At 36.8% G+C, this 144,179-nt stretch overlaps 1 protein-coding gene across 2 annotated transcripts; it reads right to left on the bottom strand.

Moving 5' to 3' along the window:
* Window positions 1-33,941: 33,941 nt before the first annotated feature.
* Window positions 33,942-113,419, bottom strand: LOC131048344 (shaggy-related protein kinase epsilon). 2 transcript variants are annotated; one of them, XM_057982262.1, is made up of 13 exons: window positions 113,160-113,419; window positions 111,753-111,914; window positions 94,470-94,562; window positions 94,021-94,080; window positions 93,048-93,320; window positions 92,860-92,931; window positions 92,696-92,752; window positions 92,441-92,581; window positions 57,842-57,892; window positions 57,654-57,749; window positions 57,358-57,441; window positions 34,426-34,528; window positions 33,942-34,338 (listed from the first exon to the last, which is right to left on the bottom strand). In XM_057982262.1, the coding sequence occupies exons 1-13, from the start codon at window positions 113,217-113,219 to the stop codon at window positions 34,256-34,258; spliced, it is 1,335 nt and encodes a 444-aa protein (XP_057838245.1). In that variant the 5' UTR covers window positions 113,220-113,419; the 3' UTR covers window positions 33,942-34,255. The 2 variants fall into 2 exon arrangements, with proteins under 2 accessions (XP_057838245.1, XP_057838243.1); XM_057982260.2 differs by having other exon boundaries at window positions 57,633-57,749; window positions 113,160-113,409.
* Window positions 113,420-144,179: the final 30,760 nt, after the last annotated feature.

Below are 144,179 nucleotides of genomic sequence, written 5' to 3' on the forward strand. Positions count from 1 at the left end.
ATGTAGTTTTCTATGTTCTTACCGGTTGGTACCGGTAGTTGCTTTCTTTTCATGGAAGACCTTATTTTTGGTTTCCAGGCTGGTTCATGTGCTTAATTCCATATTTCCAATTCATTTGGGTTCTTTTCCGGTCATTTATCGCTTCCAGTTGACTATTTTTGGGTTCCGGGACAGTTCATGTGCTTACCAGTTGGTTTTCCTTCATTACCAGCATGATTCTTGGCGTGTGGATCTATTTTGGGTTTTGTCCGATGTTCTTTGGCGTGTGTCCAACCTTCTTGCTCAATTGCACTTCGTGGTTGTTATTTTCCAAAAAGATTTCTTTAATTCTTAGGGCCAACCTAGTTACACGTTACATTTTCCTGCATTGGTAAATGTAATCTTATGAGGCTGACCCAGATATGTTTTGGTGGGTATAAATATGATATTATGTAATCATTTGTAGGGGCAGAGGAAGTAGAATTGAGAATAAGGATGGAGATTCGCATTTTGTGATCCGGTTGATTCTTAGAGTCCCGATTGGATTATATCTGGTTGATAGCTTGCATGTAACTGGTTAACTACCGGATGTTCTTTGATGATTATATGATGATAGCCGGATGGTTGACAGAAGATCTAAAGCAATAACATGATATGTTTATGAAATCTTGTTATGTTTTTTTGTTGCTTTCATTGTGTTACTCTTGCTACATAAGCCGGTTGATTCTCTTTGAGGGTTTTACCAGCTGTGGTTGCACCAACAATATATCCAACAATGAAAACTACTTCTTGTGATGCCTTGGATAAGTACCATGATGAAAATCTAGCAAACAGGTGTCATGTGTAATCCTATTAGCCTTATTTTTAAACTTGAAATTTTTTAAATTTTGTCTCTTCTAAGTCTCAAGCTCATAGTATTGTTAACAATGTGACAAAGTTTCATGGAAATATGTTGTGTGCTCAACTTATTCACTCATCTCCGAATGCAAAAGAAAGAGTCATTCCCAGGTAGTGGCACTTTCATATAAATCGATAGAACACATGATTTTAGTCACTATTGCCTTGGATGATATGAATGCAATGTGTGGAAAGAATAGACAAAGTGAATGAGCTATTTTGGAAGATACACACAAAATGGAGGTTGAAAAACTTTTAGAAGTTCCAAAGCAAACATAATCGACAGAGGTAAAGTTGAATTCTACAGCCATTAACGTATCGAGCCTCAAAGGGGCATCATCTCAAGGAATGAAATGAAACTCTTGCAAGGCCTAGACAAAATAAAATGCAATTATAGGTTAACGTTGCCATCCTCCCCACCTATACAAAATGGAAGCTTCAAAATAGCGTATTGATATACGCAAATATATTTGTTGAGAAGGCATTAGAAGCTTGCAAGCAAATGCACCATGGCAAGTCAACCTATCATGATCATATAGACTTGTTTTCTTGGTGTTTGTAGATCATATGTGAATACAATATGTGTGAACAGAGAGTACATGGCATTTTTGTTGTTCAATAGTTTGATTCAATGCTTAAAGAGATGTCATCTCATGAATACAATGATTGATTAGTGGCGCACAATATAGATTTATTGAAAAGGGTTTTTAAAACTTACAATCAGAGCTGAACTTGAAATGGGAAACCTGTAACAGGTATGTGGACATACATCATGGCACAAAGGATAGAGGAATTTTGTCATATATTGTAGTTGCAACCGCCTGTATACAAAATGTAGAAACACAAACATTGCACATTGTTCGACAAAATACCTCATAAAGATATCCTCTCATGGAATGCAATGATTTGGAAAATATTGGAGGTTACTACAAAATATGATATTAATCGAGTGGGATAATATATTTAATCAAGTCCTATTTTACCAACCTCTTTTGGAATTCAAGGCATCAATGATAATATTTATGATGATCAAGAATAAGATTTTTGTAAAGGAGGACGTTCAAACCTTCAAAATGTTTTTGAATTGGTTCACAGAGAAGGGAAGTTGCTCGATGGATTCAATTGGAGTGTATGTTCACAAAGACCAAGTTGTTACCAAATGGACGTCTTCACTTCGATGAAATTAATATCATGTTCTTCTTTCGATGTAATGAGCTTTAAGTTGTCTCTTTGTAAAAGTGATTTATGTCATTTATTGTAATTAAAGTCAGTTTTTGAGCTTAATTTTTGTAAAAGTTAGGTGAATCCTAACTTGTCTCCGTAGGGTAGTTGTTAAAAGTGATCACTTAGGTAGTGTTTGAAGTGGTTTCCTAAGTTAGTTATCCTAAGTAGGTATCTAGGGCATTTTATCCTAAGTGGTTACCAAAGGTAGTTATTCTAAGTGGTTACAAATTTGAGGCCTGTAAATGCAAGGCTATTTGTAATGTAATGGGAGACTCTTACAAAGGGGAGACTAAGGAGAAATTCTTAGAGAAATATTTTGATGACTTTTGTGTTTACACTTGGTATAGAAGAGTTCTTGAGACTGTGTAATTTCATGGACATAATAAAGGATGCATTTAGCTTGTATGTTCTAGATGTGCTTCTTGAGTTATTATTATTGATTTTTCATGTGTCAAATTCGTGATATCTTTTGTCTATGTGCAAATCATTTGTCATCTATTGGAATGCTTATAATTAATGCAATTGATGTGATGGAACACAATCAAGCTTTGGTATCTTGGTTTGGATGTGCTAGAGTTACCCATCTCTTCATATGTTGAGATATGTCACGCTTCTTTCATCATCATTGCAAGTTAAAACTTGTTTTGTGCTTAAACCCCCTTTGTTTATATCATTTGTGAAATCCTATTTGGTGTTCGTTTGTTTTCCATTGGGGTTTCTATTATTCACCTTTCTTTAGTTTAGTTTTGACTCCTTTTTGTACTTTAAGGTAAAAAGTACACAAAAATCCCAAATACCCCCATCATAAGAGGGAGCAGCCCCTCTCAAACGCAGAGGAAGATTGTGGCACAATCTCTCCAAATGTTGACACGGTTGTCACTGCTCTTTGGGCAAACAGGGTCAGTTTCAAGGAAAACATTGCAATGACAAATCTATTTACCAACAAATCCATAATCCTCTTTCACTCTACACTAGGGGACAAGTTTCATCTACACTATCCTACCTACCACATCCTTCATTATCCCTCATCCCCTAACCATCACCCTAACTACATCCATCTTTCCCTTTCCACCTTTGATCTTGAAAAAGGCAAAGGATCTCTATAAGCATCATGCATCCTATCTACTTCACCTTATTGAAGTTGTCACCATTGAGGAGGGACCTCAAAGAGATCAATCTAGACTGGTCAGCAAGAGTAAACACAACAGAAACACAAAGATATGATGGAGGCAATGCAGAACAGATTGTTTTATTGCATGAAAATTGATTACATCCAATCGGTAACAACTGGGTTACAACATACCGACTCACAGGCCTAGTAGAACATATAGAATAGGTCACAACCGGGACCTTGAATCTTGAGATCTATCTTCTACGCACAATCTAGCTACTTGATTCTTTGATTGATTACATTCTAATGCACAATTACAATTATATATATCGATCGAAAGGATCTAGTCGGCCCAAAAGGGATCAAAACCCGAAGAACAAGACCTAACGTGCAAAATAAACAAGGTCAGCCTCCGCTAAGAGACTCCTTCGGAAAATCCAAATGATGAAACATAGGTTGGGGGAAAAGGCCAGCCACACACCAAGGAACATCGGAATCAATGCCCAAGGCTATGCAAGCTTCAGAATGGGTTACGGTAGATCACCAAAATAAGTCCAAGCAACCGGTAACAAAGGATTGTCAGCTGGTAACAAGAAAATATCATGGAAACCGATAGCGATATCTTGCCGAAAAATGATCCAAATGCGATGCGGTCTGGAAGCAAGAATGATCAAGTCTTCAAGTAGAATCCAACTCCATAGGATCCGGTGAGCCAAAACTAGGACACACATAAAGGAAAACTAAAACTGCAAACAGAAAGCAAAACAGAAAAGAAAATGTTTTTTGGTTGATGCAAGATTGCTATGAACCGGGGATGCTCCTACATTAGACATCTGGGGTTATTGAAAAAGTGAGCCTCTCACTTTGCTTGGGTCAGAGGAAAAAAAAGGTGGTCTACCTCCGCCTGACAAATCCAAGATGAATCTTCAACTGGTATGTCCTTCCACTTCACGAGATATTCCTTATATTGACTACTCCAGGTACTACGCCCAATCCTACTGTCCAGAATCTCTTCAATCTGATCTGGTTCCGTCCAGGGTAACTGTTTCTCCAAGTCTGCAACACTGTTCTCACTGAATTCTGGTTCATGATACTCATGAAGATTTGCAATGTTAAACACAAGTGAAATACTTAAACTATCTGGTAACTCCACTTCATATGCATTTCCAGAACCGAACATCCTCAAAATCCTACAAGGTCCAAACTTATTCATTTGCAACTTGTTATAAGTTCCAACCAAGAATCTCTCTCTACTCAGATATACCATCACTTCATCGCCAACATCAAATTCCTTATGTCTCTTCTCATCTGCCTTCTCCTTATACTTGTTGTTCATGTCTTCCAAATGTTGTTTAACCTAAATATGCAATGCTGCCATGTGATCTGCAAAGTCTTCTGCTTCTGAACTCCTCTAATCTTCACAATGTCTCTCAATTCTCATATACCTCTAGGATGCATTCCGGTAACAATCTCAAAAGGTGTTTTTCCAGTACTTCTATTCACTGAATTGTTGTAGGCAAACTTTGCTTGTGCAAGGATCAAATCCCAACTTCTGGTTTTATCTCCCACTAAACATCTCAATAAGTTCCCAAAACTCCGGTTAACAACTTTTGTCTGTCCATCAGTTTGTGGATGAAAATTAGAACTGAACTTCAAATCTGTCTTCATCTTCTTCCAAAGTGTTCTCCAAAAATAGTCAAGAAATTTAGTGTCTCTGTCTGAAACTATGCTCTTAGGTAATCCATGCAATCTCACCACTTCCTTGAAAAATAGGTCTGCTACATGTAATGCATCTAATGTCTTCTTACAAGGTATAAAATGAGCCATCTTCGAGAATCTATCCACTACCACAAATATAGAACCATTTCCTCTTGGTGTCTTAGGCAATCCAAGTACAAAATCCATGCTTATATCCTCCCAAGGTCTTACTGGTACTGTCAAAGGTTTATACAATACCACATTTTGACTACTACCCTTTGCAACTTGACAGACTCTACAACTCTGCACATATCTCTTAAAATCCTTATGAATCTGGGGCCAAAAGTATGGCTCACTCACCAATGCTACTATTTTGTCAATGCCAAAATGCACAGCTAGTCCTCCATTATGTTTCTCCTTTATCAGATTCTCCCTCATAGAACTCTTAGGTATGCACAACTGAACTCCTTTGAATAACATCCCATCCCGAATGAAGTAATCCAGCCACTTGCTTCTATCTACCATAACCGGTTCTCTACATGCTTTCCAAGATTCTGCAAAATTGGGTCATCATTATACAAGGTCTTCAAATCCTCATATCCTAATATTGTCACTCTCGTCTTTGTCAAATACTGCAAAGCTTGATGATCTATATACAACACAAACTCCTTAGGCAACAAGTAATGTCTCCACTTCTTCAAGGCTTGAACTATGGCATAAAAATCATGATCATACATTGAATATCTCCTTTGGGCATCATTCAATTTTTCACTGAAATAAGTTACTGCTCTCTCTTCCTGACTCAAGATTGCTCCTATTGTTTTTCCACTTGCATCACAATCCACTTGAAATACTTTATTGAAAACCGATAAAGCCAACACAAGTTGCTCAGTCACTTTCTGCTTCAACAGTTCAAAAATTTTGTTTGCTCCAGTGGTCCACTTGAATTCCTTCTGATCTCCTCTCATGGTCTCAGTCATAGGGTTACAAACTGAACTAAAGTTTCTAATAAACTTCTGGTAAAAACTAGCCAATCCATGAAATGATCTTACCTCTCTAATGCTTATCAATGTAGGCCATTCAACAATTGATTTCACTTCCTCAGGGTCCATCTTCAAACGATCCTCAGATATCACAAATCCCAAATAGACTAACTCATCCTTCATGAAAGTACACTTCTTGATATTGATCAACAACTTCTCCTCTCTCAATCTCTACAAAACTTGTAGTAACTGCAAAAAATGTTTCTCTTTTGTCCTACTGAAAATCAAAATGTGATCCAAATATGTTTAACAAACTTACCCAAGAATTTATTCAATACCTCATTCATTAGCCTCATGAAAGTACTTGGTGCATTAGTCAATCCAAAAGGCATCACCAACCATTCATATAGTCCTTCATTTGTCTTAAATGTTTTCTTCCACTCATCGCCTTCTCTGATCCTGATCTGATGATATCCACTCTTCAAATCTATCTTTCTAAAGTATTTTGCTCCACTCAAACAATCCATTATGCCATCCATCCTAGGCAAAGGAAACTGATATTTCACTGTGATCTTGTTTATTGCTCTAGAATTTGTACACATTCTCCACTCTCCATTCTTCTTAGGTGCTAATATTGTTGGCACTGCACAAGGGCTCAAACTCTCCATGATAAAACCTTTCTTCAACATCTCCTACACTTGTCTATTCAATTCTTCATTCTCTGTCGATGTCAACCGATGTGCAACTTTGTTAGGCAAACTAGCTCTTGGAACCAAGTCCATGCAATGACTAATACTTCTCACAGGTGGCAATCTATCAAGCACATTATCTAAACTGATGTCCTCATATGTTGTCAGCAAATCTTTTATCTCTTCCAGGTGTTCTCCTTCCAATTTCGGTTTCTCGGTCTTCTTAGGAATTCAGGCAAAACACGCATTCTCATGTCTCACTCCATCCAAGAATTTCCTTCCATCTACCAAACAGATTCTAGCATTCGTATAGACTTCACTCTTCAAAGGTTCCTCCAAAGGCAACAAGATTTGCTTCATCCCATTGGCCATAATAGTGTATGTATTCTTCCTCCCATCATGTATTGCCTGTCTATCAAATTGCCAAGGTCTACCTAACAAAAGATGACAAATATCCATAGGCATAATATCACACAAGACTTCATCATGATAATTCCCAATTTTCAATTTCACCAGACATTGCTCACTTACTAACAACTTATGTTCATCCTGAATCCATGCTATCTGATAAGGCTTAGGGTGTTTCAATCTCTCCAATTTCAACCTATTCACCATCTCTTCTGAAACAAGATTATATGAACTACTACTATCAATAACAACTTTACAACACTTACCAGACACCTTACATCTAGTCTTGAACATATTCTTCCTCTGCAAGGGCTCTTCATCTCCTCCAGTATGACATAAAGCTCTCCTCATCATCAACAGTTCTCCATCTTCTGGTTTATTGTCTGATCCGGTGGGGTTTTCTTCCACCACTATTGCTCTTCCGGTAGTTTTTGTCTTCTTACACTCGAATGCACGATGTCCTTCTCCTCCACACTTAAAGAAGGTTCCTCTAAATATCCTCTTGTTTTGTCTTCCAAAATTCTCATTCTGGTAACTATCTGGTTCTCTCCTCTGATAGAAATTTCTACCATCCTTCCAATATGAATTACCTTCTTTGCTCACTTCCTTATCCTTTCTCTTATCTATATTGGTTCCTCTTCCTACAATATATCCTCATCCTCCTTGAAATCTTCCTCCGGTAAACCTTCCACCTCTGCCTCTCCGTCTCTGCTCATGTTTTTTGTTTAACTTCTCTTTTGCCTTTAGAGCATACTGGTAGGCCTCTTCAACACTCTCCAATTTTATCATACCGAGTTCATCTTGTATAGACATCCTCAATCCATCCAAATATCTTGTAACTTGTTCAACTTCATCATCAACATGTCCAGATCTGATATTCAACTTGTAAAATGCTTCTGTGTACTCCCTTCACACTAGATTCCTTCTGTCTCAAATTCTGCAACTTCTGGAATAGATCCACTTGATAATTCACCGTCACAAACTTCGATTTCAACTTAGCAATCATCTGATCCCATGTCTTAATCTTCTCTTTACCTCTTCTCTTCCTATCAACTTGAAAATGCTCCCACCAAAGAGATGCATGATCTTTCAATCGGGAACAGGCATATTTCACCTTCCTCTCTTATGTAGTGTTTTCAAAATAAAAATACTTCTCCATCTCCGAGATCCAATCCATCAATTCATCTGAATCTAACTTCCCATCATATTTTGGTGGGGTAAAATGAGGTTTAGTATTCGCCCTACTCAAAACCCTAAAAAAACTTTCCTCATCTGGATCAATCGCCATTAGGTTTGCTTGTTCTGTCGGGGCTTCTTCTCCTTCATCTTCACTTACATCTTCAATATGTCAGTCTCTTCTCTGGTTTGTCTCAATGACTTCCAACCAGGCTTCTATACCTTGCAACATCTCCATCATAGCAGGGTCTGCATTCCCACGCGGTCCACCATTCCTAGCTCCTCTTTGTGCCATCGTTCATGCTAGTCCTCTACAGCTGCAAGTTGGATCCGCAATCCGCAACCCTACAACAAAATTTCAGGACACGCAACCTACGGAACGAAAATTCGCTCTAATACCACTTGAAGCAGTCATCGGTTAGGAGGGACCTCAAAGAGATTAATTTGGACCATCCAGCAAGAGTAAACACAACAAAAACACAAAGATATGATGGAGGCAATGCAGAAAAGATTGTTTTATTGCATGAAAATTGATTACATCCAATCGGTAACAGACGGGTTACAACATACCGGCTCACGAGCCTAGTAGAACATATAGAATAGGTCACAATCGGGACCTTGAATCTTGAGATCTATCTTCTACGCACAATCTAGCTACTTGATTCTCTGATTGATTACATTCTAATGCACAATTACAATTATATATATCGATCCAAAAGATCCAGTCGGCCCAAAAGGGATCAAAATCCAAAGAACAAGACCTAACGTGCAAAATAAACAAGGTTGGCCTCCACTAAGAGATTCCTCCAAAAAATCCAAAGGATTAAACATAGGTCATGAGAAAAGGTCGTCCACATGCAAGGAACATCAAAATCAACACCCAAGGCTCCGCAAGCTTCGGAATGGGTTCCGGTAGATCAATAAAATAGGTTTGTTGAGACATGGACCAGCTAGGACTCAAACCTAGGACCTTCCATACGCTGCTAGAGTGCTCTACCACTGAGCTACTGGCCCCTCTTGGACCAATCCATCGTCGGTCTGGGTGTGGCTTATTTACCAACACCCCCTTAAGCCACACCTCTTGTGTGCTTGGGGCTCCTAGCCTGGACCTGGCTCTGATACCATGTTGAGACATGGACCAGCTAGGACTCAAACCTAGGACCTTCCATACGCTGCTAGAGTCCCTCTTGGACCAGTCCATCGTCGGTCCGGGTTTGGCTTATTTACCAACAAGGTCCAGGCAACCGGTAACAAAGGACTGTCGACCGGTATCAAGAAACTGTCATGGAAACCGGTAGCGATATCTTGCCAGAAAATGATCCAAATGTGATGCGGTCTAGAAGCAAGAATGATCAAGTCTTCAAGTAGAATCCAACTCCATAGGATCCGATGAGCCAAAACCGGGACACATAGAAAGGAAAACTGAAACTACAAACAGAAAGCAAAACAAAAAGAAAAATGTTTTTGGTTGATGCAAGATTTCTATGAACTGAGGATGCTCCTACATCACTTATCCACAACCTTCAACTCATATCCCTTATCTTATCAATATCATATCTCCATTTTCATTTTCCATCTTTGATCTTGCTTATCCTACCCATATCATATGTTCATCCTATCCAAATCCATCCCTTTATCTTGATCAAAACTAGGGGCATATACTTCAAAAACATTTTTTGAAAACTCTTAACATGTCCATTTCTTTGGACCACATACCATATAATGCACTGTCATCACCTAAAAATCTATATCCCATCCCTTAGCTCAAATGAAAACATGTTATCCTATTGCGAGATAGGATTTAGAAATTGATTCTATTATGAAAACATAATAAGATGCCTAAATCCACTTATCCATTTCCATCGCACTAGTCCACTCACATCAATTTATAATGTTTCATGCCTTGCTTGACACTAGGGGCAATTGACTACATCTTGCTTGGGATAAATCATGATATATGTCTTTTACCTCAATTAGAGATATGGATATCTTCTATGAAATCACATATTCCAAAAGTCCAAAAAAATCACATATCCCAAAAATCCAAAAAAAAGATCACATATCGGGCAAAAATACCAAAAAGTCAAATATCTCAAAAAAGCCAAAGAAAAAAACAAATCTCCAAAACTCTTGGTCCATTTCATCTTGCCATACAATCCAAAGTGGTGTCCAAAATATCTAATGATTTTAGTTCCTAGTCTTTCTACAAACATTGATCAATTTTATTGAAAAATTCATGCCTTTAACAGATGCAACATTCCTACAATAGGAATAATTTAGTCATCATATCATTAACACACAATCATCGATCAATGTATCAATCAATTTTAGCTTGGCTAGTGACAAGATCTACAACAGTCTTGGGTACCTCTCCACTATCATCACTCTTTATCACTCATCATTATCATCTTTCATCCATAATAAACTGCCATCACCTATACCTAACACTCAAGCAAATCCAAACTACACCTCACACAAAAACATCAAGCTTTCATTAACGATTGCAAGCAAAAGGAAACTTCTAAACTCGCCTACTACCTAGCTAATATATTGCCTAATCAACTTTATCCATCTTTATCCAAACTATCATGCCTTAACAGATGCATCCTTCCTACAATAGGCATTATCTTATCTTGAACACGTATCTTTTTGACAAAGAGATCTAAATGGTTGTTGATGTTTCTAGTCAATTGATTTTTTTGATTTTTTTGATTTTTGTTCTATTCCAATGATAGCTCAAGACCACCTTTATCTTTCTATACCTTGGTACGTAAGAAAAGAAAAGATTGGGACATGGTCATTATTTTTGTATGCTCTATCTACGGGATGTTGCAACATTGACATAGCAATATGTCTCTTTTATGTGTTGGAATGGTTTCTAGAATATCATTCACCATTGCATCTAAGGTCATTCATACCTTTTGTGCAATAAGACTATCATGCTTTAAGTTCAACTTGCACACATATTCAAGCGAGGTTCTATTCTATCTAATATGAATAAGAACAAACCTTTTGTTTGTAGAGTCAATCCATACATTAGCTACATAGTCATATTTGGTTCCTCATACCTTGGTGCATAATATCCACTTGCTATATCAAAATAGGATTGCTCTTCATATGCTGGCATGATCAATCATTCAATATCTTATTTTCATTTGTCCACTTTTCTTCCATTCATACTCTCATCATTTATCCTTTAATCAATTATCTTTCAAGAGCCCACTTGTGTTGTTTTTACATGATTGACCTCTTGAGGGGGCATCATCATCTCATCATTCCATCATCATTTATCTTATCATTTCCTCATTACATGACTAGGGCATATCATCACTTTCTCCATATCTCATCCATTTCATAATAAGTACTTTTTTTTAACAATGCTACTTCGAACATTGTCTCAAACAAGAGCAAAATGTAGACACCTAAAAATGTTCATCTCATCATAGCACCTAACTCATCTAATCATCACCTAGGTTTTGATTTCATTTGCCATATAATCATCATATCACCCAATACACACATGACATGTCACGTACCGTTTTTATTTATATTTAATTGCAATTATTAAATTAGGAAAATTATTTATATTTTATGTTATATGGATGAAATGGAAATAGAACTAGATGGATAACGAAATGAAACTGAATGGAAATGGAATTTTAAATGCAAATGAATGATTTAAATTGTTTTATTGTGAAAATTAGGGATTGTCATTGCTAATGAACAATTGAGTGCAAGTGAATACAAGAACAGGGGAACGTGGATGAAGGCGAGAACTTGGTTCAGGTAGAGTTGTTTTAGCTTTTTGAATTTGGTATGAAGATGGAGTCTCACACACCACATTAGATTTCATGAATGCATCTTGCATAGATGAATGTTTTATATTGCTCTAAAATGGAGTGTTTGTTTAAATTTGAATGATGAATTCTTATTGAGTGTTCATAATTGATGTTATTTGATTTAGAGAAATATTGATTTTGAATGCTTTTAAACGATTATGCATGCACTTTGATGATTGTTATTTACATTGTTCATGCAAATGGAGTGTGTGTGTGTATATATATATATATTCAAAATAAAATAGATGAATACTATGTTTTTATTTCGTCATTGAATTAAGACTCATGGTTATTGATTTAAATAGAGAGATTGTGTTAACCGAAAGTCATACTTACCTGCCATTTCAAATATCCACCACTGCATTTGGTGATTAAGGAGCCTTAGATGGAGGGTGGTGTGCCTCTCCCAGGCCGTTGGAACCAATTCAACCATAGTTAACAGTTAATGAACAGAGAGTTTAAGCCAGGAAGTTAGGAAAAGCTAACGCCTAGCAGCATAAAGGAAAAACGCAGTCATTGTTTTACACAACAACAAGAAAAGATACGCTAAAAACACATAAGGCGAGTAGCAGAGAAGGATACATTGAGTCGAATTGTGAGAAAATAATAGTAAAGAAGAGGAAGGAAGAATCGATATCAACCAACAGGTCATTTGTTCATTCAGATTCAGAAATCAATTACAGAGGTAAGGCCGAATTGATTCAGTTTGCATTACGACAAATTATTAAACAAAATCTTTCTCAGAATGAAATATATGTTGAAATTTTATCTCTGTCAAATTTATATCTCTGTAGAAGAAATGTCTTTCTCTGTTAAATATGAAATCTCTGTTGATTTTGAAAGCAAGGACTGTCAAAATTTCATTCTCTATTTTATTTATTTTGCTGAGAATATAAAAGGCACGTTATAAACTTCTTGTGTGTGTGTGTGTGTGTGTGTGTGTGTGTGTGTGTGTGTGTGTGTGTGTGTGTGTGTGTGTGTGTTTTCATATACATAAACATAATGTTCAAATTCATGAAACCAATTCTTTCCTATAAGCTAAATGTATACACACTTTCAGATTTTGAATTAGAAGAAGATGAAGATATACCATAATACATCTTTGTAAAACTGATTTCCTTTTACATGTATATTTTTGTGCATATTGTCTTCTTGATTTCAGAATACGTTGAGCATGAATGCAGCGTTGTTATATATATATATATATATATATATATATATATATATATATATATATATATATATATATATATATATATATATATATATATATATATATATATATATATATATATATATATATATATATATATATACATATATACACATTTTGGGTAAATAAGATTCTTCATATATGTTGTTATAAACATTCTCAGATTTAAATCTGTGAAGAAACAACTTGTTGAAACTTACCAAATGTAGGATATTATCGCGTCGCGTGGACGTCCGTGCACCACGCATTCGTCCCATGACATCTTAACGTTTGAATGTCAGTTCTGAGCACACCTTTCCACTTGTCACATGCATATGTCGGTGGAAATGTGTCTGAACCTTTCAAACGGCTCTCCAGCCCTCTTTCCCCTCCTCTTCTCTCTTTTAAATCTATCTTTTCTCCCCATTCAAGATATCTTGGTTATTCAACCTCTCTAGTTCCTCCATACAATCTCTCTTATTCTCAGGGCTCTCATAGCTTTCTCTGACTCTCTCTCGCCTGCTACAGCAATCTCTATTTTGCTACAACACTTTCAAGCTCTCACAGTATTCTTTTACAACTCTCTTAGCTTTCTCAAGCCTCCTTGGTAATATCTATATGTTTATCCTATCTTTGGGCATCTTGGGATTTATCACATCCCCTATCTATTTTATCATTTTATCATTCTAGCATATATCTTTTATTCTATCAATCTATCTGGGTTGTCAGTGGAGGTGGAAACACCAAAACGAGGGCCTGACTGAGGCAAACTCCAAAACACAACCCCCAACATTTTCCTTCTTACTTGTGTGCAGGTTTATAATCATAGGAAGAAGATCATTTAGTTGGAGGCTTCATATCATGGACTGGTTGTGAGCTTCCTTCTTTTCCCTCTTCTCAAGTCATTCTAATATTTCTCATTCTACATTATTAGTCTATCTTGTTGTTTTTCTACATTCATTTAATATTATAATTGTATCTGCAACCCCCGTACGGTTTCGTTGTTATGTTCGTATTGGACGACAACACGTCGCACTAGTGTCCCAGTTCTGCGTAGTCGTCTAGAGGACAGAGACTCAATAGAGTCGTCTGGGAGTCTTGTCTGCAGTTTATTAGCTTAGTTTTTCACTTTTATCCCTTGGCTCACCTTAGCACCAGTTTGAGTAAGGTAGTGGTGGATCGATTTGTCCTTTGAGATTCATCATCTTGGAGGTGACAAATCCCCTCCTCTACAATTTCAAGTTAGATATAAGTAATAAATGGAAATTATGTACAACAAATAATTTTAAGACTTTTATATGCAAATAAGTATATAGTTTTAACTATGTTCATAAATCCTAACAAAAGAGGATGTTCTACAAGACTTTACCTAAAACTAGAGGTAACAACCAACAAAACGTTATGCAATAAAACATGAATGCATAGTAAATAGAAAATGAAGGTTATCCAACATATCCTCTTATTGGAGACATGCATCCCAAATGGATCTAGTGAGATTAAATTTATTTTGGGGTTTTAATGGTAGATTGTTTACTTCCCAGTAAAGGGAAGACAAGTTGAAAATACTACTTAGTAGGAGGATAGGAATTTGTACTAGTTATGCATTGGATGACGTTGGATGACCTAGGTTTAAGTTTGATAGTCTTGTAAAGTGAGATTATCCTTAGTGTTTCATCTCGTTAGAAAAATGTTGGCATATTCCATCATTTACCCATACGTTATTACCTGTTTATTTGTTTGGTTTGTTTTTATATGTATGATAATTTGTTATTTATTGTGAACCGTGTGAGTGCCATTTAAATCACTTTGTTCACTGTAATCACATGTATATAAACCCATCTCATAATGAAGTTAATTCATCCGATTGCTCTGGAAATTATGATATGGTATCAATTCTAAATAGATTTTGTGCCTACAATTTAGTGTTAATGAGTTGAATTTCATTGATATGATTGAGGTGATTTGTTTTTATTCTATTTTCAAAAGGTGTTGCATTCTTCTCGCAATATTTGCATATTGCATATCACTGTGATATGTGGAGTGTGAGGCAAACTGTGAACCCGTGAGAATTTTTTTACATTGGGAGAATTCTGGTTCCTCCATCGCATTTCAGTATTGTGAATACCTCGTGTCCTAGTCGCGACCAGATTGGTCGATAAGAAGAGTCTAACCTTGTTTTATGCTTGGCACGAACTCAATTCTGCTAGATGTGGCCATTTCAAGAGAGTGATCATATTATGTTCTTCCTTCCCCAAGGGAACGCAGATCTTAAGGGACTACTTAACTTGTTCGTGGACTTCATTTCTTGAGCGACTGGAAATCTAGTTCAACTCATAATGAAAGTGCTCAGTCGTAACTCATCATTTGAAACTTCCAAAATGTCAATTCCTATTAAATTATCCTCTATGGTAATGTTGTTGGTTTGAGTGACCAAAAATAGGACAAAATAATATCTATATATAGCTATCAAAATGGATGAAAGTTCTTCCAAATTTCTCCTTCTTAGATTCTAAATTGTTGCAGGGAACAATTATTTTGCATACAAGACCAAACTTAAAACTCAAATCAAGTTTGAATAAGTTTGGGATGTGGTTACTGGAACCACAACATGACACAAGAAAGATGGTTATGAACAAAAAAAAATTGATCAAGTTGACAGAAAGACAAAATTGATCATTTTGTTTAGCGTGTCTATAGAAGTTCAGCCTTTCATCTGAGACTCATCTACCACCAAAGAGGCATGGGACAAGCTCAACATAGTATATGAGGCAAAGAATTGGAATCAGATCCTGAATTCACAAAGTCAGCTACATAGCCTAAAGATGAAGAATGGAGAATAGTTAGAAACCTTTCTCAAAAGGATTGCAGAGTTGAGGGCTTCCCTATAAGTATTGGAAAAAACAATCGATGATGCATTTTTGGTGCCTATTGTTCTACGAGCACTACCTTCTAGGTGTAAAGTCTTTGTGACAACTTTGAATGTCACTGAGATAACACCCACCTTTGAGAAGTTAGTGAATCTACTCCAAAAAGAAGAGTCTATAAGATCAATGCAATGACACCATACCATAAAGGCAAGCAACCTACGAGGTAATTTAGTGGACCTCTCAAATTTGGTAATTCATCCAGACCTCATAAGAAGTGTCCAATATGTGAAAGAGTTTGACATGATGTGAAAACTTGTTGGTACAACTCCAACAAAAGATAATTCAACAAACCACATCCAAAGAAGTCATTTCACAATGACAAACCACAATGGGAGCAAAAGAACAAACAAAAACAACAAAGCAATGTTGTTGAAGTAGAAGATTCTCTAGATGAGGAATATTTGCTTTTTTCCCATAGTTTAGAAGATGGATCACAGTCAACCTCTATTCAGTATGTGGGCTCAAGTGCTACAAAGAACATGATTGAACAAAAGAATTGGTTTTTCACATTGAAACCTCATCATGGTACAGTGACTCTTAGAGATGATACCACCTACGACATCAAAGGTATTGGTGACATCTCTTTAAAGTTTGGCCTATAGAGTTGCAAGCTTACTAATGTTTTGTACATGCCAGGACTTACAAAAAATCTTCTTTTTGTTAATCAATTTCTTGATCATAATTTTAGGATTGAGTTTGATACCAGTCAGGATGAAAAGATTTGTCTTATCAAAGATAATTTTAAAAATGAAAAGATTATTGCCAGAGCTACTGAGCTCAATTGGTAGGATGTTTCGGCTTGATAGGATTTCTAATAATCAAGCCTTAGTGACTAAGGACAATAATTTTTCTATGCTTTGGCATCGTAGATTCAATCATTTGAGCACTAGTTACTTGCTAGAACTAGTCAAAAAAGCGTAGTCAAAGGGCTTCCGTCACTTGAGAGGTCAAGTGTTGTTTGTTCTAGTTGTATTGTTGGAAAACAACATAGAGCACCATTTTATCCAAGTGAGCATCGTGCCAACCAACCTTTGTAGTTGGTGCATATACAGATCTATGCTGCCCCATAACACCTAGTCATGATGGATGTAGGTACTTTCAGCTTTTGTTGATGATCACACAAGGAACATGTGGGTATATTTCTTGTAGTGGGTTAGTGCAGGATCAAGGGGGGCCAAAAAGTGGTGATGTGAAAAAAATAGCCTTCTTCACTCGCCTAAAAACGCGAAAATCCGTGTTGACTTTTTGCTTGGCCTGGGTGTCAGTACACCTTGGCCTGGTAATTACCTATGCAAATCGGATATCCGATTTTTATTTGTAATTTTAATTTAAAAAATATATTATATGTTACATATTATATAATATATAATCTATTATTATATTATATTATATATATTATATAATAATATATATAATATAATATAATATTATATTATATTATATATAATATAATAATGTAATATTATATTATATATAATATAATATAATATTATATTATATTATATATAATATAATATTATATTATATATAATATAATATTATATTATATATAATATAATAATGTAATATTATATTATATATAATATAATATAATATAATATTATAATATTATATTTTATTATAATATTATATTATATTATAATATAATATAATATTATATTATATTATAATATTATATTATATTATAATATTATATTATATTATAATATTATATTATATTATAATATTATATTATATATAATATTATATTATATATAATAATACAATACGTATTATATTATATTATATTATATATTATAATATATATAATATAATACAATACGTATTATATAATATAATAATATATTTTATAATATATTATTATATTATATATGTTATTTAAAAATAATTTAAGTATAAAAATCGGATATCCGATTTTTTGAGACTTTTATATTTTGATAGTGGCAACCCTGAGTCATTTTCAACTCACGGGCCACACGATTTCATCACAATCCGATATCCGCTCCATCCGATATCCAGTTTTTTGACAAAAAAAATTGCTAAAAGATAGATTCAGAGGTAAGAATTTTATCGTTTTGAATCATTTTCATTCATTTTTTGTATTTTTTGTTAATGTTTATTTGATTTTTCATTGAAAATATGGTTTTTTTTATGGAAACTAGGTTTTTTTAAATCAAATACCTAATTGTTTAAGTTTGTTAACTAAATTTAATTGTTTACATTCAATTAGGTTAAAATGGGGGATAACAATGAAAACACTGACGAACCACAACTGCAACAGCCAAACCCTCATTTGCCAACCCCCCTTCAATTCAGGATTTGATTGCACAAAATTTGAATGAATTGAGGGGGATTGCAGAAGTATATCGTAGGATCCCTCATCTAAACCCAATGTTTGATCCTCTCACGTCAATCATAAAAAGTATGGAAACCATGACTGAGGAGCACAATGCCGCCCTTTTGTGGTGAGATTCTATGAGGGAAAAATATGCAGATGGCTTGTCGTATAAGGATATCAAGGATCTTGAGATATCCAAAGTCAAAATCGCCTCATTGTTTGTCAATCCCCGTACTGGTCAACCCATAGATCCCAAAAAAACAAAACTTTCTATTAAATGGTGCACAAATGATGGGATTGTGAAAAACTTTTGGGATCGTTCGTGGATGGTTTTTGACAAACCACCCAACAACAATCTTGATATCCCCTTCTACTTTATAAAAAAATTGTATGTTGAGTTTGTTTTACACAAACATGTGAACTACTTTGACATCCAACCTTTCCAGGGTGTAGGTTTAGGTATGCCCCAAAATAGACCTGGGGCAGTTAGAGTACTCCAGGGCCCATATGTCCCCCCTCCTCCTGTTGATCCCCCACCTACAGTGCAACATCTTGATATCATTCGTGACGCGGCTTCACGGACCATATCGGCTATTCACTCTTTGAGTAGCCTTTTGGTTTCTCAGGCTGCGTCAGTAGCTCAACCTACTCTTGATGGTAGTGGTGCATCCGGTGGCGTTGACACATCATCCTTGACTCCACACATATGCGTGCCCCATAGTTGTGTCATGTGTGGGCACGTATGCTTGGGTCCAGTAGGACAGCCCATCGATCATCCTGTGGACAGTGCAGATTATGAGGTGCATGAGATGCATGATGCACCAGGTGTTATTACACGGACTGGAGGATACCCTGGGGAGTCCTCACATGCTAGAGACGAGGAGGCACCGTCATCATACATTGATGATGTAGTGGTAAGATTTGTATTTTCACAGTTCATGTTATATTTTAATTAAATATTTATAAATTAGATAATATTAAGTACTAATTTTTATTTGCATGGTCTATTTAACAGTTGATGACCGAGGATGAGTTGAGATAGATTCAGGAGGGCACCTTGTCGGCCATTTCATTTGGCCTTGATAGCTTGACAGTACATATATTATTGCACCTAGTCGTTTGTATTTTATTGTACATACATGCTCATCATTTATATTGGTATTAATTAGATTATGTAGTAACTTGCATGTATATCTTATTTTACTCTTGTAGGGCACAAGCAACATGAGTGTGGGGCAGTGTGATTTAGGATCTGGTAGTGCAGTTGGAGACAAGGGAAAGGTAATTGAATGCAAATATGATTGAATGAATAGTTTAAATAACTTATAGTGATTATACATGTCTAGACATAGATTGATAGTTTCATATACTTGTTGTGTATATATACAGAGAATTCTTGGCTTCACATCCTTGATGACTACACCCAGTATACCTGAAGAAGAAGAAGAAGAAGAAGAAGAGATGCCTCGAGCAGATATGTGTTTATTTTATTTTTTGATTAGTAGATATAATTTGTTATTATCAGTGACAATTATATGCTAACTTGTATCAATGTCATGTTTTTGAACATATGTAGGTTGTTTATGAAAATATTCAAAACATACCTCCTCTACTGAAGACATACATCAAGAGTCCTGCAAAGCTGAAGAGAAAACGTGGAGATGAGGTAAACATGAATAGTTCAATTATAGTTCATTTTTATGTTAACTTTTCGAATGTGAATTATATAATATAACTAATATTAATCGTGGTTTGTTTTTCTTATGCAGGATCCTTCAGAGTCGAGCAATGCGGCGAAGAGGATCGATTTTGATGATCCATCAGCAGCTTAGGATGTTATAGATAGTTGTGGGATGCTTACATGTCTAGTTGGCATGTATATTTTGTATATGGACATACATTCACGTATTTAGACATACATTTTGTTTCAGTTGGCATTTTTATATATACAAGAGTTCATATTCGATCATATAAATTGTTGCTCATCTGTGCGTGGTGTTATCATGGAAATCTTTAATCTTCATTCCAATAATTAACAATGGTTAATAATGGCTATTTAATGAACAATACAATTCATTTCATTTCATCGTAAGTGTTGTTTTTATAATGAACAATACAATACAATTCATTTAATGAACAATACAATTCATTTAATCGAACAATACAATACAATTCATTCAATGAACAATACATTTCATGAACAATACAATTAATTTAATGAACAATACAATACAATTCATTTAATGAACAATACTCGATACAATTCATTATTACCCTATGCATGGTCCTATTTTGCCCCCCACCCCGGTTAAACGCTCGGAGTTTTATTAGGGCAGCAATTTTTCGGTTGGCGAAAAAATCGTCAGTCTCACTCAATGGAATGTTGTCGCGTGGTCGATTTCTCGTTCTGCTCGTCGCGATGACGAACCGTCGGCTCCGACATGTCCAGTTAGGCATTATTACCCTACACATGCTCCAATTTTGCCCCCCCACTCGATCGAACACTCGGGTTCATACCCTACCGACGTCGTCCCTTGAGCGCCCTAAGTGCTCAAAATTGTCAAACTTTGACGGGCCCTAACTTGGAATCCGTGGCACCTGCGAACGTTCCGTTTAAACCTACGGGACCACAAGAGGGGTCCCTACAAAAGCCTATCTCAGTTTTTCAAGTTGCCCTACGGTTTTATTAGGGCAGCAATTTTTTCGGTTGGCGAAAAAATCATCAACCTCACTCAATGGAATGTTGTCGCGTGGTCGATTTCTCGTTCTGCTCATCGCGATGACGAACCGTCGGCTCTGACATGTCCAGTTAGGCATTATTACCCTACGCATGCTCCTATTTTGCCCCCCCCCCCCCCACTCGATCGAACACTCGGGGTCATACCCTACCGACGTCGTCCCTTGAGCGCCCTAAGTGCTCAAAATTGTCAAACTTTGACGGGCCCTAACTCGGAATCCGTGGCACCTGTGAACGTTTTATTTAAACCTATGGGGCCACGAGAGGGGTCCCTACAAAAGCCTATCTCAGTTTTTCAAGTTGCCCTATGGTTTTATTAGGGTAGCAATTTTTCGGTTGGCGAAAAAATCGTCAGTCTCACTCAATGGAATGTTGTCATGTGACCGATTTCTCATTCTGCTTGTCGCGATGACGAACCGTCGGCTCCGACATGTCCAGTTAGGCATTATTACCCTATGCATGCTCCTTCGTGATTGACAATGTAAGTTTTCACTTTAAGAATCTCCCAAAAGCACAAATTTGTCTCTAGTTGTCTGAAACCCCGTGATCCTCGACAGAAAACATAGGACCCAGACTGTCAGTCGTTGGAAACTACAGAATGGCCCACAAACCCTTTTTTTCTTGGTTTTTAGTACTAAAATTGGATATCGGATAAAATCGGATATCGAATTTTATCTAATATCCGGTTTTTGTACAAAAATATGTGGTCCCCCAAAAAAATTCCCGTTGCCGCCATTTATGAACTAAACTACCACATGGCATAAATCCGATATCCGATTAAATCGGATATCGGATTTTATTGGTCATATTTTATATATATATATATATAGATAGAGAGAGAGAGAGAGAGAGAGAGAGAGAGAAGGACATGATTTGGTGTCTTAAGGGGTCCTATGGTGTCACAAGACACCATATGACCCCTAACGACACCATAGGACCCCTTAAGACACCAAATCATGTCATTCGGGGTCATATTGTGTCTTACGGGGTCGTAGGACACAATATGACCCCTAACGACATGATTTGGTGTCTTAAGGGGTCCTATGGTGTCCATAGGGGTCATATGGTGTCCCATGAACCCTTATGACCTCTTAGGACACCATATGACCCCTAATGACACCATATTGGGTCGCTTTGGGTCATATTGTGTCCTAAGGGGTCATATTGTGTCTTCAGGGGTCCTATGGTGTCCCAAGACACCATATGACCCCTATGGACACCATATGATGCCTAACGACACCATAGGACCCCTTAAGACACCAAATCATAACATTAGGGGTCATATTGTGTCTTACGGGGTCGTAGGACACAATATGACCCCTAACGACATGATTTGGTGTCTTAAGGGGTCCTATGGTGTCGTTAGGGGTCATATGGTGTCCATAGGGGTCATATGGTGTCCCATGAACCCTTATGACCTCTTAGGATACCATATGACCCCTAGTGACACCATATTGGGTCGCTTTGGGTCATATTGTGTCCTAAGGGGTCATATTGTGTCTTAAGGGGTCCTATGGTGTCCCAAGACACCATATGACCCCTAACAACACCAAATCATGTCGTTAGGGGTCATATCATGTCCTACGACCCCGTAAGACACATTATGACCCCTAATGTTATGATTTGGTGTCTTAAGGGGTCCTATGGTGTCGTTAGGGGTCATATGGTGTCCATAAGGGTCATATGATGTCTTGGGACACCATAGGACCCCTTAAGACACAATATGACCCCTTAGGACACAATATGACCCAAAGCAACCCAATATGGTGTCATTAGGGGTCATATGGTGTCCTAAGAGGTCATAAGGGTTCATGGGACACCATACGACCCCTAACGACACCATAGGACCCCTTAAGACACCAAATCATGTCGTTAGGGGTCATATTGTGTCCTACGACCCCGTAAGACACAATATGACCCCTATTGTTATGATTTGGTGTCTTAAGGGGTCCTATGGTGTCGTTAGGGGTCATATGGTGTCTTGTGACACCATAAGACCCCTTGAGACACCAAATTGTGTCGTTAGGGGTCATATTGTGTCCTACGACCCCGTAAGACACAATATGACCCCTAACGACATGATTTGGTGTCTTAAGGGGTCCGATGGTGTCGTTAGGGGTCATATGGTATCCATAGGGGTCATATGGTGTCCCATGAACCCTTATGACCTCTTAGGACACCATATGACCCATAATGACACCATATTGGGTCGCTTTGGGTCATATTGTGTCCTAAGGGGTCATATTGTGTCTTGAGGGGTCCTATGGTGTCCCAAGACACCATATGACCCCTATGGACACCATATGACCCCTAACAACACCATAGGACCCCTTAAGACACCAAATCATAAAATTAGGGGTCATATTGTGTCTTACGGGGTGACACCATAGGACCCCTTAAGACACCAAATCATGTCATTAGGGGTCATATTGTGTCTTACGGCCCCTTAAGACACAATATGACCCCTTAGGACACAATATGACCCAAAACGACCCAATATGGTGTCTTAAGGGGTCATATGGTGTCGTTAGGGGTCATGTGGTGTCCCATGAACCCTTATGACCTCTTAGGACACCATATGACCCCTAATGACACCATATTGGGTCGTTTTGGGTCATATTGTGTCCTAAGGGGTCATATTGTGTCTTAAGGGGTCGTATGGTGTAAATATGACCCCTAACGACATGATTTGGTGTCTTAAGGGGTCATATGGTGTCATGACACCATAGGACCCCTTAAGACACCAAATCATGTCATTAGGGGTCATATTGTGTCATGACACCATAGGACCCCTTAAGACACCAAATCATGTCTTTAGGGATCATATTGTGTCTTACGGGGTCGCAGGACACAATATGACCCCTAACGACATGATTTGGTGTCATTAGGGGTCATATGGTGTCCATAGGGGTCATATGGTGTCTTGGGACACCATAGGACCCCTTAAGACACAATATGACCCCTTAGGACACAATTTGACCCAAAGCGACCCAATATGGTGTCACTAGGGGTCATATGGTGTCCTAAGAGGTCATAAGGGTTCATAAGACACCATATGACACCATAGGACCCCTTAAGACACCAAATCATGTCGTTAGGGGTCATATTGTGTCTTACGGGGTCGTAGGACACAATATGACCCCTAACGACACAATTTGGTGTCTTAAGGGGTCTTATGGTGTCACAAGACACCATATGACCCCTAACGACACCAATCGACCCCTTAAGACACCAAATCATAACATTAGGGGTCATATTGTGTCTTACGGGGTCGTAGGACACAATATGACCCCTAACGACATGATTTGGTGTCTTAAGGGGTCCTATGGTGTCGTTAGGGGTCATATGGTGTCCCATGAACCCTTATGACCTCTTAGGTCACCATATGACCCCTAATGACACAATATTGGGTCGCTTTGGGTCATATTGTGTCCTAAGGGGTCATATTGTGTCCCAGGACACCCCTACGGACACCATATGACCCCTAACGACACCATAGGACCCTTTAAGACACCAAATCATGTCGTTAGGGGTCATATGGTGTCCGTAGGGGTCATAGACCACAATATGACCCCTTAGGACACAATATGACCCAAAGCGACCCAATATGGTGTCATTAGGGGTCATATGGTGTCCTGAGAGGTCATAAGGGTTCATGGGACACCATATCACATAGCTATCATTAGGGGTCATAATTATGGGTCGTAAGACACAATATGACCCCTAACGACATGATTTGGTGTCTTAAGAGGTCCTATGGTGTCCCAAGACACCATATGACCCCTAACGACACCATAGGACCCCTTAAGACACCAAATTGTATCGTTAGGGGTCATATGGTCTCTCTCTCTCTCTCTCCCAAGACACCATATGACCCCTAACGACACCATAGGACCCCTTAAGACACCAAATTGTATCGTTAGGGGTCATATGGTCTCTCTCTCTCTCTCTCTCTCTCTCTCTCTCTCTCTCTCTCTCTCTCTCTCTAAAATATGACCAATAAAATCAGATATCGGATTTCTGCCATGTGGCAGTTTACTTCATAAATGGCGGCAAAGGGAAATTCTTTGGGGACCGCAAATTTTTGTACAAAAATCGGATATCGAATAAAATCCTATATCCGATATCCGATTTTTGTACTCAAATTTTCAAATTTCAAATTTGGCTCAAGAATGCTTTGGTATTAGGCTTGGAAGTGACGAGCCTGGAAAGTCAACTGAAAAAACGTGTTTTTCAGTATTCCTTGATTTTCTAGACTTTACACTGGTGGCTGACGACTTTTTTTGCAGCCAAAATTGATAAAACGAAAAGGGTTTTTTAAGGACGTTCCCAGCTTTCCAACAATATAAGGCTTGTCTTATTTCAACTTTAGTAAATTATTATTATTTATTTTCTAATTGAATTCTGACAATAGTCCTAATTGATATACTGATTGAAAAACACTCATAACTTTCAAACGGTATAACATTTTTCGAAACCGAAACATGTGTCACATCCTATGCTTCGTCTACTATAAGGAAAAAAAAAATTTTAAAAATTTCATAAGGTTTTGACCAAGTTAAGGTGGTTAGACATAGGAGTTTCTGAATTTCTGAAAAGCTGTAGTAAAAAAATCATAAATAATTATTTAATTCGTAAAAAAAAAAAATTTTAAATGTGTCACATCCGGACATGAGTCTAATACTTATGTTATAAATATTATAAAAAAATATTAAGATTTGATTGTGATTAGGGTGGTCAGACATACGTCTACTTCTTATTTTTTTCCTGAAATTTTAATACCACTGCATTGAAATTTGAAATTTTCATCAAATAGGATTTTTTTTTTCCAAAAAACAACTAGTAGCTTAGAAACTACATTCAATTTTCTATATATTCTCTTCTTACATATTTTAAAAATAATGTTCACAACTTATTCAAATTTTCATGTCAAGTTGCATAACTCTGATTTTTCTGAAATTTCATTGCCACTTAAGGGTCTGTTTTGGCACACCATGATCCTGCACATACCCTAGCATAAATGTGAAGCTTTTTCCTACTTCAAAGAATTTCGCACTCTTGTGGAGAAAGATATGAATCATCGTATTCAGGTCCTCGACTCTTAGTAAGGGGGGGCATACACCAACATATAATTATACCTAAACGAAAAAGGAATTCAGTGTTAATTGAATACAATATACACACCTCAACAAAATGGAGTTGTTGAATGGATAAATTGTATCATCATGGAGATGGTCTGAAGTATGTTGATGGATTCTCAACTAGGACATGCATATTGGGCTGAAGTTGTACACAATGTATTTTATTTTTTGAATCATCACCAACCAAAGTCCTTAATGGAGTCGCACCAAAAGAAGCATGGACATGGGTAAAACCTTCTATCTCTCATCTTCGTGTTTTTGGATGTATTGCCTATATGCACATTCCTAAACAAAAAAGGAATAAGCTAGATGAAAAATCAATGCAATGTATTCTTCTTTGATATAGTAATGAATGTAAGGCATATCACCTTATGGATCCTAATACAAAGAATCTATATATATTAGTGAAGATGTACTTTTTGATGAGCAGAGTGAGTCAAGTTCTTCTTCCACATCATCAACTACTTTACATAGTGCTCCTATATTCAACATGGATGGGAAAAATGATGGGAATGTTTTGATTAAATGAGAAAACAAGTTTTGAGGGGACCCTAAACCCCTTACAACAGGTTTTCAAGGGACCCGAAACCCGTGGATCTAACAAGGATCCAAAAACCAAAAAAAAAGTTGTCAAAAGATACAACAAATATAATAAGCAACACAAACTCAGCCTAGCAACAAGGGGAAAATAATGAAACCTAACTGAAAAGGGAGAAGGCCAAAGCCTTTCACAAGCACGAGGGTTTTAACAAAGCTCCCTTAATCTTCAACGGATACTAAGGTTTTTTTCAGGCTCCCATAACCTGAACATTGAGGATGATAAAATATCTCAAAGTAACAAACACCAGATTCTTTCTGATAAGCATACAAACACAATCTGGGACCAAAGGGTTTTTAAAGGCTCCCCAAACCTTCAAGAGTGGGTTTTATAATTCTCCCAAAACCTAATTGGAAGAAGATAGCAACAATTTCATGAACAGCTCCTCTGTAGCCAAACATGTGAGTATCATCAACCCCCCAACAACACTTCTAAGTAAAAATTGTAGCATTCGACTCCACCTCAATAAGAGATCTTGGTCACCTTCAGCCACATCCATCTCCACCTCCATAGAAGATAGGACCACTTCAATAGGAACAACCAGAGTAACCCAAAGATGCTGAAAATGAAGCACAACGTACAAAGCCATGGAACCAAGACAGAGGGGGGAAGAAAAACCCTCAACATGAAGAGACCTGGGAATCAGAAGATATGGACATGAAAGACTGGTCCTTATCAACAGAATAAACAAGGGTTTTAAAAAAGCTCCCTTAACCTTCCTCTGAAATAAAAGTATAGGGGTTTTTACAAAGATCCCATAAACAATATTAACCACCCCATGGGGTTTTAACGGACTCCCCAAACTAAAAGCACTAGTTTTTAGCATGGCTCCCATAACCATAAGAATAAAACATCAAAGCCTCCAGCCATACACAAGAGAGAAGAGGACAAGCGGAAACCGCTGAGACCTCAACTCCCAAAGCAACATGGGAAGAAAGCTCCATCTCCAAAGGAAAACAACCTCCTTGAACAACTCCCTGCAACAAATCAAAGGTAAACAGGCAAAACACATCTCCACCTCTATAGGAGATGGGGTCACCTCAGAAGACAAATCCATGGATAACCCTTGATAAGGAAAGTAGAGAAGGTACCCAGCGAAGCAAAAAAAGGAAAGGCCACCAACAACAAACAAAAAAAGAAGTCGAAACCCTCTAAAATCTCTGTCGATCCATGCTCCCATAAAAGCCAAAGGCCCAGGCAAGAAGAAGCAGAGAACGACAAGCGAAAAAGACCACGACCCAAAACAGGGGCGCAATGCAGCCTCACCCACATAGCCGCTCTCACCAATCATAAGAGACCCAGTCCTCAAGACACACAGGGAGGGAAAACACAGCCACCCTCCGCTGCAACCACACCCTGTTGAATCTACAACCACAAGCTCGACAACTTGACTCCAGACACTCCCGACCCTACTCCATCACAAGGTACAAGAACTCTCGTCAAACAACGCCAAGGAGGAGCAAGCCACATCCTTCCCACTTCTGTCGTCTGCATCTTATGCATCCTCTGCATCGTCCTCTCCCTTTGAAACCCTACCCCCGACCCACAATTGCTACTGTTCCCGCTCACACTCAGTATTTCAAAAATATGAATGTCTTAGGGCGATGGGTATGTGTTGGTTGATTCTCTGGCCAAAACATTGCATATGGATTAATGGTGGTAGTTTAAGTGTGTTGCGTCATCTGGACTACTTGCATCGTAATTATATTTCCATCACCCTTAGATCTGGGGTATATTAACGTTATTGGATGTATTGGAAATGATTGAGAATGCAAATTTTCAAGAGAGAACCGTGTGCAAGGTTATTCAACATATTGGCAACATCTATTTATGCCCTTTGGCAGTTGCATATGAGTCATCTTTCTTGAAGGTTGAGTCTTGGAGGGTGTATGACAGACATGGAAACACTGTTAAGACTAACAAGTAAGAAGAGGTAGATGTTGAATCTTGGCTACGTGTCTGAGAAGCGGCTAAAGAGTTTATTTAAATCGAACCATTAACTGGTAATTCAAGTTGTAATGGTCATACTTGGAGATGAATTCCTAAGGCTAGACCACAAACAGGGTAAATATTAATGTTTCTTCAATGTTTCTAGCCACTCTGGTGAATGTGGGAGAATCTAAGGATATAGCAAAAGCTTTGTGTCGGAAATTGGTCAGGAAATGCTACTTGGGCAAGCTTGACGATGTTTTAGAGAATGTTGATTCTAACAATAGGGTCATGTTTCCTAAAGACTACTATGTTCTATGATGATGAGGTAAAGAGATCGGAAGGCTTCCTTTGATCACCTCCATGAAGTTCTCTCTTCTCCCGTGGAGGATGGAAGCAATTAAATGCAGCATTTAAAAGTTACTCAAAAAGATGCTTGACTTGGACTCTGGTGGTGGAGTGGGATGGCTGCAAAACTACATGGTGGTTGAAGGCTTGGTAAGCGATGGGGAGGAGGATGAGGAGTTCCATGTGGAAATTAAAGAGGAAACTGTGGACTCTAGGACCGTGATGCTGGAAGAGGCAAAAGTTGTTGCACATGCTAACTACGGACCAGATTGCCGAGTGAAATCCAAAGTGGCCTCCCAAAAGCATGGTCGGGTGGCCAACTGATCTTTGGTTCTCTATTTCATCTTAGTTTCCTTCACTTAATGTTATAATTGTATATTAGAAGTTACATAATAGGATACTAGTAATGTATAGTGAGTTGTTTGTCTTGTTTCTGGGTCTCCATTTTGGGATAAGGAGATATTTTGGGAAGTGTTTTGGTATCCTTCTATCGGGTGGTTATTTGGTCGGGCTGGTCTTTGGTGGTGGTTTTTGGGTGGGTAGTTTTTGATATAGGCTAGTTTTCAGCTATTGACATGAATAGATGTAATCAATATAACAATAATCTTTACTTTTTCAAACTAATACCATAAGCATATCAAATGTACAATAATAACAACATAAGATGCAACATTTACACAACACAAGTAGAACACATGAATTTACGAGGAAACCCGACGAGAGAAAATCACGACAAATTACTTGCAAATTTTGTAGGCACCAACCTACTAGAAGCACCAACCTCTCATTCAATTTGTGAGCACCAACTCACTAGAGGCACCAACCCCTTATTCAATTTCTCTTCACAATTTTTGTTACGACTTTGGTAACCAATCTACAAAAATAATTGATTACAAATCTGCCACAAACTGCTTACGTACAAATCTTGCTTCAAAACTCTTCTTAATTTTGCCTTGAAATCTCTCATGTATCCTCTCCACTATGCATCATTTCGGCTTATACTCTTCTTACAATCTTCTCTTCATTGTTGGTGTATTTGGTATGCTTCTTTGTTTCGCTCTCCCCTATTTCATCACTTCTCAAATGTCGTCTATATCTTCAATGATCTCATGAATGGAGATGTATTTTGCTAAGAGAGATGACTCTTACTAAATAAGACACCTACTTCATACTCATTTCTTACACTCTTGTATATCATAAACCTCTTTATATACCTTTACCAAGAAAGATGAATTTCAGAAGACATCACACTTCACTATAGACACACCTTCTTCAAGAACCTGCGCATAAGGCCTTCAAAAACCTACTATAAGGCTGCTCATAAATCTACTATAATATATAAATCCTTTATAAACTTTCTCTAAATCTCTTCACAAATCTGCTCCAAATTCCTTCATAAATTTGAATATATTTCATTTACAATTTTGCATATATTCTCTTCTTAAATCTTCACATGAGATTGCTGGTGTATATCTGACTTATCTATTTTGTTTCCACACACATTTGCTGGTGTATGTTATATACGACTCACTCTTTTCACAAAATCTTACTCCCTTTTATATCTTCATGCCTTCGTTTAAGGATGCAACTCTTTAAAATAGATACAACCATATGAATGGTCATGTCCTTTACTAACAAATCTTCGTACTATCCATAGATCTGCTGATGTGTATTTTATATTACTCGTCTTATTCCTCACTTATCTCTTATTCCTTGTCACTCACTCTTCACACATTTGTTATTTTATTTTATATCCTCGTGTCTTCACGAAGAGAGGCATCTCTTAGAAAAGATATTTTATTTTATATCCTCATGTCTTCATGAAGAGAGGCATCTCTTAGAAAAGATATGACACTTTAGAAAGTAATCACCTTTTGTTAATAAACTTTCTTAAATTAATCGCTGCCTTTGTTGAATATAATTGATACCTTCCCTTTTTTGTCTTATTCTATTTTGACTTATTCTCCTCTTTTTCTATTTTTTTCTTTTTAATTTTCAGCGCTATGTTCATATTCATGGCAATTCTCAATTGCTTTTCCTTTGCAAAACTGACTCCAACAACTTTCCTTGTATGATCATGTGCAAGATTGACATATAATACCCCATGTGGCATTCCTTCTTCAACCTTCTCTACACCTTTGACATTAATGACAATCTTCTCTATCTCGTCAATTAACTTTGACATCAATGACAACTTCACCTTCGACATCAATGACAACATTTCCAACAAACACATTCTTATTCACAAGGCAAGGTGAGAGGAGGAAGCCTCTCCTAAGGCTCCAACAAAGTAGCCAAAGGAGCCCAAAAATACATCCTCCAAAGCCCCCGATGACTCATGCTTGCACACAAACTTTTTGGAAGAAGCTACAAAGCCAATGCTTCTGCACACATCCAACCAAAGGTCCAATAGTTTAATGTCCTCAATAGCTGGAGGACTTCCTCTACCATCAACAAAAGTCTTCACCATTTCCATCCTCATCGTCCCCTCATCTTGAGAACACCTCACTCCTGCTCGACACCCATTTGAACCCTCTACCATTCCCGATCACCATGATTGCTATCTTTTGTTTAAATTTTGTTTAAATTCTATAAAGGAAGTGTTATGGCACATTGAGTACCTTTATCTATGGCATCTTTGCTTTTCCAATGTTCCAATTAAGCATTAAAATAATATTTTTTCAAGAATGAATTGTATTGCTAGACCCAAAAAAAAAATCATAAAGAAAGAACATACATGAGCGTCAAGTTTTAGTGAGAAATTAACATATTTCATTCATATGACTTTTCTGACATTAAATTGTATGGCGGATCTTGGCTCCGATCAAAATGCAAAATGTGTCGCATGGAGACCTATATAGTGATCTTTCATTTTAGTATTTCCAGCTTATGGTTTGATTACAAGGGTTCTAGATGTTTCTAAGAGAAATTGCTACATTTATGTGCTCCATTCGTGGATGCTTGGTTTGCTCAATATTCTGCTTCAAATCTGTTCTTGTTATTTAAATGTGCAGCTTATAGAGTCTTTCATGGTAATGCAGCTTATAGTCTTTTATTTAAATGTGCAGGCAAACTCTAGCTAGATAATCATGTTCATGGCAGATCGAACACCTGAACCATATGTTTAATCTAAAGGTTGTTCTCATTTTAATTTCCCCATGGCCAACACTATCATGATCAAGAGTAGATCATCCAGGTCAAAGTTGACACATGCATTCACATTCTAGTAACCACAGATTTTGTGTGAACTCAAAGGCAGCAATATATTCATCTATAGCATTTATTATTTTCTTGAGAGCATAGTCATGCGAATGTCCAAATGGTAGTAGTGAGAACCTTGCCTATGACAAGCCTCCGCTTGATATATCTTTGGTTGGGTTAAAAGTTGGAGTACAATGCTTCATGAATAGTCTCCATTTCTTCAAGAACCATGGTCCACCTTGAAGATCACGGTTTGCTGGAGAATAAAGCTAGAAAGCATTGTTTTGCAATCATTAGGATAACCACCCAATTGGTTGAAACATTTCCTGTACGAAGTCTTTTTTGACCTTGGAAGCCTCCTAGCAATCTACAAATCAAGGCTTTTTTCCTGTAACCTAAGTCTTCCTTTCATTTTACCCACTATTAACGTATTGTTTGGAGGGGTTTCAATTTTGATATAGCACCCATTAACCTTTTTTGTGGGATATGTGGGACTATTGATTGTTTTTTATTACGGGAAAAACAGGTTTTGAAGGGATCCCGAAACCCTTTACAAAAGATCCTTAAAAGATAAGAGCATTAAGAAACAAGAAAAGACATTCTGCAAAAAAACCAGCACAGTTCTGGGCAAAAACCAGCATAAAAGCCCAAAAAACCAGCAACATCCAGCCATAACAGAAAAAAGATAAAAGACAAATTACTTAATGTTTTTAAGGGCATTAGCCAAATTTCCGCTAATCCCTTGCAAATCTTTAATATTATCCCTGAGCATAGGAATTTCCTTGGAAGAGGCCAAAACAGCTTTTTTCATACTCACCCTAGTCCTTTTTGCCGCGCCACCAGGAGCACTTTCCACGTTCCCTGCCTCAATAGCATCCTCATCAACATCTAAGTCCACAACAGGTTTGGAAGTGCTGGAGCTATCAAGGAACTTGGCAATTTCTTCCATATTCCTGGTCACAGAGGTAAGGATATCCAGAATCATAACCAAAAAGTTCTTCATGGCTGTTATTCCTTCCTCCAGCTTACTAATCTGAGCTTCCAGCTTCTCCACTTTTTCCTCCATAACCTTTTTGTGGGACTATTGATTGTTCTTCTGGCATGATATTTGTATAAATCCTTTCAGATCTTCTTTGAAGATCTGTAGAGCTTCTTGAGAAACAACATATTTAAAATTCTAGATTTGATTTGGAGGATGTTAACCTTAAAAAGGGCTGCGGCTACCTCAAGAAGACTGGTACTAGATCCAATCAAACATTGGCTATTTGGGCAAGAAATTTGCAGGTTTTGATGGCTTAAATGACAGAGTTAAAAGGTTGGAAGAGCATGGAAAAGGAGGGCAGATATTCCCAATACTGTCCACACATCTTTAGAAGGAAATCTCTTTAAGAATGCATTTCAAGCCAACAAACATAATCAATGAATCAAAGGTCGGAAATATGAAGGTTTAACCCTTAACATTATTAGTTCAGGGAAAGTTTAGATGTTCACCCTTGTATGAAACAGAGATGATTTTGACCCCAATATGAAACATTATGCCAATTTGCACAAAGCAAGGAATCAAATATAAAAAACAAGATACAATATACACATAGAAGAAATTCGTCCAATAAATCAGCCCCATCTAACCTCAAACATCAACACTTGATGTTTTTATACACCATACAAACCCTTAATGTTGTACATATCACCCATAGTAATACAATATTTTCATATTTTAGAACATGAAATAAGAGTTAATCTTATTTCTTGCCAAGGAAACTCTTTAATCTGTATGTTTAAATTCGTTTGAGTATGAAATAGTGACCTTTATACATGCTCTATGATAAGAATGTTGAAATTACAATGACAATACGAGGTTCGGTTTCCCTGTATGTTCAGGTAAAAGTCGTGCAATCAACTCATCTGAGGCTCCTATAAGCTCTGGAGAATGACAATAAAAAAGTATGTAATGAGCAAATGTTAGGAAAGGAGGAAAGAACTTGCACCAAAAAAGTTTAAATATTTTACCTTGAGGGTTAAAGTTGAAAAGGGGCGGCAAACGACGACCATTTGGTAAGCGTACGTTTGGATCTCGTAGTTCATCAAAAAATGGATGCACACATGCCTCCAACTACATGAAATAAATAAAAAGCAAAAGCATTAGGTGAATATAAGTCTTGCTTTCATATACTGCTCCTATGAGAGATCAAACAATGAAAAATCATATATGGTCCTACTTAATTTAAAGTAGATCAAATTCAAACTATAGCATTACTTCTACCCTCAGATATTTCCTCAATCTAACTTCAAACAGAAATGTCACAACCCATAGATATAATTTACAGCCAAAAAATCTTTTTACTAAGAAACAATGAATAAACATATGGTGATGCAAACATTGTGATGATTTTTGTCCTATGTCATATCAAAGGTGTATCTTATTCATGAAAACTCCATGCAAGCAGCTGCAATAAAGAGTGCAGGACCAGAACCCATCCCCTCAGAAGAAACATTACAAGTTCCAAAAACTGTAAATCACTCAGCACTTGCTAACACAAAGCTTGAAGAAAGTACTGGAGAGTTGCTACTTTTCAACTTAATGAACATTTGTAGATGGGAAAAAATAACTTCTATCCGATATAACTGTCTGCAAAACTCCAAAACATCCTTGATATTCCAATACAAGCCCAAAACAGAATGGATTAAAGGGTTTTGGTCCTTGGATACTCATTATCAATGAATTGAAAACTATCTTCATTTTAATATATGTGATCCTTCTCTGGAATAGGCTTTAGTCTATATCCACAGCATTCTAATATGGAATTGCTTTAGGGAAGAGTGCTTTCCTAACCTTGGAGAGCTGGCCATGGCAGCCTTCAATCCAGAGGTCATTAAATTCAAAATCCTTATGCATTAGCACTAAAGTAGCCTAGGAATACTGTTTTCTTTCTCAATAGTCTATAACAAAATCTAAACAATAGTCAATGGTATCTAATGCATTGGCAAGTGACATCTCTGTCCATTTTCTTTCAGCTTTTAGACAATGAAATACATGGTTATCTGAATCTCTAAAAGCTAGCTTCCTCCCATCTCTTCATTCTAGAGTTTTTTGATTGTGGGATTCTTTCACATAGAAGATAGGCATAAGGTGTGGGGAGGTAGTACATTGTTCTGTTCATGAACCCTGGCCTCTATGCCTATGATAGTGATGTCCTTGCCCTTGTGTGGCTCAAATTATTAAATCTTCATTTGTATTTCTTAGTCATTATATTTTTTAAATTAGTACCCACGGAAAGCTTCATTGTGTTAACTACTAAATCTGCATTCAAGAGTAGAAAAGGACGAAACCTCAAAATTTAGTATTAAGGCTCAACAAAAAAAACGATTAAGTGACTCTAGTTGTACCCTTAATTTCATCCCGAATATTCAATGTCAACATAAAAAGCATTTTACATAAACATACTAAGCAGAAAGAAAGAAAGAAATTCTTCTAATGTCAACGAATAACAAAAAAATGAGTCATCAAAAATCATAAGTCCAGATAGTTATAATAAAGAAGAAGAAGGATAAAAGGACCCAGGGAAATGAGAATTAGTTTAACACTAGCACTACAGAAATGTAAATGTAGTAAGAGGTAAATCTTGAACCTTGAACAATAAGTGCACAATTCCATGCAAGGGACAGAGATCTGATAAAGATGAAAATAGGAGACTGTGACAAGAAACCAACAATGTCACATAATAAAAGCCATGCTCAACCCAAAGGGACCAACATCATCATTTATCATTCCAAATGGGCCAATGCAATATCAAATAATGCTCATAGGGGAACTTCTAGAGTTGAGGTGGCCAAACTAGACAACTCTGGGCGGTAGGTAGAAACTTCCCTTGGAACCTTTCCCAACATCCACAACCAATAAACCTGGCAGTAGAGAAAAAATAGTAATGTCGACCTACCTACTTCACCAATCATCATAGCTTGCAAACAAGCGCAAGGTCCTTAATGCCAAAATGAAGAAGATCCACTACACCTAGACTAACACTGAGGGGGTTGGGATGCTTAGGTAGTAGTACACAAAGAGGAATCATCTTGTTGTGACCTTTTCACACATCGCCCCATTGCTAACGGGGACCCCCTCTTTTCCGGCTTGTTGCGTTGTTAGGTTAGGGTTTTGGCTGCTTGGTGGGCAATTTTGTGTTTCCCATGCCCGAGTCTCGAAGTTTTGATCATGCCTAGTGTCGTTTAGGGTTTTGAAGTTATAGGATCAAGTTGCAAACGTTGATATTTTGATGATCCTAAATTTTGTCTAAGTGTTGACCTTTTGAGCGTTAACGTGTTTTTAAACACGCGCATCAGTGATTTTAAAGTGTCAAGGTGTTTCCAGACCTTTTGGAGTTGTTTTCTTGCTCCTAAGGTATTATTTAAGTTGATTTCGCACTTTATTCCGATAATTTCCTAGCATTTCGCTCATCTTTTTGAAAAATTTGCCTAAGTCCAATCTAATTTTGAAGTTTGTAAGTGATTTTGAGTGGTTAAAATGCGAAATTCCTAAGGGAAATCCATATTCCAAGGGTTAGAAGGTCAAATTCCATGCTAGAGGTGCTTTTCCCCTCATATTCCAGACTACCCACCCTTTTCCCCCACTCAAAATCCACACTACACATGGGTTTCCCCTGAAATCCATACTGGCTATGATTTTCCACCACTATTTATCCATGCCTGGATTGATTTTCCCCTGGAAGTGCTAAAATTTGGCTGTGTCGGGATTTTTCCAGACTGCCATCGATTTTCCACCAGAAGTGCAGACTGGACTGCGAACTATAGTGCGGACAACGTTGAGGATGATTCCATGCCTGGGTCAATTTTCCACAACACTGTTTTGTGACAAGTTAATGCGGGTTCTTGTGCAAACTCTCAGTCCATACCCAAGTCGATTTTCCACAGAGAGCATTTTGATGAGTTTTGAGTCTGGATTTTCATCCAGACTGAGGTCGAATTTCCACCAGGGAGTGTTTTTTGCAAATGAAGTGAATTTGGAGTGTAGATTCCTTGTCCAGACTGCCATCGATTTTCCCCTGGACTGTTTTATGTGCATTTTGATGAAATTTTGCGTGGATTTTTATCCAAGCTAAGATCGATTTTCCCTTGTGGGGATTATTTTGACATTTTAAGTGATTTTAATGGGATTTTTTAATCCCAACTAAAGTCGATTTTCCCCTAGAGGCTCAATTTTGACTTAAAATTGAAATATTCAATAAGTGAGCCCCATTTTAATTGTTTTTAAATGATGATTAATGATTATTTAAAATTTTAAAAGCAAAATTAAATAACTTGCAATAAGCATTTAATATTTTTACCCTTCTAGAAGCAAGTTAGTTTTGCCAAGCAAGTATATAAGCAAGTGTTTTATCCCACATTGCTTGTGTGGTGAAAGTGAGGCAAAAGCAAGTATAAGAGAGGAGTCAATAGCATTATTTTATTATTAAATCTGCCAGGTGTCTCCATGAAAGGCGATTTTTCTCCCTCATTGGCAAATTTTGGCAAAGTGCTGAAGTGAAGTGTTGGGTTGAGGATTCTTTCCTCCTCCATTTTTTCCAGCTTGCTGTTCCATTCCCTTGCTGCCATTGAAGACCATTTTCAGATTTGGCGATTTTTCCAAGTTTGCCGATTTTTGGTGAAAGGTGGCGATTTTTTAGTGTTTGGGAGTTTGGCGATATTTTTCCTCCATTGTTGCTTGTTGTTCTAGACCTCCATTGTTGTTGCCATTGAAGACATTTTCAGAATTTTAAAAATGGAGCCATAGCCGGGAAATTTCGATTTGCATTGGGAGGTGTTTTGTGCCATTGTTTGGGGTGATTTCCTTCACACTTGGTGGCTGCCATCATTCCCAGCTTGCTGATTTACTTCAGATCTGAGGTTTGCTTCAGATTTGGACCTCCATTGTTGGCTGCACACTCAATTTTCAGACTTTAATTCCAACTAAGGCGATTTGCATTTGGAGGTGTTTTGTGGAGTTTTAGTGCAATTTTTCAGACCATTTTACCGCTGTTGCAGGTCTGGAAACTCCATTGTAGGCAGTTGTTCTCAGAAATTTTCATTTCTAGCCACCTAACCACTTTGGCGATTTTGCTTGGAGCTGATTCCTTAGTTATTTTCTATCATTTTCAGGGATTTTTCACTACTTTGCAAGGTGCTGGTAAGTCTGAAGTAATTAATTTTCAGACTTGTCCTCAGAAATTTATTTTTTACCAGCCACACTTACATTCCTGGATATGATTGTTTTCATCATCAAGACTGACTTTTATCAAGTTTATGCATATTTTTGAAGGATTGCAACGTGTTTTTTGAAGTTAATTTATTAGTTGCAGGTTGTCTTCAGATTTAGACCTCCATTGTTGATTGCGGAAGGTGTCCTCAGACATACCTTGTGTGAAAACACAACCTTTCACACCTTTCCTTAGTCATCACTGATCAGGTTTACTCCTTTGCATTTTAATTTGCATAATTTCTAAGCATAAGGAGGTATTAATGAATTTTATAGATGGTTTTCATGCCCTAGAGTTGTCATACTTTGAATCTAATTGTCAAAATCTACCAAGAGTATGGATTATTTTCCTGACTTCATGCTCTAATTAGCTAAAATCTTTAGAAAGTCGGGAATTTTATCAAGAGCATTAATTATTTATTTTCCAAAGTCTAATTTCAAGCTTCGTACAGGTGCGATGTCGAAGTCCGGATTTAAGGAAAGGAAAGAACTACTGAAGATGTTGGAGACTGGATTCTATCCAAAGCTCAAGATTTCATCCAGATGGAAGGAGATCACAGATACAAACATGCATTTCCTAGACTTTGACCAAATGCGACAATGGATGTTCGGAGTCAGAAATCAGGTTCCTTCCCCGGCATATGTGAACATTATGAAGAGTGGTATTTTTCATGCCGCTGGATTTCCACAGTCCATACAGTGCAGTGAGCTTATCCTGGAGTGTGCATGATGTTATGATCCACTCACGCGAATGATCAAAACTCCTGAGGGCGTTGTTATTGCCTACCTTGCTGAGGTGTTCGGAATTCCACGCAGAACAGATATGAAGGATGTGACCAAGGATGAATATACAGAAAGATACACGAAGAAGATGGGTGTATGCAAGAATATGATAAACAAAGAGTGGATGATTGAGCCTAGGTCTCATCATTCCAAGGCTCCCAAGACACTCATGTGCATAGACTTCAAGGAGGAGTATAGCGACTTAATATTCCTACTCAACAGAGTGATGGGGATGCCATGGGGAGCAATATTCGATGGATGGATGTTCTATTTCATCCAGGATTGTCTTAGAGGAATATTGGTAAATTGGTCTAAGATTATAAGTGACAATCTGGACTTTCAACTGAGGAATGTAGAGCGGTCCAAGTCATTCGCCATGACTTTTTATCTAGTGTACCCGTTTGCACGGTTTGTTTCATACAGAGGATTGACATGCAAAGGTGAAGTCGGGAATGGGCAAGGACAATTCAAGAGTCATGAGTGCTACCCCCAGCTGAGCAAGTATAGAATTGAAGACTATAAGAGAGTGAATGATGCATTCACTATGTACATCACACGGATGCTGCAAGGCGGAATCCACAAAAGATTGTCCAAGGAGGCAACAGAGCTAATAGAGAAATATGGATCATGGTATATTTAGTTTCCCACTTTCATGTACCTTAGGATTCATGGGTTTCAATCTGAACCCTACAGACTTCCTAGGTATCCAACTGACAAAATGATCTTGTTGGAAGTGGTGAGACAACTTCTAGAGTTTGATGTCATTCAAAGAGAGAAGCATAGGACAGGCATGACATTCCCTATTTCAGTTGGGAAGACGTCAGAGGTTTGCCAGTCTGCCATAGCCGTCAGCACTGCGAGTGAGGAGCTTGCATTTTATCGATTTGCTACATATAAGAAAAGAGAAAGATTTGATCCAGACAAGAAAGTAGGAAGGATCAGGGGAGAGAAGTTCATTCACAAAGTTGACATAGAAGATTATTGGGCCAACCTGATGGACGAGCAAGCAGTGAAGAGAAGAATGTGGTCCAGAATGTCAGTGGATTTCATGAGGAAGTGTGGACTTTTCCTCATTCCTAATCAAGTGTTAGATGACAGAGATCATACGCATCCACAGTATGAGAGTGAAGTGAAGAAGGCAATCCTATTGCCTAATTGGTCAGAGTCAGAAGAGATTGACCTGAATGTATTGATGAGAGAGGCCATGAGTTTCTCCCGTACATGGATAAGTTAGTTGAGATGGGTGTTCCCTTCACTTCTGAAAGGATGAAACCGGAAGAGTCTACTTCTGAGGATGATCAGAGGGTTGTCAATGATGTCAGGATTCATGCAGACAAAGAGAGTCAAGCTCCCAAGAGAAGGAAGAACACGCTAGGAGAAGTCAAGGCCAGAGGGAAGAAGATTGAGGAGGTGAAGAAGAAATAGAAGACTCATTCCTCCACCTATCATTCCTTCACCACCTCTCAGTGTCTCATCAATCAAAGTGATTGAAGTAACAGAACAGAACAAGGAGACCCAACAGTGTTCCAACACAGTGATACTACCAGGGAATATTCAGGAGTTACATGCCACAGCGACATCTACACCTCCAAATGAGAATGAAGATCAGTCGGAATCCCCTACTGTCCTTTTGGAAGTTAGTTTGGGAAATGAGGTATACGATTGGACCAAGAATAATCCTGATGATGATGATGATGTTATCTCGACATTGAGAGGACTTGATCGAGAAATGTGTCTCGATGATGGTATGGAGATGGCCGCTATTCCTGAATGGCTAATGAGAAGTAAGGAGAAAAGTAAACAAATGATAGAGGTACAGCCTATTGACGACATTGATGACTACCTAGCTAGGAGTGCTAAGGAGAAAGAACCCAAGAGAGCGGAGATTTTTTCACACATAGCTAGAGATGAGACAGGAATGCGGATTGCGCAGATTGTTGTTCCTATTGTAGGCGTGACAACGGACATTGCTACTCCTATGGATTTTCAAATCACTTCAGTTGCCCTTGGTCGTACATCCAGAAAGCAAGAATTTCAGGAGGTTGGTGAAAACCTCAAGGCAATCGATGCAAGGTTAAACAGAGAGATTGCGGAGAAAGAAAGGTACAGAGAATAGAATATCAGACTTAGAGAGTATATTGCAGGGATAAGGCATGAAAATCCCACCCTTATTTCCCCTATTGCAGTTGACCATGGAATACATTCACACTATGAGGCAGCGAGAGATACACTCTCGGAGGTGGAAAAGTGGATTGAGAGTACAAGAAAGCAGGCAGATAATTTCCTTACTTAGTTTGTCCATGCATATGATAGGACAACGGAGCTCGTATTCAGAATCCAGTATTTAGAGGGAGTTTGGGAAGAATTCCGGCCTATTCAAGAGAAGACTATTCCACGCCTCCAGGCTTTGAAGAAGATTCCTAATTCCACCTTGGTCAGTGAGAGCATTGTGCACAGTGGAGACAGATATGATTTCCATGGCTGGTATTGTTCATTAGCCGTAAAGAAATCAACTTATGAGAACGCCCAGTCGAGTTGTATGGAGATGGAGGGATTGATTCAGGACATTCAGATGAAAATCCTTGCCTCAATTGAGGAATTGTTGGGTGTTGATGTTAGTGATGCTAGTGGTTTACACTTAGCCGAATTAAGAGACAAGATGAAACTTATGTATTTTTGCCAGTTGGACTCTTTGAAGAAGAGTCAGATAGACGACTTGGTCTCTTTGTTGATTCATGTTCATAGTTCGCAGAAGCTCATGCCAGATTGGGAGAACACTTTGGATGCTTGCTCGAATTCACTGGACGTGATTGATTTACAGAAGGATACCTTGCCTAGCATTTCCATGGAGGAGTTAGATTCAGTATTGGCTAGCTTCTTGGAGTATGCTAGGAGAGAGAGAGATGCAAGGAGGAATCTTCTAGAAGATTCCCTATTTGATGACTAGGTATCTTTTGATTGGGCCATATGTTGGTGGCGCCATTTTTTATGTAAACCCTAATTAGGGCAATTCTAGGGTTTTGTTGGCATGATCTCGGTCATTGATCTTGGATCAATCTTGGCCATCCATTTTGTAAGAGACTCTATATATGCCTCCTTGTCTCTCATTTGTAAGGGAGAGTTTTTGTAGAATTGTTGGTATATGCTGCAGCTATTTGAATCATAATCATTGTTCAATTGTTGGTGATTTTTCTCTTCAAGTGTTGTCTTTGCATTCATGGTTCTCAATTCCTCCAAGTTAGATTAGAATTTATTTTCATGTTTATTAGATTGAGTGAAAGATTTGTTGAATATATTTGTGTGGAATCCTTAATCCATACCACTAGCCTCTTGCCGTTGGTAAGTGCGCCTTGTGTGGTCAACTGGAAATTCAAGTAAGCTTAACTTCAATTATTATGCATCTGTTGGCAAGCATCAACTTGGATGGTGTCAACGTTTGATGGTGATAGCCTGAAAATCTTTAAGTATACTTTAGACGATTGCACTAAGCTTGTGTCAATACCTGTTTGTGAGACCTTGCCTAGTTTGATTCCACTAGATCCATTCATCATTTCCTACATTCCTAGGCTTAGAATAGATTTCCTGAACCCTATTCCTTTTGCCCATTTTTTAGTAAGAAGTAAAATCCAGAGCCATATTGATAAATCTTAAGTTGTCAGCACACCTATTCCGCATCATTCATGATAATCCAAACATTTGCGTAAGTCCCCAAGTGAACACAGCAATTCACATCGACCATTGAGTTACCCACTCGTCAAGACCTGACATGTAGAAACCTTGGAATCATTTTAGTTGATCTCATTCTTAGCATCTGAGGTGATTTTGTTCAAGAGATGGTAAATTACCTTTGGTATTTTATTCTGTAATGTTATGTGCCTAAAACACACATCAACACATCTCATTCATCTTCTCCCATGTACATGTGAATTTACTGTATTCAATTGGTAGTTACTATTACCTAAAGTGTAATAAAAGAAGGAAACAATCATTTTGAGACCTCTAGGAGGCAGCCTCCCAAACAAAAGGGATGAAACCTCTCTAATTACTGTACTGGAAGAGAGGTGATAAAGAACAACTAATAGTAGATATGATGCCTGAAAATCTTCCTTGGATCTTGAAGTAGATACTAGATAGGACACTGAAAATAAGATGAAAGTGGAAGACTGTGACAAGAAACAAACATGAAAGATGCCGACTTAGGAATGTAGCAGACTGACTTACTTTTCTGACTTTTGTGTTCTTTGGCCAGCGAGAAGGAAATTGGTTTGGTTTGTTTGTTTTATGGTTTTTTCACCTTTTTTGTGTTTTTGCAAAGTATGAGTGCTTGGAAAATTAAATGATGCAATTGAAAGAAAATAATAAACATAAGCTAATGACTGAAATTAATTTTCAGATTGACTGAATTTGTAACAGCAATTATTTAAAGCCGTTAAACAATGGAATTCACCAAAGACAAGCTAAATTGGCCTACCAGGGGTCCAACGCCTTGCCTGGAGGGCTGCTTTATTAGCATAAATGAGTCCAGGTGCTACTACAGGAGCTATCAATGAGCCCTAACTGCTCCCATGAGTTTATTTCCTCTAGTAAATAATTACCAAAAACAAATCTTACATAAATAGACTAGATTGTTGCTGTTTCCTTCAAACCCCTAGGAGAATTCACTGAAAATGTACAATTTTCCACATTGATCTGCTCATACCTCTCTCTTGTGACATCATAAGCCTGAAAGAATGATATCAATCCTTATTCCTACTGCTGACAATGAGATTTGTACAAAAAATTCCAAGTAAAACCCTTCAATTTATTTTTAATGAATCCCAAGCAAGAAGGGATGGTACGGCTGGCCCTGGGTGATGTAATTTTGCCCTTTGAATGTCACAATCTGCTGGAAAATGTATGAAAACTGCACAGATCAGATGGATCAGACCTGACAATGCTGCAAATGGTGACTTCCTGCTGTAATCTGACCCCAATCCTCAAATGCAGGTCAAATAGTGCTACCGTGGGGATGCTAATCGTGTGGGTTTCCGTCCACACAAGCAAATACTGGAAGGGTTTCGTCCTCCAATGGCTGCATAGGCTGGTACGTGCTGCTGCAAGCTTCCAAAATCAAGAAATGCCAAAAAATAATGAATCAAAAGTGTCTCCAAAAACCCACGACTTCCTCCTTTATTTACCTTTACCCTAAACGTATCACAAAGGCATCTCCCAAAGATTCCATTGGAATCTCTCTCTCAAAATTGGCGCCTAGCTAGGAGGGTGAATTCATCATGATAAAAGTTACCACCTTTTAAGTTATATTATTGCCTAGGGAATCGAACCAAGGGGTGAAATTAAGTTGTGACTTAAATAAGTTACTTTTATTAAAATTTTCTATTTATAGAAAAAGTAACTTATAATCTTTTATAAGCTTTTATTAGCTTATAATATGAACTTTATTAAATAATTTTTCACCAGGCTCCAATAATTGACTAAGTATATCTCCTCTTGGTGAATCCAACATCTCCTAACCCCATCATTTGTCTGTGGAGATGACTAACAAGCAAAACTATGCAACTGAGTGATCACAGGAAAAATGGGTACATTACAAAACAATATCAGGTACTTGCAGCAAGGTTCAACGCAAAGGAGTGAGCATCATCATCTATGATTCCAAAAGGGCCAATGCAATATCAAGTAGCACTCACATGGGAATTTTAGAGTTGAAGTGACCAAGCTAGACAACTCTGGGCAGTAGGCATATACTTCCCCTAGAACCTCTCCTAACATCTGCAATCAATGAACTTTTGGTGGTAGGAAAATATATTAATGTTTGCCTACCTACCTCACCAATCATGTAGCTTGCAAACAAGCACAAGGCCCTCAATACCAAACTCAAGTAGATCCACTACACCTAAACTAACATTAAGGGGGATGGAATACTTAGGCAGTAATACACAAAGTGGAATCGTCTCATTGATCTGCTCCCATCTACATGTGAATTTACTGTGTTCGATTGGTATTTACTATTACCTAAAGTGTGATAAAAGAAGGAAGCAATCATTTTGAAACATTTAGGAGGTTATCTCCCAAAGAAAAAGGATTAAAGACCTCTAATAAGTGTACTAGAAAAGAGTGGATAAAGAACAACTGGTAGTAAATAGTACACCTGAAAATCTCCCTTGGATCTTGCAGTAGATACTAGATAGAACTCATCAGGTGCCCCTAGACTTCACCTCTTAGTGGGTTTGAAGACAAGAAGTCATATTGCCATGAGCAATATAGTAGTCAACCTCAACAACTCATAAAAGTGGGAGCACGCCCTCAAATAGCGAAGAGGAATCTCCAAGCCATGTGACTTAAAATTTGACATAGTTTGAATGAAAGCATCTACCATATATAATTCATTAGAAATAGTTAACTTATAAAGCAAACTTGCGTATAGGCAACTATGGAGGAAATGTCAATGTGACCAGATTCTCAAATTTACTATTGATATATATCCTCTTTGACAACCATGTTGATGACCTACTCTAATGGAATAAAGCATGGTGGGGAATCTAAGGAGTACCTCAATAGAGATGTCAAAAGATTGAAAGAGCAATTTGATCTGAAAATACCAACAATGTTAATGCCTAATGAGACCCAGAGATGCAATTATGTCAAAGGAACAAAAGACTACAGATGCCTTTCCTGATGCAAGGCTATTCAATCCTGTATATGAATTTGTGTATAGAAAGTGACATTGATGATATCCTTAAAGTGAGTGGATTGGACTGCAATCTCATTTTAGATGATGCATTAAGAAATCATTATTTCACAATAAATCATACGTTGAAGCATGAGACTATATCACTAGATTTGAATCCAAAATCCCAAGCTAGGCTCCCAAACGGCAAAATCTTAAAGAGCCATTGTTGTAATGACTGCATTGAAGAGCCACAACTTTGTATGGATATCCAAAAAAGTACTTGAAAAAACTAACATTCCAGAGCAAAAGGAGACATTTCCATTGAACAGAAAATATGAAGCCAAGATGAGACTAAAAGATGATTCAGAATATGAAAGTTCCAAGGTGTTCGTAGTTGTGATCTCAACAGCTTCCTTTTTGTAGATAATGTGAAACTAGAAAGAGCATCCTTAGAGACCCTGTAAACCATGATCTCATTTTCAATAAGATTTGCTCAAAGATGGTGGTGTTCACAAAAACAAGAAGAAATCATGTTGACTCCATAGACAATCAGCAGAGTAAGTGATTTGGACAACATCATCAACAGAGACTAGAATAGAGGAAAAAAACAAGACAGTATCTATTATACAAGTATTTGACAAAGAAATTCCTCAAGTTCATCTATGTAAAACGTAGTTTAAAAATTGGCTGACCCATGAGTAGTCACAAGGCAAAACCTCTCAGCAAGTCAGTTGCAAGTAACTTGCCAATGAATTTTGGGCAAGTTCTTAGTGAGTTACCCAGAAACTTGCAAGTTGTGGTGAAAAGGTCGTTTGCCAATAAGTAACGAGTCCTTTTTTGCAGTTTTTTCTTCCAACTCTCTTTCCTTCCAAATAGCACAAAAATAACCATAAAATAGGTTTTGTGCTATCCCGATATGAAAAATGGTATCTTTTAAATGCTCGACAATGTGTTACAAACAGTTTGTAGAAATAGAAGCACACAAAGATGAACTCTTTTTCTTAAAGAACTACCCTCTAATGAACAAAGATTATTCCATTTTCAAGAATGAATGTGTAATGTCCCCTTCTCCACAGTGATTAGTTCAGTGGTCCATTGGCCTATTCCGGAGACCCGTAGGCTATTTGGATGAGAGAATTAGGGTTTCCAACCTTTGTGGAGTTTTGCACGAGCTTTTTAGGGTTTGTTAGGAGGGAATTCTTCAGTTCTGCTTATGGTTTCCTTCTGGGTTTTCCATGAACTCCAAGGTGGCATAACATGCATTTGATTCTTTGGTGAAGTCAGAACTTACTATTTTTAGTAAGTTAGGGTTTGGTTGTTTGGTTGATGCAGTTCTACTGAGCTTTCCAAGCTCTTTCTCTGGGTGCGAAGATTATGTTTTTCGGAGCAGTATTTCTTGACTTACTATTTTTAGTAAGTGGTTGTGTTGAGCATTTCTATTTTTAGCAGTCTTGGACAGGGTCCTGACTCAGCACAGTTCAATGGTCTTCATCGCACAGCATCATCCTTGATTTTGGTATTAATCAGTATTGGAGTTATAAGTTATTTAATTAAATATTAATTCCTTATCCTAGGGTTTGATATTTAATTATTTTTATTACTGTTTAATTGTGTTATGGGGCAACTTAGGAAAAATATCTATCTGCCAACAATATTGTTATTTTCCTAAGTCAATGGCATTAAAAAAAGTGGCGTTGAGAAAGATGAAATATTTCATGTTTTTATTATTTTATATCACAAAGTTGTCACCTAGGAAAAAGTTCGAACTTTGCCTAGGGAATTTGGGAAAATTAACGCCATGTCTAGGGGAGGTTATGAGATGAAATGAAATTGAATTTCAATGGTTTTGGGCGCCATTTGCATTTGAATTTCAGATGGAAAAATCTATAAATACAGGTGCTTGCCCTCTCATTTGGTATCAAATGAATTTGCATCGTTATGCTGCCGAATTGGCGACTGAAAATCTGAGCTTCGAAGTGTGGCTTCCTAGCTAAGTCTCAGTTTCGCACTTGCAAGATAGTACCTAGTTGTGTCCATGTATTCCCAGTGTTGTTGGTGAGTGAGTTGCAGATTGTGGAGTGTTCTATTTGGGATTGGAGTGTTTTCTGGTTGCTGGTCGCGGGACTGCTAAAAGTGTATTTTGCTCACACACCTCTTGACCAAGGGATTCCATCATTCTGGGTACCGGCTCATCCTTCCTACCACTGGCGATGCATAATGTAAGTTTTTAGCATCTTATTTCGAGTGTGGATTTTTATATTGCAAATCGAACTTCCCAGATTAGGCGTTGGGTTTTGTGGATGCATTGAGAAGCGTGCAAAATAAATATGGGTGTTTCAATGGCTTTCCTTGGGTTTGTTTTCGTTGTAGCGGGTATAGCAATTATTTAGAACAGATTTTGGGTGAATTGGGTGAGTAATGAGAGAGTTATGAGTGTTTTAGTGAATCCATAGGCTGTTGGTTTTGCAATTCCAGCCTGCAGATTTTGATGTTAGCAGAAATTTCATGTTCTTATTTGGATATTCAGCATTACTCTCTTCTCACATTATCTTGATTATTGTAAGGTTAAGTAGTAGTACTACTAATCAATTCTGGTTTGTAACTCTCACCCCGCTAAAAAGTGGAAGAGGCTGGCTTGCCGCCTATTTTCAAGTAAATTGTAATTCAGTCCTCCCACTGCATAAGTGGTCGAGTGATATCTGAGTGTAATGGTCCTCCCGCTGCATAAGCGGTTGAATTGAGATTAATGCAAGGATTGATTAATTTGATGAAGGATCCAGATATTAAAATGGAGTTCGTAAAGGTTCTTGCAAAATCCAATCATAAGGAAGAGTCTGAAAAACAATATTTTAATACAAAGACAAATGATGGAGTTGGTGTTTTGACACCTAACTTTGAGACAGTGCTTCATGAAGACTCTTTGGTGATGCATGCACCTACCATTGATGAGGTTGTCATTCAAGAAGAAGAAAAAAAATATTTGAGGTTGTGCATGATGAATCTCTTAATGTTTCTTATGGAGCTAGTGACGGTGTTGAATGCACTCATGTGCTTCTAGAGGAAGAGCAGATGAAAATTGAAGATGTTAAACAAGAGGGAAAGATTAACAGATTGTTGGATGGAGATTCATGTTATGAAGCTGAAAATATTGCAGCTAATGATGAAGTTCCTAATGACCAAGAGGCTGTCCTATTTTGTGAGTTTAAAATATACCAAAATGATGACATTCAAGGGACAGATTTAGAGGACCAATCAGAAATTGCATTTCAGAATAATGGGGCTGAGACTCGTAGTTTGAAGAATGAGCTTGACCAAATTCTAAAAGTCTTTGAGCAATGTCCTAAATTGGAATTTTCAGATTTAGGACAGCGGGATTGTTGGTCTCAGTTGGAAAAAGGAAATACTTTCCAGATCGTTGATAACCCATTGTTTGAGATGGGTAAAGTGAAAACATATGACAATCCACTGTTTGAGTGGGAAGATGAAACATCACTTGGTTCTAGCATTGCTCTTGATGAGAATAGCAATGTGTGGAAATTAAGAGAAGATTCAAGATTTAAGTTGGATGATACTTGGAGCTATGGTGAGCACTTTTTAACTAAACAAAGTAATCAGCCCTTTAGCACTTGGGATCCGGGTATGATGGCACCTAGCGATGACAAGGAACCTGTGTGGGATGAATTTCCCTTTGATCTTGATGAAGCTCAAAAAGCAGATTGTGTTGTAGAGTTAGAGGACCATATGGTTTTTGATGATAGAAAGTTTAAAGAGGTTCTAAAATGCAAATCTGATTCATCCATTCATGAAATTGGTAGTAAGCAAAAAGTTGAAGATTTAGTAGAATCTGATCCTCTTCATGATATTGAGCAATTGCAGCTAGTGGGTGGTGAAGAAAAGGAGTCTTGGAGCAGCTTTGTGGGCAGCAAAGACAAGAAACAAAGTTCTGATTTTCAATTGCAGCCAATGACTAGTACACCACCTTTAAATGTTCACGAGTGGAAGGATAAAGTCATGAGGTCCTTTGAGAATGAGGTGCGAGTTCTATCTGGGTTTGACCATACACATAATTTGATAGAAGAACTCTATTGGAAGGCTCAAATTGAAGAGAGACGGAAGGGAGTTAAGGATGAAGTTGCTCTCCCCAATCTGCAACTCATCAAAGACTCTTTGGAGACATTGAAATCACAGTGCATACAATTGATCACAAATCGTGATTATGCCATCGAATCTGCAAAGAAGGTCCTTAGTGCTTTACAAGGAAAAGAGAGGAAATGTGAAGAGCTTACTCTTGAGCTTGAGTCAACAAAGGACATGTTAGAAAAGACTCAGTTGGCTCTCATGGAGTTAGAAGATCAGTTTGCTGATTTCGAACTTTTCAGGGAGCAAGAGAATGCACAAAGAGCCGAAGAAATTGAGTTATCAGTGAGCTTGATAGTCTTCAAGACGAGTTTGATCTTGAGAACTTCACAAGAAAAACAAAGGTTGCATGTGAAGATTCGGATCAGCAAGATGGAAGTGAGCAAGAAGAAAGTGATGGCTTCCAAGTTCTTGAAAACCCTCTCTTTGTGCTAGATGATTTCAACATCTTTGGCATCAAGATGTTGTCAAAAAACAGTTTAGAAGTCGTCCAAGGTTCCATTGTAGCAGCAAGGAGTGAAGATTTCAGATTTGTTACTCACAAAGTAGGGGAGAAAGGACCAGAACGTGGTGATTGCATGCTTGATAACCCATTTCTTGGGTTGAATAATAATAAGGCTCATACTAGTCCATTTTGGGAGTTGGATTTGAGGGCAACACTTGTTCCATACTCCAATGTTGTTGAAGCTTTCATGGTTAGGCTTCGAGGGTTCACTAAAGGAGACATCAATTTCTTAAGTATGCTCTTGGTTCTTACTAGCACTTGGGGATGTTTGGAGTTTTCTTTTCAGTATGTTGAAGATCACTGTCAGTTGGGTGTCCAGGCTCGAGATCGTCAACATGGTCTGATGGAGCTTATTACATTTGGAGAGAAGGATCTTTGGAGGGATAAGGAACAAATTTTCAGAATTGATGGTGCTATTCCCTTCTTTACCAGCCATTTGATGGTTCCTTTTGCTCATCAACTAGTGGATTGGGAAGATATTCTGAGCAAAGGATGGTTCCATGCGGAGTTGGAGTCACTAGAGAAGATATTTCCAGCCTTGGACGTGAGCAGATGTGTTGTTTTGGATGAGGATTTCCTATGTTGCAGCAGTTGTTCATCTTCTTGGATGATGATTTCCCTGAAATTAAATCTCAAGTCAATCACTTCAGACTCGGTGGGCTGCTGGTGTACTTTTTTTCAGACTTCGCAGTCTCCTGGCAGGACAGATTTATTGTCTCAAATGAGAGGTATGGCGAGTTGGGGCAATCAATATATGTGTATGGGAAGTGTTGAAGCTCTAACTAGTGGTTATACTTATGCCCTTTCTTCTACTTATGATTGGGACAGTAAACCTTTGCTTTCTTTGGTTCTTCATTTTGAGGTTCTTGGAGTGGGAATTGTAAGAGATTTTAGAAGTCTCCATGGTTTTGTCAGAATAATTATGGTGTGGCTCAATAGATTCATGTGCAGTTATGAGTATGAGTTTGTCAAGCTCTTGCAAAGGAATGCTTTCCTCTTTGCAAAAAGATTTGGAGATGTCACATTGGCAGTTGTGGCTCTGTTAGATACCATATGGAGACGTGCTAAGAAGTTTGATTTTGAGTTGAGTAGACTACCTTCCCTATTGCCCAGGCTTGTGATAGCTAGTGGCATTGTTGATATTGATTACTCAGAGCTTTATGGGCATGAGATGTTGCACGATAGTGATGTCAGTCCTTTAAGATTTTTCAGTTTGAGTATCATGGATGGTGACATTTTGGAGTTACAAGGGAGGTTAATGCAGTTTTGGCGTGATGTTTTCATTGATGTCATCAGAGTGGCACAGCATCAGCATGGTGGGTTCTTCTTGAGACGGGCATGGGACCCTAGGATCATACTTGCTTTGGTGCGGATCAGTTTAAAATTTTCGGGAGTTGTGATGGCATTGCTTAAGGACAAGCAATTTTGGGAAGGGCGGATTGTAATGTCCCCTTCTCCGCAGTGATTAGTTCAATGGTCCATTGGCCTATTCCGGAGACCCGTAGGCTATTTGGATGAGAGAATTAGGGTTTCCAACCTTTGTGGAGTTCTGCACGAGCTTTTTAGGGTTTGTCAGGAGGGAATTCTTCAATTCTGCTTATGGTTTCCTTATGGGTTTTCCATGAACTCCAAGGTGGCATAACATGCATTTGATTCTTTGGTGAAGTCAGAACTTACTATTTTTAGTAAGTTAGGGTGTGGTTGTTTGGTTGATGCAGTTCTACTGAGCTTTCCAAGCTCTTTCTCTGGGTGCGAAGATTATGTTTTTCGAAGCAGTATTTCTTGACTTACTATTTTTAGTAAGTGGTTGTGTTGAGCATTTCTATTTTTAGCAGTCTCGGACAGGGTCCTGACTCAGCACAGTTCAGTGGTCTTCATCGAACAGCTTCATCCTTGATTTTGGTATTAATCAGTATTGGAGTTATAAGTTATTTAATTAAATATTAATTCCTTATCCTAAGGTTTGATATTTAATTATTTTTATTACTTATTAATTGTGTTACGGGGCAACTTAGGAAAAATATCTATCTGCCAACAATATTGTTATTTTCCTAAGTCAATGGCATTAAAAAAGGTGGCGTTGAGAAAGATGAAATATTTCATGTTTTTATTATTTTATATCACAAAGTTGTCACCTAGGAAAAAGTTCGAACTTTGCCTAGGGAATTTGGGAAAATTAACACCATGTCTAGGGGAGGTTATGACAGGAAATGAAATTGAATTTCAATGGTTTTGGGCGCCATTTGCATTTGAATTTCAGAGGGAAAAATCTATAAATACAGGTGCTTGGCCTCTCATTTGGTTTCAAATGAATTTGCATCGTTATGCTGCCGAATTGGCGACTGAAAATCTGAGCTTCGAAATGTGGCTTCCTAGCTAAGTCTCAGTTTCGTACTTGCAAGATAGTACCTTGCTGTGTCCATGTATTCCCAATATTGTTGGTGAGTGAGTTGCAGATTGTGGAGTGTTCTATTTGGGATTGGAGTGTTTTTTGGTTGGTGGTCGCGGGACTATTGAAAGTGTATTTTGCTCACACCTCTTGACCAGGCGATTCCATCATTCTGGGTACCGGCTCATCCTTCCTACCACTGGCGATGCATATTGTAAGTTTTTAGCATCTTATTTCGAGTGTGGATTTTTATATTGCAAATCGAACTTCCCAAGTTAGGCGTTGGGTTTTGTGAATGCATTGGGAAGCGTGCAAAATAAATATGGGTGTTTTGATGGCTTTCCTTGAGTTTGTTTTCATTGTAGCGGGTATAGCAATTATTTAGAACAGATTTTGGGTGAATTGGGTGAGAAATGAGAGAGTTATGAGCGTTTTAGTGAATCCATAGGCTGCTGGTTTTGCAATTCCAGCCTGCAGATTTTGATGTTAGCAGAAATTTCATGTTCTTATTTGGATATTCAGCATTACTCTCTTCTCACATTATCTTGATTATTGTAAGGTTAAGTAGTAGTCCTACTAACCAATTCTGGTTTGTAACTCACACCCCGCTGAAAAGTGGAAGAGGCTGGCTTGCCGCCTATTTTCAAGTAAATTATAATTCAGTCCTCCCACTGCATAAGTGGTCGAGTGATGTCTGAGTGTAATGGTCCTCCCACTGCATAAGCGGTTGAGTTGAGATTGTTTTGTAATTTCAGTCCTCCCGCTGAAATATCGCGGTTGAGTGATTTGTGCCTTTGTATGTTTCTCTTGGCTGGTTCACCGCCAAGTTTCTTTCATTCCCGTTGGATAAGCGGAAGGGGCTGGCTTGCCGCCAAGCATTGTATTGTTTCCAATTATTTGAAGCTAACGATCCCCTCAACACCGTATGCTCTCACCTTCCCACATTGGGCACTTGGTGATCAGAAAGTGGAAGGGTTGCATTTTCCAGCAAGTTTTCAGTTTATTCTTTCTAACCTTAACGGGTTATCTGTTTGTGGATGATTATATTGGGAATAACTGGGATATTACAGAATGTTCAAGAAATTCAAGACAATGATCAAATACAATTTGACAAAACCTAGTAGTCAAACACATCAATAGTACCCAAAAAAAATTCAAATAAAACATCCTTTAAAAGTTTCATAAAATCCTCTACGTATACATTTGAATAATTACAGACACAAAACATTATGAAATTGAGGACAAAAGAACCTAGCAGTACACCTAGATCTGATATGAGAAAATTTTGTTGTCTCACAATTCAAATAAGAATTATTAGATTATGATAATTCAACCAAATGACTCATAAGACAATAACTACAACTAGGTGCCATCTCATGATAAGGATGCTCAACAGCAAATATGGGCTTCATCTTGAAACAGGGGCATTCATTGTTGCCATCCTAAATTGACACCCTAGGTTTTTGCCAGAAATTGGTAGAGTTGTTTCAACTTGAATGAAACATACAAAGCATTTTCTACGATAATCTGGTTATCCAGGGCAACAAAAGATCTCATTATGTCATCTATGTATGTGAATTTATCATTTAAGAGTATGTTAGGCCCTCAAATATCAATAAGCAGCACCAAATGCCAACGCTGATTGAGCATGATTCAGCACTAGAAGAGCAGTGCCCATAGCAAGCATCACAAGGAAACAGAATGGAAGAGCACCAGCACCTACAGGCAAAAGCAGGTTGTGAAAATGCCTCAAAGCATAGAATATAAGAACACAATTATAGTCATAATAAGGTTGAGAGTTATGGTCCAGTCTTTTAAGGCAGACAAGTAAGGTTGGGCATTGCAGTCCAATCTTTTGACAAAAGAGAGGTTAAAACCATCGAAACTCCATTTAGATTAAAACTTAGCTAGAAACCATCGAAGACTGGTTTATCAACAAACTACAACTTTCACAAATATAAAGTTTGCATCAGAGGTTCAATATGCAATAGAAAAACTAGTCTGCCAAATCTGTTGTTGCTTCTTGAATATGAATACGGGATTTACCAGTTCACATACACAGAACCGAAAACTTCTGATATTTTGTATCTTTCCTGACTCTACAAGCAAACTAACCCATCACAACACATCCACACACTTTCTAGCTAAAACAAAGAAACTAGAGAGTGTATGCACTCAAAAGCCCAATTGAAAGTTTGGGTACAAAAGGAATGATTTCACGAGTCAAAGTACCCAATTGTTGTTTTCCTGTGTATATATAGGGGCCAATGCATGCATGTTGGTCATGTGTCACCCATGCTAACAATGTACACAAGATTAAGTTTTCCTACAGATATATTAAGACCCTGCTTTTCCGATATGAAATCAGCAAGACAAAGGTAATGAAAGATTTCATTTTGTATGAGATGGTTAATTTGTCACAGACAATCCAATCAGTTTTACTCTTGCTCGCAAGATTTTTGCTAACAAGATTTTTGCAACTTCCCAAGAAAATCATTAAGTAGGATAAACCACCAACCTGCTCAAAGGATATGCTTCTCACATTGACTCTCTTGTAGAATTCACCTATGATGGATAGGCTCTTAAATAGTATTTACTCTTGGACACGGATTATTTGTAAATTTTGTATGCAGAATGAACAAATTGAAAAACTCTGCAGCATCTCTAAACCCAAAACTACTTCTCTTTTGTTTTGTCTATTCTCCGCCTTGGATTAGGCAAGAAAATTCACATCCAGTTGATCTTGTCAAAAAACAAGGTAATTTACTGTGTCTGGTTTGGCATTTACCCTAATGCCAAAGACATTAGAAATCTAACAATATATTAGTTGGTTTTAATCACGGTTTTTTTTTTCAATCTGTTGAAGTTAATCAACAGATTAAAAAAAAAATCATGATTAAAACCAAATAGTATATTTTTATTATTATTTAAGTATATTTTTACTGTGTCTGGTTTGGCATTTTACTTTTTTGCTGCCTAAGTTAAAGTATTCTTCTGTACTAAAAAGTATGTCCTGTTATTCATGTATTGGGAAATAAAGATGTAAAAGATTCACAGAGTGGAGTTGAAGTTGGACTGGTGGTTTTGATCTGTAACTAATTTCAAGCAGACTCTACAAATGAATCCACACGTTACACGTTTGAAGATTGAGCTCCTTATAAAAGACACCTGGCAGCCACTAAATAGACAGAATGAGCGGCCTAAACTGGATTTATTCAACACCAATGCCATCCACCCGTGAAGCAAAGTATGAAGTCCAAAATATTGAAAGTTAATATAGACCCTCCATGCCACAACCACCTGGGAAACCCCTGACAAATGCTGCAAATCGTAATTTTTACTGTCAGAAACCGTGATCATGTACAAATGAACATATTAACGATTCAGACATTTTTTTTTGTTTTCTAAGTTTGCTCGGTTTCAATTTTTTTGGTTGAAATGTGGCAAACTCTGTGTTTTTCTGTGTGCGTGCTTGTATGTGTGTGTATGTGGGGTTGAAATGTGGCAAAACCTGTGCGTAAATAAACATATTTGTGGTTGAAATGTGGTGAATCCTGTGTGGGCCTCTGTGTGCGTGCACTTGTGTGGGTATGTGTGTGTGTATATGTAGGTATGTTTATATGGGTTGATAGATGTTGAACACTGTTATTTTCTGTATAGAACATCATGAATAGTCATACAACATGGCCCATCCAAATGAATAGCTATCATTAAAAATCAACTGTAAATAAGAATGTTTACAACTTGAACATCACTTAGCTATGGTTGAAATTTACTACTAATCACTATCAAAAACTGAGTGATTAACTATGGCTAATATTTGACTGTTAATGACCATTCAAAATTTGACCATGCTTAGGTATTGTTAACAGTTGGCCCTCACCTATCACTACTGAAGATTGACCATGTTTAACGATGGGTAAAAATATAATATTATAAACTATATTTGACAACAAATACCCTATTAAAAATGAGGCACAATTAACCAGACCATAAACACAACTATAAATTTCATCTTAAAATACTCCATCCAATCTTCTACCATGAATCTTCATTTAATTAAATATGCAATGTTGATTATGTTCCACAAATGAGAACCACCTGTTGCATGCATGCAGCAAGAAACCTTTCTAAACAAACTTATTAAATTTATTAAAAAAATTAAGGAGTAGACATTCATAAACCTGTTGAAGAAGAATAAGAATACATACAGCAGTACAACGCATATTTGGAGAATACTGAAGAAGCCTAGACACGAGATCAACTGCCTCTAGTGGCAATTGTTTGCGAAATACCTGAAAATACGAGTTTTCAACCAGCGCTTGTTTAATATTTGTTATAAATTAAAGTGCCGTTTTGCAAATGCACAAGAAGCTTAAAAGCCTTATCATCTATATTGCTCTTCATTTTCGACAAAAATTGGAAATACTACATTTTATGGCAGCAATTTTGCAAAAAGGGTATAGAAATAAATCAATAGAACAACCCAGTAATCCTTGCCCAGAACCTTATGCCATGGATGTGTTTTGATCTGAGGGAATTTAAAGTCCGTGCAATTCGGATTCATACATTTGATCTCTTCGCGAGTTGGTGTCCCCAAAACCTAATGCAGCCAACAAGTTAAAAATGTGTGGCACAAAAAAATTATCTCCAACATAAACAAAAAGCATGCTTGCCATGTTACAGTTTTCTGACCTTAATGATCTCCACCAACTGATCGATGCTGGTTTCTCCTGGAAACAAAGGCTGTCAACCACAAATTCCAGACAAAAAGAATACATATTATTATACACCTGAACAAAGCAAATTTAATTGAGTATAGATGCAGAAAGTAGATATTTTTTTATGCTGCGGGTAAGTAGTTCCAAAAGAAGTTGGAGCAGAATCTGAATAAAGACATCAAACATTTACCAGAAAAAAACAGCATAAACTCCAAGACAGAAAATTTAGTACACTTTGAATTGACAGTTGCGAAATTAAAAAAATCAACCATGTCTTCTGGAAACTCACTGCTGCAAGGAGTTTTTGGAACAATTTTTGGGTTGAATATAGTTTTGGAACAATTTCAAGTTAAATATAGTTTGCTTTTATAATTGGTTCACTTCCTTGGCAAGGTCCTCTCTTGAGGGAGAAACTTGCATGAATGATTAAAGGCAGATGCGAAGGTCCACAATTAAAGACAATTTTCAGAACACTTCCTCACTTGATATAGTGAAATTAAAGGCATTCAAACAGGACTTGTCTTTGACAGCTAAGCCTAAACTAGCAAGTCTCCACAAAGATACTGATTTGTTGCCCACTGGGGCTCACGCCCAGATGCTATCTTTCCTTTCATTTAGTATGATAAGATTTTCCCTGAAACCATACTATTCAGCTTATATAAGTCTTCCAGCTTTGCTTCATAGTATATGATGCATTTTCTTCGAACATAAAAAACTAAAGTAGCCTCGTACTTGGTTCTCATCTAGTTCTACATTTAATATAGCACACTAGAATCTACATGTGGGAATCATACATAAGGACCAAAGGATTTGTCAGTTCAGTGTTGACATTGAGAAAGTATGACTCATAGGTTGTTTCCCATCTGGTAAGAATTCCAAGAGCTCCAAGTTTCAGCCAGGCCTTCCAAAATGATTAACTAATTAATAAGTCTTCATAATGGCTATGCCTTTTGCTTGCACAAATGTCACCTACATAAAACCTTCATTTTATTCAACTTCTATAGTATATTCAATCCGCTAACATTTATTTACCAATGAAATCCAGTGAACATATCACATTAGTTATGCTCCTGGTGACTTATCTCCTACAAAGTTTTCATGTCTCTTTTGCTGCATCATGACAAAATTTGCATCTATCTATCTTTATATTATCCTGATCTTGATGATGGATAGCTTATTATACGAACACTGACTGCATTAGAAGTTAAACAGTTCGATCTGGGGCTTCCAGGGGATTTTGTCCATCAATGACAGACACTTTGATTCTCATGGAAAGTCTGGCTTTGACACACTATGCTAAAGGTTCCACACAATGAGAAAAGGCAAAAATAGGAGCTTGCCCTCTGTAGAACAATGTCAACTCATGAGAGCCCAGTGGAGCCTGTTCCTGTATAAAAAAAATTCTTTTGTTTATATCTATCTTAAATGTTCCCAGTATAAAATGTATCGACATTTATAGAACTTATGTTAGTATATAGTCTGCATTTGAGCTGCCATAAATCTAGAAACATAAATGGGTGTTAATATGCTGAAACAACAATATTCATTCCCCGAGCAGTACCCTTAAATCAAAAGGTCATGAGTGCACATATTATACACTCTGTCCTACAAAAAATGATTAAGTTTCCACACAAAATAAATTTTTACTTATCTTTCTACACATGAAGGGGTCCACATTGTGTGAATAAATACAACAATTTTGTTATTAGTAGTACTATCTACAGCTGCAAGAGTTGATCAAACTGTATGTCGTGCCTCCTATATTCTCGAGAAACAATGTTTTGAGAAGACAATAATTGGTCGATTGGTGTGCACTTCAAGGATGACAATAGAACAGAGTTTTGTGACATATTACGCAATTTGTGTGATGTATCTTGAACAACATTGTCTAAAAGTATCACACTTCAATATAAAGGTATCAAATTGATTATAAATTTATAACTCTATTGACTATTCATTAGATGTAAATCATGCCACAGATATGGTTACTTGGCTATGGATTACAAAGGCTATGAGACAAGGCTCTTAGAAGAGGAAGAAGAAATTTGTTGGAAAAGTTTAAAGCAGAAAAACAGATAGACCATAGCAAATAAAGCAAGACTGGCATCACAAGAATGATTCTAAGGTTTTCGGTTAAAAGGGGATGTTGTATGCTTTCAGGAAGGATATTGAAAAAAATTCAAAGGATCCAATCAGAGATAGATAGGAGGAAGAGAAGGGCCATGAGAAGCATATGATAAGAGGCTGAAGAGGACAAGAATATTGGGTATATCTAAGAGGAATTTTTCAAGACAATAGAATGTGAATCTAAGGAGGAAACCTATTAAAGGAGACAAAGAAATGGATACAGAAGAATACACGTAGGAAGAAATCTTCAGATACATACCAAAGTGGGAGAGGTGGAGATAACATGCACAATATTCAAAGGGAGACAGTGGCAGATATAATAGTGAGCTCTCAATCCCAAGTTGAGAAAGTTCTAGGTAGAGTGAAGAAGCTACAATCCAAGAAATAAAGATCATTTCATGGAACATCAGGAGGTTGAATGTTCCAACTAAAATGACAATTTTGAGAAGAATAATTAGTCATGAATCTCTTGATGTTGTTTATTTACAAAGAGAGTGTTGTCTTGTCTAGAGGAGGTTCCCTCCTTGGCCTTTTCCTTTCCTTGTCTCTTCTTTTGTTCCAGGAACTCTGGAACCCCGAGGTTCCAAAGTTCCTTTCCTTTGCTTCCCTTCCTCTTTCCCGGAACTTCGGAACTCCGTGGTTCCGAAGTTCCCTCCTTGCCTTTTTTCCTTCCCTTGTCTCCTCTCTTTCTCCGGAACTCCGGAACCCCGAGGTTCCGAAGTTCCTTCTCTTTGCCTTCTCTTCTTTTCTTCTCCGGAACCCCAAGGTTCGAAGTTCCCTCCTCGTCTTCTTCCCTTCCCCGGAACTTCGGAACCCCGAGGTTCCAAAGTTCCTTCCCTTTGCTGCCTCTCCTTTCTCCTTCACGGAACTCCGGAACCCCGAGGTTCCGAAGTTCCTCCCTTTCCTTCCCCCTCCTCTTCAGTTCTCCGGAACTCTGGAACCCCAAGGTTTCGAAGTTCCCTTTCCTTGCCTTCTCTTTCTTTTCTTCGGAACTCCGGAACCTCGAGGTTCTGAAGTTCCTCCCATTCCTTAGCCCCTTTTCCAGTTTTTCGGAACCCCGAGGTTTCGAAGTTCTTTTCCCTTGACCCCTTTTTCTTTCTGCGGAACCCGTGGTTCCGAAGTCCCTTCCTGGATGCCTTTCCCTCTTCTCCGGAATCCCGAGGTTCCCAAGTTCCTTCCTTGGCCTCTTTTCAATTCCCCAGAACTCTAGAACCCCGAGGTTCCGAAGTTCCTTTGCTAGGTCTCCCCTTTTCCTTTTGCTTAGTCTCTTCTTCCCTTTCCTGGAACTCCGAAACCCCAAGGTTCCGAAGTTCTCCTTCCCCTTCCCTGGAACCCCGAGGTTCCAAAGTTCCTTCCTTGTCTTCCCCACTTCGGGAACCCGAGTTTCCGAAGTCCTCGGACTTCTTTCCGGCTGGCAACACTTCTGGATGGCGTGATCAACACTCAAAGCTTTAAATCTCCGACAACTTTTGTGACTTGTGCACCTTCTTTTGTGGTGCCACAGGGGTGCATTTAATGATTTTGGCAAGATTTCCATCAAGAGAGGTACAGGGCCATGCTTGTTGTGGTAACTTACATCATGTCTGCATGCACTTCTCTGCACTCCCAGACTGACATTTACACAAGGGTCATGATCACTCTTGTAACCATTTTTCTATATAAAGGTTGTTAAGCCTCATTGTGAAGGGTTCTCTCCCTGTTGGCTTGAGCTATTCTATGCTCTTTCACTTCTCTTGTATTTATCTTGCATTTTTGCAACTGTAAGTTTGGCCATTGGCCTTATAATGAATTGAAATCACCATTCTTACCTTCCTTCAACTTATGTATGTTGTGTATGTTTCCTTACCTTCATCATAGGTGTATGTTTTGTGGCTCTTCTCTCATATATGTTGTGTTAATTTATTTATGAGTGTGACTTGTGGGAAACCTTCTCCCCTCTTGACATCCAGCGAATTCTAACCTCCATACATGCATTGGGGTCACTCATACAACTGAAGTTTGTGCATCTCCTCGGTATTTCAATTGATTCTTTGTGTCATTTCGGGTAGGGAGAGAAACAATCTCTTCTTGGTGCATCACCTCCTTTTATTTGAAGCATTTCTCTCTTCCCTTTTCCTCTGCAAGTTGTTAGGGTAGGCTTAGGAGTAAGTTTTGAAGTGTTGAGTTGGTTCAACACCTGCACCTGGATTGAGAAGGAAGTCGGCCTTCTCCGGAGATTCAACCCCCTTGCGCAAGGTCCCACACTTCGGGGTCGTTTCCATGTTTCACAAGGTTGTTGAGTTGATAGCTTAGCAAGGGTGCAAGCTTTTGTGATAACACTTCCTAAACTCCGCGAGTCCCGAAACTCGCAGACTCAGCTCGGACCGGTAAGTACCGATGTCTGGACTTGGCCAGACTTTAAAAAAAATTAAATCTTGAAAAATAACAAAATCAAACATTTTTTGACGCTTTTTCAAACAAACAAAAAATTGCATCCAAAAACCCTAAAATGTCCCTAAAAGCATCATTTTGCCCTCTTCACCCCGCACCCCTTCTATCGTTGGGTTTTTTCTCACATCCAACACCTTGTGCAGCTTATCATTGCTACCCCTCAAAGCCAATGTGTCTCCACTCCCAACCCCCCACTAGTTAGTGGGACCTACCTTCGATGCCTTCATAGGAGGGATGTAGGCTCCTTTGAGTTATAGACTTCTAGTTATTGTTTTGATATTTGTTTTGAACATTTGATGTCATGGATTTCATATTCCATGAGTTTTGTATACATCTGACAATATTTAAATATCTAAGTGTGCTATTTCCTTCAACCATAATTTGTATTTATATTTATGTGATCGAATTAACTTCTACTTGATGATGTTATTGTGTCTTTAAGGTTTATTTAATAAAGGGTGCATGAAACAAGTTTTAAATCCTTAAAAATCTCTAAATTTCTTGGGTTTTTCACTTGCCAAGTCTACACCGAGTTTTTATGCCGAGTCTGGAGACCTGAGTCGAGTCACCCTCATCGAATCCAAGTCTCGTTTCTATGATCTAAATATTATGGTGGACAATATCCAAGGGGAGTTAGATCAAAAGGAACTTCTATTGTTCCTTATATGGGTAGAGATTTTGTTCCTTCCTCCTTTTCTCTAAAGGAAGTAGCTAAGTTTTCTTATAGGTTCCTCCACAAAAAGATTAGCAAAACGTAAAAGAAAAATATAGATGCAAGTCAAGAAGGTAAGAGGAGGAGACCCAAACAAGGGACTCTTGATTGAAGGAGTCAATGAAAGAAGTTGCAAATAGAAGTCGAAGCATAATTGAGCTTAGCAGTGTTGATGTGTTTTTTACGCACATGTGAACACAGAATAAAATACCCAAAAGTATCTTATCCTCTCTAGAACAAAATCTCTCAAATGCTGAAGATTAGCTTAAGGATCATTTGAGAAGACTCCAAGGTTCATGAATGTAGGGTGACTATGTCTGGATAAGCTCATTGGTTTGATGTGATTATGCTGGAATCACAAGGGGACTTGCATTTGAATGCCTAAATGCTTGATTTGCTGGAACTTGATCATCTAATATTTCAATCTGGTGATGCTTTGTTTTATCCTAAACTAGATTGAGTTTAAAAATATGGCAAAAGGTGAAGGGTTGAGAAAATCTATTCTAAGGCCTAGAATGTAAGAAGATGGATGAATGATTAGATGGAATCCTACTGGGCAAGGTCTCACCATCAACTTGAACAATTTGACACAAGCTCAGTGCAATCTTCTAAGGACATTTCAAAGATGTTCAAATCATTACCATCGAACATTGCTCACCATTCAAGTTAATGCATAAACAATGGACGCATAACAATTTGAAGTTAAGCTCACATCACTCCAGTTGACCACACAAGGTGCACTTACAATCAACAAGAGGCTAGTGGTATGGACAAAACAGATCCCACACAAATGCATTCAACAATTTCCTCCATTCAAACACTTCGCACGAAGTTAACAAAGGATACGACTGTCCAGTCAAACATCTGCAATCAACTGATCAAACTGTCTTATCAATCGTATCATATCCATATCAACGTGATCATTATCTTGTCTTAAACAGAAAAGGATACACTCGAAATCAGACAGGTTAGTCTTAAACGGGGTCCGCAACTTTCTGAGATCAAACATTATCAACCATCACATCAAACAACTGAAAACGAAGGCACAAGGTCAGTATAGCTGCTGAATTTTGTCCGGGTCAGTCTTTATCTTTTTATCATTTGGCGACAGATTATGTTCCTATGCTACTCAGGGATGTCCACAAGTGACTAGAGGAGCTATGATGGGCATTATCTTTTTCTTTGTTTGCTGCTTGTCTGCTACGTGTTTGTTTCTTCAATGAGATATCTTTTCATCTTGGTTCCTTATACCCTGATGTGTTAAAGCTTCATTGTTCAATAATAAGGCTCAGTGATGAATATATATTGACGCAATAAAATATGTGACACAGGTTCGTGATTCATTCAATTTCATTCTCATCTTCATCTCATTTGCTTCTTGCTAGTTTGCTGATTCTTTTCTCATCATCTCTTTCTTAATCATTTTCTATCATCTAACATTGTTCTATTTCATTCTTTTATCAATCTATTCTCTCATATTCTATCTCAATGTCATCTTCACATCACCTATCTCTATCTCTAATCAACTAACCATTCTTCTATCTTTCGTCTCACATTCTTCTTTTTTCGAGAGATCATTCATGTCTTTAATGCACAAACAATCTCTCGAGGGGGCATTACACCCTAAGTATCACCGGGGCATACTGGGGCAGAATTTTTTTTGTTTTCTTTGAAACAATATCATTCCGACTTTGTCTCAAAGAGGGGCAAATGTAGACACCTAAAAATGTCTCATTGATCATGTATTAATTATTCGTCTAATTAGTTAAATAATTATTTAATTATTTAATTAAGTTAATTAATCTTATTCTTCTAATTTCATATTTCTTCATCATCTTATTAATTATTCTATTTTCCTATTCTTTCATAATTTAATCATTTTAATCATTTTCTAAATATTAATTAAATATTTAATATTTAATTAATTATGATTAATTCCCCAATTTAAATAATCTTTATTATTTAAATAAATTGCTAATTATTCAATTTCTATCTCTAATCCTCTAATCATTCAACCCTCTTCTAAATATTTATTAAATATTTATTATTTAATTAATTGTGATTTAATCCTTTAATTTAAATAATCTTTATTATTTAATTAAATTCCATTTCTACATAATTAAATAGTTTCTTTAAATTATTTAATTAGCTAATTAATTTTTCAATTCCAAATCCCCAAATTCTAATTTCATTTAATTTCATATTCTTCTAATTTCTTCCAAATTCAAATACATGTGCATGATTTCAAAAACCAAATTGAAAATCAAAGTCAAGTTCTAAATATATTCAAATGCTAAATTGAATTAATAAATTCAATTATTTGAATAAATATCTCATGCAAAGATTAAATTAATAATCTAAATCTAAATGCAAGCACATGCTAAATTAATTAATTAAATCAATTAATTAATTAAATCATTTATCTCTCCAACTTCTATTTCCATCTTTCAGTTAGCTTTTTCTAAATTAAGCTCTCTGTGTCATCCTCTTTATTTCCCCCAATCATTCTTTTTCTTCCTTCAATTAACTCTTTCATCAATCAGTTGACTCAATTAATCTATTCAATCTATTGAGTTTCACTCCTACAATCAGCAGTTCAACTATCAACTTGCATTTGAGCTCACCTGAGTTCACACCTCTTGATCAATCTATTCCACCTTTCAATCAATCTTCTCCAATTTTCTATAAATTGAGCATTCAATCCTCACAATTTCTCTGAATCACAAACTTTGAATCTTTGTGTCACTTGCAGGTTACCAGCGCAATATCTGAGAGCCATCATACCACGAAGAGGAGAAGAGCAATGGAATTTCTACGCAGTCACGGAATAGGGAGTTTTTATTGATATTCATTTATAATTCCTATTTTGCTTGGTTGTATCATTTCATTGTTAGTTTGTTAAATTCTTTGATTAGAAGGGATTCGTGATTTCCCTTGTTTCTAATTGATTACTTTGTTAATAGAAGAATGAATTTTGCATCCCACATTTTGGTGAACCCGACGTGAACTAACAACAATTTAACCTTTTTTTGTGTTCTGTGTGATTTTTGCAGATTGTGCGGATTTTTCATTTTTTTTGCAGGTTGCACGAATTTCAAGAAAAGATTTTCCGTCACGCAATCGAGTTTACATCGTCACGCAATCGCATAGACAGAATTACGCATTCGACCCTTCGGGGTCACGCATTCGCTCTGACAGGGTCACGCAATCACCCTGTCCAGATCACACAATCGCCCTTTCTGGGTCACGCATCTGCAGGGTTAATTGTTGTTTTATTTTTCTTCTGTCTGATATCGGTTTTATATAATTCTGTCTTAAATTTGGTTAATCCGGGATCAAAATTACTTTTTTACTTCAGGATTTGATTAACACAGTTTATGGCAAGAAAAGTTCAGTTCAAGATTTCAGGTGCAAGAAGGACGAAACAACAAAGGAGAGAAGCCAAACAATATCAAAAAGTTCTCCATGGCAGAAAAATTGATACAGGATTCGGAAGAACAACTGGCCTTAGACAGATATAATAGCCTAGTTCTTTCTTATACAGTTAAATACGATCTAATCAATATTGAATGGATGATGAGGGATTTGGCTAGGGCTTCACAATTGGTTTCGCAGGTTCCTGATCGGGTTTAGTTTTCTTGTATTTTCTAATTTTTTTTGTTGTCTGCATTCTGTCACGCAATCGACCTGTTAGTGCTACACAATCGAGCAGATAACGTCACGCATTCGCTTTATCAGGTTTACACATTCGCTCAGTAAGTATCACGCAATCGCTAAGGTAGTATTATGCAATCGCCTCTGTCAAGTTTTGAATTTCTGTTTTCTGTTGGTTTATTTTGCTACTAATCTTCTGTTTACAGCCTGTGGCGGATTCGCAAAGAGGATTAGATTAGTAATTTTGCATGCACATCTCACACTTCAATTTTTAGTGCTTAAAATCAACAACAGTTAAAATGGACATGCATGGATCATCTCACACTTCAATTTTTAGTGCTTAAAATCAACAACAGTTAAAAAGGACATGCATGGATAATCTCACACTTCGTTGTTGGTGTTTAAAATGAACATGGGTTAAAATTGACATGCATGTATCTCACACTTGGTTTTTGGTGCTTAAAAATCAACAAATGGTTAAAATTGACATGTATGCCTTCATACTTGGATTTGGTGTTTAAAATTGACATGCACATGCGGATCTAACACCTAAATTTGGGCTATAAAACGAACGTGAATCAGGCTGCATTAGATTAAATCATTTTTTCATTTTCTTAAGGGAAAAGAACTTTTCATTGTGTCTGGGGTGGACCTACTGTTGCACTAACTGACTTTCTACCCACCATGGGGCCCATGGAAGAAAGAAGGAAGGTGACAACGACATCCAAATTTTCTTTTTGTTCTACGTAGTGAGGGGTATCTTTGATTGGGGATTTCATCACCCCACAGAGGTACTTCGAATTGGGATGCATTGGGGATATCATCTCTCCCAGCGTACTATCTAGCGGGTTTTTCGAGCCGCTATATAAATATATTGGTCAAGCGGCTAGAGTGTTGAGTGAATTCGACGTATGTGGGGGCCTTCCCTGCACCGATAAGCTCAACTAAAGCCTTAAGTGGCTTTCTCTGAGAATCCGTCGTTGGATCGGGATCCCTCGAATCGGGATCCCTCGAAACCTAATACTAAGAACCAAATTAGTTGCCAAAAATCCTACGTTCGGTGGTTCCGGGAGTGCGAATCGTACCCCATAGATACCCCTCATGTACCTTACATTATGAGACAGAAATCCCTCGGTGATAAGATCTTCAGATCTTCGGGGTAAGAGAGACTGGCATGCCCGAGAAGTGTGTGCCGTGGAGTGGAGCCAGTGCTGTCAGACTCTCTATCTGCCCATCTTGTTTCGGTATTTTGCTGTGGGGGCCTCACTGAATGGTGTCCACTATCCAGCCTAAGATTGTATTCCGTGCTTTTTTATGTATCGTTGTGATAGACCAGTATTGAGTCAGTCCCTTGGGCTATTTCAGGCCCTACCCCACGTATCTCCAAATTTTTCGAAATTGTATGAAAATTGAGTCAATCAGCTATACATACCTACCAGCAATTGTTCTCAGATTTGGAAAACTACAAAACATTGTCTTACACACGAAGTTACAGAAAACAAAGTCATTTTGAAACCGATTCTCAAAAGTCCTTACATACTTGTGACCCTAGGCAGTCTTTTACACCATCTTTTACACAGTCTTTTACATAGTCTTTTGCATAGTCCCAATCACGTCCTCATTATCGTCCTACGTCTTTTGCATAGTCCCACTTACGTCCTCATTATCGTCCTACGTCATTTGCATGGTCCCACTTACGTCCTCATTATCGTCCTAAGTCTTTTTGCATTATCATCCATAGTCGTTGCATAGTCCTAAGTTTGAGTCCGCATTATCATCCTCATATACGTCTTCATCTAGACCTCATATACGTTTGTCTTAGTTCATCATCATTTGCATAATCATCCTAGAAAGTCATACCCCAAACGTCCAAAACACAATCAAAGGATCAATCAAACTCAACCTCAACTCAAACAAGTTGGTCAAGTTCAATCAAACATTGTCACATTCAGAGAAATGGAGAAAATATCTTACATGTTGTGATCCTAGGTCCAAACCAAACAAGTAAACATCATGGATTGGAATTATACATTTCTGAGGGAAGGTGGAGGATTCATCCCTTCCATTCCTATTCCATTGCCATCCATAGAAATATTAGCTCAACAAATCAAAACTTTGCAACAACAAGTGACAGACGTTGGCTAGTCTTGACAACCATAGGGGCTGGTTAGAAAACATGATGAGAGAAGTGATGACCGCGAGGGGATCAGTATCAGACCAACCTTCTTCTTCTTTTGAGACCATTCAAACATGTCAACATTCATTCTTCAACAAAATCGTTCAAACCTCATTCAACCAAAATCAAACATGTCAACCTTCATTCTTCAACAAAATCGTTCAAACCTCGTTCAACCAAAATCAAACCACATTCAACCAAATTCCAAATCAAAATTCATACCAACCCAACATTCAAACCCCTTTCAACCAAAATCAAACCCCGTTCAACCAAAGTCCAAATCACAATTCATACCAACCTAACATTCAAACCCCTTTCAACCATAATCAAACCCCTTTCAACCATAATCAAACCCTATTCAACCAAATTCCAAATCAAAATTCACACCAACCCAGCATTCAAACATCTTTCAACCAAAATCAAACCCCATTCAACCAGATTCCAAATCACAATTCATTCAACCAAAGTCCAAATCAAAATTCATTCAACCAAAATCAAACATCTTTCACCCAAAATCATACTTCTTTCAACCAAATCCCAAATCAACCATATCTATCCACCATTTCATCATCCCCTAAAGTTACGCAAGACCAATCCACGCCATCTCTATCTAATAACACAACCTCCCAAGGGGTATCCATAGCACAAAACAAATCCAATCCAAGTCATGATTTAGAGAGTCTCGTTCAAAATCCTTTCTCATCAAGTCAAAAGGTTGAAACATTCCAAGAATCTCCCATGAATATCCAAACTCCTTTGCCGTGTCAAGAGGATGATCCAAAATCAGAAGAAATGAGTCCTGAAACAAATAAAAAGATCAAGAACAACTACTTCCATCCTACCCAATTTTTGATCAAGATCCCACTGACCAAGAATCTTATGATGATCCCCTCGCTCTTTTCTACTCCATTCATAATGACACCCTTCCATCTCAAGAACAAAGTGTCATTTCAAGTCCCATTCAACATCCACCTCCTAAGCAAGATCAAGACATCCCTTCCATCCTTCATAATAATCATTTTCCAAGACAAGATCAAAGCATACCTTTACCTTCATGTCCTAAACAAGATCCCATTATTTCTCCAAATCTTGATCAAGATCCCTCCATCCCTTCATCTCCATGTCATAATCCTCCATGTTCTTCACAAGATTCCCTCTCAAACGAACTTGCCATTTCTCCTTGTGATCCCAATCCCTCTACGCAAGTTGTTCATAAACCCCTTATTAATGAAATCACCAATCCAGATCATACTACACAGAACAACTTGTCAACAATTGTTTCATCATCTTGTTCAAGCACAATCGTAACACCAGTTAATGAGATTTTAATGAGATCAACACCTGGTTGACTTCATCATCCTCTTCAAGTGCATCAATAAAAACAGGCATAACACCCGCTCATGTCACAACTTCAGAACTAGAATCAATTTGCCTCATACACCCACACTTGATAGACTAGGGGCAAGAGAATCTACCACAGTTGGATTGCTTTGAAAATGATAAGGCTATAGCTGAATTCATGGGTTCCAGAGCTAGATTTCCTTACGATGATCCACAAAATCCAAAAAATAAGAAAATCAACATTGGAGATGCTGAACATATACACTTAGCTGAGTCCTAATATCCTATTGAAAAACACATCTTTATCCGACTCTTTAAACAAAGACCAATGAACTACCTACACAAATATTATACCTAAGGGCTGGGTTAGTTTAGGTTTTACTTTCTGCATTGCATATCATTTTATACAAAACATTGCATCACATATAGTCTCTTTCTAAGCACATCATATTCAAAAGTCGCATTCTTAAACTTTCCACATTTTCATATAGAAGCATCAATAAAACAAGGCAACTATTCGAGTTTATCATCTGTTTGCATCTAAGGAAAACAAGGGTCATCTCCTTTCTTAGATATTCGGACATGAAGTCTTTGAGGTTCTAAAGTCATTCATTCTCAACATTACCCTATGACGACGCTTTACTTATGGTTGGGTAGCAATTTCACTATTTGAGACTTGTTAACCCACAATCTATCAATTGCTATATCTCACACATTAAGAAGATCTCTAATTCATTCTAGACACCTAGTTGATCATATGACTAAGTGAAAATCTAAAATTCTACTTCAGCGCCGCTGTAATTGTCACACCCAAGTAAGTTTCATTACTTACAAGTCAAGGCAAGAAAAGAAAAAAGAGAAAAAGAGCTATGCCAAATATGCATCTAAAGGCAAATAGAGCAATGATATATAACTGAAATATCACACATACAAATGCGATAAAAAGCTTGACTATGGGAACATGCAAGTAACTCCATCAGGGCTATGGACGCCTACCGGCAATGGAGCAATATTTGGGAAATTACAGTCTATAACCTCGTCGGAGCTCTCAAGGCTTGTTGGCAGCGAGGCTCTATTCGGGATGCTTTTGAAGTTAGAATAATCCATGTAGCTAGTCGTATAGGATGCTAAGGATCTTTAGTGAACACAAGAGCGGGAATTAACTCATCTGTACACACATGGGCAAAAGAAGATCAAAGTTTCAAGAACCAATGGGGAAGTTTTCCGCGTCTCCATTTGTAAATCCTAGTCACTAAGTGTGTTGAGATGAATGTTCTGAAGAGCCTTAGAGATCAATTGGTGTATTCAAATGCAAAAACAAACACAGTCAACCTTGTTCGAATAGGAAATGCATCTTCATCCTGCACGTTGCATTCACATAGGTCATGTCAAAAATTCATTTGTCTCCACATACATTCTGCAGATCATCATGTCATACAGGTCTGCACACTGGGGGCATAACTGAAAAAATCCTAAAAATCAGATAAAGTCTTGAAAAATCCTAAAAATCAGATAAAGTCCTAAAAAAATCCAAAAAATCAAATAAAGTCCTGAAAAATTCCAAAAAATCAGATAAAGTCCTGAAAAAATCCTAAAAATCAGATAAAGTCGTGAAAAAATCCAAAAAATTAGATAAAGTCCTAAACAAATCCAAAAAATCAGATAAAGTCCTGAAAAAATCCAAAAAACATTGAAAAACTCAAAATTCAAAAATATCCATATAATGTCCTGAAAAAAATCAACCAAAAACATCCATATACGATCCTGAGAAAATCAAACCTCCCTCACTGAAGCAAAATTTGCCTAAGTTCCTTGACCCCGTATCTTGCTAAGGACATAGACTCCCGTACTTTCCGAAGGATCCAAAGCGAACTCCATGCCTTGTCCTTAGAAGGGTCCTAGAGCGAATTTCATGCCTTGTCCTTCCAAAGGTTCTAGAGCGAATGTCCTTGTCAAGGATCCAAAACGAATTTTGAAGTGATGTCCTTGGAGAGGTCCTGGAGCGAACTTGTTCCTTATCCTTGCTAAGGACATAGAGCAAACTTTCTCACCTTGACCTTGTCCTTGGAAAGGACATGGAGCGAATTTCTCCAAATCAAGTACCTTGCCTCAAACTTGGAGCGAATTTTCATCTTAAGACAATGTACCTTGGGCACCACATAAAGTGAATTATATTTTAGGTCTTGTCCTTGCCAAGGTCAGAGAGCAAAATTCTTTCACCAAGGTGATGTACCTTGCAAAGGTACAAGAGCGAACTTCATCATTTGAGTGTACCTTGGAAAGATCTTAGAGCAAAATTCTTTGGAAAGGTCCTAAGGTGAAGTTGAATTGATGTCATTGGAGAGGACATAGAGCGGAAATTTTTACTTGGGTCCTGTCCTCCCAAAGGACATCGAGCGAATGTCCTCCCAAAGGTCCAAGAGCAATTTTCTTGTCCTTGCTAAGGACAGAGAGCGAATTTCATTTTGGGTCTTGTCCTTGCCAAGGTCAGAGAATGAATTTCATCTTGTCCTTACCAAGGTCTTGGAGCGAAATTCTTATCAAGGACATAGAGTGAATTTCATTATAAGTCACAGAGCGAATTTCATTATAGGTCTTGTCCTTCCAAAGGACATGGAACGAGTTTTTTTTCTTTGACCTTGTCCTTCCAAAGGACATGGAGTGAAAAATTTCACTAAGGTCGTGTACCTTCCTGGGGTCACGGAGCGAATTCTACTTTTAGGTCCTGTCCTTGCTAAGGATGAAGAGCGAAATCCTTATCAAAGAGTCTTGTCCTTGCTAAGGACATGAAGCGAACTTTTAACTTGACCTTGTCCTTCCAAGGGTCCTAGAGCGAACGTTATGCCCTGTCCTTCCAAGGGTCCTAGAGCGAACTTCATGCCCTGTCCTTCCAAGGGTCCTAGAGCGAATTTCATGCCTTGTCCTCCCTAAGGTCCTAAAGCGAACTCCTCTAATTCACATGTTTTGGTGCCAAAAACTTATTCAATTTTCAAAATTCTAAAAAGGAGAGGATCAAGTCGACTGGCATGATAGAAGCATTTTTATTTATTTTTTTTTTCAGGTCGGCCATGCACTCAAGGGATATGACTCTTGCTTTAAGCACCTATAAAGGAAGGGTTAAAACATTCATTTCAACCATTAATTCAAATATATTCTTCTCATTAAGTGCGAATTTGAGAGAAGACCTATTGAATCTGACCAGCAAGATAGCGAATTTCTCCAGCTAGACATCAAATTTTGTCAGCACATAAGCGAATGTTATCAAAATATAGGTGAGTTGCTACGGCACAAGGGCGAAATTAGACATTGAAGGTGCGGACCTGATGATCAAGGAAGATAAATTCGAGCATTGATGATGTGGATTTGATGTTTAGGGGGACGAATTCATCATAGAGCATCAGAATTAAACAAAGAAGGAGCGAATTTGTCAAAAGGGAAGCGAATTTCACTATTGAGCAGTCCAAATTCATCTAAAGAGCAGCAAATTCATCTTCCACAAGGCGAAATCCCTTCAGCTACAACGAGTTCCTTGATTATTATCAATCCTCTTTGATCAGATTTAGAGAAAATCACATAAAATCAGAATGAGGGATTAAGTCAAAATGGTAGTATGTAAAGGTTATATACCATGCATGTTTGATGCCCAATTGTTTATTTTGGAGGAGGTAAGGAAAGAGATCAAAAGGATCAGGTTGGAAGAAGATTGGAGTGAGGATCTTAAGGAGAAGTCATACAATCACTCCAAGGCAAGCAAGGATGGAAGGACTCAGGTATATCAATAATTCTCATCACCACTACTTTGAGCGAGCTAGAGAATGTTGAGTATCAAGAGATATCTCTTGATATCCCTTCATGATGATGAATCAAATCAAGTCTACAAAGTGCAAGATTGAGGTGGCATCCCAGTCGCTACTCCACCAATCAAAGAGGTCCACATCAGCACGTTTTGATTCAATAAACCAAGCTCACCCATGGATGCACAAACTCCGATGTACCTATCCCTGATACCTATTGGTCCACACTCTCTGAATGTAATTTTCTCATTGGCTAAGGAGAGTATGTTGTAACAAACCCTAATTAGGGTTTCATTGTAAAGTCTTGGCCATTGATGGAGAATCAATCCTGGCTGTTCATTGTAAATGAGCTCTCTATATATATTATAAAGCTCAAACTCTTCATTTGTAAAGGTTAATAGTTGATAGTTGGAGAATAGCAATAGCAAATAGTTAGCTAATAGTGATTAGAATAGAATAGCAATTAGAATAGAAGTTAGATTAGGAGAAGGCAAAGATTGTTGCCAAACATGGTTGTAAAGAACAATCGATTTCATTGAAGTTATGGTGAATTTGATTTGTCATTTCAACAACTCGCATGGTCTTTGCTTCTCAATTTGCTTTGATGTAGTTAGATTGAGTGGAGGAATTTGTTGAATGTATTTATGTGGAATTTGCCTAATCCATACCACTAGCCTCTTGTTGTTTGAAAGCGTGCCTTGTGTGGTCAACTGGAATGATATGAGCCTAACCTTGAATCGTTCTACACTCATTGCTTATGCATTAACTTGAATGGTGATCAATGTTTGATGGTATTGATTTGAACATCCTTGAAACGTCCTTAAAAGATTGCACTGAGCTTGTGTCAAATTGTTCAAGTTGATAGTGAGACCTCGCTTGGTAGGGTTCCACCTAATCATTCACTCATCTTCTTGCATTCTTGGGATTAGAATAGACTCTCTCAACCCTTCCTTTTGCTATTTAAAAAAAAAACTCAAGCTAGTTTAGGATCAAAAGCATCACCAAATTGTAACATCAGATGATCTAAGTTCCAACAAATCAAGCATTCGGGCATTCGAATGTAAGTCCCCTTGTGATTCCAACATAATCACATCAAACCAATGAGCTTATCCACAAATAGTGACCCTACATTCATGAACCTTGGAGTCTTCTCAAGTGATCCTTAAGCTAATCTTCAGCATTTGAGAGATTTTGTTCAAGAGAGGATAAGATACTCTTGGGTATTTTATTTTGTGTTCACATATGCCTAAAAAACACATCAACAAGTACATCAAAGTTCGTGCATCCATGGGTGAGCTTGGTTCATTGAATCAAGACACGCTGATGTGGACCTTTCTAATTGGTGGAGTAGCGACTGGGATACCACCTCAACATTGCACTTTGTAGAGTTGATTTGACTCATCACCATGAAGGGATGTTGAGAGATATCTCTTGATACTCAACATTATCCAGTTTGTTTAAAGTGATGATGATGATGAGAAGCAAACTTTGATTAACTCTTCTGAAACTATCTGCTTCTTCAATCATGTTCGATGTAGGTCTTGTGATGACTTTGGTCGATCCCCCTCTTGCTCATGATATTCTTGATGAATGATGCAACTGGTTGAATGTAGCTCTTCATTATACTAACTTCGATTTTTGGATTCCCGAAGGGAATTCAAGATTGTAAAACATTCCCCCATCATGTAGGTTATATTTCCTTTATGTACCACGGCCTCGAGGTAGTTGAACGATCTTTCTTTACAGTGTGTGATATCCTCATGCTTCCATGATGTGGTGAGAGCCTGCAAACACTTTGAGATCTTCTCTTCCTTGATGTTCTTGTGTTTGTTGATGAAGTCTCCTCTTGATCCTGTATAGTGGTGATAGGAAGTACTTGTCCTGGTCAAGTCATTCCTTCATCTTTTGATTGCTCATCTTGCCTCGAAGTAGTATCATCTTCCTTACATATCTGCAAAACAAAGCAAGTATAGTATCAAATACATAACATATGATCTTCACACACATCTTGTTTTAAATTGACCTCTCACTCTGATTTTACGTGGTTTTTCACTAAATTTGATCAAGAGGAGGCTAATAATAATCAATGAATTCACTATGTGGAAGACAGATTTAATGTCTAAGGGTAAATCTGGGCTGTCTAATGATGAAGTCCACTAGTTGAAATGTCTCCCAGCTGGGTACATTCGCTCCCTCTTGCTGTATGATGAATTCGCCTTCCTAAAACATCAGATCTGTATCTTTAATGTCTTATTTCACACTTGTGCTGCAGCAGCTCAGCTATGTTTTGATGAAATTCGCTCATGTATTAATAAAATTCGCTACCTTGCTGAAGAAATTCGCTAAGTCTTCTCTCAAATTCACACTTGGAGAGAAGAATATGTTTGAATTGGTGGCTAAAATGAATGTTTTGAACCTTCCTTTATAGGCGCTTTAGGGTAAAAGAGGTGTCTCTTCCCATAAGGCCAACTTGATTTAAAATAACAAATCACCTTTCTCATGCTGGCCGACTTCACCTCTTGCCTTCAAATTCGAAATATGAATTGATCTTGACACCAAATGTTCTGAATTTGAGGGATTCACTCAAGATAGAGAGTAAGGTACATAGTTTCACCAAATTCGCTTGGGACCTTGGACAAGGTACAGGGTCAAGGTGAGAAATTTGCTCCGTGTCCTTAGGGAGGTACAATACCTAAGTGAGAAATTCGCTCCATGTCCTTAGCAAGGTACAGGGTCTAAGTGAGAAATTCCCTCCATGTCCTTAGCAAGGACATAACTCAAAATTTGCTCTATGACCTCTCCAAGGATATAACTCAAAATTCGCTCTAGGACCTCTCCAGGGACATAACTCAAAATTTGCTCTAGGACCTTAGCAAGGTACATCAAAATTTCGCTCTAGGACCTCAGCAATGTAAGGAAAGTAGAGTGCGTAAACGCTCTCCTATCGTCAATTCTAAGGGGATTACCAGGCAAGGAAGTATTTCAATTTCAGTTTGCAATACATTAGGATAAAACACAGACAGAAGATTAAGATTAACCAGACAGAATAGCACCATAGAAAGACATCAAATATGTGTGGGAAAACCCTTACGGGTAAAAAACCCACCACCAAAAAGGAGATCCCTTTATTCAGTAAACAACACGGTTACAATAAAGTACTCAGATCCTCTTTTATGGACTCTGTTCTCACCACACGCAGACACCTCTACTCGGCTCGGCTTCTACAACTTCCCTTATTTCCTCTTCGGCTCGGCTCGGCTTCATTCATAACCGTCCAGTAACAACCTGTTCATTCATGAATTCGTGGAAAACATATTATCCCACATTCATCCGGAAGACGGGTCGGTTCGTATTCAAATACACTGACAGAAACATTCCAAGTGTCCGCCTACTAGTCTTTGGTCCAGGCGACATCAACCCGATCACCGAAGGCGATTCCATCGGGTATCGAGAAGACAAACAATCAACTATCCCGAACGTCCGATCTTTCTCTCAGCGCTCCGCCACGTGGCACCCCCTGATTGGTTCCGGGTCCCTGCTTTGACATCTTAGCACGGCCTCACTATCCGCCCGGAATTCTTCTTTGTTGCTGGGTCATGATGGAAAGTCTCACGAGCAATTTCCCATCGCGACCTAGCGACCACCGTCAGATCTTCTGCGATCGTCTTCCAATCATCTGCGATCTGCTCGACCTTTAACTCCCCTGAGCCGCTCACCTGTCGGGTCCCACCACTTGGTCGCCATGTCGCAAGGGATATTCCAACGAGCAATTTCCCATCGCGACCTAGCAATCACCGTTGGATCAACCTTGATCGTCGTCCGATCATCCTGGACTTGCTCACCAGTTAACTTAGCTTGAGTGCTCTCTTGTCGGGACCCATCACTTAGTCGCCATGTCGCAAGGGATATTCCAACGAGCAGTTTCCCATCGCAACCTAGCGACAGCCGTTGGATCTTTTCGCCCGACCGTCAGATCTACTCAACTTGCTCACCTGATAGCCGATCACAAGAAGAGGATTCCACCGGTCCATTTGCAAGAGTCAAACCGACAGCTGTTCTAACGGGATAGGTTACGATCAATCCGAACACTGGTCAGGATAATTCGAGGCATATTTCCAACAAGCAAGGTACGTGCTTGAAGAAAAAGTCTGCTCCAAAATTCAAGTGAGGTACATGACTTGGTGAAGATCTTTGATTTAATTCCTTCAATTTTCTTTCACTTTGTTGATTTTAACCTTAAATTCTCCAATTTTTCCACATGAAAGCATCACCAATCTGACCTTTTGAGAGCATCTATGGAGAAAATTCGCTTGGATTCTTGGGCAAGGTACATGATCTTATAAAATTTGCTCTCAGCGCTTGCAAAGTACATGATCTCTCCAAATTCGCTCTTGACCCTTGGCAAGGTACGTGGGTCTACGTTCTTAGCAAGGTACGGGGTTCTATGTGAAATTCAAGGAGGACGCAATTCATTCAACCAAGGTTTACTCTTACAACTAGATGTTCAGTTCAGGTTAGTCTCAGTGGGGTCCCCATTCCTTCCGACTAGAGATTATCTATTCATAAGTTGAATGAATGGATCCAATATAGATAATGTTTCCCGACAGTTTTCGTTCCCAAGTGTAATAAATACTGGGACTTCTTAATATTTGAGGCAAAGACATAAAAAGATGCAGAACAAGCATATGATTAGATAACACAAGAAACCTAGGCATGCTCCAAGGGGTTCTAGATCTACTTTCATGCTCATAACCGACTGTCTTCACTCCACCCTAGGAGACCACCCTGACTTAATGAACCCTCTAGCTACTTGAGAAACTCTATCCCTTCAATGCAAAGATTAATAGCAAAGACTCTAACACAAGCTAGGACCGAGCAAAAAGGACTAATCCTAGAAAGCGAAAAGTAGGGGTCCCCATTTGCAATGGGGCGATGTGTGAATACCTCACAACAAGCAGCTCTAGCAAACCTTGTAAATGAAATTTATATCCTGGAACATCAAAGGACTCAATAGCCCAAATAAACAGCAAATAGCAAGGAATTTTAAGTTGGGCTACAAGGCCTCCTTTCTCCTTCTCCAAGAAGTCAAAATGTCATAATTTGGTTTGGCTAATATAGAAAATAGATTTTGTGGTAGTGGTGATTTGAAAGGTGTCAATTCTGATGGTACTTCAAGCGGTATTAGGGCCCTTTGGGATCCCTTAGTGACCAAGGGGGAGATTGTCTAGAGTAGAAACCACTTGGCTATCTTGTTCACGAATGCCCCTAATACTAGAACTGATAGGTGTAGGCTTTGGAAAGAGATCTTTGAGTTCAAAACAAAGCACAAAGATGAAAAATAGATGCTTTCTAGAGACTTCAAAACCCCTCTAGCTCCTAGTGAAAAGAAAGGGGAATACCATATTTCTTTGATAACATGGAAGACTTTGTCAACATCATATCTAAATGTGGTTTTATGCATATTGAGCTAAGAGGTTCCAACTTCACATGGTCAAACAGAAGAATTGGTGGCAATCTCATTCAAGTTAAGTTTGATCAACTCTTGGTCTCTACTAACTAGATGCTCACCCAAAACTACTACATTTCCTCTCTCGAGAATTGGTTCTGACCACAACCATCTCCATTTAAGCCTCAAAGCGGATATGAGAAAGGGAAGATATCCCTTCAAGTTTGAGAACATGTGGCTCCTCCATCTAGATCTTAAGGAAAAGATCAATGGCTGGTGGAAGAATGAGGTCAAAGGGTTTGTAGTGTTTAGCTAAAAAATTTGTCAAGGTCAACCTCAAGAAGCGGAACAAAGAGACTCTTGGAAACATTTTTACACGACAGATGTTCATCAAGGAAGAGCTAGCAAGATTAGACAAGAAAATTCAGCTAAAAAAATGGACCAAGTATGTTACATAAACAAGAAAGATCTTTTGAGCTCTTATCAATCAACTATGAGTAAAGTGGAAGTTTTTTGGAGACAAAGATCAAGAGTGTTATGGTTCAGTAGGACAGATAGGAACACAAAGTTCTTTCACATTGCTACACTCTAACATAGAAGAAACAATAGAATCATGGAGATTGTTAGAGAGGAAGGTAGCAAAATAATGGATGAAAATGAGATAAGAGATGAAGATGCTAAGTACTTTATATAGCTCCTTGTTGGCAAGAACATTGGTGATCCATGTGTGGTGGAGATTCTAAACATTATCCCTTCTATCTTCTCCCCTACTGATAACAACGAGATGCTGCACCAAATTTTAGGAGAAATTAAAAGGCTGTCCTATCTTTTAATGCTAGGAAAACTCTAGACCCAGATGGTTTTCCTTTAGCTTTTTTTCAGTAGTTTTGGGAGATCGTTCACAAAGATGTGACTAATGTTGCTCAAAGATTCCAATCCTACAATAAGATCTTAAGGGAATTAAATAATATTTTCCTTGTTCTGAGCTGTCCAAACTTTCCAATAGTGATATTAGTTGTAAAAGGTAAACTTAACACCATGTTCTTAGGTAAATTTGTTATCTTTTTCTAATTACATAGAGATTACGTTTCAGACATTTCCACCACATGTTTCTTTGTGAAATTCTCTCATATTGAGTATCAAACTCTTAAATATTAACAAATATTGCATATTAAAAAGAATAGTAATATTAAGATGGTGAGAGGAAGCACCAAAGTGGAGGAAGAGGATACAGCAGAGAATTTTGGTTGAGATTGGACAAACTAGCAGCAGATAGATCAGATCACTCTGAAAAGACAAAGGGGCCCCACAAGATTTCATCAGAGAGGAAGTCTGTGTTTTCTTCCAGAGTTATCTACTTGAAGCATGGATTTTTTATATCATCCAAAACCTTTGACTCTGCCACTGTGGAAAACGTAAAGAATGTTGATGTTCTGGTGGTCAAGAAGGTTTATGAAGGGTGCAAAAATGTCTATTCCTATAGAGAGTTCTGTAAAGAACAGATTTCCTTGGCTCTTCCAATTTTTAAATTTTTATCCTACTCTATTAGAGCAACAGTAATTTATTCAATCTCCTTCAATGTCTGACAGCAAAGGGAAAAAGTTAAGGTTTCGAGTGATATGACTCAAAAGATTCTATCTCCAACAACTTCACCAGGTGGGATTGCAGAGGCTCAAGAAGGTAAACTTAACACCATGTTCTTGTGTAAAAAATTGTTATCTTTTTCTAATTACACATAGATTACTTTTCAGACATTTCCACCACATGTTTCTTGTACATTTCTCTCATATTGACTGCCAAACTCCTATTAAGAAATATTGCATATTCAAAAGAATAATAATATTAAGATGGCGAGAGGAAGCACCAAAGGGAGGAAGAGGATACAGCAGAGGTTTTTGGTAGAGATTAGGCAAACTAGCAGGAGACAATTAGATCACTCTACAAAGACAAAGGGGCCCAACAAGATTTCATCAGAGGAGAAGTCTGTGTTTTCTTCCGGTGTTATCTACTTGAAGCATGGATTTTTTAAATCATCCAAAACCTTCAACTCTGCCACTGTGGGGAACATAAAGAATGTTGATGTTTTGGTGGTTAAGAAGGTTTATGAAGGATGCAAAAATGCCCTAATCCCTTTTCATTTCTATGGAAGAGTTCTGTAAAGAGCAGATTTCCTTGGCTCTTCCAATTTTTTATCCTACTCTATTAGAGAGACAGTAGTTTATACTTTATTCAATCTCCTTCAATATCTGACAGCAAAGGGAAATGGTTAGGGTTTTGAGTGACATGACTCCAAAGATACTATCTCCAACAACTTCACCACATGAGATTGCAACAGAGGCTCAAGAAGGTAAAAATAATGTCACTCTAGGTGATGTTCCTTTGATTTTGCCTGAGGAGGTGCCTGAATTGTTTGTTGATGGTGATTGTTCAGTAGTTTATAGACCTTAGAACTTAGAAGGGAAGACTAGCAACATATATTTGGTGTTTAGATGCTTAAAGAAGCATCCTTTCTTCAAAAATCTCTCTTTGGATGAGATCAGGATGGTGCTCTATCAAAGAGGTGCCTTTCCCTATTGGAGAATGGATTCTTCTCAATTTAATTTCAGAACGTTGAGGAGCATGATTTTGTGTAGAACAATGTTCCATAGTCAATTGGTAGGCATGGAGTCTTTGTTTGCCCTTAGACTTCTTTTCTGATTCAACAAATGTTCCTATCACTAAGGTTCCATTATGGATTTGTCTAAATGCATACAATCTCCAACTAGTTACGAGAGATATTGTTTTGATTAAAAGATTGATTGAAAACTGAATGATTTTATCAGATTTGATCAGGAAAAAAATTAGTTTTCAAATAGATTTGAAAGGGTTTAAACGTTTATAAAGGTTTTGTCTTCCCAGGGCTTCAGGATTCAGTCTATAAATTTTGAGGGTCTACCCTCATATGTTTTTAGTGTAATAAATTGGGCACAAATTGACTGAGTGTCCAACTATGGATCCACTGGGGTCCAACACTATCCATTTGCAAAAGTGAGTTCAGAAAGGCGGCAGCCCAGATTCAGAGTTCATGAGCAATAACAATAGGGGTTCTCTTGTTGTCTCAAGTGACTAGTGATGTGGTTCTTGTGAAGGAGACTGAGGGTGCAGCATGATAAGAAAATGGGACTTCTTAAGATTTGGAGGATGTAACATCTGAAGGGGAGATTGATAACTAAGCTATCATAAACATTCTCACCATAGTTCGCAAACTTGACTCTACAGCCCCCAAATTTTAAAACTCAGCAACTTAAAACAATACAATTCAAAACTAGGCAAAAATGCTACGAATTCACAAGTTTTTTCCTACAGAAATGCCAAACTCGTCGCCATGAAGTACTCACCATGGGTTTGGCATTGCAACTTGCCAAAGCTTGTTCCCTACAACTTGCAAGTTAAACTTGCAAAAACTCATGGTGCAAAAATATATTTTCAGTACCCTGCAGGTTTGCAATCTATCATAATCATCTTCTCTCAAACGGAAACTAAGAAGATTGAGGAAGATTAGAGTGCTAAAGCTAAACAAAGAGGGTGGAGGAAAAAAGCAGAAAGATTGCAAATGGAAGCTATGAACACAGTCGGTAAGGGATCCCAATGGACCATGTAGACTCTTTTGTCCCATAAGGGAAGGAGATTGCCTTCAGCTCATGGTTGATCTCTCTTCTTATTTCAAATTGGTTTAGGGGTTTTATTTGGGCTTTTGAGCTTGTGTATTGAGGCCTACTCTTCAGTCTTAATATCTTACGTTTTCTAAGTTTACTTGCTAGTTTGCAATTTTCTACCAGATTGTTTGTAATTCAGTTTTTCTTGGTTAAGGGTGACGGCTCCAACAATTCCCTCAATTTATGTAGCAAAGAAAAAAAGAAACATAGTGATATTAGCAAGCATAACTATGTAACCTGGCCATAGCCACAATGCATAATCAAACCATATAATAGAACAGTTATAGTTCCTATTGGTACCAACAATTATTATTGTTCAGTAAAATATCTCATACAAAACTTACTTAAATGAGGAGTAAATACCAATAGAGTACAACAACCACTGAAGCCAGCCTTAAACAGTTAGAAAATGGACACAGAATTGGATCAGCACCCTTAAAATTCAGCCTCAACAGAAAATTACTATCTAACAGCAGACAGATTTTTCAAAATGCAGATCAAAACAAAAATTTGATGCAATTGGCAGGACAGTCTCAATGTTACAGTGAAACTGAGCCATAGAACACAAGGCAGACTTTCAGCATAGCTACCACTTATAAGACATCTTAAAAATAGGTCTCTACTCTGTTTGGCGATATGACTCACATAATTCAGTTACAGAGGAGAATCAACATGAAGACAGTGAATTACGGCAGAAAATATGCAGTCTGAGTCATATTATGTTCAAGAAAAAATAGATCATTTATAGAATCCATCCACTCAATACACTATATTATTGATCATCTACCCTCCTTAAGAATGTTACACGTGATAATTTCACCAAACAAAACTGTAACAGCAAAAAATCTAAAACTAGTCAGAACATCAATGAAGATAGAGGATATTACATATAAACTTATAATGATCAAATATCCCAATTAAAGATATATATACACATGTTTTTGGAGACATTTCATATCCTCAAGTCAAATTTGTATCCCACTTTATACGGCACCTGTCTACATGCTGTCACCATTCATATGGTCTATCAGTGTCATTGGTGGCACTAGATTCCTCAGTTCATCTAATTGTTTTTTATTAGCACAACTTCCTTGCAGCAGGTCTAAATATAGGAATATTATTCTCTCATTCTGGGTTTTGTGCTTTAATTATATATTTTCTTCATAGGTTTCTGACACATTAATTACTTTCTTAGGAACTTCAACTGGAGGAGTAAAGATAGGCACCAACAAAGACAACTACAAGTTCACACTTTGCAGAGAGAAATTGTCTGCGAAATTCTGGGGTCCTACAGACCAATATAGTCTCAAGGATGTTATACAAACCAATTTGATCTGAAGGAAATTAAAAAAAGAATCATCATAATCACATATTGTTGTAAAACTTCAGATCTGTACTCTCCAAAAATGCGTAAGTTTCAAGTCAATTTTAGTTCTTATGTAATTAATATGGCTTTCTTAAACAGATTTAGCGTTTTTAAACACTAAAATCTTCAAGGCTCCATTTATCACTCTAAATTGCATTATTCATTAGATGTAGAAAACTGGCCTGCTTCAAAAAGATAAAGCTTTCTACATTGTTTTGAAGTTCATAAATAAACATTATGTTAATCCTGTCAGGACTCTTTCAACAATCAATGATGGTAAATGATTGTCTATAACAAAGATGGGAGTGTTAATGCATGATAGCTTCGGTAAGATAAATGATTGAATGAGAGATAAATGAAGTCTCTCATTCAATCATTTATCATATCGATAACTATGATAAAACCTTCAAGCAATTAATTCCTCTTTGATAGCCCTTCTACATTTTCATTCATTGATAATCATACTATATATTTTGTTTATGTTCATCGATTAATAAATCTTGTATTTAAATTTATATCGATTAACATAAATAATGATAAATAAATAATTAATGAAAACACCGATTAATATCGGGTTGCATATGATATATCGGGTGGCATTATAATAAAGGTTACCGATAGTTATCGGGTGTTAAGCCTACACCGATAGTTATCGGTTGTTAAGGCTAACACGCCGATAACTATCGGCTGTTAGCATTGTGCAAACACCGATAGACATCGGTTGTAATACTACTTCCACACCGATTGGTATTAACGTTGAACATGCATTTGTTTAGTATAAACAAAGAGGCACGATCAAGTAATGTCTTGATCGGTCATAACCGATCAAGGCATTGCTTGACCGTGCCCCATTTGTTATATGCTTATATTGAGTGGCATTCGTGAGATAGGACATAGAAAATATTAAATGCTCCTCTCACCTGCCACAAACAAGAAGATAGTCAAATTTATACATTAAGGCAATAATATATACAACAAGATTATTTTAATAGAATATAACTTGCATATTGAATGTAAATTGAACATCATTTACATGGTATCAGAGCTATAGTTAAATCGAACCTGAGGCTGTTCAATTTTACGTAAAATTCAAATCAAGTATATATTCAACATCACAATCCTATCAATGGCTAGCGCTATCAGATTTGAAGATAGACTCGCAGGGGGTGACGACTTCTCCGCATGGAAATTCATAATTCAAATGATTCTAAAAGAAAATAAAGTTGAATCATTTGTAAAGACTGAAACTACAGAACCTGAGACTGAACCTGACAAAGCAATTTGGAGAGAAGGAATGATAAGGCTATCAAAATCATAGTTGATGGGGTAAGAAACAATATTATGCCCATTATAAAGAAACATGAAACAACCTTCAACATGTTGAAAGCACTTGAAGACGCTTTTGAGATATCCAATGCCAGTAGAACCTTGGCTCTAAAAAGAGAGATAAATCATATAGCCATGATAAAAGGGGAATCAGTCAATGCCTACTACATGCGAATATCTACCCTAAGGGATGAACTGGCAACCCTTGGATATGAGATCCAAAGCAAAGAATTAACCCTCATTGCTTTAGAAGGGTTGCCTAGTATCTGGGAAACGTTCGTCCAAGGCATCAGTGCAAAGGATAACTTTCCAAAATTCAATAGGCTAAAGGCCGACTGTCTCAAAGAGGAATCAAGGCAAAATAAGAAAGGGATCAAACAAAAGAATATAGATGAATATCTTCAAGTTCTAAATACGAACTCAAACAAAAAGGGCAAGCAGAAGCAATTCAAGAAGAGAAAAGGTCGTCACGGCAAGAACTCCTTCAAGAAGGACCTCTCTCAGATTCAGTGTTACAGATGTGACAAATTTGGGCACTATGTTGCCAAATGTCCAGAAAGAGCTAAACAAGCCACATTTGCCAAAACAAGAAAATCAAAAGGGGAAGAGGACTCTGAGAAGTATGTGCTCTATTCAGCACTCACAAATCAAGGATCAAACAAAGTGAACTCCTGGGTGATCGACAGTGGCTCATCCAGACACATCACAGGATTCAGAGAAGTACTAGACTCCATGAAAGAGGAGAATGATGAGGAGGTAACCATCGGAGATGACTCTACACACCCTATCAAAGGAGTTGGAAACTGCACCATCAAACTAAAGACGGGTGTATCATTACAACTTAGAGGAGTGCTATATGTTCCAGGCATTAAGAGGAATCTTGTCTCAATATCAGCACTTGAGGACAATGGATACAGAGTGACCTTCATGGACAACAAAGTGTTGGCTTGGCCAAAGAACTCATCCATCAAGAAAGCTAAAACAATTGGTCAAAGACAAGGCTACTTGTATGAGCTATGCATAGAGCCCAACTTAGCCCTAATTCATGAAACTATAGATGCTAATGAAATCTAGCATAGAAGACTAGGCCACCTAAATTTTAGAGCTTTATCATCAATGGGAGACCTTGTCACAGGTCTACCTAAACTAAAGCAATATCATCCAGGGGCATGCACAGGATGTGCCCTAGGTAAAAATACTAAGGGTGCTTTTCAGAGTAGTACTAGGAAAACGAGTAAAATTTTAAAGTTAGTTCATTCTGATGATTGTGGACCTATCTCTGTAAATTCATTGGGGGGGTTTCTATATTATGTAATATTTATTGATGACTACTCTAGGAAAACCTGGATCTACTTTCTGAAATGTAAAGAATTAGAAGAGATCCTTAACAGGTTTAAAGAATTCAAATCACTAACAGAAAATTACTCAAGAAACAAAATTAAAACCCTAAGAACTGATAATGGAGGGGAATACAAATCAGAATTATTTAAAGAGTTTTGTAAAAATTCAGGGATTAAGAGGGAGTTAACAATACCTTGCAACCCTCAACAAAATGGGATAGCAGAAAGGAAAAATAGGACAATCGTTGAAGCTGCCAAAGCTATGATTCTTGATCAGAATCTAAATATCAATCTTTGGGCAGAAGCAACTAGCACTGTTGTATATATTCAAAACAGATGTCCTCACTCTCATCTTGAAAATAAGACCCCTGAGGAAGTCTTTACTAAATCAAAACCAGATATAAGCCACCTTAGGATTTTTGGATGCCCTGTCTATATTCATGTACCTAAGGAGAAAAGTTTAAAATTAGAGCCTTCTAGAAAAAGGGGAATCTTTGTAGGATATAGTGAAACCTCCAAAGCCTACAGGATATATATACCTGGTCAAAAGAATATTGAACTAAGTAGGGATGTGATCTTTGAAGAAAACTTAGCCTTCAAAAGAGCCCAAAGCTCTCTAGATCCTGAAGTCTATATTCCCAACCCTAGCTTAGGTAGAGATCCTACTCCTGAGCTTCAGAGGGAGAATCCTGAGGAAACTATGAGTGAAACTCAAAATCCACCTAGAGAAAACCTCAAGAAAAGACCACTATGGGCCACCAAAACTGTAGAAGAAGCTCAGAAGTTTGTTGCTCCCTTAGGAACCTTCAAAGAAAGCAAAAGGCCTAATAAATTCACTAGCTATGTTGCCCTTATGAATGATCTCTCTAAAGCTGAACCAAACAATGTATCAGATGCACTTGAACATCAAGTATGGAGGGATGCCATGTCTAAAGAGTATCAGTCCATTATGAAAAATGATGTTTGGGAGATTGTTCATAGGCCAACCAAGAAATCTGTGGTTTCATCTAAATGGCTTTTCAAAATCAGACATGCTACAGATGGCAGTATTGAAAAACAAGGCCAGATTTGTAGCCAGAGGCTTCTCACAAACGGAGGGAATAGATTATGAAGAAACTTTTGCACCTGTTGCCAGGTATACATCAATAAGAGTTGTATTAGCTATTGCAGCAGCAAAGGGGTGGAAGGTACACCAAATGGATGTTAAGACAGCTTTTCTAAATGGTGAGATCTCAGAAGAAGTCTACCTAGAGCAACCTGAAGGTTTTGAAATTCATGATGTAGAGTCTCATGTGTGTAGACTCAAGAAAGCTCTCTATGGGCTCAAACAGGCTTCCAGGGCCTGGTATGAAAGAATTGACACCTATCTCTCAGGACTAGGCTTCTCCAAAAATGATGCAGATCCTAATCTCTACTACAAAAGAAATAAAGGTGATATGCTAATATTGATTTTATATGTTGATGACTTATTAATCACAGGAAATGATCACCTTATAGATCAATGCAAGAATGATCTATCCAAAGAATTTGATATGGACTTAGAACTCCTTCACTACTTCCTAGGATTGGAAGTATGGCAAAATTCTGACAACATTATACTAAACCAAGGAAAGTACACCTTGGATATTTTGAAGAGATTCGGAATGTTAAACTGTAGACCCATGACATCTCCTATAGAAACCAACTTACATAAACTTAAAGAAGCAGCAGCAAAGTCACAACCCACTGATCCTACTCAATACAGACAGATGATTGGGTCCCTGATGTACCTGGTAAATACAAGACCAGATATTTGCTATGCAGTTAATGCTCTAAGTCAATTTATGTGTGAACCGAACGAGATACACCTGGTTGCAGTAAAACACATTATGAGATACCTACAAGGTACCCTAAACCTTGGTCTCAAATATGAGAAAGTTGATATAGACCTACATGGATTTACAGATTTAGATTGGGCTGGAAGTGTGACAGACAGGAAAAGCACTTCAGGGTGTTGCTTCAGTCTAGGTTCAGCTATGATATCTTGGATGAGCAAGAAGCAATCTTCTGTAGCTCAAAGCTCCACCGAGGCAGAATACATTGCAGCTTCTATGGCTGCCCGAGAGGCAGTATGGCTTAGGAAGTTGCTTGTGGGGTTGTTTAGAGAACCTATGAAACCCACTATTATACACTGTGACAACCAGAGCTGCATAAAACTTTCAGTAAACCCAGTGTTTTATGACAGATCCAAGCATATTGAGATTCCATACCACTATGTGCGAGATATGGTAGATAGGAATGCAATCCAACTGGAATATGTTTGTACAGGAGATCAAACTACAGACATTCTGACCAAACCTCTTTCCAGAGTGAAGGTTGATCACTTCAGAAAAGGTTTAGGTATGATAGAAAGGTAATTTGCTTTGTAATCTATATTTGCATACCTATAAGATGTTTAATGGGTAAACCTCTTTGTCATGATAGGACAATTTTTGGATTCTATCCCCTGGGTTCATATCTAAGAGGTGACGATCTCTCAAGATAGTGAACAATTGTATGGGGACATTATAAGGTGACGATCTTATAATGTCCAAACCAGTTATCATGTTGGATCTCTGGTGTGTCATGGATGTGCCATGATTGTGTTGTGATAAAACATTTATATAAAGTGTTAGTGCACATATCACAACTTGGATAAGATGAGAAATTAATCTTTCTCATATGATTATCCTCAAGTATTGCGTGTGTAGGCAATACTGATATCACATGCTTAGGTGATATCCTGTCAATCACAAGATTGATGTGATGAACTTTAGTATCACATGTTTAGGTGATACTTCATATCATATGATTAGGTGGTATGATTTCCTAAGAATGTCCAAAATGCAAACTATCAATTGAATTGTGATGCTTGAATATATTGTCTACATTTATCTTACCTAGCTAAGAGGGAGTGTTAATGCATGATAGCTTCGGTAAGATAAATGATTGAATGAGAGATAAATGAAGTCTCTCATTCAATCATTTATCATATCGATAAATATGATAAAACCTTCAAGCAATTAATTCCTCTTTGATAGCCATTCTACATTTGCATTCATTGATAATCATACTATATAAATTGTTTATGTTCATCGATTAATAAATCTTGTATTTAAATTTATATCGATTAACATAAATAATGATAAATAAATGATTAATGAAAACATTGATTAATATCGGGTTGCATATGATATATCGGGAGGCATTATAATAAAGGTTACCGATAGTTATCAGGTGTTAAGCCTACACCGATAGTTATCGGTTGTTAAGGCTAACACGTCGATAACTATCGGCTGTTAGCATTGTGCAAACACCGATAGACATCGGTTGTAATACTACTTCCACACCGATTGGTATTAACGTTGAACATGCATTTGTTTAGTATAAACAAAGAGGCACGATCAAGTAATGTCTTGATCGGTCATGACCGATCAAGGCATTGCTTGACCGTGCCCCATTTGTTATATACTTATATTGAGTGGCATTCGTGAGATAGGACATAGAAAATATTAAATGCTCCTCTCACCTGCCACAAACAAGAAGATAGTCAGATTTATACATTAAGGCAATAACATATACAACAAGATTATTTTAATAGAATATAACTTACATATTGAATGTAAATTGAACATCATTTACAGGGAGAAGTATCATTAGCTTGACATAAATGACTCCTACTTGTCATTGTTTCCTTGCTTTTATTTTAAATTCGGTATTCCAACATATGGAGAAACAAACATGAACAAAAATCCTTTTGATTTGATATAAATTTTAGCATAGATATTTTTGTGGAATTTTCACTACATGGAGTATTTTCATACTCAACATTACCATAATGACTATTTTCCATGAATAGTCATTACTTTAGTGACCTTTTTCTCATGTACTTATTAGAAAAGTGTGTTGCACACCTTAAACAGTGACACTAATGTTGTTAAAAATGTGAGTTGTACACCTTGTGTAATAACACTAAATGTTGTTGCCAGTTCTGGTCATCATGGAATGGAATGGCATATTTGGTTGTTAGGTTGATTCTCCCTGTGCAATGTTGCATGAGACATTGGAACTGCAAACATAATTGGGAGTCAAGACAAGACAAGCAAAGAGATAAGGAATCAGAAAGTGAAGGCTCAAAAGGGGCAAGGAGAATTTGGAGAGAAACTTGGGCGATGTGAAGAGTCACATGTGAGCGCACTTGGATTCACCTGTGGAACATGAAGAATCATGTGTGGGATGTGAAGGGTCATATGTAGCACAAGAAGAGAAATGTAGAATATGAGGGGTCATGACCCTTGGTTTTACGCATTGTCTAATAAGTCTGCTTAGTGGTTTCTTATGATCTATGTGCCTATAAATACAAGATCATGGCACTGTATAAACACATGAGAAGGTTGAAAGTTTTATATTGTTGATACATGATTTAACAAACGCATGGCAATGGATGCACGGTTACATGGCGTTGTAACAGGTTTTCAGTGTATGATTGATTGATCACAAGAAGAAGTGCAACTCATAGAGTGCATTGTAAAGAAGTTCTCTGAGAGTGCATATTGCATTAAGGACACATTATTTAAAGGTACATGCTGTCAGATTTGACGGTGAAAAAACTATTTGAGCACAAGTGCAATTCTCTGCACATTGTAATCTTATTTATTAATTAATATATCATAGGGGTGCTGTGTTTCTTGCAGGGTTTTTTTCTAAAAAGGATTCTTGGGGTATATCTGGTGTCTCTATATGTGTATAGTTTGATTTGTTCTTCTGTTGTACAAGCTTTTTTAAATTTGTAACCTATTCAGCACAGTTCTTCTCTTAAGAGTCAGTAATTTCCTAACAGTAACTAAAAATCACAAGGCAAAGGAATCCACAAAGAACACAAGCACCTCTAAGAAAAATTTAATATGGGGTTGGACCGAACATTAGTAGAAAACATGCTGCTTTGGGCTTTCACCCTCTACCCTCTTTTGCTGTTGGTAAAGCTTTTAATACATGTAATGCTTGATAAATCACCCTTGTCTCACAATTATTATCAATGTGGGATTAACACAATTCAATATTTTGAATTATCTAAAGACACACGGAGTTCTGAATCATATTCATCTCATCAACGAATGCCTGTTGCAGAAATTAAGTACCAAATTATACCTGCCCCAAGAGAAGTTCAGCTAAGACACAACCCATCGACCATATGTCAATTGCACTATTATATTCTGTAGCTCCAAATATAAGTTCTGGAGCCCTGTAGTAGCGTGAACATATGTATGCAATGTTAGGCTCTCCTTTCACCTAATACAAGGTATGCCAGGTGGTGAGTGACAAAAAAACCAAATGCAAACGTCTACAAGATTGAAATGGTTAAAACAACAATGAAAAACAAAATAGCTAGTAAAAAATACTAACCAACATTTTGGCACTACCAAAATCACAAAGCTTCAACTGATGAGTATGTGGATTGACCTGTATATTGTACAAGAAAACAAACTCTGATTTTTCTGACAATAAATTCCAACTAAGAAATTTCTTTTAAGTAAGGGAATGATCAATGCCACATTTTAAAAAATTACCAAGAGATTTTGTGGCTTTATATCACGATGAGAAACGCCAATCCCATGAATGTAAGCAAGAGCACGGCAGATCTGAAAGTAATATCTTCAAATGAGAAAACTATACAACCAATAAAAGTAAGTATAAAATGATCAAACAAGGTAAGAACGGTAACAGAAACAGACCAGTTAAAAGGAAATCAATGTACCTGGTAAGCATATAATTTAACATATATCAATGGCATGTGTTGGCCTATCCTGTTAAAGTGTTTTGCAATAGAATACACAGTCTCTGGGACATACTCCAGCACAAGGTTCAGATAAAGTTCATCTTTGTCAGTTGTTGAAAAGAAGCAATGCTTGAGTTGAACTACATTAGGATGTTCAAGCATGCGCATAATTTCCAATTCTCGATTTTTGTATCTCTTATCTTGTAGCACCTTTTTTATTGCAATGATTTCAGCAGTTTCTAAGCATTTGGCCTGCAGTGAAGGACAGACATGTTTAACAACAAAATTTCAAGTAATCATGCATCATAGAAAACATTCACTGCATGCTTGTTGAAACAGTGAATAATTAGCTAATGAAGGCAACCTCTCCAGAGAGTACCTTATGGTCAATTGCAATAGTGCCCATTCTAAGAGAAAGCAAAGGAAAGAGTACTTCTGGAATTCTGTCCTTGTAATATATGATATTACAGGGTAAGTTTTTACTTGTATGTTGAACAAACCAGACTTCGAACTCTATCCTTGCAATAAAATAGTACAGAATTTTTACTACAAAAGTAGACTATATCAACCATCAAAACGATAGAACTTTCTATCTAAGATAGATCTGAATAACTAAAATACAGACTCCCAATGCAAATTGTTCAGAGTTCAAGGCATGATTCAAATTCATCTTACAAATTGGAAAGGTTATTAAGTTCCATAATTAGGAAATCTATTCAAAAAGAAAGCTGAAACTTTAGGGAAAAATTATTGTTTAAATTAGAGAGAAAAAAAACAGAAAATTGATGTTTCCACTTGCAATTCTGCTGCTTCATCTGCTAGGTCCAAAACTTGAACTGAAAATTATGATTTGCAGACAGAACTACAAAGAACAGAAATCAAGCATCTTTTCCCTGTAGTGAACTCCAAAACTTGCATCTAAAAATAAGGTACAACTTATATTAATAATTACCTGGAATACAATACCAAATGAGCCAGTGCCCACTACACGCTCTGCCATGTAGCTGATAACCTGTAAAGATTAGCCCCAGGAAAAATACAAATTAGTATTGGTATACATGCTTATTGCCATGAAAACATGGTAATAGAAATCAGCACAAAGAATGTATCATAGTCATTCAACCAAGGGAAAAATGATCGTCCTAGATTTTGTTTTTGACATCAAAGGAGCTCATCTCATCAGCATCATTTCTTATTTATTCAAATATAAATAAATATTGGTAAATACTCCATTGAACTATCCTGGCCGTTTTATTTCATAACTAGCTTCCTGTTGTTGAGGAAGTAATAATGACATGTTGATCTAAGCTTCATATACCAGCATGAGAAAAAAGCCACATCATTACCATAAAAATTTAATTGAAACAAGGGAAGTTTTGATGAGATGATAGTCACGTTAACCTGCTTTGGTTGCCCATTTCGCCCTCCAATGGTAGTGCTAATTATGTGGCCTGTCTCCGTTCCATTTCCATCAACAATTGCTGCTGTTATTTCCTGTACTTAACAAAGCACAATTTGTCAATGTCCTGTATCTGACAAAATCAAGTTAGCGATTCCAAACCATAAACTTAAAAATAATTATACACCAGGGATGTATGTCTTAAAGTTGAATACTTCTGTTCCACTAAAAGGGGATCAAAATATAAAAGCATCTCCCTCTCCTCCTCACTCTCTAATGTACCAAGTTATTGGGAAAACGAAAAAAAATCCTTTGGTAGAAAATTCACAAACTAATTTTCCTTAAAATGGTAGTAAATATGTAACAAGGGGAGAATTTAGAAACCAAAGATCTAATTATTAAGTTCTACTTTATTAAATTATGCCTCTTGAGGCCCCCGGGGTGTAGACCGGTTGGTCGAGCTGGTGGATAGCCAGGCGACGGACGCAGGTTCGAGCCTCGCCCCATACCCAAGCGGGTTTACCCAGCCACGCACATGGTGGGGCCCATTCTGGTTATCACGCAGACCAGAGGATTAGTCTCACCTTTCCTGGACTGACTTGGTAACAGGGTCGCAGGTTAAGTTGTGGGGACACCTCTGAGTTACCAAAAAAAAAAAATTATGCCTCTTGAGACAGGGACCTTCATTTTTTGAAGAAATGTGTCTCACATTACTTTAGGGAACAAAGAAATATATCAATATTGGCTTTGGTGAATCTGACCAGATTTAACGATAATATGTGCTACAATAGGGACCTCTGGTAATAATTATTAAGATCTACTGAACTATTATCAATTTTATGAATTTATGCATCTCCCAGAAGAGGACCTTTACTTTTGCAGAAATGCATCTTGTATTACATAGAACCAAGTAATATATCAATATAAGAACAGGTATACAAGGGAAGTCTCTTCCTTATAAATCTAGAAAAGCTAACATTTGCCCCTGTATCTGAAGAGGTAAGGGCTCGCAATATCCAGTTCTTACTTAAAAGAACTCAATCCCCTTACACCTAAAAGGAAGGGTCCTCATTTGAGATGGACTGCAACATGAATTTCCAAGAAATCCAACAGCAGCTGACTGAATTGCATGCCTAAGAAGTTTGCAACCATCCATACTCATTCAAGGTCCCCAGCAGTGAATAAGTAATCAAATTCAGCTTCAAGCCATGCCCAAAGAGTTTTGACAGATGACTGTCTCAAAGGATGACCAACTATTTCAACTCTACCAAAGCCTGCAAGCAGCATCCATGACACTAACTTTTTGAAGCCTTGTCTTGGCCAGTAAGCCTTATAGGAGCATTAAGCACCCAAATTTTTATTCTTAAAAGAGTGTTTTCCAAATGGACTGGCAACTGCTTAACAGTGACCTCAGGGTTCCTTACAACTATTTTTTAACAGTGTCGAAAGATCAGCTTTGTACCTCACTACTCCATAAAGAGTATTTTTCACATAGTCACATACAGCCTATTTTACAAGAAGATAATATTTGCCATTTTCCAGGTTTGTCTCTAATTTGCAGGCAGTATATTGTATATTTATCCAAAACTACACATGATAGCAACACAACGTATATACTAACAACCATGACTCTCAAAGATAAACATGAATGATCCTGATTCTAATACCTGCAACACTTGCTGATAATTAAGTACTTTATTTTTAGAGCTATTTTCTTCACAGTTCTAATTATCAACTTGTTACCACTAAATTTAAAGTCATCTAACAACAGCGTTCAACGGAATCTCAGAACAGGGGCACAGGGGGGTGCAAGGATGGGTTTCGGGGATGGCAACAAAAATCCCAGATTTTGGGGACAGCAGATAAAATGATATATAATATTTGAAAAATTAATTATATTAATAGTAAAACAAATTGCAATTTATAATTTATGTGAACAATTAAATAAATTATTAATTAACAATAAATAAATAATAAATATAGTTATATATATACCAATTTGTGGGAAATGGTCTGCAAGTCTGTTAGTGAATGTCAAATTGTTTACTGGCCTCCTAAACAGAGTTTTTTAAAGATGAATTTCAATGAAGCTGTTCATGGCAATCCCAATCTCACAGGAGCCAGTGCTCATATTCAGAATTCCGAGGTTAGTTTCACTAAATATGGTTCTTTCTTCCTTGGGTTGAAGACAATAATGAGGTGGATTGAAGGTTGTGATTTATGTCTTTTTTTGCTTGATTTTGTTCAATGTGGGAAGTTGGTGATTGAAGGTGACCCAAAGAATGTTACTGATGGTCTTGCTTGAGGTTCATGTCCTAATTGGAAAATTTATAGCCTGTTGGATGAAGCTAGAGAATTATGCTCCTACTTTGATGTTGTTAGCTTCAGTCATTGTTATGGATTCGGTAATGGTGCTGCAGATTTTCTTGCCAATTATGGTGTAGACCAAGAAACTTTTTCTGGCCTATTTAGGGATTGTATTGATGCATGGTAGTGTCTTGAGAAGTACTTTGACAATACACATCTGACATGATTATTTATTCTTGATGTTATTCGATGCTAGGCCCTTCTTCCCCTTGGTACTAAATTAATTATTGTGTGTTTGGCTTGTGCTAAAACCCATCCACTTGGATTGTTGTGTGTGGTTTCTTTTCAGTGAGCTTGCATAGATTTCTTCATGCCAAAATTGGTTCATTTAATGAGTTGGCTTGTTCATTCCTTGCATGGCATTTGTAGCTGATCTTAGTGAATGTGTGGTTATTTTGAATTTTTGAGTGTGTCAGTAGACATATTGGCAGTATGTGCAATGATGAAGAAACAGTGTGGTGTCAATAGGCATGATCCTTATTGCTGGAAGAATATTTCTGACCATCGCCTGAGAAATAAATTTCACTATCCGGATTTGATTTCGCTCAATTTGGTGAAGAGTGTCATATCCCCCTCATATTATAGTTAGAGGAGTCTTGAATGTATCCTTAATAATGCTATTTATTATTGTATTATATTCTGATTATCGTGTTCACATTAAAACAATTTAATAATTATTGATATTCAAGCTTTATTATGAGCAACCGATAATGATTGCAATTAAGGGTATCACTGCATTAAATAAAAACAATCAGATTGAAGAATGATTAGTTAAGTTAATGATAGGATCCTTAAACAAAAGACCAATAATGATTGACACAACTAAGCAATAACAATAGAGGGAAAGGCAGAGACCTTTTAAAGGGGTCGGTGCCACTGAAGTCATGCCCATTGATTGGTGGCCTTCCACTGTGAATGGAGGGGTATAAATAGCTTCCAAGCATTTGAAGGAAAAGGGACAGAGAAGGAAATCGGCACAAAAAACCTGAAATAAGAATCGAAGAAGGAAAGAATACTCCAGCAGAATCGAAACACATAAAAGGGCAAGCAAACTGTAAGAGCTTTCCATGATTGCATTAGTAGGCACAAAGCCGATCTGGCATTTCTCCTTCCTGGTTATACAGAACATCTGATCTTTAGAATAATCAATCATTGTTTGATAATTAACTTACTGAATAATAATTAAGCATTACATAGATATTAAAGATCAATATTATACTTCTGTAATTACTACTGAATTAAGAACATGGCTGCCAGTAATTATAAGTTATAACAGATATAAGTTCTTTACAATTTATTTATATGTATGTATTTACCCAATCATGGTAAGAGAAGGAAGGGTCCCTAAATAGGGGGGCAGTGTTGGGGTCACCCCTAAGCACGCCACCTCATATGTATGGCAGGGTCCACAATAGGCCAAAGGGGGGCGAAGGTGTTCTGCCTTTGGGCTTAGGAGGGTTAGACTTAGGGCACCCTATTGGGGTAAATACTTATCCTCTCTACCATGGTGAGGGATGGAATCATATGAGTGGGTGAAGGTAGCTTGAATGAGGGGGAGCAGTTGTAAAGACACCCTATCAAGTTACCCATCCATGGCTTGATTGAGGGGGAACAGTTGTAAAGACACCCTATCAAGTTACCTATCTATGGCTTGATTAAGGGGGGACGGTTGTAAAGACACCCTATCAAGTTACCCATCCTAGCTTGCTATGGTTGGGGTTCATTAGTTAGTTAGGTAACCTTGTAATCAATTAGTAAGTTATGATCTATATCTCTACGTATAAAGTTGTTTGTAATTATAAATTGCTTTACGTTTCATCATAATCAATCATTCTTTACTTTATGTACCATAATCAGTCATTCCTTACTTTACATATCATCATAGATAGTTGTTTGTAATTATTATTCACTTATATAATATAATTTGTAGGTTATTTTCTAACTTGTTTGCAGGTTTTCCCTTCTAAGGAGATAAAGGTACTCCCCCTCTAACCCTCCCTTATTGGCTGAGAATTGTCATCTAGGGCAAACTAGGGCACTTTACAAAAGGGGACATTACAAAGAGCATCTTGGGGATGAATTATGTGAAAAATGGAGGTTCACTACATTCCCAGGAGACTCTCATGAAAGATTTGTTTGGCTAAGATTGAGAAATCCATTCCAACAAAGGGGGTTTTGTGGGCTGCATTGCAGAAAAGAGTTGGATGAGGTGATGGACTCGATGACGACTCCTTCAGGGTCACCCATTGTTGTTCTGTCTGGTTCATCAATGAGTCAAATTTGATCTCACAACAACATCTGGCATTGAACCATTTTGTGGAAAAATCTATATTCTTTTTACTGGGACACGAGGAGTGTAATTAATCATCAAGTTGTGTCTCATACAGATTGTATTCTTAAAGTTGCTAGGTATTTCAACTTGCATAATTTGGATGGGAATAAGGCTATCCAATCTGTGCTTGAGTATTAAGGAGATTCATGGGGTTCAATATTATGCTCTAGCAAATCAGGGTCAAACACCACAAGCCAGTTCATAATCAATGGTTGGAACAACTTTTCGCAGTGAACCATTCTATGAAAAATTTGTGCTTTTTGCCTAAACCTAAGGAATGTAATTAATCATCAAGTTGTGTCTCATATGGATGGTATTATTGTAATGTCCCCACTTTTAAATAGAATTTAATAATAATTAAATTAAAATTCAAAAGAATAAAAATAAATTTAAATTAAAATATAAAAGAATATAATTAAATATAATTAAAATTTAATTTAACTTAATGAATGGTCAAAAGACATGGAATGAAAAATTGTGATTCCCTCAAACATGAGATATAAAAGGGAGAAGAGAACCTCATTTGAGAGATGGATAATTTGGGAATTCATAATTACAGATCTGATTTAAATAAGAAGTGCAGATCTGATTGTGAAAGGTTGTGTCCATTTCAAAGGGCAGAAGTAATGAAGAGTTGCACTCTTTCAAAGGGTGCTCCTGGTGAAAGGGTATGTCTCTTGCCAAAGGGCATACATGATGAAGAGGTGTGACCTCTCCCTCAAATTGAAAGATATAAAAAAAAAGGAATCAAAGCATCCAGTGGCATTACCATGAATCAGAGCAGATCAGATCAGAACTGTTATTAAGTTACAGGCAGTAACATCTTTGTTCTTGGTGGTATGCATGGGGATCTGCTTAATATATAAAGCCTCATAATATTCTTACGCAGAATTTAGTAGTAATATTAATAATATTAATATAGACTGCGATATGAATGACAGTCATACTTAATTTTATATACATTCATAATAATTGAAAGACAAATATATGCAAAGTCTAAGTACTTAATCAATTCTAGTTCAATTCCCCAAGGGAGACAGGTTCTGTTAGGGAGAGGCAGAGTAAATCCACTCCAAGATAAAAGGGCCCCAAGGATGAAAGGACGGATGTTCCTGACGTCTGGGCTGAATTAGGGAGGTGGTGTCATAGTGCCCTAGACAAGCCAATGCCCTCTTCTGACATTAAGAATGAGAAGAAATTAGGAATTAGGACTGGAGTGATGACAATATTAAGTTGAATTATGGGTAATTTTAATTATCTACTCCGAATTAATGTAATATACTAGGTAGTAATGTATGTTTCCCTTGGGAATTGACAGCCTATAAATAGGGGACATTACAATTATTTAGTTACTAGCTCTTTCGTTTTGCCTGATTTGTATGGAAGTAAGGTTTTTTGGTCAATGCTGAGTGATGAGGAGATTCATGGCATCCAATTTTTGGCTTTGGCAAATCATGGGCACTAGTTGTTTCACATTGCCTGATTTGTATAAGAGTAAGGTTTTTTGGTCAAAGGTGAGTAATGAGGACATTCATGGGATCCAAATTTTGACTTAGGCAAATTAGGGTCAAACCCCACAAGCCAGTCTGGAGATGGTGTTGGTTGTAACTTGGAACTATGGAGGTCATAGGCAAGGTGTCTATTAAATGGGTGCTTCTTGTGAAGATGGTTAGGCTATGGCATGATCACTTTTGGTTTCAGTCTTGGTGTTAATGGTTGGGGGGGTTGGCTCAAGTCTATTTCCTTATCTAGCCTGGTTTTTGTCTCTTGGTTCTCTAGGGCTTGTTTTCTTTTGTTCTGGTCTTGTGTTGCTCTGCTGCTGTTGCCTTGATAGGGCTTGGCAGGTTTTCAACTATTGGCCTATATTTTGCATTGCAGTTAATTTTCTTTTCAGGTAGGGAGCCCAATAAAGCCCCAAGGAATTTAATCCAAAAAAGAGTTATATATTATGTAAATATATAATAAATCAATTGATATATATAACATATTTATTATTAAATTTATTAATATATAAGAATATATTGAATAAACATAAATTATAATTAATCATTTATATAAATTTATATATGATAAATTAATTGAATTGGTAGAAAAATCAAACTTGAAGTGATTGATTCTTATACCTAGTTAAAATTCTAAGGTTTAAAATAAATCAGCTGACATTAAGTTACAGATTTTTTTATTTTTTTCTTAAAATTTCGTACTGAATGAAGAAGATAGTAAAGGTTGCAAAGGAGTCGCTGTGTAACAAACAGCATGGGGGCCAAAGGAGGCGGCTGCATAATTGAAGAAGTGAAATATCATCATTCTTTTAATTCATAAATTATTTATTTTCTTCTTTATTTCACTTTGCTCACTGCCTAGGAAATAGTAGAGAGAATTCAAAACGTCACAAACATTTATGAAAAGATAATTTACAGAGCTTAACTGTGATTTAGAAAATGTCTTTTTTTGGTTTTATTTAAATGGGCCAGGAGGAACACCCCCTCCAGAGGGGAACATCCCCTGCATTGCAAGTCTGTCCCAGGGATGGCCTCCCTGCAAGCGGCATCCAAAGGGCCAGGTGGGGGGGAGAGGGGGGGTGTTTCATCCCTAGCCCACCATCGCTACTCTGTGTTTGGACCATTTTATCCCAGGATGCATCCCCAGAGAACAGTATCCAACAATGAATTTGAGGTAACAACTAAAAATCCTCAAGAGCTAGCCCAAAGTCCTTTTGTCGCCCTTTCTTCTGTCAAACCTTTAAATCCCTTTTCTCAATTCTTTCTCAAAGTGCCATTGAGGTTGTTATAGTCAACAGTGGATGAGTTTAAAAAATCAAAAGCCACGTCAAATCCCAGGAATTTGCAAAGATTGGTCTATTGAAACTTAATCCCTCTGAGTCACATCAGATTAATCAACAATGTCTAAGATCAAAGTGTCCAAAGTCCCAATTCCTGTGAATTATCATAAGTATAATAGGGAGGCTCTAGCAAAGTCTACCAGTTTCTATAGACTCCCTCAAGAACTTAATGGATGCTTCACAGTAGATTGATGAGGCAGGCAAAAGAAATGAAAAACCTGATTCTCTGGAGTATAAATTTTCAAACTGCCTTTTCAAATGGGATAATCCGACCCAGCATGCTAAATCTTAGATGTAGATTAAGTTCAGGATGTTATGGAGGATATCCAAAATTACTGGTTGAAGAAGGATTCAGCATGTTAGCAGGCTATTGTAATTGAATTATTAATCCTAATGATGGAGATGAGACAAGAGCAACACCTTGCCCAAGATGATAGCTCAAAATATGATGCCACCTCATAGGCACAATTTGAGATGAGTCAATCAATAGGGTGATATAAGAGCTTTTACTTGAATTTACTTTTCACTTATGTTTTACAGTGTAAAAAATTGGTTGTGGCAGTTATATAACTGCCGGTCTATTTAAATTGATGGGCTTTTTTGCAGTTCAAAATTTTGTTGTGTGAATAAAGGAAGTTTGAATTCTCCTTAAGTTATAGTGAATGTTCAACTTTGTCTCTAAATTGCTTTATATGTCTATTATCTTATTCATTATTTGTTATTGATGGAACATCTTAGGCATTCATGAAATAATCTGATAGTCAATTATGTTAAATTGTCAGTTCATTTCTTTATTTAAGTTGCATATGTAATACTGCCCTATATTTACTTTGTGAAGCATGCAAACATTTTTTTTGCAGTTCAACTTATAACTGAATATCAATAATGCAAAACAAATATTTTTTCTGCTACATTTTGTAAATCTCTTTCTTTTGCTGTAAACATTGAAGAGGGGAACCTGCTCATATAATAAAGAAGGAATATTAGTTCCATACACTATTCCATTTTGATTTGTCCTGTAACAAAATCTGAGAGCTAACACAAGTCAAAATCATGGTAATACTTTTTACATATTTTGAGAAGAAACTGTTACTTCTTAATTTCATAACTCACGTGTGGATCTTGCATCACTGAACATGTTCAAGCATGCTGCTGATATTTTATAAAAGTTAACAAAAAAGCTCGTGATATCTTACTCTTTGGAAATCATTATAATGGCCAGCAGTTTACTCAGTTTTTTCAAATCAGTCTCCATTACAAATGTGCCTTTTCTTGTTGTTGACCTTCCTTCAATTTTCATCCTGCACCATAGAGACCATGATGAAATAACCTATAGTCAAACACTGAAGACTATTAGTTTTAACTTGTAGCATGCCATCCCTTCAATTGTGAACAAGGATAAATAAAGAAGAAAATTGTTCCTTTCCACTACAAAGCCACTGTTGCCTCCTGTAACACTTAGTCTCCATCAACTTATCGATGAGTTTGTTTATATGGGCTGTCCATACAAGGAAACAGTTATACATAATATCGAGGCTTCATAGTGCCTAGTTTCCCTTGTATTCCCTCCTTGTGAACCATCATAGTGATTAGTTTACTTGTATTTCCTCTTTATGAAACATCAAAGTGATTAGTCTCCCTCATATTCCCTCTTCCTGCTGCAATCCATCTTCTTGAAATTGACAATTGTAGAATTATAGATCATGTCACTTGTAAATATTAGAAAAAAAATAACTTGCCACCATTTTTAACTGTTAATATTGGGTATCTGCCAAAATCAAGTACCCACCAACCATAAAGTTCATGCATTTCACATTTCCATGTAGTTTATATCCAACATATGGCCATGGCTCCAATATGCATAAAATCAATGTCAGGCCTGTCATTAAAATGTACTAAAAATGCAGTGTTTGGTGTTTGTTTGAGGCATAAATCTTTATCATACAATCGGAAGTGGAACCTCAACAAATAATGACAACATGGATGCACTTTGGTGTCCTGCATGCCAATACTTTGATACTATCAGCTTTAAGTCTTTATCAATACTAATTGTATCCTCGCAAGCTAAATCATTTCCTGTGAAATTGCAACCTTTGTACTGACCCAACTAACCTGAACCAAAGCATTCTGTATGATCTGAAAAGATTTTCAAGAAAATCATCCCCATCACTGTAGAACCTGAGAAAAATGTGAGGAAATTGTTTCTTTCATGGACAGAAATTTTATTGTGCTTCATAAATATAAATCTCTCATTTTAAAGGAAAATTAATTTTTTTTACAGAAACTTAGATTCTGAAGAGAAAAAGTTTTACAAAAACCAAGATTCTCAGGGGCAAAAGTTATACAGAAACTCAGATTTAGGATGCATTTTATTTTGCTGGACAGTTTGTGGATCTCACAACTCTTGTGATTTCTAGTTTATGGGTCTTTGGATTCCTTGATTTTCCAAATAGTACCTAAAAAATCATAAATCTTATCTTGAATTTTACTCAGAATTCGATCTTAAAAAGAAATCTGTCTGAACATGGACACTCCTAAGATGCAGGAGTTCAAAATTTCTCTATCTTATAAGACCATGATGGTTAAAAAAACACCCAAGATCTAGTATAACAGGATTTGTGAACGGTTTAAGAAATGCAGAAAATGGGTTTATGAGTTTCAAGAACAATGATAAAGGAAAAGAAATATTATGGTTGATCTGAAGGTAAGAACTCTGAACTTGAGCAACCCCGAGTCCCCTCCAGCCACTCAATCTTCTAGTTTATAGCCTTTCTAAGCCTTCTAAATTTATAATTCCTTGCATGCAATCCATGCTTATTTGCACAAGTATTGGAACCTAAACAACTTTCCCCTTGGCACAGCTTAAATGTACATTATCAGGTTGTAATCGGCATGAAACTTGTACCTCGAGTTATTTTAATGGTTCCAAGTGTGTGACCTGCCTGAGTCATGATAGCCTTTGAACCAAGGTGAAACTGTTGGCTTCATATGTGCATTCCAGATACTTGTGGTGTCAAGCGCAGATGAGCGTCTAGGAGGTACCTTCATTTAAATTTGCTATTTCCTACCAGCTTCATCATCCTTTATCATGCATAATTATAATAAACAGTATCGACCTCTATCTGGAGTTGAATGATTTCATTATCTTGGGCACTTCTAATGCTCAGATTGGACCCCTTCTCACAACTTATGGGACATTTCTACAACTATTGGGCAAATCACCTGATCTTCATATTCTTATTGAGTTCCCCTATTTCCCAGATTCCAACAGATTTACATCTTATCTCATAGTGCAAGAGTGGCAGACTATGTTATTTCAACAGATCGTCAATTCCTTACAGTTGGTGTTTTCCTATCTCCCATTGGCTACCCCTTGTTCATCATTTTGTTTTGCCTTTTATTCTCCATTTAAACTCTCTGTCTTTTATTCTCCACATAAACATAATTAATCTTTGATTATAAGTTATAACCCTAACCAACAAGTTGTCAACAATTAGTCTAGAACTAGTACTTTGATTCTTTTGAAAGATGAAGGCTCTAATTATTTTTTTACTCCATTATAGTCACTAGTGTATCAGCCTCTCGCTAATATTCTCCATGCACCTCTAGTATATCAAATACAAAAATCTCAGTTGAATTCAACTCCAGATGTATTTTCTCTATCACATGAATCTCAAGTCACACTTCAGCAAAGACCCAAGTGGTATTATTCTACTCTTAGAGATATAAAGGAGGATGAACTTCCTCAATCAAATGCATGACCCTAACAAGCAAGGAAATAGGTTGTTGGTTCAAATGAGCATGTCCATTTTCCTCTCCTTTCTGACCTTTTCATAGTGCCTAAACCACAATGGTATGCAAAAGTGAAAGGTAAACCTAAATGGGAGGCTGCCATGCAGGTTGGATATGATACTTGGCTGAAAAATCATACCTTGAAGTTGGTCAAATTGCCTCTTGGAAAAAATCTCATTAAATGCAAATGAGTATATAAGATCAAATGTAAAGTCGACAGTAATTTGGACAAGTACAAGGCATGTCTTGTTGCAAAAGGATATGCACAATAAGATAAGATATTAAGATAGACTATGAGGAGACTTTTGCTCCTACAACAAAGATGGCCACATTTCAGTTGTTTCTCTCCATAGCAGCCCAGTTTCATTGGAAGGTATATCAGATAGATAAGAATAGTGTCTTCTTGAAAAGAGATTTGGTCAAGGCCTCTATGGTGCACCCTGAAGGATTTTGGGTACCTTCTAGTGATCATCTTGAGCAGCAAGTAAGCTTCATGAGCTTGGTACCAAAAAAAATTAAAAACTTTGAGATTTTAGATTTAGATGAAGTCTTTCTGATCCATATGTCAAAAGCAATGATGATGACATTGTAATTCCAGTTGTCTATGTTGATGACCTTGCCATCACAGGTGATTGTTATATTCATATTGTTTTTCTTGGGATTATTTCTAGTTACATGAAAACTATAGAATGGCATGATTTTGCATTGAAAAAAAAAATTTAGCTTTGGAAAGACAAAAATTCTTTAGTGTCGGATCAAGAAAGAGTAGAACTATATTTAAAATTGCTGATAAGGTTTATGTTATCTCTAATGCCTAGCTAGAAATTCAAGTGTAGGCTAAGAAGGTGCTATTGGAGGTTGAGCACCTCTGTACACTCATTGATCCCTGTGTTGTTTTTTTGTGTAACTAGGATAGGAAAATAAAAAGGATTCGGATTGCCTTAAGGCATCATCCGAATCCTTATAGGGCTGGGCCCTTCTTCATTAAGGAGGCATGTAAATAGGGCTGGGACCTATCTCCATCTAATGTATTTATGTAAAAGGGCACATAGGGTTGGGCGCTATCTATGTGCACAAATTAGGATAGGGCTGGGCCCTTTCTCTTCCACACGCCAAGCAAGGTCAAATGTGTGAGATTGTAGCATCTACCTTAGCACCCAGGACAGGGCGGAACCTAAAAAATCGTGGAGTGAGATATAGGGCCGACCCTATCTTGCACATATAACATGGGAAAAGTACAAAGACTTTAGCGCCAAAAAGTGCCTTATTGGGTTGGCCCAATAAGGCACCAATCCTCATAAATAAAAGCTACATAGAATGCATCTTGACACAATTAACATATATGCGAATCAGATCTGCAATAACAGTGTGAAATATATCTGCTCTCCTTTGGTGTGAAGATACCTGATCTATGGATGCGACTCTGCTCTGATTGATGCGAACTTAAGTCTATTGTTCATGCTGAAGAAGGCACGGTTATGCTGATTACAAAAAGGTCATTTGAAGCTGAAGATATCTGCACATGTATTCAGCCTGAGATAAGTGTTGTAAGACTGAAATTTTATTCATAATGAATAATCAGATCTGAGGATCTGTTGTTGCTGGGTTTTTCCTCCAAGAGGGAGGTTTTCCCAGGGTAGACTTGTGTTGTGTGCCCTTTCTATTTGTGTGCTTTGATTCTTGTGACTCTGCATTATTATTTCCTACTCATTATTGTTAATCTGATCACGAAAACTAACATGGTATCAGAGCCTAGGTTTGCATGTGTAGTGATCAGATTTACAGCCTGGACTTCTGTGTGACAGCTAGGGTTTTCAGATGATTACATGCACAGTCAAGGTCCTTCATCTGCATCAATGGATTCCTCATCCTCTTAGTATCTTAGAACCTTCAAAGGTGATGAATCTCAATTTATTTCAAGGGAGATAGGTAAGTGAAGTTGTAGGTGATTTGAAGCTACCTTAAAACTTACCTTATTTTGATACTTGCTATCATCCTTATATATTTCTGCTATCATATACCTGCTATCACTTATATATTCAATGTATTCATGGCTGAATAGTGATAGTGTATAGATATGGATGTGTATTAGGATCCGAGTATAGGTAAATGTCTTTTATCTATATGTCTGAATCTGTGTGTTGAGGGTTTGTAAGGGTTGGTGTTTTGTTTTACTATATCATGTCTCTAAGGTAACCTAATGTCTACTCTTGAAGATAATGTTTTCAGATTATGTCTCTCTGAAGAAAGCATTCATGCATGACCTGAGAAGCCCTACCTCAATCAACTCTCGTCATCGGACTAATTATGAAAGTCTACCTTTCTCTCTTTTAAGATGCTAAGGGTCCACTTCGTAAGTAAGAATGAATCATCAGGTATGCGAATTCTTTATTTAGATAGGGTTTTAGAGGGAGTCTTGATATCTTTTAATATCTCATTTCATTCTTGGGTTCTAATCATTATGGTTTAATAGAGGAACTGATAATATATATCTAATGTATATTCCTTGTCTATTGCAAAATGTTTATTTATGATGATACTAACCATGATACACTGGGTGTATCATCCACCCTCTGCGGAGTGCAAGGTGGGACCACCCTCTGCGGAGTGCAAGGTGAGTCCACCCTCTGCAGAGTGCAAGGTGGCAGTTCTCTCTCACCCTCTGTGGAGTGCAAGGTGAGTCCACCCTCTGCGGAGTGCAAGGTGAGTTCACCCTCTGCGGTGTGCAAGGTGACAGGTTGTTCTCTCAGTGAAGAAGCTTATGTATCCTCTGCGGTTGTGCATGATTTATGTTGTATGGTTATATATATCTTTGAGTATTAATTATTGCAGGTGTGCATATGGAAAGGTCTTTGTCATCCTCTGCGGATATGCATGATGAAAGATCATGGTGTTACATGCATGTCCCCAGGAAAATGTAAAGTAATCAAGCGTTGGCTTCATCCTCTGCAGGCATTGCAAGAGAAGAACATGTAAAGGTTCATTGTAATGTAATTGCGTGATCAAATCACAAATTGTATATTGATTGTACTATTAGGGCTGGGCCCTAATCCTAAACCTTGTAAATGTTCATGCCATGGGTTTGTCCATGAGAATTTGGCTATCTATTTATTTTCCTCCCTAGTTAAGAGTGAGTGTTGTTTTATTTTTGGGTAACTAGGATAGGAAAATAAAAAGGATTCGGATTGCCTTAAAGGCATCATCCAAATCCTTATAGGGCTGGGCCCTTCTTCATTAAGGAGGCATGTAAATAGGGCTGGGCCCTATCTCCATCTAATGTATTTATGTAAAAGGGCACATGGGGCTGGGCCCTATCTATGTGCACAAATTAGGATAGGGCTGGGCCCTTTCTCTTCCACACGGCAAGCAAGGTCAAATGTGTGAGATTGTAGCATCTACCTTAGCGCCCAGGATAGGGCTGAACCTAAATAAATCGTGGAGTGAGATATAGGGCCGACCCTATCTTGCACATATAACGTGGGAAAAGTACAAAGACTTTAGCGCCAAAAAGTGCCTTATTGGGCCGACCCAATAAGGCACCAATCCTCATAAATAAAAGCTACATAGAATGCATAAATAAAAGCTACATAGAATGCATCTTGACACAATTAACATATATGCGAATCAGATCTGCAATAACAGTGCGAAATAAATCTGCTCTCCTTTGGTGTGAAGATACCTGATCTATGGATGCAACTTTGCTCTGATTGATGCGAACTTAAGTCTATTGTTCATGCTGAAGAAGGCACGGTTATGCTGATTACAAAAAGGTCATTTGAAGCTGAAGATATCTGCACATGTATTCAGCCTGAGATAAGTGTTGTAAGACTGCAATTTTATTCATAATGAATAATCAGATCTGAGGATCTGTTGTTGCTGGGTTTTTCCTCCAAGAGGGAGGTTTTCCTAGGGTAGACTTGTGTTGTGTGCCCTTTCTATTTGTGTGCTTTGATTCTTGTGACTGTGCATTATTATTTCCTGCTCATTATTGTTAATCTGATCACAAAAACTAACACCCTGGGGCAATGCCCCTTGCATGGTCAATCAGGTTCCTCCAGATATGCAATGCAACAGCCCCCTCTAGAAGGGGAAGCATAGATCGTGGTAGTGCAAAGCATTGCTCTCACAGCCTGTCAGCCTAATTTTGCATGTGGTTGCTTATGATATTTTACTTTTTCAAATGTATGATGTATTTTGATGTAATTTTGTGGTCTGTTGACTTTGGCTTTTAGCTCCTGGAGATTTGTTGGAGAGGATACTGGATTGTACACCTATTGTTAATTTTTATTCCATTCCACATGTTTTTTAAACCGAGTTTGTACTGTTATTTATTCTAATTTTAACATAAATGCAAGTGTGAAATCCAAAAGAGAAAATGTGAAGTCATCTCGATTTAGGATCACTACCACATGCTTAGGACTGCTGTAGAAATAGAGAAACATCCTAATAAATTGAACGTGGAAGATGGATGGAGCTTAAGTCTGACTTGGAGACCTATTATCCTTAGACTTAGATGGATGGACTCAATGATGCAATAATTAGTTGATTAGTTCATAAAGTTAATCAATTAATTGTAAGCGTTGCAAACTCTAGCACTAAAATATAGTCTGTCACAGCTAGTTTGTAATGGCTAGTTTCGATCACATGGTATAGTTTTTTGCCCACTTGACATCATGTTATTGCAATGGAGTGATCGATATAAGCAGCACCAACCTGTGTTTTACTAGATCACCATCCTAATGATGGATAATGAACTACAATTCAATACATCAATACTTTATTATATTTAATATTTGTTTATAAATGCAGTTCTTGTCCAAAAATCTTTATCTTTTCAGCAGAAACCTAAGGTTTTTAATTGTCCAAAATCAATTGATACAGCACCACACCAGAAGATGGTAAACCAAAAATAAAAATGTACATGAACTGGAAGCCTAACAAACAATAAATTGAGACATAGTTCATGAAGCTAAAAGCAAGCTAGGATTTAGTTCCTTTAGTGGTTCAAGTACGTAATACACCCATTACCAACAACCGGAAAATGGTTCGTCACCTGTTCAATGACAGGATATCAGGAGTCATGTGAAAACTAATACTACTCTCATAGAAGCTTGTTGTATACTCCCGGGCTGTGAGTGTGCTCCTTACCTTATGTATAAACTGAAATGGGAGACTTTTCCTTTACTGTCTAACAGTCATGGACTTCATAGGATCCCTCCCAGCTAGCTGTGGGAAGTTTGTTGGTCATTTGTACAAGAACAAACGCTAATTCACACCTTGGGGAACCATTAAGACATGACAAGGACAAAGATATAATACCCTAAATTCTATTTATTACAGCTTCTTCTCAACAGAACTACAATTTTCATGAGAAAGTGGAGTCTAGATGGTAGAGATCTTTACAATCTCTGAAACTATGTAGTGGTTGCATATAAGATTGTAATCACATCCAAACTGAGAAACAGCTTGTTTCTTAAAATTCAAATTATCAATAATTGCCAATTGCAATGCTTCAAGTGTAAGATGTGAGTAGAGAACACAGAAACCAACGAAGGGAAGAATAGAAAGGGAGTTTACATGCTATACTTGTAAGAGAAATTGCAACATAATATCATATGCTGCTAATATCTAAGAAATACAATTGCATCCAGAGAAGGCATATCAGAGAGTTCAGCAGAAATAGAGGCACATGCAGCTGATGATTGAAATGGAAAACTTCAGATAAATACAGGTACAACCGATTGAGAGCAGAGAAGGGCACATGTAGGAGTGAAGCACATCATCCAGATGAACACTGATAAATATGGAGGCTGTGCCCATCAATAAAGCATGCTTATCTTCTAGAAAGTCAAAAATTTGGGCATCCCAGAGGATGTGGCATGATGGTAGTGAACCAGTTTCAAATGTTCCCACAATAAGGCAATTGATAACTCCAAAAAAATTGTGACCAACCTTCCTGCCATGATCAAACTTGTCGTCCTTAATCTTCATCCCATGCATCTCCTTTGGTAGCTGGTCTGCTTCATGTGTCCCTGCAGCAGCATGGGGCAATTCAAAAGTGTCTGCTTCTCCTTCCAGTCCAAACTTTGCTCGCTTTGTGCCAGCATCTCCACCCTGGAAATTGTATAACATATAAAATAAGATTGCTAAAATTTGCTATAGGGGATAATAATGCTATTTAATCAAAAATTCAACTTGTCCCAAGTCTTAGGTTCCATTCATTCCCTGGAGTACAAGGGCATTATGTTTGCAGATACAGTCCAAAGTCCCAGGTCTATTTGGTATTTGGTATGATGAAACAATGATGTGAAAGAATAGTAAAAAACACTACCTCTAAAAAACATAAGAGAACAGCAATGGGATAACTAAAATGTTACTCTCAGACCAACACAGGTATGCTAAACCCTCTTGTCAGTTATGTGGAGATGAAGCTATTGGGCTTTAACCACTGGCTAGGCTGGATTGATGCCTAATACAATTGGGTTGACCTCTGGATCATGAGATTAAATGGCCCCCTCTGCCTACTGCACAACCCCTGCTGGCGAAGTTCTTTAAGCTGACCTTTTAACTCTAGCATCCTAATAATTGTGAATTAGCGTTTGTACCCTAAGCCTCACAAGTCAACGAAAACCCAACCTCTCCGAGGTATTTAAGTTTTTAACCTGGAAGCAAAATACAAAATTGAGTGTAACGCTGTATGCTGGAAAACCAAGAAGAACATAACTTCACTGGTGGGAGAACCCACTAGGACAACTGGATCCATTTATTGCTTGGATTCATAATTTCGAAGTCTCTCACTCCAGTCAAGCAAGACTCAACTCCGGTCTGGTCTTTTGGTAAAGGGCCCATATTCACAAGGTTCCATTCTACTTCTAAATGGTGAAATCCAGACTTTTCTAATTCAAATGAACTTGGCTGAATTAAACAAAAATAAACATGGGTCAAGCTTAAGCTGTGAAAATTAATCAAAGATTCCATCTCTCAACAGGGCTACCTCGTTGGTCAGATATTTGCAGGAAATTCACAACAAAAACCATTGATTGCCACTTCACATCCGAGAGCTACTGAATCAAACCCACCAAATAAACTGAACTCCATGACTGTACAACGATCCAAAGGTCATATGAGACCAAAACGGCCATTCAGATTCTACCTAGCCTAACCAAAGTCCTAATGTAACACTTCAAAATGGTAATTTGTTCTAGCCATCACCATATCCAATTCAAAATGGTCTCGATCCGCTAAAGCAACGAACTTGGGCACGAATAATTTTCCATTGGGTGCACAGATTCCATAATTTACAAGTCTCTCGTTGAATGACAAAATTCGTTTCATTGGTAAAAAGTGATATAGTTTTACCTGATCGGAGACAGAGGATCGACCCGAGGCGATGCTCTTGAGGCGTCTCATCACTTCCATTGTGGTTCAGTTGGAAGGGATATGAATTTGGCTTCAAGTCTGCCCGCATCCAAACCAAACAATTTCTATTCTCTTCCCACCAACTTGTTATTTACTTCGCTGCATTATTGTTCAGTCGAAGCCAAGTGAAGTTTTTTCTCTTTCTTTTGTCCTTTTGTTGACAATCTCAGATGGACGTGGTAAACACATACTAGTATTTGGTCTTACTTGCAATGAGGATGACGTGCAAGTTTTTGATTGAAAGCCACCCTTGCATTGGAGGGAACCGTTGCCTTCCAACGTTTTTTTTTGAGACTTCAACTCCATTTGCCTCCCTGAGGAAGAATGCCTTTGTATTTTTCATTTTCTACATCTCTTCCTGTGCTTTTAGTTGACATCAAATCAGAAAAATATTTATTATTGAATAGGTAATAGTTATTAATAAATTATCATTAAAAAAGTTATGTAAAAGATGTTCATAGATATTATTGTTAAGATATCTATTCTACTAAAATCATAAATTCAATAAAAATAGACGTTTGGAAAATGATATTTCTAAATGTCTTTTACATAGATTTTTTTAAATATAAGTATGATAGATTTAATTACTTTTATTTGGAGAGTTTCATTTATTTAGAATTATTCTATTTTATTCAACAATATTACGTATCAAACTTTTCTTAATTAAAATAATCTTTTTTAAGTTGCATTCCATTTTATTTATTGGGTGATAAAGGGAAAGGCATAAACATATATAATTAATACATGTGTTATAGTATTGATTGAATAAGTCTTTTTTCAATTAAAATGATTTTATTTTATTTAAAAAATGTTCTTTAATTTTTTTTTATAAAAATTATTTAAACTTATATCATGTTTTTAACATTATTCAAATTTAAAATATTTTTAAATTTTGTTTAGTTATTTGTATTAAAATAAATTATGAGATAAAATAACCAAATTTACAAATGTAAGAATGTACACACATACAACATCCAAAATTGTTAAGAGTACATGATATATACAAAACTTCCAATATAATTATATGGAAAATAAAAATTTATGGCAAGTTTTATAAAAAAATATACAATCTTATTACAAAAGGAAAACAATGAATTTGTATTTTTTCAATGTTATACTTAATTTTTCCACGAGTTCTCTTTCCATCTTCTTTTATATTATATTATATTCTCTTTTTATTTTATATTCCACAAATTTTATGTGAAGCCAAAAAAACATATTTTTTGAGTATAGCAATCACTCTTCGCCTTTGTCATTATGCTTCTTTTGTTTACTATGTTTGCAATTTATTTTCTCACAATAATTTTCATGTGATCTTATAGTCATGTGCATTTTTATTATTAAATATTAATTATTTGATGTGCAAATAATATCAAGTTTTTAAGGTAAAAGAAAAAAAATTATGTTTGCGTAGCCACAACATGAGACTTCTTGGTAGAACTATAGATCACACTTTGTACTAAATAGTATTGTTTTCTAATTTAGAAAAAAAGAAAAAGAAAATCTAAAAGAACTATTAAATGGTTTATAGGTACAAATATTTATATTTTATTGGTCAAGCACTACATTACTTTTAGTTGAGACAATATGTGTTGTACTTGGTCAATGGGCTATAAATATTTGTGTTTATCTAACAACCAATGGTACCATTACATGTTGTTTCTAGTAGCAAGTGGACCTAAGATTATGTAGTATTTGTAAAAATTTATTATTATATGCAATGGGGAGAGAGGCTATGTATATCTAAGACACTTTTGGTTGATATTTTATGAGTGTTGTATTTACACATGAATGGATGGTAGCATCAAACATGTGGGTTGGCCTAAATGGTACTCACCTAAAAAAGAAAAATCTTTGTGTTTCTATGAATATGGTTTATTTATTGTGCCTACACAACATCTTTTTTAATGTGAAGGGTTTCTTTTATTGGTTTTTTCATATTAATTGAATGTATTGCATGTCTATTTCATGCAATGATTATTCAAAATGAGTGAAAATAAAGACCCTAGAAGATATTGACCACATTTCTCATGGTAAAAAGTGATATAAAAATATTTACTATTATTTAAAATCTATGAATGTGGGTATGTATGCCTTAAATAAAGAGAAACAAAATATTTAAGGTCATGCTAGTCAAATCACTATTGTGGAAAGATTACTATTGTGGATGAGGTGGCAAAAAATTGAAAGTGGATGAGGTGGATGACTATTTAAGGTTTTTTAATCAATAGATGATCAAGGTGGAGGGGTGACTATTTCACATGTTATTATCTTCATGGTTTCTTGGGGTGTTTATAGCAATCACAAGAGTAGAAGGCTTGAGTCCACACCTACATTGAGCATGTGCTCTTAGCACTTATTGAGCTCTTGCTCTCCTCTCTTTATCATTGACGATGTTTAATTATCCAATTAGGATTAGGCAAGATGGAGTTAAAAGTGAAAATATCCTCTTCTCATCAAGGGGATTGGAGGAGATGAATCTTGAAAGATGGGAACAAATACCAAGTGAAAAATTCCTTGAGCTAGATGATATAAACTAAATTTTATGGTGCATCAAGAGGGAATCCAAGAGAGTATGGGTCTATATGTATAATTTGTCATTGGAGAGGGATGATTCAATACAAAGCATATTTAAAAAAAAGAGAGAGATAAATAATGAAGTTAAACTACAAGCTCTCCTTCTAGGCTTACAAATTTGCTCCAATCTAGAATTGAGGAAATTGGCAAAAGAGGGAGATTTGGTAAATAATTGTTAACATGATTAGTCCAAAAAAAAAATCACAAAAATGGAGACTAAACGGTCTTTCAAACAAATATCATTTCACTGGCGTCGGGATTAGATGAATACTTGATAAATCGTATATATAGGAATGGCAACAAGGATGTGGGTGAGTTGGCCAACACAATAATAGACATAAAATGGAGATTGCTATTGACATGGGAGAATCGTTTCGAGACAAGGTGGAGAATGTGGATTATTTCAACGATGATGCCCTAAATTATTATCCAAAGTGAAATGAGGAAAAAGATGGTAGCTTCTCAACCAAAGTGACGAAATTTGATGAATCTAACAAATGAATCACTCTTCGCTAGACTGCTACTTTGTGAAATTCTTCACAATCTTCCTATGGAATGATATGAGCATCTCTAAAACGTCACAATCTTATTTTGGCATGCAAAAGAGAATGGATGCTCCTATTTATCTAAGGTACACGCAGAGACAAAAGGCATTCCTTGAAGAGATATGAGAAAAAATAATGTGATGTCTATTTAAAATAAAAAGTAGGATGATATTCTATGTGATTTAGTGGGTCAATGGAGATGAGCTTATACATACTAATCACAAATATAGAGTAAATTCAGACACTGCATCCATTTTTAGATTTACATGAGCCAAAGCATTCAATGGGGTCTTTAGAAAAGGCTTTAATCAAGAAATGATTTTTGGGTGGCCTATTAAAGGTATTGGAAATGAAACAAAGAAAAAGGGCTAAAACGCTTTGTAACACCAATCTAGTGGGGGAGATAACATAATTTTTTTACAAATCCTCAACTGTTATAGAATAAGAAATACATACAGAAGGAGATATACAACATGAAAATAGATTAATAATAAACACAAGATATATCCTAGGAAAAACCCTTTTGGTAGAAGAACTCCACACTCCAGGTAAAAGCACAATGTTGTGTCACACTTTTATAAAGGAAGTGGCCAACACAGCTAAAATTGTTTAACTTCGACCACATAAAAGTGACATTTTTAAATTGAATTTCAAAATGATATAAACTGATCAAATATAGAAATATTAATGAAATTTATGCCTGTTATTTTTTAAAATTTAAAAAAAAAATTGACTTTTTTTTATACATTCAAAGTCAGATTTTTTATTGCTGAAAAATTAGGGGTTCTAGTCAGCATCACCAAACAAAATGAAAATGAACTTATTTTTTCTTTTTTTCTTTTTTTCAAATAGAGGACATATATATGCAATGTTTAAAAAAAAAATTGACGTTTATTTTTCTCGTAATAATAGTTTAAAGTCCAACATAGCTGAATTTGGTAGTTTTCATTCAATGTCACCTTTTGTCTACTAAATTTATCATTATCAAAAAAAATTATACTCTTTTGGAGAAGATTCTCTCATCTAGTGAAAAATATATATATTTAATTTTTTTAATATAATTTAATATTTTCTTTTTAATTTCAAATCGACCTCTTTTTAACTTAAAAAACCTACTTGCAATGTTTAAAAAATAAAAAATAGTAAAATTAATCAAAATATTAAAAAAAATTATATGTCCAGATTCGTGACTTCGAGCTCTACAAAAGGATTTTTTTTTATTTTTGTAAAAAAATATTATGCCTGAAGAAAAATTGTGCAGAAGTGAAAAGTTTCAGAAATAAGACAAAATAGGTGATTTGGTTGCCACATCATCTACCACATGGGTGAGTTCGGTCGAACGATTTTTAATTATTTTGACTCTTTTGTATTCGGGTGCTCACAAAAACCTCGGATTATGGCATCAATAGTTCGGTCAAACTATTGGAGCCATTTATGTGCCACGATAGTGCCATGTAGCAGGGAAATAGTCTAGCCGAACTAACTTCAGTTGGACTACACCCAATTAGCCCCAAGTGTGACACAGGTTTGTGTTTTTTCCCTCCAAAAGCTACCCAATATATTATTTAGAAATAAATAATGAAATATACTTGCATAGAAAGCTTCTCACAAAAGTATCACCAACCAGAGTTTCAAAGGTAACTCGATAGCTATAAGGCTCTTACACACAACCTCCATCTCAAGCACCTAATATATAGGAGATACAGTACATGAAACCATCAAATAGTATTAGAAAACCATGAGCTAACACCACCCAAAAAATTGGCACCCAACTTATCTCCAATTGAAGATGCTCTATGATGTGTCAAAACACACACCAACATGTGCAGCCCCCTTTTACAACTCATTTATGTGTCCACCACATTTTTACATTTTCTATTTCAGGACCCATCTTCTAAAGGTCATAACTTTTGAACCAAGCATCTGATTAATGAACCATTTCAAGCACTGGAAAGCTCATGAAGTGTTGAAACAAGCTATAACCAACTTTGCTAATTATAACCACTTCCAAGTCATTTTGAAGCCTCTAATGCCTTCAAAATTGACTTCAAAACTTTCATTCTCAACTTTCAAAAATAAAAACTTTGATATCTTCAAATCCAAGAATGATCTTATAACAAAAATTTATCGATATGGTTATTTAGCCAATTTGTATCTTTTGGGAAATTTTCGAACCAATTCATACTCAAATGTAAACTTTTTATAAATAGTAAACTGACGTAAATGCAAGGTTGAGACACCATTTTCCTAGCATTCTCCAACTTGTCAAACACCTTGCAAGAGCAAAGGAAGTATCTACACCATAATTTAATTACTAGGGGCCAAGGCCCATAGATTCTAAATACCATCTGAACCTCTCTATGCTCATTGGTTTTGTTAATGCATCTACAACATTCATCAAAGTGTCAACCTTCTCCAATTTTACTTTCCCGTGCTCTACCATATCTCAAACAAAATGAAACTAAACATCAATGTGCTTTTCAACCAATCGCATATCAAAATTCTTTTTCATATGAACTTTTTTTTACTTCACCAAAGTTTAGATGCAATTTTTTTAACAAAAAATATTGAAAAATTATTCTACTTCAATCTAATTGGCTCATAACTTCAACCCGATAGGGGCGAAGAATACGGAAAAATTGATTACGAACTATATAAAAAAATTATAACATTGAAAATTGTAACTTTTGATTTGAGAAAATATAATATGAGTTAAAAGTGCAACCACTAACTAAAATATTATATATTGATATTATATTATTATTATTATTGCATATATTATATTATGTAGTACATAGTATATCATTTTATTATAACATTATGTATTATTATATTTTATTAATATAATATATTGTTATATTATGTTTTAGCAATATTTTTATTCTTAGCTTAGTTATGCATTAAACATATTCAAGTAAACTATATAATAATAATAATACTATTACATGTCATTATTTATTATTATATATATTATTATAATATTACTATTATCATATTAAACTATGTTTTTGTTTTTTATGGATAATGGGTCATTGGCTGGATAATTTAATTAATTAAAAGAAGAATTACATAATTATCATATTATACTATGTTGTTATTATATTATAATGTTTTTGATATTAAAAGCAGTCAAAAAACAAGGGGGCTGACCCATAGGAACAATAAGGAAAACAATGGCAGAACCACTGTCCGCATAATATCAGCAGAGTTACAACCTTTTACCTCTATCAAAAACTATGATCATTTTACGTAAGTTTAGTAGATATAAAGTAGTACTAAACAAAGTTTTAGACATATGCCACGCAGGGCAATAAACATAAAAGTTCAAATAAAAACATAAGCTAATGTTATTCGCCTGCAGGCTACTAAGAGTAGACAAAAAACCAGCCTTCCATAGCATAGAGACAAATCACTTCTTTTTTTCATGGCTCCTCTTGGGGAGGAGCTTTCTTGCCCATTCCTTGGTGAGGAATTTGAACAGGGCCTTGTAGTCCTTGTCATCCTTGCCTTTACCTTTGGAAGCATTTTCCTACATGAGGCATAGAGTGGTAGCCAAACAGCGCATCACATTCAACACGAATTTAGAAACATCATGCATTTTGGTTTCCATCACCTCCAATCTGCTAGTGATATCCTGCACATTATCAGACAGGGCCTCCACTTTTTTCCCCAGTTTCACTAGGTTGTTGTCGTCCTCCTCTTTTATGCTACTCACCTCCACAACCATCAATTTTTCCAACCTGAAAGTCGGGGAGGGGGAATTCGCAGGCTCCGAACTCTTAGAAGTTGTGGGGCTTTCGGAAGCATGGGTGGAACTGACAGTGTGTGGGGTCAGGTTAGGGTGGGACAGAACCACATTATCAGTTGGGCTTGAGTTCCCAGTGTCGTGCGAGGAGGAGGGGTCTCTCAGAGGTTTTTTCGAGGGTTTAGAGGCCAGTCTGCTTGAGCGGCGGGGGGTGTTGGCCTCGTCAGTGATTTCCATGTCAGAATCAATCTCCTGGATTCTGACTTTCTTGGGGGTTCTGACCTCTTCAGGGGAGTGCACCAAAAAAATAGCTTCTCATTCTCAACTTAAAAACTAAAAATAATATAATCAATTTAATTTATAACCATTACATCATATATAAACTCAATCAACATAATCCTTTAATTATTTTTAAATTTTTTTTAAAATTATCAAATTAAATTATTTTTAATTCAATATATTAACTATAACAAATATTATTTAAAAAATAAATTAAATTTATAACTTTATCATCAAGACACTGGATTCCTTAGCCAACCAATAAAATTATCATATTATAATGTTATTTTTATTACTTAAAGTTATTGAAATGATTAACTAAAGCAAATAATAAAATAGCACCAAAAAAACAGCTTCTCATTCTCAACTTAAAAATTAAAAATAATATAATCAATTTAATTTATAACCATTATATCATATATAAACTCAATCAACATAATCCTTTAATTACTTTTTTTTTTAAATTAAAATTATCAAATTAAATTATTTTTTAATTCAATGTATTAACTATAACAAATATTATTTAAAAAATAAATTAAATTTACAACTTTATCATTAAGATACTAGATTCCTTAACCAACCAATAAAATTATCATATTAACCAAAAAAAATTGTTTACTATCTTAATATTTCTTCAAGTTCTCTTTTCATCTTCATTTATATTGTATTTTATTCTATTTCTATTTTACATTCCACAAATGTTATGTGAAGAGAAAAAAACATATTTCTCTAGAATAGCAAACTAGAATAGCAAACACTCTCCACTGTCATTATGCTTCTTTTGTTTATTATGTTTGCAATTTATTTTCTAATATTTGTCATGTGATCTTAGTTCTACACATTCTTATTATTAAATATTAATTATTTGATGTACAAATACTATCAAATTTTAAGGTAAAACATAAAAATTTATGTTTACATAGCCACAACATGACACTCCTTTGATAGAATTATAGAGTACACTTGTGTACAAAATAGTGTTGTCATCTAGTTTATAAAAAGTCAAAAATAAAATTTAAAAGAACTATTAAATGGTTGATAGGTACAAATATTAATATTTTATTGGTCAAGCTTGCATTACTTTTAGTTGAGACAGTATGTGTTGTACCTGTTCAATGGGTTATAAATCTTTGTGTTTATCTAACAATCAATGGTACTGTTAGATGTTGTTTTTAGTAACAAGTGGACCTAAGATTATGTGGTATTTGTACAAATGTATTACTATACGCAATGTGGGGGGAGGCTATGTATATCTAAGCCACTTTTGGTTGATATTTTATGAGAGTTGTATTTGCATACACATGAATGGAGAGTAGCATCAAACATGTGGATTGGCCTAATGGGTATTCACCTAAAAAAGAAAAATATTTGTGTTTCTATGAATATGGTTTATTTATTGTGCGCGCACAACATCTTTTTAATGTGAAGAGTTTCTTTTATTTATTATTTTTAATATTAAATAGATGTATTGCAAGTCTATTTCATGCAATATGTCGTATGTTAAAATTCATAAATGTAATCAATCAGAAATAAAAGGGAAATCACGAATCCCTATCCTAATAGAATTCAAACAAAAACTCAATGAAATGATACAATCAAATAGTAGGAATGTAAATATTCAATCAATTCTCCCTATTCCATGATCGCATGTAGCTTCCATTGTTCTTCTCTTCTTTGTGGTATGGTGGCTCTCAAATATCGCGCTAGCAACCTACAAGTGACATAAAGATTCAAAGTTCGTGATTGTTGATAATGGAGATTGAATGCTCAATTTATAGATAATTGGATGAGAATTGATTGAAAGGTGGAACAGATTGATCAAAAGGTGGAACTCAAGTGAGCTCACATGCTAATTGATAGTTGAACTGTTGATTTGGAGGTGCAACATAATAGACTGAATAGATTAAATGAGTTAATTGATTGAGAAAAACTTGATTGAAGGATGAAAAAGAATGATTGGGGGAAATAAAGAGGAGGAGATAGTTAACTGATTGAAAGTTGATTGAGAGTTTTATTTAGAAAAAGCTAACTAAAAGATAAAAATAGGAATTGAAGAGATAATTGAATTAATTAATTTAGCATGTGCTTGAACTTTGACTTTGATTTTCAATTTAATCTTTGCATGAGATTTAATTCAAATATTGATTTTTTTCTATTTTATTTTTATTTTTGATCGGTAATAGGCCGAAGTCGCAGTATTTTTGAATAATTATTATTATTGTTGTTGTTGTTGTTATTATTATTATGTTTGATTAGATTGACCCTAGACCTTCCCCATTTTTATGGAAGGCCAAGTGACCCTAGACCTTCCCCATTTTTATGGAAGGCCAAGAGTCACAGCTTAGAATTCATTTTAGATGTCCCTATTGGGAGTTGAACTTGGGTCTCCACAATAAGAACCCAGTGTTTTAACCAGTTAAGCTCAACCCCTTGGACAATATTGAATTTATTTTAAATTCAATTTGTTATTTGAATATATTTAGAACTTGACTTTGATTTTCAATTTGATTTTTGAAATCATGCACATATATTCAAAATTTGAGAAATTAGAAATTAAATTAAATTAGAAGAATTTGGAGAATTAATGAAATTAAATTTAGAATTAGAAGAATTTGGAGAATTAATTAGTTAATTAAATAAGTTAAAGAAACTATTTAATTATTTAGAAATTGAATTTAATTAAATAATAAAGATATTTAAATTAAAGATTAAAATCATAATTAATTAAATAACTAATATTTAATTAATATTTAGAAAAGGGTTAATGATTAAATGATTGGAGATAGAAATTGAGAAAGAATTTATTTAAATAATAAAGATTATTTAAATTGAAGGATTAATAATCACAATTAATTAAATAATAAATATTTAATTAACATTAGAAAATTATTTAAATGATTAAACGACGATGAATTGAAATTGGAATAATTAGTAAGATGATGAGGAAATATGAAATTAGAAGAATAAGATTAATTAACTTAATTAAATAATTAAAAAATTATTTAACTAATTTAGACGAATAATTAGTACATGATTAATGAGACATTTTTAGTTGTCTACATTTGCCCCTCTTTAAGACAAAGTCGAAACGACGTTGTTTCAAAGAAAACAAAAAAAAATTATGCCCCTATTTAATTATTTAGAAATTGAGACCATATTTTCGATCTCAGTATAATGAGCAATCGTGTGAAGTTTTGTGCACTTTCGAGATCGTTTGAGTAGCCTACAAGTTGTTTGAAGTTGACAGGGACCACGGGCGTTGGAGTGGAAAAAACCCTATTTTTTGAGCTATAAATAGAGAGTTTGGCCTTTCATTTGCTCATTTGCATTGTGTTGAGTTCTTGGAGATCTTTGTGAGTCGTTTGCTTTCTTGCGAGTATTTGATCACGATGGTTGGCTATAGGGCACGAATGCACTTGTTTGACTGAGTACGTTCTTATTAGAGACCTCCAAGGACTAGCGGCAAGGTATGTTTCCAAATTTTTTGCTTAATTTTTTGCCTGTTTTTACATTTTTTTAAAAAAAATTCCAAAGATCTAGGTTTTAGTCATCACACATACGCCTATCGATTTTCACACATTAGCATTGAGTGTCACGCAAACGCCTTAAGTGTACCGCAATAGCGTAAGTGTTACGCATACGTTTATATGTTTACGCATTAGTGTAAAATGTAATGCATAATTGTTAAACATTAAGCATTCATTGTAAATTGAAGTTTTTTATCATGCGTATGATCATTTTTTTTTATTTTAGTGTTATCCAATATCTAACATTTTCAATATTGGAGTGTTATACTGCCGATAGAGTAGACCCAGTGGACTTGATCTTCGAGTCGAGTTACTTGATGAGGAGATTGCACATATCCGACATCTAGGGTTATATCATGTTTTACATTTGCTACGGGTTACGACCAATAGGGCTTTGATTACAGCTTTAGTAGAGCGGTGGCATTTTGAGACATGTACCTTCCATCGTCTTACTGGTGAGGCATCCATTACCTTAGAGGATGTTTGGCGTATACTGCATATTCCCATCCATGGTGCGAGAGTTGTATATGATCACGACGATGACGTTGTTGGACTGTGTGCCCTTTTTTAGTGTGAGGAGCAAGATTTATAGATCAGTGGTCATTATGATATCCCTTGGGCTCACTTAGACTATGATGATCTTACTATAGTATTGTGCAGTATTGTAGGTGGTTTGTTGATTCCTTACAAACGAGGTCATGGCTTTCCGGTTGGATGGGGCAGAGTTCTCCATGATATGATTGTTCATCGTCGAGTATATGCTTGGGGTCCTTGTTTATTAGCCATGGTTTATTATCAGATGCACAACATTGTATACTTGGGATACCAATCGATCAGTTGTGGTGTGACATTGCTCCAGACTTGGGCATGGGAGCACATTTCTATCTTGAGGCCAGTTATTCATGTTGACTTGCAGCCTGATGAGCCATATGCGTACAGATATACACTTGGTATTAGACATAGGGGTTCGGGTAACACCTTGTACTGGCGACATAAGCTTGATATCTTGCAGCATTTTATTTGGAGACCATATTTAGATTGCCCCGGTTAGGCAGACGATGCACAACACTTGCCTTTTTGTAGAAAACAGAGATATCTTATTGGGAGGACCATTGAGACGTAGAGGATTATTGAGATGTCTCTTCCAGGATGGGTACTCAAATAGTTTGGGGAGGTACAAGTGACAACTGTTGTTACAACATACTTTGCTCGTGTTTCTCGTGAGGTTTCTAATTGAGGTGTGTGCATACAACCACATGTGGTAGTTGTCGAGTTTGATGCTCTTTAGGCATTACCATGGGGTTGGAGTGCAGGTGCAATAAATCCAGGGACTACTCCTGAGTATGATGCATGGTGGGCCAGACATAGGCCTATTCCACTGGCTGATCCGACTGTTCCAATCACAATGCAGCAGATACGACATCCTAGACAATGATTAAGGATCGACATGGGGGAGAGGAGGGGAGATGAAAGAGGAGAGGAGGGTGGAGGAGGAGGAGATGAGCCAAGAGAGGAGGACATAGACATTGGTGGAGACACCCAGTCTATGAGTAGCGGAGATGACGATGATTCTTCAGAGTCATCAAGCAGTGAGGACGAGGATGATGATGATATGCTGGAGCTAGAGGATGTGCCTGTTGCAGAGGGGGGAGGAGGAGGATAGGGTGGTGATGGAGATGATGATGATCCGCAAATTCTCAGAGCACAGATTCAGAGCCTAGAGGACGAGGTTGCCAGACTTAGGCAATGACGAGATGCTGAGCGAGAGGCATTCCGCAGAGACTATGGTGCATTAGAGACTACGAGAGATCGTCTCCAGAGGGAGAGAGATGACGCGGTTAGGAGAGCTCAGATCACCATGGATGCATATGATCAGTTATTTGGGCCAGTGACAGAGGAACGTGGCCAAGCAGATAGATATTTTGTTGCTGCATAGGAGGCTATTTATTATCGGCGGGCTTATGAGAGAGCTATTCCTGAGGGTCGAAGGGAGCCTAGTTTTAGTGCTTTTATGGGGAGAAGATCTAGTCGATCTACCTCTCGACAGACTAGTAGTGGAGGAATCATGGGTCCACCTCAACATCCTAGGGCAGGATCCACCTGTGGATAGAGGCAGTGTGAGTTGATACATTGAGATCATGTTATATGAGCCTTTGAGCATGTTTTATGATTATTGTATTGAGACACATTACCATTTTTGAGTTATATATATGATATGCAGTTTTTTGGCAGTGATCTATTATGCTTTGTTTTCCATGTATGTTATATGATACTATGAATTATGCAATGCATGTCTATATGATTTATAAATGATGTTTATGAATGCAATGGTTTCTACATGATTTATGATGTAATGATGAATGAATGGTTTAATGCTTTCTATATGATTTATAAATGATGTTTATGAATGACGACCATTAAATGCAATACAAATGCAATTTAAACTATATGAATGCGACTTAAAATATATGGATGCACTTAAAACTATACGGATGCACTTAAAACTAAAACTATATGGGTGCAACTTAAAACTATATGGATGCAACTTAAAACTATATGGGTGCAACTTTTGTTTTTGTATGATAATGCCAGAATATGCTTTTAACTTAGATGTACCTTGAAGAAATGTTAGTAAGATGAAAGAAAGAAGAGATTGGTGAAAGAATAATGTTTGATGACAGAAAATGATTTAGAAATATATGAGAAATCAACAAACTATCAATAAACAGATGAGATGAGAATGAGAATGATTGATTCACGAACCTGTGTCATTATTTATTGTGCAATATATATTCATCACTGAGCCTTATTATTGAACAATGGAGCTTAGCACATTAAGGTATAAGGAACCAAGATGTAAAGATATCGCATTGAAGAAACAAACACGTAGCAGACAAGGAGTGAAACCCTCCATTCTAGGAAATACACTAGGGTTCGAGGTATGTGTGGCATTCACAAGCTGAATGCTCCTATCATAGACACCCACTAGAGCAATTTCCCTAGAACTTCATTGGTTCACACCACAAACAACAAACAAAGAAAAAGATAATGCCCATCATGGATCCTCTAGTCACTTGTAGACATCCTTGAGTAGCATAGGAACACAATCTGTCACCAAATGATAAAAGATAAAGACTGACCCAGACAAAATTCAGCAACTATACCGATCTTGTGCCTTCGTTATCAGTTGCTTGATGTGATAGTTGATAATGTTTGATCTCATAAATTTGCGGACCCCATTAAAGACTAACCTGTCTGATTTCGAGTGTATCCTCTTTTGTTTAAGACAAGATAATGATCACTTGATATGGATATGATACGATTGATAAGACAGTTTGATTAGTTGATTGTAAATGTTTGATTGGATAGTCGTATCCTTTGTTAACTTCGTGCGAAGTGTTTGTTGGATATCTGCTAGGGTATTTGTTTCTTGCGAGACATTTTATTGCAAGTTTTTTGATTGATTTTTTATTGTTTTTTATTTTTGTGGATTGATATTTTAATGTTTTTGGTTGATTTTTTCAGGATCGTATATGCATGTTTTTGGTATTTTTTCAGGATATTTTCTGAATGTTTTTGGATTGTTTTGCTTTTCACAATGTTTTTGGATTTTTTTGTTTTTTCAATGTGTTAGCATCCCCCCCAATTTTTCATTAAAATTTCAAACTCAAAGGTCGCCTTTTGGTGTTTCTTTTTTATTTCGGTCCTATATTTCCTTTCTTTGAACCCGAGTCATTGATCCTTTTCAAAGTTCAAGGTACAAAGTTCAAAACGCGCTTTAAGGAATTCTCTTCGCGGCTTTGTTTTATGGTAAGGCAAGCACTTTTTTGTAATTTGTATTGAACTTGAACCGTTAAACCTTTTTGGTTTAAGGTTCAAGGTTCAATCGGTCCTCTTGTGTGGGTCGCGACTTTGTAATGTTAATAAATGAGCAAGTGTGAATGTGTTAAGTCGGTCCTAAACTTGAACTTTGAACCATTTGCAAATAACTTTGAGGTTCAAGGTTTAAAGTCTCCCTTTATGTTTGTTAAAGGTCTTAGCTCATTCCCAGTGTTGTGTCGAGCTGCAAGTTGAGAATTCTTTGTTTTTTCCTTGAATTGAACTTGAACCATTGAACTCCTTGCGAGTTGGTTCAAAGTTCAAAAGTTAATTCCAAGTTTGGCCCCGAGGACTTTAATAACACTGAAGGTGGCGCGACAAAAGGAATATTCTTGGCATCTTATAATTTAAAATTCTAAATTTAGAAAGAAATCATGAAAGCATCAACCGTTTGTGTGGAGTTGATGGGTAATTAAGAAAGTGTCAGGTTCCTATCATATCACTGGTTATCTCACATGTTCGAATGAATCATTATGAGGCATGTGTAGATGTTACTCAGTTGTTTCCCATTTTTATTTAACATGTGAATTCTCAAGTTGTAAAAGTTGTAGCTGCTAGTATTGAAGGAGCCAGAGATGCCGAAGGTAATTTCAGCTCCATTGTTCCGAGGGTTTCACTGGTTTCATGGTGGTTACAAGTGAGTTTCGATAATTTTCCTCCACTGTGTTATTAGCTCAGAAGGTCAGTCAATGTAGGAGAAATATTTTATTTTGGAATAAAATTTTGTCCTGTTTAGGAATTGTTTGATAAATGTAAAAGTGGCCACAATGAAGCCGACTCTTCCAAAACTGGGTTGCATATCATGCCTGGTTAGTATACTTCCAGAGCTGAGCGACACCTCTTTGGCCCAAGCTGACTTAGGAGATTTCTTAGAGAGAGCTAAAAACCATGGGGCAAGTTCAATAATGGAGAGGTTAGTTAGAAGTGGTCTGATAGAAGTTGTTGCTTTTCCAATTGTCACTCCTTGTCCAGATTTAGTAATAGCATGCATGAATAGATATGATGTTGATAGTAGGTGCATTAGAACTAGCAATGGCGAGTTGTTAGTGGAGATTAATAGAGAGACAATAATAGTTGCAATGGGAATCTCACATAAGGAGTCGTACGAAGACTAGTCAATTAGGACCTCATATGCATTTTTCTCTAAGAGGAAAAGCACATATAGAAGCGTTATTGCAAGGAATTGGCTTCTAAAGGTTCAAAAAGGGGGGTCTTGATTACCTAAGCCTCTTACCAGAGAACATTCATCACAAAGGTGGGAGATATTGTCATACTATTGAATAGACTTAAAGGGAACTCACACTCTTTCTATTGGGAGGATTGGATGTACTTCTATATCCAGGTGTTATTAGCTAGTGAAAAATACCTTGATTGGGCGCAGGTTGTCGCTGAAAGGCTCCATGAGGGTTTGAACAACTTTGTTGGGATGTCTAGCTTTCACGTGTCTTCATATTTATTCTATATATTGGCCTGTACTAGAGACTGACAAGGATTGCATAATGAGCCTTGGGTAGACGACATGAAGGTTTATGACTATTATCCTTACCTGCAACAACATAAATACCCAGAGCATTTCACTAGATGGAATGATGTTTTCGCAGGAAGGCTTGCCTTTGAATTGCAAGGAGATGTTAATAAAAAGAATGTCAGCCGAAGCCATGGAGATTATTAGCATATATGGAAGCTATTTCATTCAGTTTCCCAGATTTACTTATATCCGAGTGGGTGGTTTTGAAGGTGAGCCATTCATATTACCTAGATATGCCTTTGACAGTTATGTGCTAATTGAAGTAAGTAGACAATTGGCTCACATTGACAAAAAGTTAGGAACAAAGGGTAAATCCGGAGTCATTTTTCCTATTGAACTTGGTTACCACAGTTGTAAATCTGTATCCAATGCCTTGAACCTAGAATTGGAATTCAAGAAAATGAATTTGCAGCCTTACATTGCCAGGTGAAAGTTTGACAACATGAGATATGTTGTAGAAAATCTAAATGTGGATGACCATTTCTTCCATGAACCTCAGTTGGAAGATTACTAAGAAAATTATGGAGACAAATTTGAAGTGAGGAGAAGATTATGGTCAAGGTTCACTTTATAGCAGGTTATTACCATGAAGCTGCCCATTAATGTATTAGGTGTACAAGAAGAAGAAGGGGTAGATATCTTGGATCCCGAATTCAATGAAAGGGTTCAAGGACAGCCAATTCCTAAAATTGACTGGGATAGAAGAGAAGAGGAAAACATTCAAGCCAAGTCCTTCAATGTCATAAGAAGAACAGAAAAATGGCTAAGGGATCTAAAGTTTAGAAAGGAGTCAATCATGACTCCCCATGAATTAACAGTTCATCCACATGCTACAACTCAGATTCCTACTTCCTCCTCTAACAAGATTGTTGATATTGCAGGTGATACTAGGCCAATTATTGAAGAGATTCAACCCAAAAGATTGAAGAGGTATCCACTGAGTTCTTCAATAGTTCGATTTATTCGATCAAGGAGAAAAAAGAAGAACAAAGAACTAGTGGTGAATCAAATCGTTGTGGACTTGGATCCAGGTGAAGAAACTGAAGTGACAATGAATCAAAAAGTGTTGAGTAACCCTCCAGTGCAGGATATGGATGATGGTAAGGAACCTGAAGAAGAGCCAAATCCAATGAGCACTATGACTATTGTTAACCCTCTCTATGCTCAGACACCTCCACCACCTAAAGAAGCTTCCAACACTTCTCGGTGGCTAGGGGCTTCAATTTGGAAGAAATGTAACATTGTTCCTATTACAATTCCCATGGAGGATATGGTAAGCAAGTGTCTTGGGAAAATATCTAAACCCAAGAAGCTCAAAATGTAGGCTATGATGGAAATTGATGATGAAACAGGTCATTGGATAGTTGAATTAGCTAAGCCCATCTCGGATAGAGATCCAGAAAAGGCCACTGAAGATGATTTTACTATGGAGAAAATTGACCTGGGAGTTGCTTCAAGGGTTGTAGATGCTAAACATCTGGAATCTTCCACAAAGAGGATGATATCTAGGTCTTGGAAGGACGAGAAGGAAAAAAAGGAGCTGAAACAAGTAGTCACTTAGATGGCAGAGTACATCAATGCCATACATCATTTGAGTCCTCAACCCCTGGCCCAGATGACATTGTCCTTTGATCCCAAATCACTGGTGAATCAAAAACTATTAGATCAAGTCCAAAGGAGCCGTATGATAGCCAAAGTATTCGATGAATGGCTTGATTCTATAGTACAATAGGGTATGGACTACATTGCCAGCCTGGTCAAAGTATATGACAATGCCATAACTGTGAGCAAAGAGTTAGAACTAGAAGTCATTGCATGGGAAAAGGAAAGAACCAAATGGGTAGTGGTCTTGGCATAGATGAATGAGGTACAAAAATTTGGCATTATGGAATTCCTAACCGAGAAGCTAGTAGAAAACCTGGATGACAACGTGTTGTATATGTCAAAGAAGAATGTTGAATGGAGGAATTCTATCATTAAGCAATGACATGAAGAATCTGCCAAATTGCTTAAAGGATTGATGGAGCTAATTGATACAATGCAAAAAGATCTAAAGTGCATCAATATACAACTCTTAAAGGAGGATGGACAGACAATTGAACTTGCAGCTGATATGGCCAAGATCTTCAAAGAAAGGATACAACTTGTTAAAGAGACAAAGTCTCTAACCACAGACGACTTTTCTAAAGTGGCTAGGATAGAATCAATGCTGACAATCTACTTTGATCACTTGGAAACACGTAAAGAAAAAGTTATGCAGGTGAACATGGACAAGGAAGTTTGGAAGCAGCGCATCCTACACATTGGACTCCCACACTTTCAAGTTATCCTGAATTTCTCAATAGCACATCTAGAGTGGCGAAATATGCGTGGTGTCGCGGAAAAATAGGACAAATTAGCGGCCACTTCTTCCCCAATGGAGTCATGATCAGCTTATAGATGAGTTGTCATCCTATTCACGACCTTTGTTTATAGAGTTTTAAATAGGCAGTTTCTTTTAACTCTTGGGTAGATTTTTAAAGTTTAGGGTTATTTTCAAAAAAACTATTGGCCTGGGGTCTATAAATGTAATTAAGTGAGCTTTGTTTAAGGTTCGAAAAACTTTGATTTGGAGGAACAATCTTAATTGTCTTTGGATTTTCAATGTGAATATTTTCTGGTATTTGAATGGAAAAAAATATTTTAATACGATCTTCAAATCTGTGTGTTTGAAAAATTAGCAATCTTTGTTGGGATGTATGTGTATGTGTGGAATATGCTTTTTCAATACCAGTTCTTTCTTAGTCTGTGAATCCATTGATTTTATTCGTTTAAAAGGTATTTCATTGACGTTTAAATGGCTCTAATCCCCCTTGTCATGTGAGGCATGAGCGAGAATCGATCAACATTTACATTCCTTTGAGTACTTTGGGTGGAATTAGTTGTAAATTGAATGAATATGTGCAGTAATGAAGCCTGTGAGCTTTACGCTTATAAATAAATATTTTGTAGCATTCTTTTGTGTTGACAAATGAATGCGAAAGCTTTTCTCACTTTCTGGTGAAAAGTGTGTTTGTTTCTAAGTTATCCGCATAAACATTTTAAAAAATATACAAAAATTAAAGAAAAGGCAAATTTGTTAACCAACACAATGTTTTTGGATTTTTATGTTTTTTGCTGTTTTTTAATTTTTATGTTTTTCACAGTTTTTGGATTTGCCCAGTTTTTTAATTTTTTATGTTTTTCGTTGTTTTTTATTTTTGAAAGATTTTCCAATGTTTTTGGATTTTGTGGATTATATTTGAATTTTTTTTATTGATTTTTTCAGGATTGTATGTGAATGTTTAGGGTTTTTTCAAGACTTTGTATGATTTTTAGGATTTTTTCAGTTATGCCCCTAGTGTGCAGACCTGTATGAGATGATGATCTGCATAATGCATGTGGAGACAATGAATTTTGACACGACCTATGTTAATACAATATGCATTTCCTATTCGAACAAGGATGACTGCGTTTGTTTAGCATTTCGTAATACACCAATTGAATTGGAGGTACAAAACATTTCATAGATAAGTGGTCAATCGATCCTTAAGGTCCCTTGGAACATCCAAATTAACACACTCAGTGACTAGGATTTACAAATGGAGACGCGGAAAACTTCCCCATTGGTTCTTGAAACTTTGATCTTCTTTTGCTCATGTGTATGCAAGTGAGTTAATTCTTGCTCTTGTATTCACTAAAGATCCTTAGCATCCTATATGACTAGCTACGTAGATTATCCTAACTTCAAAAGCATCTCAAATAGAGCCTCGCTGGCAGCAAGATTTTAGAACTCCGATGAGGTTATACACTGTAATCTCTCAAATATTGCTCCATTGTCAGCAGGCGTTCATAGCCCTGATGGAGTTACTTGCATGTTCCCATAGTCAAGCTTTTTGTTGCACTTTGTATGCGTGATATTTCAGTTATATATCATTGCTCTTTTGCCTTGAGATGGATATCTAGCATAACACTTCTTGTTTTTTTCTTGCCTTGACTTGTAAGTAATGAAACCTACTTGGGTGTGACAATTATAGCGGCGCTGAAGTAGAATTTTAGATTTTTCACTAGTCTTATGATTAAATAGGTGTCTTGAATGAATTAGAGATTTTGTTAATGTGTTTGAGATATAGAAATTGATAGATTTTGGGTTAACAAGTCTCAAATAGTGAAATCACTACCCAACCAAAAGAAAAGCATCGTCATCGGGTAATGTTGAAAGTAAATGACCTTAGGACCTCAAAGACTTCATGTCCGAATATCTAAGAAAGGAGACGACCCTTGTTTCTCTTGAATGCAAACAGATGATAAACTTGGATAATTGCCCTGTTTTATTGATGCTGGTAAATGCTAATGCAGAAATTTTACGAATGCGATGCATTTGAAAAGGAAACTATATGATATGCAAGGATTTGAAGAAAATGAGATGCAATGCGGAAAGAAAAACCTAAGCTAACCCAGCCCTTAGATATAATATCATTTAAGGTGCATGTTGTTCATAGGGTCAAGGAATGGATCTCCCTCCATGGTAGCCAAATTGTATGCTCCATTTCCTATGACCCTTGTTATGATAAAAGGACCTAGCCAATTAGGTTCAAACTTCCCTAGATTTTCTCGTTTCGCTAGGTTCCTTTGGTTCTCCTTCACAACTAGATCTCCCACTTCAAAATTTTTTGAGTGTACTTGTTTATTGTAACTCCTCAATCTATTATGGTAACCTTGCAAATAATTTAAAGCAGTTTGTCTCTTTTCATCGAGCGTTTCAAGCTCTTGTAATCTTGCAGCCCGATAGTCTTCCTCTGATGTGATGTTTTTTAAGGAGACTCTTAAAGACGGCAGTTCTAGTTCAATGGGTAGTATTTCTTTTGTACCATAGACCAAGGAATATGGTGTTGCCTTATGTAGGGGTATGTACTTCTGTTCTATAAGACAAAAGAGCAAGGTTTAACTAGAGATGCCAATCTCATCCTGCATCAGTGACAACTTTCTTTAGGATCTTCAATATTATCTTGTTTGTTGCCTCTGCCTATCCATTGCTTTGCGGATAATATGGTGTTGCCTTATGTAGGGGTATGTACTCTTGTTCTATAAGCCCAAAGAGCGGGGTTTAACTAGAGATGCCAGTCCCATCCTGTGTCAGTGACAACTTTCTTTAGGATCTTCAATATTGTCTTATTTGTTGCCTCTGCTTGTCCATTGCTTTGCGGATAATATGGTGTTGCAAATCTATATTGTATTTGAATTTTTTTACACAATTCTCTCATTTCTTGATTTTTGAATGAACATCCATTGTTTGTCACTATTCACATTGGAATCTCATACCAACAGATAATGTAATTAATAATGAATTTCGCTATTTGCTTACCAGTGGTGTATGTAAGGGGAATTGCCTTGACCCATTTACTAAAATACTCAGTAGCTGTTAAGATGAATGTGTACCCATTGGAAGAAGTATGATTAACTTTACCAACTAGATCTAACCCCCATTGTGAAAATGGCCATGGTGATGTAATAGGTTGAAGATCCTGTGTCAGTGCATGAATGAGGTCTCCATGCATTTGACATTGTTTACATTTTTGTACATATTTATTGGCATCCTTTTCCATAGTTGGCCAATAATATCCAGTTCTTAACAATTTCTTCGATAGTGGCAAGCCACTTTGATGCACCCCACAAATTCCATTATGCACCTCCTTTAGGGCAAGTTGTGTTTCTTCTTCATCAAGACATCAGAGAAGGGTTCCATCAAAGCCCTTTCTATACAATGTGTCAACAATAATAGTGTGTTTGGATGCCTGATGAATAAGAGATTTCTTTTTATTTCTAGACAAATCAGGAGACATATACTGAGTATGTAAGTATGCGTATATATCATTATACCATGGGGATTCAAGACCCACAATTACACATACATATTCTGATGAGGGAATCTTATATGTCGATATCATCAATTGTTCTACAATAAACTCAAACCGAGTTTCATTATTAGGCATATTTAGTAGAGACCCTATTGTAGCCATGGCGTCAGTTGCCTTGTTCTGTGTCCTTGGAATTTGTTCAAAAGTGATGTTACTGAAATGTTCTTTGTAATCTTCTACCATTTGTTTATAAGGAAACATTTTATTATCTTTTGTGTTATAATCATCATTGACTTGATCTATAATTAGTTGTGAGTCACCATAGACTTGTAATTCTTTCATCCTCCACTGTACAACAGCACAAAGTCCTATGATGAGAGCTTCACATTCAACAATATTGTTCGTACAAGGAATATTTATTCTGAATGACTTAGGGATAGAATCACCTTGAGGGGTGATGAAAATAATCCCAACTCCAACTCCATGATTTGTATAGGACCCATCAAAGTATAATTTCCACATGGTGGATGTTGTCAATGTAAACACAGATTCATCAGGAAAATCTATTAGTAGCGGGTGACTATCTTGCAAGGGAGCCTCTTCTAACTGATCTTCTATAATTTTCCCTTTGATTGCCTTTCTGTCCACGTACTCTATATCAAACTCACTTAAAATCATGACCCACTTAGCCAATCTTCCAGTCAATGTTTCTCTGCTCAACAAATATTTGAGTGGATCAAAACATGCGATGAGTTGGACTTTGTGACTTAGCATATAATGTCTAAGTTTCTGAGATGCGAAGATCACTACTAGACATGCTCATTCTATAAGAGTGTAATTAAGCTCATATCCAATTAGGGTTCTACTTATATAGTAGATTGTTCTTTCCTTTCCTTGATCATCATGTTGTGCCAACAAGGCTCCTAAAGATGAGTTTTTTGCTGATATATATAATAATAGGGGCTTTATTTGAGTAGGTGGAACTAATACTGGAGTATTCAGAAGATAATCTTTTAAAGATTGAAAAATTTCTTGGCACTATTCTGTCCATTTGAAGGTAACTCCTTTTCTAACTAAATATTGAAATGGATGACATTTATCTACTAGTTGTGCTATGAACCTTCTTATAGACTGTAGTCTTCCTTGTAACCCTCTTAACTGCTTAAGTGTTGATGGAGGTTGCATATCCATGATTGTTTTGACCTTTGCAGGATCTACTTCAATTCCTCTGTTAGACATAATAAATCCCAAAAGTTTGTCTGTTGTTACACAAAACACACACTTTTTGGGGTTTAACCTAATATTGTACTGCTCTAATCGATCAAATATCTTTGCAAGGACTTCAAGGTGACCTTCTCTTGTCTGTGATTTAGCCAATAGATTGTCCACATAGTATTCCATGATATTGTGGATCATGTCATGAAATAGTGTCGTCATAGCCCTTTGATATGTTGCTCCTGCACTCTTAAGACCAAACGACATGACGTTCTAGTAGTATGTTCCCCATGGATAGGTAAATATCGTCTTGTGTTGATCTTCTGGTGAAATCCTGATCTGGTTATATCCCGAGAAACCATCCATTAATGAAAGCATTTCATTCCCAACAGTTAAGTCAACTATCATGTCTATGTTGGGTAATGGGAAATAATACTTAGGACATGCTTTGTTTAGATCTCGGAAGTTGGTACAGATTATTATGCCCCCAGTGGGCTTAGTCATAGGTACCAGATTGGATATCCATTCTGCATAGTCAATAGGTCGAATGAAGCCCACATCCAGAAGCTTTTGGAGTTCTATTTTGACCAATAATGCAATCTGTGGATGCATATTTCTTAGCTTTTGTTTGTACGGTTTAATTCTTGGTAGCATTGGTAAATGATGTAACACCAATTCTGGATCTAGGCCTGGCATATCCGCATAGGACCAAGCAAAATTGATAGGACGTTGTTTGAAAAACTGTATGAATTTGTCCTTTTCTTCCTGGTTTAATGATTTTGCTAAGTGGATATTATGTACAACTTCTCCTTCTACTATATTTACTTATTCAATTTCTTCCATGAGTAATGTTGAATTCTCTTTTTCAATTGGGAGATTGTCTAACTCACTCTTGCCATTACAATCAATTTGATCCATATCTTCTATCACAGAGGCACTTGCCTCTCCAAAGTATGTTGTTCTATCCAGGTCTACAACAAATCCTACCTTGTGATCACCTTGTGAAAACCCTTCTCTGACACCAAGGAATTCTGCAATAACTTCATTATTCTCAAACCAATCTAGAGTTGGTTTTCCTTCTCATCCCCAATCAATCAAATGCGAGTGTACAAGGGGTAATTCATTGCTCCCTTATGTTGTAACAAATTTTGATAACATGCATACCTGGTTATTTGAGTGACCTGATATATTTTCATCATCTATAGGCAATTTTGTTAGTCCCAATCGGTACTGAGAGGGGAGGGGTGAATCAATACATTACCGGTTTTTACTAATTGATACTTTTACTTTAAGTATGAACTAATTAACCATTCACCAATGTAAACATTTACTGCAGAAGATTAAGCATACATGAAAAGATACACAAATTTATCTTGTGGAAACCCAATAGGGAGAAAACCATGGTGTGAGTAGGAACTCACAAAATTTGTACTCTTCTAGAGTACGCTCGGTTAAGAGCCATCCATGTTAGGAGATTACAAAGACACTGTTAGGTGCCACCCGGTTAAGGAATTTTCAACAAGATCGGTTAGTGCCTTTACCCTGTTAAAGGTAGCCTAGTTAAAGGACTTAGAACATCAATCAAGATGTTACCCGGTTAAGGGATTTTTACAATGGGACCTGTTAAAGTCCACCCACTTAAGAGATTTATGCTGTAGTTGTTAGAAAGCAACAAATGGATGATCTGCTAAAATTGTTACTCATTATCCTGGTCAGATCACACTAAAGAATCACACTAGATTTGCATCGGTTGTGTCTGTTCTACACAACTTTGATCTCTTGAATGCACTACCAATTCTGCCTTTTGCCGATTTGTTGATCCTTGAATATCACACTATCTGTCCTTTATCACTTAAGTTACCACTCTGTAAAACTCCACTCTACCGGTCTTCTGTCATTCGACTTTACAGTCTCTTAAACCCCCCTGTGTCCAATTTCACATAATCTGCAATCACCTTGACAACAACCATCTCAAGAACGAGATATGTGTATTTATAGACCCTTTTATTCTATCGCCAACTTTTCCTCCAAAACATACCTTTCAAAATTTCATTGTCAGGCCTTAAATTACGCCTCTGAAATCATGTATGAATCTCTGTCAACATAGTCAAACATGTCGATAAGTCCGTCAGTTGACTGAGAGAAGACTCCCAATTTAGCTGGTTGTAACTAAACGTTACCACTATGTCGGTTACCAACTCTTCTGGTGTACCAATCAAAACCTGTCTAGCCGATTTCCTCTTGTATACCGGTATGTTCTTTGCTTAGCCAGTGAACCTCTTCTGTACCGATCTACTCACCGCTACCCGATCTTCTTACTGTTTGCCGGTCTACTCACTATCGATGAAATGTGTCGATCTATTCATCGATTGCCGGTCTACTCACTGCTTGCTGGTATACTTACTATCGATGGACTGTGAAGACTAAGGAGATGATGTTGCCAACTATGACAACCATACTATTTATCGGGCATACAAAACAGTATCAAAATGCCAGCAAACTCCCCCTTTGGCATTGGTGGCAAATACTACAAATCACTACGAAATTGTGCCAGCTCTGGCCCTGGCCCCTGTTGTTGACAAGATTCCAAAATTCCCCCTTTTTGCCATCAATGACAAAGACTATTCACAAGAAAATTTGTCAAAACAAAGCAAAAATCTCTTTAAAGTTTTCTTGAGCCACTTTCAAGGATGATTCCCATGAAGATTGAATTTGTTTCATGGTGATGAAGTGGCCATGTAAAACTGTAATGAAAATCTCCATATCATCAACTGTCTTACAGTCAGGTGCATGTATTAGGCGATCAGCTTCATTAATGTTCAGTTGCATGAAATCAATAATTGGTGCTAAATAGCACTAGAGCTCTAACAAACTGAGACTTCTTTTGTCTTCTTCATCTTTCAACCTTCTGATTTTATGATTGAGCATTTTGACTTTTCCAGTAAAGGTTGATGTTGAATTGCTAAGGGGATCAAACGAGGTTACCAGATCTTGAATCTCCTTTTGGTTCTGATTTCTTTGATTAAAACATGAAAGTTTGAAGATTTCATCAGTAGTTGACCAACTTGCTGCAATATGGTCTTAACTTCTTCTATTCTGGTGGAAAGAGCAACTTTTCCAACTGTTATCTGCTCCATTAGGTTATCTCCTTGTTTTTTTTCATATTGCCTTACTGCAACCTTCTCCAGATCGGTTGCCTCTGAACTGATTGCTTTAACCAAAGTATCCAATTGATCAATAATGGGTGCAGTATCATCAACTACAATGTCCAAGATGAGATCAGAGAGAATTGTTTTGGTAAAAGTGAGGATTCTTGCCTTCTTTTTCTTCTCTCTCAGTTTTACCTTTCAGCTTGGATTCTTAGTTTTTCTGAGACTTTCATCTCTTGTTTGGGGGTCATTTTCTTTATATCAATGACCGAGTCACCTTCTTCTTCCCCCTCGGTTCCTTCTTCCATCTCTAAAGTCTCAACTTCTAAGCTAGTTGTTGTGATGATTCTTACCTTTTTCTTTTCACTTTCATTGTCTAAGTCTAACTTCCTCTTTGTCGAAGGGGTATCCATCACTACTGTGTTATCCTTTATTTTCTTCTCTTCCACATTTCCTTCCTTTGTTCTCTTCTCTTCCCCTGTCTTCTTTTCTTCCTCTTTTCCTTCTTGAGAGAGATTAGAATTTGGTGTCGATAAGGTCCTGTGAGGTGTATTCTCATAAGGAATGTCTTCAACTAACACTTCATCTTGACTGAAGAGCTTAGTTTTATCAGCTTCCTTTACCGGTGAAGTATGAACCGGTTGTTTGATACCCTTTGTCAGATTGGGGATGTCTAACACAATATTTCCTATTATGTCCTCAACTGATAAAGTATCAAAATATTCAGTGGATTCTTTTTCCTTGGGTTTTCCTTTGAGTATGTTGCAGTCTTGGTTGTTGTAATCCCCTTAGATTTCGTCTTTGTCACTTTCTTCTTTCCACCTATTGATTCTTCATCTTTATCAGGTGTGACCCCTGTTTGCACACTCACACCGATGGAGGTAGTGGCATCAGATGCTTCACCTCCATATTTCTTATCAAGGGTATCAGTCATTTTCCTTACTTTTTTTTTATGATAGGCACTTGAAGTTCCTGTTTAATTTTAGAGCTTGCCTCCTCATATGTTCCAAACCTTTTTGCCTTCGAGTCTACCGGTTTAGACAGAAGCATATTGATATGAATTTTAACAAGATCTGCTGCAACCTCATAGCCCATAGGTGGAACCCAAAAAGTTCTAGGTTGAACTTTTTAAATAATACAACGGTCTGTGTCTACAAGAAAACAGATGTTGTCTTTGCATTTCTGCACTATTCCGGTTGGAATTCTTTCTCTCTTGTGCATCCTAGTTTGGAATTCCTTAAAATATCCCCACATTGCTTCCCCAAATTTATTTCCCAGATCCCTAATCATTTCACCTATCTGAATCATGATAGGCTTCTCCTGTGACCATACTACACTACCCTTACTGAGAAAATATTTTTGCACATAGAAAAATATACATACCATTAGAGAGCCATATTTGAAAGACTGCTTCTTATCCTTCTTTATTCTTTCCATGTTCACCATGAATTGACTTTGAATCATCTCACATATATCATATGTTGCATTCTCTTTGATAATTCGGTATCCAGCATGGATGGCACCGCTTGACACACTATTCATCCAGCTTGATTGATAAACCCTGTATCCCAACACTGTAGAGGAAAATCTTACTTCAAAATCCTTGATATGGGTGATTGTCATTGCTCAACTGTCACACCGGGATTTAGTTAACCGGGTAACTTATGTTGATGAAATCATTCTTAGGGTTAATGCTTCACCAGTTGCACTGAACCTTGTCACTCTTCGAATCACCTCCTTTGTGATCTTGATCGGTACATTACCTGTGAGCCACAGAAATTGATCATGAACCTTGCTTAGTACATATCTAACCTAGTCACCATGAAACTAATCAGGAAAGTCAACAACATTAACCAAACCCTTTGTCTTTAGAGGTAGAAATTTTGTTTTCAATTTATCATTGTCATAAAACCCATCAAACTCATTTTGAATGAACTTATCTCCAAGTTCTTCGAGCTTGCAATGAATGTAGGATCGAATATCTTCTACCAACAATACATCGGAGGACACAGATGATAAAGCACCGGTCTTGTCGATTTCACTGGCTTTCATCGGGTGCAGCTTGAACTCAGGTTGGGGTTCCTTGATAGCTTCAACCAACATAGAAGTCGATAACGACATTGCCATGATGACCTTTAAACAAGCTTTTATCAGACACAGTTGAAAACCCTTCCCTAGGGAATACCAAACACCGTTGTCGCTCTGCTTGAATTTTCTGCACAAACAAAGCTTTGGCAAATTTCAAATCGCCTTTGATTGCACAGGAGCTCAAGAAAGTTCACAAGAAGTTAGTATAAATGAAAGTGTGCTAACATTTCCTTATTTATCCATGGATATTTACCGGTGCTAGGATCCAATGGTCAGATTTGAAGCTCACAACTTAAAGTACACCGATTTGACTTCATGGGTTATTTGTGACCGATACCAATACTCAAATAAATATCTCATAGGACAAACTTCAATTAAGAACTTTTAGACCAAATTTGATGCATCACAACTATGTAAATAAACGCATCCTTACATTTGTTGAGGGGATTCAAGAGTAATCTTACCATATGTGCTCCCCCTAGGCATCAATATGCCTAGTTAGAAGTGGAACTGTCATCACCGATGGATGATGACTTGGTTTCAGAATGTCCTTGTCCTTATTTTCCTTCATCCTTCTTGATCCATGTATTTTTCATTTCATCTCTTATTTCTTTAGTTGTCTTCTTTCCTTTTAGGTCATTTTGCTCTTTCTTCTTGCTAAACCACTTCTTGTCTACAGACCGGTTGTAGGATCGGCTCATGCATTCTCTGGCTAAGTGGCCGATCTTATGGTAGTTAAAGCATGCCATACCAGTTGTCCTCCATGGTCCTGAATTGTTTCTCTGACCCATTCTCATTCTGCAGTTTTTTGCAACATGACCAAGACTACCACACGTGAAACATGTGGCATTCAATTGATTACTCCTTTTGATAGGAGTAACTAGTTTGAACAATGATCTTGATACATTTGTCTTGAACCTGTATTCTTCAAATTTGTGTCCAAACTTATTGCATGTGAAGCAATGTCCAGTAAATCTTCTTCCATTTGGCATACTACTAGATTGAGATCTGTACTCATAAGCAGTGTGGCCATACTTATGACAATTATGGCAATAACCATCAAAGGTGAAAGTCTTCTTTTGACTAAATGGTTTGTTTCTATAGGCATTGGTCTTATGACCCGACTTACCACAATGATTACAAGAGAATTTGGAAGAGTTCATACTTTTGCTTTTGGATGGTTTCTTTTATCATCTTTCATCTTTTTGGATTTAGATGATTCTCTAGTTTACATAGGACCTGAACCGGGGTAACCAAGGCCAGTTGTATCCTTTTTTCTTCTCTAAGCTTTCAATTGTTTATCTACCTTCTCATAGATTTCATTGAACTTTCTCAGCTTCTCATTTCTCTCATTCTCAATTTTCAACTCACTCTTAAGTTGTTCAATCTTTTTCATCAACTTCTCCTTTTCTTCTACATTGTCATTCAGATGTTTGTGTATATATTCATTTTCCTAAGTTAGAACTCAGATTTCTTCATCTTTCTCAATCATGATTGCATCATTTTCTCTCAGAGCATCTTCAGCAAACCTCCTGGGTCTTTCAGTTTTTTACAGTTCTTCTTTTGCCTCCCTTTTTCTTTCATCAGCACTTATGTTGGCTTCTAGTATCTCAGTCATTATCAGGGCCTAACCTTCTTGTTCTTTTCCATGAGTTCTGAGACTACTTCTTCAGCTTCTTCAGATCCACTCTGTTCAGAGAGTTGATCTATGATATCCTGACTCTCATTTAGCTATTGAGCTAATTCCTTCCTTTTTGCAAGATATTTTCTCAGTCTCTCTTTCATCTGAGCAATGATTTCATTGGCTTCATCAATCTTCTTCTGACATCAGTACTCTTCCATGATCTTTATCCTCAAGCTGTCAAGCTTCACTTCAAAGGAACTATGCTCTGATACCAATTGTTAGTCCTGATGAGCCTATAAATTGACCATATTATTTCATGCTTTATGATAATTTACCTCATGTTTATAATGTCCTTCCAAGTCATTTCCAAACATCACCTTGGTTTTGTGAAGCATTAACTAGGTGCTTGATATGCATATGTGTGTCTAGCTAGTTGATGCTAAATGATGATAAAGTACTATAATAAATGGTTATTATTTAATATAAAGTACTTAAGAAGGATTAAAATGTTGTTTGTGAGTGTTTTGAGTCGGTCATACAACTATAAGGAAGGAGGAACAAGTTTGCAACAAGTTGGCAATTGATAGATGTAACAGTTGACTGAAAGTGCAGAAAAAGTCAAAAGACCAGTTTCAGTAAAATGGAAATATCTCAATTGTTTCTTAATGAAATTAAGATTTTTAAAATTATCTAGAAAGATTAAAAGGAGATATAAAATGGGTTTAAACTGTTTGAGCTGATTCACAATAGTTAATTAGTAGCTTTCACTAGAAGTTGATTGAGATAAACTAGCAGATTTTCAGGTAGCAGTTAAGGATTGAGTTCTAGTTCAACTTGGACTCTTCTACCTCTTCATGAGTTCGTGTATTTGGATTTATTAAAGTGAAGAAACATTGGAGAAGATTGTGTAAACAATATTTGATGATTA

This window comes from Cryptomeria japonica, chromosome 8 (assembly GCF_030272615.1).
Source record: "Cryptomeria japonica chromosome 8, Sugi_1.0, whole genome shotgun sequence".
NCBI lineage: Eukaryota > Viridiplantae > Streptophyta > Pinopsida > Cupressales > Cupressaceae > Cryptomeria > Cryptomeria japonica.

Excerpts from the sequence above, each read along its gene's own strand:
- LOC131048344 (XM_057982260.2), bottom strand. The coding sequence starts at position 113,219 with ATGGAAGTGATGAGACGCCTCAAGAGCATCGCCTCGGGTCGATCCTCT. Across the intron at positions 94,563-111,752 it reads AGTTTGATCATGGCAGGAAG|GAAATAACAGCAGCAATTGT; the intron begins GTTGGTCACAAT and ends TGTTAAGTACAG. Across the intron at positions 34,339-34,425 it reads TTTCAACTTTAACCCTCAAG|AGCTTATAGGAGCCTCAGAT; the intron begins GTAAAATATTTA and ends GTCATTCTCCAG.